Source organism: Rhinolophus hipposideros (assembly GCF_964194185.1).
Source record: "Rhinolophus hipposideros genome assembly, chromosome: 21".
Classification (NCBI taxonomy): Eukaryota; Metazoa; Chordata; class Mammalia; order Chiroptera; family Rhinolophidae; genus Rhinolophus; species Rhinolophus hipposideros.
This window is the reverse complement of record NC_138067.1, coordinates 45,677,327-45,821,505: the sequence shown is the minus strand read 5'-3', so window position 1 is coordinate 45,821,505 and position 144,179 is coordinate 45,677,327. Positions and strand designations below refer to the sequence as shown.

Below are 144,179 nucleotides of genomic sequence, written 5' to 3'. Positions count from 1 at the left end.
GGTAAAATATCTCAGAGGACATACAACCTAAGCCAGGTGGAACCGAGTGGGGACCCCCAATGAGCTGCCTTAGAAAAATATGGGAAGGGGCCTTATCTCCCCTTCCCCCTGCCTGGGAAAGTCTGTTGCCAGCTCTAGCTTTTCCCTTGCACCTGTTTGTGAGAGAAGTCATGAGGACAACAAAGATCAGTTCTCTCCACTTATCTCAACGGAGCTGTTACAATATGAGAGACTTGACCCTGAGAAGGTACATCCCTTAGGTAAGACATCATGGGACCTTGTGCTTCGGCTGTTTACAGACAAAGGGTGATTGGAATAAACATTTTTCTGCTATGATGTATGAGTCTCACAGACCTTGTAAGAAACAATGTTACTTTCTTGTATTTGTATACCTATCAATAAAAACCTCCAGTCGGCCTTATTCTGGGCTCCAGTCCTCTGAGACTGACAGACGCCTGGCCTTTGGAGAGATTTAACTGCATTAAGTCTCTGTTTGTTTCTTTCTTAAAAACTTAACCCAAACCGCCCCTTCTCACACCCTCACTGCCCTTGTTGCACAGGACGCGACATCTGGCGCCCACCGTGGGGCACGAGAACGGAAGGACGACTAAGAGTTGTAAGGATCTGCAGACACAGTGAAGAGGAGGTAGTCTATGGACTTGGAGAATTTAACCAGGGTAACAAAGAAGTTCAAAAGAAACAACTAACACTTTCATGTGAAAGACTGTGAGTGTGTGAGTGAATGCTTATAGCTCCACCATATTTAAGACTATGGAGTTTGCTTGGGCTCGTAACCGTGGTTCTGTAACGTGTTATACGGCATAACAGCGATCTGGGGTCTCCCCAGCCAGGGTTGGGGGTTATACGACTACGCCTTAGCAAAGATGTGTTCTAAGGTCTCGAGAGAGACACGGATGGCCGAGCATCAGAGTGGAATTGGAATGAAAGTCCTTCTCTTTCCTTTTCTGTTTAATTACTAACATGGGTAATGCAGAAAACAAGTACAGACCTTATATCTACCTGCTTCAGCAGCTTCTTAAGAAGGAAAAGCACAAAACCTCAAAAAAAAAAATTAGAGGAACTCCTTAAAGTAATTGAGACTCATTGTTCCAGGTTTCCAAACCTTGGGACACTTGAAATAGATAAGTGGAAAAAAACATGACAAGGTCTCTATAAATTTACATTTCAACGGAGTGTCTCCCGGTTCAATCTGGGAAACGTTCCAACTAATCCGCTCAGTTTTAGAACCGCTCCAAACAGACTCAGAGAAACAGTAGATTGTTTAAAAATAAGGCGCAGCAACTTTTTATGAAAATCTTTCTGAGAGATTTCAGTATGTTAATAAAAAGGATAAAACAAAAAAAATGAGATAGAAACTTAAGGTAAAGACTCTGAGTCTGACAAAAAAAAGATTTAGACAAAAACAAAAAGATTAAGAGAGACCAAATCTCTACATTAAATGATTTACAAAAATTGTTAGGAGATATTAATTGGCTTCGTCCCACTTTGGGAATCCCCACCTATGACCTCAGTAATTTATTTGGCCTTTTATGGGGTCCTTCTCAATTAGATAGTCCCCGTACCCTGACTCCTCAGGTCAACAAAGAGCTAGAATTAGTTGAACAGAAAATTCAAGAAGCTCAGATTCAGCACATAGATCCATCTCAACCTTTACAAACTTTAATTTTCCCCACTCCCCATTCACCTACAGCGGTGATAATTCAACAAAATAACTTGGTAGAGTGGCTGTTTCTACCAATAATTTTGTCAAATCACCCCCAACTTATTTAGAATTAATTTCAGAGCTTGTTTTACAAGCTTGCATTAGAGTTCTTCATTTAAATGGAATCGAAGCTAATAAGATAGTAGTCCCGTTTAAAAAATAACAAATTATACACTTAAATACCCATTGTGAAATCTGGCAAGTTGCTATTTGTGGATATTTTGGAATTATTGATAACACTATCCAAAAATTGAATTGTTTAAATTCCTTCTAAAGACCAGTTGGATTCTCCCTAAGAGGTTAAGTGCAGCTCCAATTTCAAAAGCTGTAACAGTTTTTACTAATGGGTCTAGTAATGACAGAACAGCAACTGTAAGTGAAATAAATCAAGTCATTCAAACTAATTGTACCTCTGCACAGAGAGCAGAGTTAGTTGCTGTGCTAACTGCCTTACAAGAATATACTAAACCTTTAAATACTGTCTCTGATTCTGCTTAGGTAGTTCACACAGTAAAAAATATTGAGACGGCGTTACTATCTAATAACTCAAACCTGTCTCTCCAGTTTCTTTTTAATCAGCTTCAACAGGTTGTTAGAAACCGACAACATCCATTTTTCATTACTCATATACGCTCCCACACCTCCCTACCAGGACCACTGACCTGTGGTAATGCTGTTGCTGATTCATTGATTGCTAATGTTCTAATTACTGAGGCAACCCAATTTCATTCTTTAACCCATACAAATGCTGCTCGTTTTCCTATTACTTACAAACAGGCCAGACATGTAGTTCAAACTTGCCCAACCTTCCAAATTCTTAATACTTCTCAAAAATGCCCTGAAGGGGTTAATCCCCAAGGACTAGTTCCTAATGCTATTTGGCAAATGGATGTAACTCATGTCCCTTTGTTTGGACGTTTATCTTTTGTTCTTGTCACTGTCGATACACCATCTGGTTTCATCTCGGCCACTGCTCAAAGCAGCAAAAATGCTAGCCACTCTTGCAGACATTTACTTATCTGCTTCTCCATTATGGGCCTCCCTCAAGCCATTAAAACAGACAATGGCCCAGCTTACACTAGTAACAAGTTCACAAAATTTTGTGAACAGTGGAAAATTAATCATACCACAGGGATTCCTTATAATCCCCAAGGACAAGCTATTGTAGAACGTGCTAATTGTACTCTCAAAAAACAACGTCAAAAACAAAAGGGGGGAGACAATCCTCCACAAGTACAACTGGCCAAAGCCATGTTTACTTTAAATTTTTTGAATTCTTCTGGCTCTAGCAATAATACAGAGCCACACCTTGGGCACACAGCTGCAGAAAGACATTTTAACAATCTCCATAGTCCTAAGGCTTTGGAGAATATACCCATTTGATGGAAAGACATTCAGACTAATCAATGGCATCTAAAAACTTTATTAACATGGGAAAGAGCCTTTGCTTTTATATCTCCAGGTCCTGAAGAAAAACCTTTGTGGATTCCTGGTCGGTGTGTCAAACCATACCACGAGCGACAGCCCACAGAAACAAAGACATCTATGGATTCCTGTCCAAACCCCTCGAGTGTGGGAGGGCTCTCCCACTGTTCATATTGTTCTTCAATTGTTTCATAAGATTTTACATAAAACTGAAAGATTTGTGGGATTGCTGATTACTGCTATTATGGGTATAATTGCTATAACTACTGTCGCTGCTCTTTCTAGTGTTGCTCTACATCAAACTGTTCAAACTACAGAATTTGTACAAAAATGGCACGAAAATGCTAGTAAATCTTGGAATGAACAAATCAAGATAGATCAAGAAATTAATGTTAGATTAACAGATTTAGAAACCACTGTTGTATTTCTTGGTGATCAAGGAAAAAAATCTTCGCGCTATGATTACCTTAAAATGTGCTTGGAATGTATCCACTTACTGTGTAACCCCACTTTCTTATAATCAAACTCGTACCCCTTGGTCTAAGGTGCGAGCCCATCTCCTGGGACATATGCCTAATCTCACTGTGGACATTTTACAATTACAACAAGAAGTTGATCAGATGTCCAGCGCCAAGGTTCAGATCCTCCCTGGAGAAGAGACACTCTGCGGCTGCAGAAGGACTTTCCACTTTAAACCTCATTAAATGGATAAAGACTTTGGGTGGAGGGTTTGCTGAGGCTATTGCTATTCTACTTATTATTCTTTCTTCATTTTGTTTAGTCCTCAAATGTGGACAAATAGCCCTCAAACGGGCTACAAATAAAGAAACTGCACGGTCTGTGTCTCTCATACTTCAAAAACAAAAAAGGGGGAGATGTAGTCACACCACAGCCTAGCCAACTGCCCCCCTGTGTCTTTCCTTAAGGAAAGAAAAGTCTGTGAGACTGTGCCTTTCTGGGACTCTGTTCCATCCTTGCGTTTACACCTTATGTCTCTCTGTCTGTTCCCCAAAAGATGGTTTGCAGACAAAGACGGGTAAGATATCTCACGGGAGATACAAACTAAGTCAGGCGGAACCGAGTGGGGACCCCCAATGAGCTGCCTTAGAAAAATATGGGAAGGGGCCTTGCCTCCCCTTGCCCCTGCCTGGGAAAGTCTGTTGCCGGCTCTGGCTTTTCCCTTGCACCTGTTTGTGAGAGAAGTCATGAAGACAATAAAGATCAGTTCTCTCCACTTATCTCAACGGAGCTGTTACAATATGAGAGACTTGACCCTGAGAAGGTACATCCCTTAGGTAAGACATCAAGGGTCCTTGCGCTTCGGCTGTTTACAGTCAAAGGGTGATCGGAATAAACATTTTTCTGCTATGATGTATGAGTCTCACAGACCTTGTAAGAAACAATGTTACTTTCTTGTATTTGTGTAACTATCAATAAAAACCTTCAGTCAGCCTTATTCTGGGCTCCAGTCCTCTGAGACTGAGAGACCCTTGGCCTTTGGAGAGATTTAGCTACATTAAGTCAAAACCCAAACCGCCCCTTCTCTCACCCTCACTGCCCTTGTTGCGCTGGATGCGACACAGGGTTACATTCCCCTTGCTGTGCAGTTACCTTAACACGTGGTCCCCAGTATTTCTGTCTCTTTATTTGGTTTCCCAGGGATCATACCTCAAGCTAATGAAACATAAGACCCTGAATGTGTGAAAATAGCATGAATGTAAAAGGGAAAGTGGCAAACGAGAATCAGCATGGCACTGTGCCTCAGTGGCAGGTAATTTTCAGAACAATTATAGAAACGAGGCCATAAGAATGGTGAGGAACTGTAAATTTTTCCTTTAAACTATGTTGTCCTCATACCTTATTAACAGTCTTTATATACTCTGTTTATATACAATCTTCAATATGAGGAAGATGAGCACACCAAAAATAGGACAGATAAAAGGAATATGAGCTATAAATACAAATTTCATAAACATTTCAAAAATATAAATACTGAGAAAATGGTGGCCTTTATATATTCACATACAGAACCTGAAAGGAAATGTGCAGTCAACTTGCAGTAGGAAGATAAAAACAGAATCTTACATAAAAAGCGTATTAATTTTAAATATGCTGAATGGTTGGTCTGCCCCAGGGGCGATGTGGGGAGCCAAAAAGGATTAGAAGATTAGTCGCGGTGGAGGGACTTGGACCAGACGCTTTTGGGGAATGTGAACGTTCAGCAAGTCTGTTCCAAGCCTGAGCTCAACACATGAACCAGCCAGAGCCCCTGAGCCTCCAAACCTGCTGTCTCACATCTTGGCACAAAGACAGTGGCCACCACCCTGCCCACCCGGTGAATACCAAAACCAGACCAGACATGCACGTATACTGACCTCTCTTAATGGTTCATCGATCGATCATTGGCTCCAAATTATTCCAGAATCCGAACCAGATGCGGTGGTCATTGACAAACACCACCCCATCAGTTGTCAGTCACCCATAGGCACAGCAACCCGCGAAGACCCTAAACCCTGACCTTCAGACTCTCAGCAGTTGATGTGTTCAGACCTTTAATCACTGATCAACCAGAGGCCCCCGTGATGGAACCCAAAGACACCCCGATCACTGACACCCAGTACAGACTCCTCAGTGCTCCCACCCTTGCGCTACCTTCACCGACTCGCAGGAGCAACCACCGACTTAGGGGCAGACTCGTACACTGACTTGACTCTCTCCTGAGTCTCCAGCGACTTCTTCAGGGCCTGACTTACTCCCCTAAACTTCTTTTACTTATGGCCTCCTCTCCCGCGAACGTCCGCTGCGTTTCTATGGAGAACGGAACACAGATTTCTTTTTCCTATGAGGTAATATATCAGCGCCGCCGTCACCTCGGTGCCCTGGGGGCCGCCATCTTTGTACACCTAACGTACAGGCTTGTCATACAGAAAGTTTTACGTCAATGACCGTAAGACACGGCAGTGAGACCACTTCCGAAACTCTCCCTTTTGTGTCACTTCTGCCGTTATAGAACGAGAGAGGGTTTCAGAGGCTCGAGGTCACCGAAGGCAAACACAACTTGGGGGGGGTAAATTCATTTGTTGGCAGGGGACGGCGAACATCGCAAATTTTTCAAAGGCCGGAGCCCATCACTACCAAAAGGGTGTGGCACACGTTCTCAGCGGCTCTTATGGCCGTGACGCCTCAGCTCGGTGTGAAATTAACTTCTGGACACCTCAGTGGCAGGTCTAATTGCGGAGATTCAGAGGTCGTACAAAAACTAAAGCGTGCTTGACAGAAAAAAAATGGCGACGCGCTGTAGCCGTACAGTTTCCGCTTTTAGGCAGGAACCCTATGGGTGCAGCCATCTTGGGGGAAGTTCAGTGTCCGTACAAATAATGGGTCTCCGGGGGCGCTCAGTACGGAACTGGGCAAGTATCAGTCAGTGCCTTTAGAAGACCAGCAAGATTTTAAAAAGTGAGATGGTATGGGGAATTCAGTAATCTATCACAAAGCGGGCAGAAACGATGGACATTGTGAGCTACTTTCCAGGTTCATCCCAACCACATGCCTTACCCCGCTGGCTCAAGTACAAAACATGCCGCATCCTAGGCAGCCACTGAACCACCTTCTGACACTCTTCATTAGTGTGCATTTTATGAATAAAGTTTTAGTGTACGCGTATGTACTCTCTTTATCCGGCTTCTTTCACACAACATAGGTGTTTTGAAGTACCAATAAGTTCATTCCTTTTTGTTACTTAATATTTCATTGTATGAGTATTCCTGAATGTACTTAATCATTCATCAGTTGGTGGACCTTTGAGTTGTTAACAGTTTTTGATATTTCAAATAGAACCACTATGAACATGCAAAAAATGACTTCAAAGAATTGGATTTCAAAAAAAAAATAAAAATAAAAAGAATTGGATTTCCCAGTCGTATGCGACTGCATCACCTTACCAAGAGGCTTTGCCAGCCATTTGCAAGCCTACTACCATTTCTAGCCCTGCTCTGGCTTATATTCTCCTTCCCCATGGGCTCACTCACCATGAAGAACCAAATGTTGAGAACATAGGCTGTGGCAGATATGCCAGTTTCATATATTTGCTCACATTATGTTCAACCCCATAGGCCTTTACAATTCTCAAAATGCACCTGTAAAAGTCATGTAACCACAGGTCAAAGCAGGCAAAGGGAAGTTCCATCTTCTCTTACTCTTCCATCAGTACTACGCTGGCCTAGTCTCTAACCCAAAATGCTAGAATTGTCCCTGCTTACACCCTTGGCCTGTACTATCTCGTATTCCTAAGGCAGGAAAGGTGATGCTTGTAAAACACAAATCAATCATGAAACTTGCCTGTTCTCAATTATCTAATGACTGCATTACTAAACAAGTATTGAGATTGCTAAATTTAGATGTTTGTATATGTTGGAGTGAATTTACCTGATAATCCAGGGTTTGTGATGAAAATGTAAGACAGCCACTGCATAGCAAAATTCCTATTTGTTGTTGTCTAAGCAGGATTCAAGGGTTTTTTTTTTTAGCAGGATACCTTTATTGGGTCAAGGGAAAGACTCTTGGTAGAGGAGAGGACAAGAGCCTCACTTGTAAGAGTAAGAGAAATGAAAAAGATCAGTAAAATCACACGTCCAATGAAGCAGGTCAGAAAAGATGAAATCTTTGAAATGATGGCAATCCTTAAAGGTGATAAGCCTGTGAACAAATAACATATAAGGTTTCTTCTCCAGTACATCCCAAGGGAAACCTTACCTCCTTTCATCTCCTATACTTTCCTCCATCTTAGACCAAGGTGCTCATGCTTTTTATTTTACTAACCCTGGGGATTCTATTCCTTTTCTGCTCTTCCTCTCTTATATTCAGATAGACAGAGTCACACACACACACACACTGTATGAATAGGAAGAAAACGCTAAAATCATCATATACCTGCCGATCAGTTCATATCTTACTTCATGAATCAGCAACTGCAGATAATGTCTATAGCTACATCTTTCTTGAAGACATTCTTGTTCAGCTTCTAGAAAACCAAGTCTCTTGGGTCTTCCAACCTTGCCACCTCTTCACTTCCTACTTCACCACTGCTCTTTCTTAACCCATTTTATTAGACACTCATCTTTCTAAATGTTAGAAGACCCTAAACATTAAAAATAAGAAAAAAAGTGGAAGAAATTTTCTTGTAGGAATCATGATTTTAGTTCCTAGTACAAAAAGTCTTGAATTCTTTCAGGAGTTTCTATGGAGACAGTAAAATATGACACAAGTGTGCAGATCAGAAAATATTAAGGAAAATGTGAATTTAGGAGACTTTATATCACCTTGGGGGTTAGGATTTCAACATACGAACTTTCAGGGGACACAAGCATTTAATCTATAGCAAGAAGCTAAGACACTGTATAAACACAGATAAAGTTATGGTGTGGACATAGCATCCAACATGGAACTGAATGCTAGGAAGGGAAATTACTATTTCCCAATGGAGCATGGAGAGGCTCTAATTAAAGATTATGCTGAATTCAAAGATATGTTTGAAATGAGGCCAGGAAAGTGGAATTTCATTGCAAGGGAGGGAGAAGAAATAGAGACACTGTGACAATGGACAACAGAGGAGGGGGAGGACAAAAAAGGAAAAAAACAGGCAGAAACACTGTGACAACGTACAACAAAGGGCAAAAAATAAAAAGAACTAGGCAAACAAAAAAAATCAAAATGAACATAAAATAAACAGGAATCAGATAGGATCAGATCTCAGAGGAAGGAAAGGGGTATAATTTCCTCCTACAAAGGGAAAGCTCTCATATGGGAAGGATATGGGGAGTAGCTGTTTAGGTTTCCTCACTCTCACACTGGGCACCTTCTCCTACTGACTAGAATATGGCTTCCTGGCCGCCCCCTTTGCTGGTTCTCTCACTCAGCTGGACAAGTCTAACTGTGGATTTTGTCTTCTATTGTCCACAGTTCTTCCCCACATTCCAACTTGGAGAGTATGTCTGGTGTGCTGGCTTGATACACTGTTCATGGGAAATTGACAGAAGACTTAGACACATCGAATTGGGCTGGGATGTGAAGATAGGAGAATGCTACATTGCAGGGACTATACGGTTTTCACATCAGCCAAGTAGAGGCTTTTCTCTCAGGAGAGAGAACATTATACACCGCTGTCTGGGGCCAGAGAAGGACCAGAGAGTCTACCACTTGAGAGCACTAGAGACTCTGAAGCTGAAAGAGAAAAGACCACTGACGGGATCCTTGGAGTCACACAGGGGATCCGTCCTCACCCATTGACACCAGGTTGCTGTACGTCTCCAATATCACATCCCGGTACAGGTCCTTCTGCTCAGGGGCCAGGAGCTGCCACTCCTCCCACGTGAAGGCCACAGTCACGTCCTCCAGTGTCACTGATTCCTGTCATAACACGGTCCTGTTTAATAGGAAGTATTTCCCTTTTATTGATATACAGAAAGGAAGTTATTCTGTTTACTTTCACCACATAGACAGCATCAATACGAGAAGTTCTTTAAAAAAAACACTGTAGTAGAAGGAAAATACTATTGGAATATTCTGTTATCATATATTCACTCTTCCATTTATTAGACAAATTAGACATTTCAATAATGCACAGCCATTAAATCCTCTTGCTAACCAAGAATCATATAAATAGGTGTGCAAATATATGCACACCTATTTGCCAAACACTATACACATGTGGGTGATATCAAGATTAGTAAAACATTATTACAATTCATTAAAGGCATGTTGCCTTTACTTAAGAAAAAAGAGACCTACTTGATTCAAGTATACATTTTAAAGAAAATATTCAAATGATTTTATATATGTGATAGATATATATCATATGAGTCAAATGATTACATATATACATATATATTTACATGAATAATCAATCTCTGGGCCCTCTCCTCCCTTCCCCAGAGTATAGGGGATGGGCTGAAAGTTCAAAGCCTCTAATCATGGCTTGGTCTCTTTGGTGAGCAGCCCCAACTCAGGAGCCCACTAAGAATCACCTCATTAGAACAAGACACTATCAGGAAATTCCAAGGAATTTAACAGCTCTGTGTAAGATGGTTCTATCACCCTTTCATTAAGGAAATAAAACACACACACACTCATATATATACATATACATATATATATATATATATACATATATGTATTATATATACTTTTATATATGGTATGTGAGATATATATTTATATATAGTATGTATAAATATAAATATAAATACTATAAAAGTAGCACAGACACACACAGTAGTCCTTGAAGAGGGACAGACTTACTTGAAAAACTGAGGGGAAAGTAACATTCATCAGGTCTGTCCCAGCAGCACAGGGCTCCTGGGCCTCCAAAGCTTCAGCCTCTCAACCAGACATATATGGGCCACCCCAGATACTGACCATATGACCCTATGTTAATTGTCAAACCTGGAAAAGACACCACCATTTACTGATGATATGCCAACTCCATCGTTAGCCCAATACAAATTCTTAAACTTGAGTTCGTTGACAAATACCACTGTTGTGGGCTGAACTGTGCCCCCGCCCCAATCCATATGTTCAAGTCATAAACCCTAGTACCTCAGAATGTGACTGTATTTGGACACAGGTTTGTAAAGAAGTAATTAAATTAAAATGAGGTCATTAGGGTGGGCCCTAATCCAATGGAACACACGTCCTTATAAGAGGGAATTTGGACATACACTGACACAGAAGGAAGATCCTGTGAAGACACAGGGAGAAGAACAGCCATCTACAAGCCGAGGAGAAAGATCTCAGGAAAAAACCAACCCTACTGCCACCTTGACCTCAAGACTTCTAGCCTCCAGAATTGTGAGAGAAAAAATGGCTGTTGTTTAAGCCACCCAGTCTGGGGTACTTTGTTATGACAGCCCTAGCCAACTAATAAAACCACCCCCAACTCCAGTTCTCTACTACACTGAGCCATACAAGACCCTAACCCCTGATCTAGTACCAGTTGTTGGCCTCATACAACTGCATACAGTCAGGGGTTACTGGTACCAAGGAAAAAGGAATGAGGCTTCAAGTGTATACAGTAAGTCCTCACTTAATGTCATCGATAGGTTATGTGACTTTAAGCAAAACAATATATAATAAAACCAATTTTTAGCAGACTATTTGACATAAACAAGAGTTAAATTCCCAATGTTATACCAAAAAACACTGAACAAAACGTTATTTGAGGTCCTGCTGTACAAATGTTTCCCTGTAATACATAAGATGGAAATGGATTATGTGAGAGAACTAAGTAATGCAGTCAGTATTTGTCAAACAGCACACTTAACTGATAGCTATAATTTTTATGAAAACGAGGGGTAAAGCAGAAGATACAGGTTGGTACACCCCTCTTAAAGATGGCAACCTGGAACTGTCTCTCCCATCAACATTTTTTATTTACCTGGGATGCCACCTCTGAGAGCTGAGTTCAGCACCTCGTCCTTAGGGCAGCCTGGGCAGCCCATTTGGGGACCCTGAATAATGATTTCAATTAACAAGACGCTATGACTGCCATGATAGGACATGCAGATTCACAAGACAAGAAGGGGAGAGGATCCCAAGTCTGAGGTGAAGAATCTACTTCTGATTTTTTGCTGCAGAGCACCTGTCCTGAAAGCATCCTGTTAGAGGCTATTGCTTTTCATATTTAGTTCACCAGAGTATCCTGTGTCTACAAGTATCCTAGTCCTCTACAGAGGGTCCCATTCCCACGACAGTGAGGAGTGATGAGGCTACATCGCTTGTCTCAATTCATCATGTCACAGGGGAGCCAGGATTTTTGAAATAGTGGTAGCTCTTAAAGGTGATAGACCTGTGGACAAATGTAAGGGTTCTTCTCTAAGACATCCAAAGGATCTCATCTTCACCCATCTCATGTACTCCATTTTTAGAGTGAAGTTATTTTCTTCCATTCATTGGACTTATTCTCCAGATCCTATTCATTCTCTGATCTGCCCATTTATATTCTGACAGGAGCCTCTATTCCGGATTTTTAAAAAAATGCTCCTTAAAATAGTAATCCTTAGAATTTCTTTCCAGTAGCTCGATTCCTTCAGTGACAAAAATAATTTTGATTTGATTAATCTATTAGGTCATTCATTCACCTTCATTCATCTTTCAAATCCACACATAATTCATTTCTATTTTGCTATGTACTGGAGAACATAAGGTTATCTATAAACCATATCAAAGAATTTATAATCTAAGTAGAAAGATGAACATTTTTAAAAAGCACCCATACTCTATTTTATGTACTTAAAATTAAGTGTACTCTTTCCCACTCCTCCTCCAAATAATAATGTGCCCGTTGAACAAGAAATTATCAGGATATTTTGTTCCTTATACTGTATGTCCCTTTCAACTAACATAGGTGTATACATCCTTTGACTGCATTTGCAGGAGGGTAAAATTTCTACATGCATGAAATCTACTTTTTTAAAAATTGCTAGCTCAAAGGTAGCAAGAACTTTTTATTTAGTCCATCACTGTCATCACTTATAGGTCCTAGAACAGTACCAGGTAAAGGAAACAGTTGTTAAAGTTTTCCTGAGTGGTGTGTGCACAGAATCGGAACTATATTCTAGGGCAAGAGAATGGCTGATAGGATATTCATGAGTTTTGAATTTTGTTTCTCTGGATGATATTTATAAAGTTAGCACATCCAAGCACGCTGTTATATGATTGAATTAAATGTATGTTTGCTTTTGAAGGACTTCCGAAATACAAACTGAGTAAATTGAGAACAGAAGAAATGGACAAGCTAACCATGTAATGTTCCTATATGGGAAAAAAAAAAAGCTCATGCCCCCCCAAAAGGGGGAGGTAAATTGTGTTATAACCAGTGATGTGTAACACAGACAACCTCCTTTAAATTGTCACTGACACATGAACTAGGAGTTTGATTCAAAATATAGTATCCTAAAATGTACACTATGTATGTTATCTGATTTATAATTATGTTAGAATTGTGGCAGAAATCCCTAAAATCTTCATGTTTACAGGTCTTATTTGCTTCATGCATTTTCTGACATTTTGCGGAAGATATTCCACAGTTAGTGTCTCCAGAGTTTTATTTCTAGGATTTCCTCTGCCAACTGATGAGGCAGAATGCACCCCTGACAACCCTGCCATATTCACTGCCATCAAAGATCCAACACTTTCTCTCTTGTGTGAACTCTGCCGCCTACTGAAGTCTTATTTCTGAAAAAGAGCTTTCCATGGTCATTATGTGTCTACCAACTATGAGCTCACTGCTATGCAACTTTTGAAGCACTGATAGGGCCTATCTTTCCACAAAAGGCTCTCACACTCTGTATGCAAACTTGTTTCAGTATATATTTATCAGCTGTATAATGAGCTCGATTTTATTCAAGGGTTTTCCACCTTGATTGTATCACAGTTTATATCTGTGTGTTTTTTGTGACATAAAATATGATGTAATTGGTCACTGAAGGCACTACTACAGTCACTGCATTCATAAGGTTTTTCTGTGCCAATTCTAGTATCTGCTGATGGTGCACCTCTGGTACTTGGACGCCCCACAGTGGTCACGTTCCCATCTGCTAGGAACCCACTGATACGTAACGAAGTCTGAGCCACCACAGAAGGCATCTGCACGGTCACAATACCAACAGAGTTTTTCTCCTGTACAGTATCACTTGAATGTGATGAACTGTGACTCTTAGAGAAAGGATTTTCCAACTTGACTGAACCTACACGTTTCTCTCTTGCATGCAGCATTCCCTTATGATACACAAGGCATGACAAGTGGGAGAAGGCTTTCCCACAATCAGAGCACCCATAGGGTCTCTCTCCTGTATGAGTTCTCCGATGTCTATTGAGGCACGACTTGTCTCTAAAGGCTTTCCCACAGTCACTGCATGTATAGGGTTTCTCTCCTGTGTGAATTCTCTGATGGTTAATAAGACCTGATTTGTGTGAACAGGATTTTCCACATTCAGTACACACAAAGGGAGTCTTTCCAGTGTGAAATCTCTGATGTGATATGAGGCAAGTTTTCTGGCTAAAGCCTTTCCCACACTCTGTGCATACGTAAGGTTTCTCCCCAGTGTGAGTTCGCTGATGTATAAGGAGATTGCCCTTCTGGATGAAGCCTTTTCCACATTCATTGCATATATAGGGTTTCTCTCCCGTATGTGTTCGCTGATGTACGATGAGATTGCCCTTTTGAATGAAGCCTTTCCCACAGTCACTGCATATGTACGACTTCTCTCCTGTATGAGTTTTCTGATGGGCGTTGAGCTGTGATTTCCAGCGGAATGTTTTGTCACACTCTGTGCATTCATAAGGTTTTTCTCCTGTATGAGTTCTCTGATGTTCAATGAGCCTGGACTTTCTGGAGAAGGCTTTGTCACACAGACTGCATCCATGAGGTTTCTCTCCTGTATGAACTCTCTGATGATTAATGAGCCGAGACTTCTTGATAAAAGCTTTCCCACAGTCATCACATACATAGGGTTTCTCTCCTGTGTGACTTTTCTGATGAGTCAGTAGTCGTGATTTCTTGGGGAAGGCTTTATTACATTCGGTGCACTCATACCGTTTCTCTCCTATATGAGTTTTCTGATGTTCGGTGAGCCTGGACTTCCTGGAGAAGGCTTTCCCACATATACTGCATCCATGAGGTTTCTCTCCTGTATGAACTCTCTGATGATTGATGAGGCGAGACTTCTTGATGAAGCCTTTCCCACATTCACTGCATACATGAGGTTTATCTATCTTTTCAGTTCTTTGATGCTTAATGAATTGTGAATTTCCACATTCAGGAATTTTAATTTCAGTATGAAATCGCTCATACTTTGTCTGGAGGAAGGATTTCACATCTCCATTAACCTCAACAGGGTTCTTTACTTCATAGCTTCCATTCCCATTGACAAAATTTATATTTGATTTCAACACTTTCCTGTGCATGTCAAATATATCATGATTTCGCCTTAAAGGAAAATTATTTTTACCCCGATAAACAATGTTTCCAAATGCTTTATGTTCATGGCATTGTTCCATTCTCTTTAGACATCTTCGATTTTGCAAGTGCCCCTGTAGATGACCAATATCTTTCTTGATTTCTAGGAAAGAAGAGAATAATGAATCTTTCCATGAGCTTGGTATAGAACAAAACTATTTCACAAACAGCTCTGTGTAGGCTGGACCTTTATTAACAACACTATAACCTCAGTTTAAAGAAATTCCAAGTGAATATGTTAGTTGTCACTTGCACACGGTTAAAATGCAATTACATAAACAAAGAAAATAAAAGGTGAAAATAGTCAGTATATAAACAGATTCATTCATTCAAAATGAGTAGATATAGATGTGGTTGCTTTCTAAATGTGACCTTATAAAGCATGCTAAGATAGTAAAATAAAATCAAGTTACTATTAGCACTCAATCACAGAAGATGGAGAGATATTTGTTTCAAAATGATGTGGGACACATCCACAAATCATTATTAAATTATGACTATGTACCAAGCACTGTGCTGGAGATGAGAATACAGAAACATTCCTTATTTTCACCAAGCATACATTCTAGTTAGGGAAAACTGAACAAGAAAGCAATGATGAAGAAGGCAGGTACAAATTGTGAAAAGCGATTTAAAGGGCCAATGGAGAACAAGGTGGAAGAAATCAGGATATAACCTGGAGAGAGAAAAAGACAAGGCTCACTCATGGTTTCAACACTGGGGGATTAATAAACATGAGGAATCAGATATTATTCTTAATTATTTGACTTGGCCTACTGGATAGGTGGGTAGTGCCTTTTAATGACATGGGGGAGATCAAGTGTGTATTTCAAAGCATATCAACCTTCAAATGGGTTTTAGAAATCCAATGCAGACATGAAGATATTGACTAGGTATAGAAATCTTGAAAAAGGGCTTAAATGAAGATAACAATGTGGAAATCATTAGTATACGAACATTACATAAGGACCGAGGACTGGATGAGATCATGTTTGGGAAAAATGTATAGGCTGAAAGAAGATGAAGGCATGAAACCAAATTTATAGTTATTATAACATTAAGAGTTTAGATTTTAAAATGCCCACTAGGAGCACCAAACACTGTCTCTACTGACAAGGGAAATAAGCCTTCTTACTCTGAGGAAACAGCAAGAGTTTTAGAAGATATGTGCCAGGAATGAGGGCCAAAGACCAAACATGTATTTCTTATGTCACATGATCACACTAGGGAACCGTCACCTTTTCCAGTCACACTTTGCATGGGTAATATTTAAAATGCTCCCATTTCAATGTAATGATACCCCCAAACCTACTCCTAGCTAGTAACAGCATCTTCTTTCAAAATTCTACATGGACATCTTGGTTTCATCATTTAAGGGGTCCTAAAGGATTACACTTCCAATCCTGGGCCAGGACTCTTGGCAGTTTTACCTTCCATTTTTCTTTTCTAGGATAAAGAATGTTTTCTAGAACTACTGGATGTACTTTACTATTGTTACACTGCTGCCACCCAGTTATAAATTAAGACTACTCATCCAAGAATAATACAAATCCAACTTCCAACCCCACCATTCTACCTCAATTACTAACAAAGTCCACAAGAGCTAAACTGGAAATCAAAATTATATTACCAAGAATTATCTCATTTATCCATGGTCTCACTCCACTAGTTCTCCTACACATACCTTCTGAAATTGGCCTTCATGTGGCCAGTTTCAGGTCAATCCTGACAGTCCCCACATGGCTCTGCATATTTCCAACTTCATACCTTCATTCTTTGTCTTTCACCATCTTTATTTGAATCCTAGATATGCCTCCTGTATACCATGCTATCATTCCCCCATTCTATGTCACTGTAAGCTCTGTTTCCCTTAAATTTCTAACATATTCCCCATCTTTACTGTTCATTTTGACAACTAACTTCACAGAGCCCTGAATTATAGCAAAAGATGCCTCATTCAAAAGCTAAAGTCCTTTGTAGTCACACAACAGCCTAGCCAAATGTCCCTTCATGTCTTTCCTTAAGGAAAGAAGAGTCTGTGAGACTGTGCCTTTCTGGGACTGTGTTCCATCCTTGTGTTTACACCTTATGTCTTTCTGTCTGGTCCCCAAAAGATGGTTTGCAGCCAAAGATGGGTAAGATATCTCAGAGGAGATACAACCTAAGCCAGGCGGAACCGAGTGGGGACCCCCAATGAGCTGCCTTGGACAGGTATGGGAAGGGGCCTTGCCTCCCCTTCCCCCTGCTTGGGAAAGTCTATTGCCAGCTCTGACTTTCCTCTTGCACCTGTTTCCACTTCTCTCAACAGAGTTGTTACAATGTGAAAGACTTGATCCTGAAAAGGTACATACTTTAGGTACAAAACATCCTGGGACCTTGTGCTTCAGCTGTTTACAGACAAAGGGTGATTGGAACAAACATTTTCTGTTATGAAGTCTGAGCCTCACAGACCATGTAAGAAACAATGTTGCTTTCCTGTAGTTGCTTTCTTATAGTTGTAGACCTATCAATAAAAACCTCCAGCCAGCTTTATTCTGGGCTCCAGACCTCTGAGACTGAGAGACCCCTGGCCTTCGGAGAGATTTAACTGCATTAAGTCTCTCTTTGTTTCTTGCTTAAAAACTTAACCCAAACCGCCCCTTCTTGCACCCTCACTGCCCTTGTTGCGATATGTTACATGAAGATTTCTCCTCTATTTGTTACCAAAATCTTATTCCTAGAATGCATTGCTTTATTTTTCATCCAATTCAATTTTTTCTAGCACATACTGGGATTGTGGTTCACCAACCAGCCTCACGTGGGCCTACTTACAGCATTATACATAGAGTAGCCCAAGCCATTACCCCAAATCTAACAAAACACACTCTCAGAAGAAGAGGCCTTGGTACCTGTATTAAGAAACCACGCATTTAACAAATATTCTTTGATTGCTATGTAGGTGACCAAGGCTCTTCTTAACCTGTACTCACACCAAAGGAGATCTTTCCCTAGTCCTCAACATTCCCTGAATTCCTCGAGTATATCCAAATGCAGCACAGTGCACCATTTGGATGTCAACAAGCACATCTAAATTACGATGTGCAAAATAAAACTCCTGATTTCTCAACCCACATCTCCTTCTCCACACATCATCTTCATCTTACAAATGGCAACTCCAAGGCTCCTAGGATTCATGCCAGAAACCCTACCATCATCCTTCATTTATATTTTTCTCACACCCTTCATCTACTTCAATAGGAAATCAATTTTTCCCTCCCTTATCAATATATTCCAAAGCTGACCATCCCTCAACTCTCTACCCAGGTTGAAGACAAGGATTCTTATAGTCTTATACTATAGCAAATAGGTTCCCAATTGGATTTTAGGCTTCGACCTATGCCTGCTACTGTCCACTTTCTACAAAGTAGTCACTGGGATCATTTTAAATGTAAATGATATTGCATCACTTCTCTAATGAAAACTACCTGATGTTTTCTCATCTCATTTTAAAATATCAAGTCCCTGAAATGCCCTTGAAAGGTCCAAAGGACCTGTCAACTCCAAAATCTAGCTACTACCACATCGTGCTTATCTATTATCTCCATCCACTGTCCCCTTACTCACTCCACTGTATTCACACAGGCTTCCTTCAAACATGCTCCTGCCTAGGGTCCTTGAACTTGTTATTTTGTCTACTATGGAACACAATTCATCTAAGGGACCTTATCCCATCTCTCATATAGCTGCTTAAAGGCATCTTATGAAAGAGGCATTCCCTTTCCTAAATGAGCTAAGATTAGAGAACCTAAGCTAGAATCCTTGTTGAAGAGCAGTTCCCAGGTTTCTCACATATTATTCAATTTTGCCATTTCACTGATCTTCACAGCACTTTTCACTGCTAGACATCATATTTATATATATTTTGATGAATTTTGTGTCTCCTCCTTTTAGAATATAATCTCCAAGAAGAATTCTGCTGTTGGTGGTGTTCATGGCTGTCAGCACCAGTGTGTAAGAGGCAATCCAAAAAAAACATTGAAGGCAATCAAATGATATTTAAAGCAATGGACCAAAGAAAGATTCTCATGCATGGAAAATATTGGGGGAGGGGGCTGGCTCAGTGGCTCAGGTGGTTGGAGCGTCATGCTCCTAACACCATGATCACCAGTTTGATTCCCACATGGGCCAGTGAGCTGCGCCCTCTACAGCTAAGGGTGTGAACAACAGCTCTCCCTGGAGCTGGGCTGCCCGTGAGCAGCCGGAGCTCAGCGTGACCTGCTGTGGGCTGCCGTGTGCTACAGTGGGCTGCCGAGGGCTTCCAGAAATGGCCAGTGGCCAGTGTGAGTGGCCGGCTGCCAGCATGGGCTACTGTGTGCTGCTATGGGCTACCGTGTGCTGCCAGGAACCGCGAGTGGCCAGCCTGAGTGGCCAGCAACCAGCATGAGTGGTGAGCAGCCATCGTGAGCAGCCAGCAGCCAGCGAGAGCTGCTGTGAGCTGCTGTGAGCAGGCAACATACGACCAGCCACCGACCTCCTCAGGTGGGGGGAGCGCAAGGCTCATAATACCAGTATGGGTCAGGGAGCTGTATCCTACACAACTAGACTGAGAAACAACGGCTGGAACCGGAGTGGGGATGGGGGAGGCAGAAGAAGGGGGAAAAAATTGGGGAGACATCTTTAAACATAGTTGACCCTGAGTTTAGGAAAAGGAAAGCAAGTTTTGCATAAGCAAGATGATACTATATCATGGATGTCACTGACAAAAGAGAAATTTCCATCTTACATGATTGGCAATATGATTAATTGGGACTTAATGTAATCAGATTACCATAAGAAAAAGGAGGAAAGCTTTTAAGGGAATGAATCCAGCAATATCATTTAAAATAAACTAAAATAATGATCAGAGTTAACAATTATACAAGAAAATTGAAGCAAAGCAGACATGAAGTTTAATGATGTGGTTTAGGTGGGAACAGAGAATGAGAAATTCTAAGAAATCAACAGGAATAGCAAAGATTTTAAATAAGGAACCTGAGGAGGTAGGGAAAGATCTAGGAAAAAACACACTTCACCTGCCCCCGGATTCCTGGCACAGAGCTCCTAAAACTCTCACAATTTCCTAAGTGGTAGAACACTAGAAACATTTTTTTGTTCTAATATTTTGTCCTTAACCCTGGTCCCTGACAGAGTTCGCAAATCCCTTAGAATTTCCTAGGTGACAGGAGTGTCATTTGTTCTAATAAGGCGATTCTGGGTCAGCTCCTAGTCACCAAAAAGGCCAAGCTATTATTAGATGCTTGGAACTTTCAGCCCCACCCCCATTCTCAGGAGAGGGGAGAGGGGCTGCAAATGGAGCTCATGGATCCATCATACCTACATGAGGAAGCCTCCAAAGAAATCCCAAAGGTACGGTGTTTAGAGAGCTTCCAGGTTGGTGAACACATGGAGGTTGGGGAGAGTAACATTCAGAGAGGGCATGGAAGCTCTGTGCCCTTTCCCCATACCTTACACTACGCGTCTCTTCCATGTAGCTGTTCCTGAGTTGTATCCTTTTATAATAAACTGGGATTTAGTAAGTAAAATGTTTCTGACTTCTGTGAGCCATTCTAGCAAATTAGTCGACCCCAGTGAGGGAGTCTTGGGAACCTCTGATTTATAGCTGCTTGATCAGAAGCACACGTGACAAACTGGAACTGTGATTGGCATATGAAGTAGAGGCAGGGATTATCTTGCAAGACTGAGCCCTTAGCCTGTAGGATCTGACACTATCTATAGGCAGCTAGTGTCAGAATTGAGAGTTAAATTGTAGGACACACAGCAGGTGTCACAGAGAATTACTTGTTGTGGAGGAAAACTCTCAGACATCTGGCTTCAGAAGTGTTGAGTGTGGCAGTGGTGTGAGTGTAAAGGAGAAACACAGAGGACTGAGATTTTTCCAACATAGCCAGAATATATATCAATAATAGAAGGTACTATAGAATGAACGTTTCTATCCCCCCAAATTTATACATTGAAATCCTAACTCCCAAAGATGGGGGTGGATGTTAGGAAGGGAAATCAATATTATCGAAAGGGGCAAGAAGGTTTAGTAGTCAGAAGAGAGTGCTAAAATCAAATGTCTTTCCTTGGAGAGAGGCATGGAAGGTGAATTTCAAAGCAAGAAAAGTAGACAGGACAGGCAGTGATACAGTGCTGGGAAAAGAAGGATGTTAAGATTTGAGAACTCTAAGAAGAAACCTAGAGGGGGAAAAAAAAATATCAAGACCTAGATGAAATGAAAGGGATCAAATTCAAGAAGAGATGTGTTCCCCTAAACACCTAAAAGAAAAAGTGCTCTTTTGTAGGAGATTGGTGGGCACTCTGTTCACATGTCCTCAGACACTCTCACAGCTGTGACACCTCTGAACAACTAGAATATGACTTTCTCAGCCGCCCTCCGTGCTCATTCTCTCTCACTCACCTGAACAGATTTGACTGTGGGCTTCACCTTCTATGGCCCATGGTGCCCCTCCTTCCAATCTGGAGACAGCATCTGGCTTGCTGACTTGATACCCTGTTCATGGGAAGTGACAGAAGAGGCAGGCACTTTGAATTTGGTTGTGGTCTGCCAATATAGAAGAATGTTATAGTTTAGAAACTATGCAACTTGTAGGATAGCACAGTAAAGGCTTTTCAATGAGGAAGGGCACATTATACCCTCTATTCTGGGACCAGAGAGGGGACTGAGATTCATCTACTACTTCAGAGTACCACAGGCACGCCAAAGCTTTCTGAAGCTGAAACGGGAAAGGCCACTGACTGGGGACCCTCTGAGTGACACAGGGGAGCCGTCCTCACCCACTGACACCAGGTTGCTGTAGTTCTCCAACATCACATCCCGGTACAGGTCCTTCTGCTCAGGGGCCAGGAGCTGCCACTCCTCCCACGTGAAGGCCACAGTCACGTCCTCCAGTGTCACTGATTCCTGTCATAACACACTCCTGTTTAAACTGACTGTTTCTCTAGTTACTGAAAGAGAAGGAACGTGAAGGAAGGAAGTTGTTCTGCTCGTTTTTACCATATAGGCTACATCTATCCACTTAAGTGTTGATTTTTTTAAAACTACATTGTTATAGAACCAAAATCTATCCATATCCACAGTCAACCTCTAGCAATATATTCTGTAATCATGCAGTCAACCATCATTCAACGAATGAGAAGTTTATGTAATAGTCAGAAACACTTGCAAAATATATATTTGAAGAACTTGCTACATATATATCAAATTATATATATCAAACATATATATAATTTTTGAAGTAGGCACATATTTGCCAGGCATTAAATATATTCTATTATTTCAGGATTAATAAACCATATTCCTACATTCACCATCAATCTTGATTACCATTATCAGAATCAACCATGCAGAAAATTCAGATAAAGATATGACGTAATATTAAGAAAGTATATTTTATACATTAGAAGGAATAAAAGCATCTTTCCAAAACATTTAAAAAAAACAAGAGACTATTAAAGATCATTAAGGAGACTAAAAAAATAAATAGCCTCCAAAAAGCACATACATATAGTCACGTGATGCAAAACAACATTTTGGTCAATGATGGGCAGCATATACGACACTGGTATACCATACAGCCTAGATGTGCGGTGGACAATACCATCCAGGTTCGTGTAAGTGCACTCTGAGGTGTTCACACAATGATGATGTCACCTAATGACACAGTTCTCAGAACACATCCTTGTCATTAAGCAGCACATGACTGTACATATATGTAATTTACATTTACAGTACCAGGTAGATTCACAGCATATCAAATACATTAAAGATGTAATGAACTGGAAAGGAGACCTCAGAAATAAAAAAAAAAAAAATCACTCAAAATGCAGCAAAAGGACATAGTAACAGAATACACAAAGACAGAATAATAAATGTAGAGGCTAGAGTGAGGTCTAACATTTACCAATCCAGTTTACGAAAGAATAAATACAGTGACGGAAAGGTACTATCCAACAATCTAAGGGCTGAGACAGATGAATCTGTAAATATCTATACAGACATACATGTACATACAGGTACAGTAACAGGAAATACACACTACTGCTCTTTTGTTAAGCTACACTACCCCTTAGGGAAGAAGCATTAAGAGGAACCTTACTTTTTCACTATATGTATTAATACTTTGCGGTCACTGGAGTTTTAAAAATGTATCCATGTACATTTGTATGATTAATTTTTGTAAAGGTAATAAAAGAGGCAAAAAGAAGTGGCTTTGAACACAAAGAAGGAGAGTGTATTATCTTAGAAAGGGGGACGCTCTGAAGCAAATCCTTTGGGACCCCAACAACTTAGCAGACAACAGTACTTTGAACTCCCTACTGCCAAACCCGATCTCAAACACCTGTTTACACAGAACCTTTGAATGTCATGCAATCCTTCCACTTTCTTAGGTTATCTAGGTTTCTTTCCTAGATTAACCCTGACTGCCACAAGGCTGGGTCCATGCGTCACCCTGCTGTGTCTCATGAAGAACTGTGCCCACTGAGTTCTCATGGTCTATTCACAAAGGGGTCTCTGAGGAGCCCTACTTTTGCATTTATGAGAAAGCTGAAGTTAAGGACACTGTCTACCATCTCTAGAACCATAAAAAAATGTACTACTATCTAAGAGTCAGGAAATATATAGTGACATTCTCTAAGAAACTGGTCTGCTTTCTCATCAGAGTCAGTGCATAGCCTGTCATCGTCATGACTCTCTGGTTGTGATGGCTGTCAGAGACATTACATTGAAGGTGACAGCTAATATAACCCCTAGGATGCTCCAGTCAACGTTGATCCAATATTAGTCATTTAGGGCAAGTCCCAGGAAAAACATAGTAATTCGGATCCTACTTTGCTTTGATGATGAAATTAGAGTCTAAACTTATTTCTGCACAAATCCTACTTGACCAATTTAAACTTCTCCATTTAATTCAATCATGTTTTCTAATGGTCCAGAAATCAATCACAGAATGAAAGAAAGAATAAAACAAACCAAAAGTCACCTGATCCTGAATCATTTTCTTCTGTTATTGAGAAATGGTTAGTAATGAGGATATCGTTTCTTGTCTCTTCCTGAACTGTCCTAAATTTCGGTTAGAAATCTTAGTCTCCAGTCAGTGGTATCCCCACAAATGATGACATTCAAGTACTGAAATCTCCGCCTCTTCACTTGATGTGTTTTGTTCCTGGAGCCAGGACCTGCGGGCTGAAAAGTAAATTCACATTGAGTGGACACTTCTTCTTGGTCCAGATGTTGTAACTGCTGTTGCTCACCTGATTTCAAGGCCATCTGTTCCGTTATTTGAATCTCCAGAGGCAATTACAGTCTGGAGCAATAAAACATAAAATTCTGAATCTGTGGGCAGTATGTCTTTCTTCTGTGAAGTGGAAGTGGGGTGACTGTGAAAGAGATGATAAGGGAGAACCAACAGCACATGATGCCCCTGCCTTCTCACACACATCAGTTTTTGAAGAGACAACTTATAAAAGGCAAAGATTTGGACATCTATTTCTTTGAAACCGTATGTCCTCATGTACCTTTTCAGAAGTCTGTTTACAACTCATGTGTAAATACAACTCAGTGTGAAGACAAATGTACCTAAGCCAAGCATTACCCAACAGACCATTTTCACTAATCATTATGTGAAAGAAACAAAGTCAAACCAACAGAAACAAAATTAAAGTATATAGACCAAGGCTGTTATTTGTGGGTATATACACACACACTTAGTGAAAGTACAAAAGCATGCATTATATAAAACCAGTTCAAGAAAGTGATTGTCTCTGGGGAGGGAAGGGAGATGGGCTAGAAGACATCATTTATGTTACATTTGGATCAGTTTACCAATGAAAAAAAAATGTACATAATAGAGGAAAATCCCACTGAGTGAAGATGGCAGAGTAGGCAGCTGCAAGGGTCCAACCACCACAGTAACATCAAAAAAAAAGGAAAGAAAATCAAGTGAAAACTTTCAACATCGAAAACAAAACACAAACTCTGAAAAACAGTCAAAGGTTTATAGCAACAGAGTGAACACTGAAACAAGAAAAAGGCAACTTAAAAATGGTAGGAAAGCTAATGTTGCAACAACTATGTATAGTGCCAGGTGGATTCTAGGGTAATCGGAGATCACTGCATAAATTACATAAATGTCTAGCCATCATGCCGTACACCTGAAAATAATATAAAATAATACTGAATGTCAACTGTAACTGGAAAAAAAATTTAAAAATAATATATCCTAATTATAAGGGAAAAAATGGTAGGAAGGCTCTGTGCCATATTTATTTGTCCTTGCTTCACACCCCTCCCCAGTTTGGTGGTGGTCTTAAAGATGGGCAGCCAGACATCCCAATGCGGGACCCTGGTTCCTGGCTGAGTTTGTCTGTTCTAACCTAGAACAGGGGCCTATCTGAAGAACCAATGCAATGTGTTCATCTCTGTTTCACCTAATTCGGAACTCACTCAGAGAGGAAAAACAATGGGCATTTCTCAAAAGCACTGTAAAGTGGACAAACTCACAGCTGCCTGGAGCAAAAGATCACAGTTGAGGGAGAGCCAAAAGTTTGAAAGTAAAAGTAGGTCATTTAAAAGCATATACTGTGGAATTTATAAAGCCACGTACATGCACAGGGCAGGACCCCTGCTCAGAAAAGACTCAAGAAGACCCTAAGCTTTCCCTCTGGTCATTTCTACACTCAGTGGAAGCAAGAAATGAAGGCTAAGGCAGAGCTGTAAACAACCTGGCTAAGCACTGAAGGAGCACCCCACGACACAACACACAACCATGAACACATTATACTAAGTGAAAGAAGTCAGACATGAAAATTAACATAGTCTATGATTGCACCATATGAAATATCCACAATAGGTAAATCCATAAAGACAGAAAGCAGATTGGTGGTTGCCAGGATCTAGAAGGGAGAATGTGGAATGACTGCTTAATTAATACAGGTTTTTATTGGGGTTGATGAAAATGTTCTGGTGGCTACACAGAAGTGATGGCTACACAACATTATGAATATGCTAAAAGCCACTGAATTGACTTTAAAATGTTTAATTTTTAAAAATGGGCAGAGGACATGGAGATATTTCTCTAAAGAGGACATACAGATGGCCAACAGACACATGAAGAAATACTCAACCTCACTAATCATTAGAGAAATGCAGATAAAAACCACAATGAGACACCACCTCACCCCAGTCAAAATGGCTATCATCAATATATCAACAAACAAGTGCTGGCGAGGAGGTGGAGAAAAGGGAATGCTTGTGCACTGTTGGTGGTATTGCAGATTGGTGCAGCCGTATGGAAAACAGTATGGAGGTATCTCAAAAATTTGAAAATAGAACTACCTTATGATCCAGTAATTCTACTCCTAGGTATCTATCCGGAGAAATCCAAAACTCCAATTCGAAAAAATATATGCACCCCTGTTTACTACAGCACTATTCACAATAGCCAAGATGTGGAAGCAACCAAAATGCGCATCGGTAGACAGCTGGACTAAGAAACTGTGGTACATTTATACAATAGAGTATTGTGCAGCCATAAAGAATGAAATCTTACCATTTGCAACGATATGGATGGACCTAGACAACATTATGCTAAGTGAAATAAGTCAGAAAGAGAAAGACAAATACCATATGATCTCACTTATATGTGGAATCTAAAGAACAGAATAAGTGAGCAAACTAAACAGAAACAGTCTCAGAGACATAGAGGAAAAACTGAGGGTTGCTAGATGGGAGGCGGGTGGGGATTAGATGCAAGGGAGAACGTGAGGGGATTAGAAAGCACAATTTAGTAGCCACAGCATTGCCATGGGGATATGAAAGACAGTTTGGGGAATATAATCAATAATAATGTAAAGATTTTGTAGGGTGTCAGATAGGCACTTGTTTAATTAGGGAGGCCACTTCATGGACGGTGTAGATGCCTGATCACTGCGTTGTACACAGGAAGCTGAATAATATTGAATGTCAACTATAATTTAATATATATGTCTATATATAATCACAGGATATGGAGTACAGCATAGGGAATAGAGTCAACGGAATTGTAACAGCTATATACGATGTCAGAGGGGTAATAGATTGGGGGAGGGGGTTATCACTTTGGGAGGGGTGTGAATGTCTATTACATTGTTTTGTACACCTGAAACTAATATAAATAAATAAATAAAATGCTTAATTTTGTTTTGTGAATTTCACCTCAATAAAAAAATCAAATATGTCCAGCACAACAATATAAGTACTTTCTTTAAAACCAAACGCAAGGATAGGATGAGCAGTATCACTACCACGATCTATAACAATTCTGGAAATGAAACCCCACTAACTTGATAAAGAACCAAGTAAGAATAATCAATATTAGAGAAGAGAAAGCAAAGTATAAGAAGTTCCCCAACATCATGAAGCAAGAGTCAGAGTTTCAGAGATTTAAGTGAACATATATCAAAAGTAAATTTTTAGTCAGGTGAGTAATTACGGAATTTATATCTAAAAATTGGTAACATTCCAAAGCACACACTTCTTATAGCACTGCTACATGACTGACTATTTTGGGGAACAGTTTAACAATTTGTATTGAATACTTTCAATAGAGATACGGTATTACCAGTGGATTTTTCCACTTCTACGAATTTTTGCAAAAAGAAAATAATAATAATAATGGCATACACATCAAAGCATACACATTATACACATAATATTATAGATGTAAAAATATTATTTAGGTCTATAATAGAGGATTAATTGAATGACTTAAGAGTACACACATCTAATGAAATACTATGTAGCTATTAAAAAGGCTAACAATCTCTATTTGGTGAAAAGACATAAAACCAAAATTAGGTATCACATAAACACATAAAAAGATATTCACCATCATTAGTCTTCAGAAAAATGCAAATCAAAACCACAAGTAAGCTACCACTTCACACCACTTATAATAACTATAATAAAAACATGAAAATAAACAGTGTTCATGAATATGGGGAGGAACTGGAACCCTCATTCACTGCTGATGGAAATGTACAATAGGGCAGTCACTTTGTAAATCAGTCTGGCAGTTTCTCAAACGATTAAACATATTAATCACATGACCCAGAAATTCCACTCCAGATATATGTTCAAGAGAAGTAAAAACATGTCCACACAAAAGCTTGTACATATGTGGGCAGCCGGTTAGCTCAGTTGGTTAGAGCACGTGGCTAGTACTAACACAAGGGTTGCCGGTTCGATCCTGGCATAGGCCACTGTGAGCCTCCTTAAAAAGATAGAAAACAGAAAAAAAAGTGACTACTGAATTATTCAAATACTTAAATTCTATCTAAATGAATGCACATATTGAGTGATTCCAGTCATAATGCCATGGGTTTGCCTCAGTATATGATTAACAGAAATTTTTAAAAAATAATAATATAAAGAAAAAATTTTGTTTGTTATGAATGTTTATGTTATGAAGTTAAATGAAGCAGCAAATTATGCCAATGTTTCAGCAATTCATTGGAATTGTGAAAATGAAGCATAGAAAAATGAAGACAAAATGAAAATATATGAAAAATTCAACAAATGTTACCATTGGGAAACAGAACGGAGATAACAGAAATGTCATTTTAATTGTATTAGAATGATACTGAAGGGCAGGCAGGTGGCTCAGGTGGTTGGAACGCTGTGCTCCTTACGCCTAGGTCACTGGTTTGATTCCCACATGCACCAATGTACAGCGCCCTCTACAGCTACGATTGTGAACAACAGCTCTCCCTGGACCTGGGCTGCTGTGAGCAGCCAGAGGTTGGCGTGAGCTGCAGTGGGCTGCTGTGAGCCGCTGACTGGAGACCCACTGCCTCGGGGCGGGGGGAAGGGAGGGGCAAGGCTCATAATACCACCAGCATGGGCCAGGGAGCTGTGTCCTACACAACTAGACTGAGGAACAACAGCTTGAACCGTAGTGGGGGGGGAGGCAGAAGAAGGGGGTAAAAAAGATAAGGAAAGGAAACGTTTACAAATGTGTAGTACACACACAGTAAGCTTGCAGGAACGGCAAAATCCTCATCTTTATATAGAAACCTGACCGTTTTAGATATGCTTAATCCTCCATCTCCAACAAAGTTTTCATACCTACCGGGTAAAGATGAAGAGGCAATGTGCGAAGACAGATTTGCAAACTATGCCTTGAAGAACTGAAGAGGAAGGTAAGTTTGAACGTCAACCCAGCCACCAACCAGCTTCAACTCTCACAGACCGCTCAATGACTGACACACCTGGACCTTCCCAAACACTGATCGCTCCCCATCAGAATAATCCTGAGACCTGGACCAGACCACAGGTTAGCTGACTACGACCCCCACACCTGTCATTGAGTCGCATCTTACATCCCGAGTCCGAACAGACACTGCTTTGTCAAAAACCAGTTCCTGCCACAGTCCTCAGTCACAGACACCAAGCCCTGATCACGGACTTTCAATCGTTGATCTAGAAAGGCCTTTCATCGCTGACCACCAGAATCCCTCAGGACTGACTCCAAAGGCACCTCAGCCACAGACATCCCCCTGACCACCTCCCGCTTGCTTCCTCTCCCCCGACGAACCCACGGTTCCCCCCAACCCGACACCCAGACACCTTGATCCTCTCATTCTGTTCCACGGCGAGTTCCACACACAGATGGGGTTTTCCCGTGACCCCACCGCGACCTTCTAGGAGCTGCACTTCCGCGAATTTTTTTCGGTATGCATCCCCGCCCAGTCTCAGCACCCTACGGTGGCCGAGGAGGCTCGGAGGCGTGTTTGCAAAGAAAACAGGGATTTCCTGTTTCCGCGGAGGAAACATGTCTACGACCATCTCTCCACGGATCTCGGGAGCAGCCATCTTTCAACACTTGACGTACAGATGGTAAAGGGGCCGTTTAGACCTGAGTATGTAAAGAAGGCTGGGAACGGTGAAAAGCCACCAAAACCCAGCGGCGCAAACTGCATTGATTTTCAGAAGCTCGAGCTCACACGAGACTAATAGGGGCTGGGCAACGTCCACCTTAGCAGGCTGGGGAGAAAAGTAATCCAGTTTGCACAATGCAAGATTTGGAAACGATACAGTTGGGCGCAGCCATCTTAGAAGTTAGGCGTCCGTACAAAAAAAAAAAAAAACAGAGGCAAAAGAACTACTGTACAGGTCGAAAGGCAAATAAATACCTTAAGATTGCCTCTGGCTGGATGTGGAGGATAGGAGGAAAATTTGGGGCACGCTATGGGGATAATGCCATCAAATGAAGTAAAACAGGGATGAAGAAAAGTAGCTTACCTTTGGGGGTGGGACATGGTTACAGCCCAGTAACTGACAGGAGCCAATGGGAAGAAGGAATCTGATGACTAGCCGGAGAGTTTTTCCACAAGTGGTTAGAATTGTTCATTCTCTTTGATTTGACAATTCCAATTCTACTTTCTTCACTAGAAATTACGTGTGAAAATACAGAGTTGAGATAAAGCCTGCACAAAAATTTCTGCCAACAATTTCTGGTCTTCTTCCCATTTCATCACCATCCACCTAAGTCAGGAACATAGTCCCTCCCTCACTATTAGCTCTGTTCACCACTAGGCCTCTCTTTTCACCTTGGAGACGTCACCTAATTCCAGCCACCAATCCGGGCTATAGACCATGTGTTCCTTCAACTAAATTTGTTAACTCTGTGCCCACAGTGAGGCATACGGCCTTTCTTTTACCACCTTGGCTTCTCCAAACCCTATACTGTTCTCCAAAAGCATTCCCAGAGGTCGCTCCACCTGTTTCCAACTCCCTAAAGGACAATTCTGTTTCCTGCACGGTTATACGCAACTTTTCCAAGATGGCCGCGCCCGCTGTAATGAGGGGGCGGTTTGGACATACCACAGGGAAAGCGGAGGCGGCCATCTTCGGGCTTACTGTAGGGAATGGGACTCGGGTCATCCGAGGCAGGCTAGAACGTGTGCATCGCCTTTCGTGATGCTTGCAATTGACGTAAGGCAGACAAGTAAAGTCATCTTGGTCAAGCAAAGGTTTTACGGCAGATCTTCCAAGATGACGGCTCCCACAAGAATCCTCTGAAAGGGGGTTGCCATACTTTGTCAGAGTGTCTTTGTCTAAAAGATACGAAAGCTGAACAGAATCTTCATCAGTGGAAGGAGGCCTCGGGGTGGTAGTTGGCAGCCTGAGGACTCAGATGCTACAAAGATTCAACTTGACCATGAGGTGAGTCTGAAGGGGAAGTGATGGATCGTGGCTCTTTTTACCCACACAGTGTGAGAAGAAAAGGGTCTGCAGAAATACTCACACTTTGGGGATAATGACAATGCCATCAAAGGAAGTGTGGAGACAGAGCCAGGAGTGCAGTTTCCGGGCTCTCGGCCTCACGTGGAAAGGTGCTGGCTCAGGTAGTAAATGGCCATCAACTGTGATTGGATGGCCATCAGCTGTGGCTAGGTGGCCTCCGCTGTAACCAGTGAGCCATTGGCCACTAATGCCATGGCTATGCTAGCAGGAAATGGGGGCTAGCAAGATGATGGCTGAACTAGCAAGAGCGGATTGCAGTGAACAAGTGAGGTTGGTTGGCAGAGAAGTGGAGACGGCAGGTTGCAGATAGTGTGGCTCCTGCTTCCTGTGTCTCCAACTCAGCTGCCAGAGAGAATATAATGGTATGACTCCCCTACCTATGGCTCCATGGGTGTTCTCTTTTGGCCTCACCATATCCTGCGTTCTTATGTGGGGAGCGGGACCAGAGACCCCGCATGATACCCTGCATGACAGGAAGTGAAACACGAATGAAGAAACCTAGCTTACCTTTGGGGGTGGGACATGGTTACCATTCAGTAAAACTATAGCATTTTGCCATAGTTTGATTTGGGGTTTATGGTAGGGGAGGGCTGTGGGAAGTCTGTGAGAGGAGCAAGATGTTGTGGGACAGGGAATGCATTTGTGACTGAAGGAGCCAGATTGTCGAAAGTGGTGCAGGCCTGGGGATGGTCAGGGTTTGGAATGGCGTAGAGAAAGATTAGAATGGCATGGGGTTAGCCTTTGTGGGGGAGGTCAGTGACAGGGCCTGTCTTGGAGGCAAATTAGTGATTGGCACAATCTAAGGGGTGGGTCAGAGATTAGGATGCTCTTGGGGGGGGGGCGGTGGGGGCTGGAGTCATTGGGGGCAAATGATGGGAGATCAGTGATTGGGAAGTCAGGATTTGGTGTGTCAGTGCCTGAAAAGGTTTGAAGATCAGTTCTTAGGATGGTCTTAGGGGATTGGAGCATCCCTGGAGGAACGTCAGTGATTGGGAAAGCCTTGGGACATAAGTCAGTGATTGAAACATCCTTGGGAGGTACTTCCATGTTTTTGATATCCTTGACTGAGGTCAGTGTTTGGGATGTACTTGGGGAAGGGGGTCAGTGATTTCTTTGGGGGTAGTCTGGGTAGTCAGTGAATGAGATGGCCTGTGGGAGGTCAGTGCTTGGAGCAGCATTGTTTCTTATCTTTGAGGGTTTCCAATGGTCACTGAGAGTCATGGGGGTCTGGGAGTTTGGGTCTGGATGGGCCTGTGATAATCTGATAGAACTCATGAACTATGAACTGAAGTAGCCATGTGGCCCATAGGGTACAATGCTGTTAAGCATTGATACCTGAGAGATTTATGGGAGTTGGATCCTGCGAAGTCTCTGTTTGGAGAACTTTGGGGTTTGAAGGCCGATTGACTTCTCATAAGTTATACTGGTGCTTTCTGCAAAACCTGCTTTCCAACTTCTTCTGTCCTCTAAGTCACCTCTTTCTCTCAGTCTCTACAACAATGAAAACTGAGTTGAAATGATCAAGGTATAAACAAATCTAAGGTAAAATGCTTATAATGCAAGATGTGGTGTCTGGCCTTCTTGTCTTCAAATTTACTGCATATTTTTCTGGAATCTTCCCTTTTTGGTCATTCTGACACTTGAGAGGACATTCCCATATCCTAAATCCTGATAGCCAGAGATACACATCATTAAAATTTTGGTATATTTTCTTTTCCATACTTTTCTAGGACTCATTTTATTACAAAGATATGATAACATTTCATAAGTAGTTTATAAATTACTTAAAAGTAACTTAACCTTATATAATAAAATTGTTCCGGTATTACTAACTTTTGATACAAAGTCTAGTTAATAGCTACATGGTATTCTTTATTGTGATCACCTTACAATCTTGACTGAAGTTACATTAAATCTTTGCAATAATTTGGATAGGTGTGACATATTAAAATATTCATATAGATCTGGACATTGCATGTTAAGTTTATTTCTACATTTTATCAATGTTTGGTGTCATTGTAAATAGCTTCTCTTTCCCTTGAACTTTTTGTATTTTTTTGTGTTCTGATAGGTATAAAAGCAACTCTTTTAAAAATGTTTCTCTTTCACTTCATTACTGAACCCTTACTATTACTAATGTGTTTCAATTGATTCTTGTAGGTTTTCCAGGTAAGCGGTCAAAACACCTACAGGTAAGTTGAACTTAGAGAAAAGAATATGGAGTTTGGATTTGGGCAGACCTAGGTTTTTATCCATATTCTGCTGTTTACTACGGAAACTTGGGCAAGTTTCTTAATTTCTCTGAGATTCTTTTCCCATTCATTAAAAAAAAAAAAATCTGTACTAACTACTCAAACAATTAAAGTACCTAGCACATAGGAACCCAAGACAGATTAGCAAACAGTTTTCTAGTATTTATACCTGTTTTCTGCATTGTTTAAGCTTTTAGAAATTTCTCATTTGACTTTCAAATATTTTCCTATTTCTCTATATATAGATTTAGTTTTGAGTACAGGTTTGGTAAATTACATAATTTAATGGAGATAGCTTTGTCGTTTGTGTTTATTATAAAATAATTATATGTTTATTGTAAAAGGGTGATATATATTCCTTTTTAATCTTTAGACTATCATATTAACCTACCTCCTAAAGAAAACATAGTTAAATTTTAGACATTTGTATGTATATATATGTATATCTAAAATATGTGCACATAAAAATAAGGACTCACACAATTCAGAAAAATCTGTTATACTTTTATTTATACAGTTTATTACACCATTGAATTTCTGTAATCCCCAGGTCCTGGCTTTCTGGGATAAAATAGTTCCTATGAGGGGAGAAAGTGAAAGTACTGAGATCAACACTCTACCCTTGACCAAAGACCTCATACTAAAGCTTCAGAGAAGAGCCCAGTATCAACAATAAAGCAGATAGTGTAAGGCTCCAGAAAATGTCCAAGTCCCAAGTGAGTTGTTTGTTTATATTTTTATTTGGCTTTATAGTGGATTTGAGGAGGTTTAGTAATACTATATTAAAATAATATGTTTAATCAGTATTTATGAGGACTACTTTATACCAGATACAACATGAAAAAATAAATGTTAGAATTCAGGGGAGAATACTGAGATGAAAGAGCACCTTCACAACCAGATTTACAATGAGAATATGTAAATCATAAGTTTATAATATTTGTTTAAAGTTAGAATATATAGCTCATGAGGTTCTAAATAGTTAATTAAATTGAGTTGTAATTTTCAATTCCAGTTATCTATTTCTACGCAACAAGCCACCGAAAAAAACCATTAATTTTTATATGGATTCAGTGTGTCAGGAAATGAGACAGGGCCCCATGGTGATGGCTTTTATGTTCTTGACTTCCCAAGACCACTCTCAGCTTTAATGATTTGCTGGAGATCTCACAGTACTCAACAATGCTCTTATGCACAATTATAGTTTATTACAGCAGAAAGCTACAGATTAAAATCAACAACAGAGAAAGGTGCATAAGGCCAGGTCCAGGAGACACCAGGCAAAAGCTTCTGTCTCTCTCTGTGCAGTCATATGGACAGTGTTTAATGTTCTCAGCAGTGATTTGTAACAACACATATTGAGTATTGCTAATCTGGAAAGCTCGCTTGAGCCTTAGTGTCCAGGGTTTTTTATTAGGGGTCAGTCACAAAGACATGGCTGAACACATGAATGGCTGACTTTAGTCTCGAGCCCTTTCAGAAGTCAAACTACTACAGTGTGGCCCAAGGCCTTCACCATAATCACATGGTAGCATAGAATATCTGGTGAGATCCAAGGCTCCCAGATAAACCAGATATTTCAAGGTCTTAGAGGTTATTTCTCATGAATACCAAGGGCAAACTTTTCTTTGGAATGAGCAGAGGTGACAACCTAGACTTGCTAAGTTAATCCTTAACTGCACAGCCTGTCTCCACATCATAATGTCTGGAACCACAGTTCAAAAGACTCACGATGGTGGGGACTGGAATCGTATGCAGGCTTCTTCATTCCCGTGTCTCTTTCCCAGGATGACGTGATTCAAAAGCTCAGCTTAGCTGAGGTTGTTGACTAGAGCACTTGTGCATGGCCTCCCCATGTGGCTTGTGCTTTTCACAGCATAATGCCGGACTCTGAGGGAACCAAAGTAAAACTGCATGGCCTTTTCTACCTTGGCTTTGGAAGTTATGCATAGTCATTTCTGCTACATTGTTATAATCAGGATTACAGTTTACATACTTTTCTGTAATCTATTATATGCGCTTAATACCCGTACTTTGGAAGTCTCTCCATATCAGCATGTAAATAACAAATAATAAATGAAAAAAAATTTTGAGACCTACAATGTGCTCTACCTACTCTAACTTCAGCCATTTAATTTCACAATTTAGGAGGAAATAGATTTGCAGTGTTTTGAATGCTCATGGTTTCATTATGCTGTCTTTCATGTTACTTCTTTTCAGAGGTGACAGTGCCATGTCACCTCTCCCCTCTGCAACTCACTCTAAAACATAGAATTGATCTCATAAGAATTGGTTCCAGATTCACATCTGTAAAGCTCAATGTTTATAATTTTTTCTCCTCCCCATGGGTGCCCAGATGGTCTATATTTCTTACTTGCTCTGTATAAATGTATTACATGTTCATGCTCTTACATTTTTCTCTTTACAAGTTAGTATGCTCCTTCGGGGTAGGAGCAAGTCTTATTTATAAAGGAATGCCTTGTACCATGTCTAAGATATAGTTGCCTACACATAGGCACTGTTGTAAACAGTGTCTAAACTGAAGGATTTAAGGAGGCCTTATCCTATTGCTCTTTTGTGAATGAATGAATGAATGAATGAATGAATGAACATGTGAATCAGTGAATGATTGGATAGAAGCCCAAAGATAGGACAATTTAAATTAAAAAATAGTTTTGACTACAATGTATAATGCAAAACTAATATACGGAAGACAGTTAAATGACTTACCATGGGAAAAATTACAAGGAATTCCCATTTATCTTCATAATATTAGCCAATGATAATCCCTTGAGAATGAATCAAATGTTCTGTTACAGGGCTCTCTGTCATTCAAGTATGTGGCTGTGGTTTTCACCTGGGAGGAGTGGCAGCTCCTGTCTGCCACTGTATCAAGATGTGATGAACCTGTATCAAGATGTGATGTTGGAAAATTATAGCAACCTGGTATCAGTGGGTAAGCAGAGCATTCCCTGGTAAATGTAGGCAGTCAATTGTTTTTCCTTTTTCAGTGATGAAAGGGGTGGAGCCTTTATAAGTGCCTTACTTTTCTTAGATTTGAGTTTCATGAATCACAGATTTTGATACCTTTTTGGCCTCTAACAGAGTTTTTTCCTCACTTCCGAAGTAAAAGGCATTTATATGGCCAAGATGTAAATTGTTCAGCCCATTAAATGTAATCTTCCTCATTTATCAGTGGCCTTGTAGCCCGAGTATTTGGGTCCATGGGTCTGTTATAATTTTCCTTGAGTAGGGTATCAAGTTATCAAAGCAGATGCGTTCTACCAGTTGGAGCAAGAAACACCATGGATAATAGAGGAAGAAATCCAGAGTCAGGTTCATCTAGGTGAGTGAAGAATCAGTCTTGTGGGATAAATGGAAGTAAAATCCCAGTTGGTCAGAAAAAGGGAGGCACTTCTGAAATGTTGTTTGGAGCAATCTTGATGTTTTTAAGCTCTGCATGTGATTCAGAACAGCTGACATAAGCTCCTACATACATGAATATTGACTGTACTTTTTAATCTCTCCATATTAGGACTCTTTCGCTTGGCTTTTAAAAGATATGTTTCCTTCTTCTATGTACTTTGATCTGATCCCTGTCTAGTTCATCTTGGAACTTGCTCCTAATTCATCTTTCTCCCTGGTGTCCTCAGGTTACCTGCCTTCTCCTTATCTCCATCTCCCTAATCCGTGGTTGTGGCTCTCTTTTCTTATTCACCCAAGCATTTGTAAATTCTTCCCTCTTCTCTTCATTTTGTGCATCTCCCATATGTCTTGTAGTTTTTTCCATTTGTTTTTCTATTTCCATTTATAAATGTTTGACTTTTGTTATATACCCACAGTCTTCATTTCCTCTTTTCTCCTTTTCCTTTATATGAGATTCAATTTCTATTATATGGTCATTGTGAATTCATTCGTCTCCTTTCTAGAAGACAACTGGCAAGTTGATAATCATACAGATTATCTAGAAAACCAAGGCAACCTTGAAACTACAGATAATCACCACAAAAATAATGCATTTGGAAAAATACCTTCTCTGAGCTTAAACCTTGATGTCCCTTTAGCACAAAAATCTCATACACTTGAGAAACTTGGAAAACATTTGAAACCTAATCTAGAATATATTATTCAGAATAAAAGCTATGTGAGAAATGAAGTTGAATTTAATGGATATGACAAATTATTTTTTTATACTAAGTGAGAGAAAATTCATACTGGAGAAAAATACAATGAATATAATGAATATGTAGAGGCTTTCAGCCATGAGTCACAGCTTATTAAACATTGGAAAACTCAAACAGAAGAAAAACAGTATAACTATAGTGACTGCAGGGAAGCCTTTTCCCAGAAATCAGACCTCATTAAGCATTAAAGAACACACACCAGAGAGAAACCCTGTGGTTGCAATAGATGTCAGAAAGCCTTCAGTCGGAAGTTCCATCTCATTTTACACCAGAGAACCCATACAGGAAAGAAACCTATGAATGTAATAAATGTGGGAAAGCCTTTACTGATAAGTCATGCCTTAATAAACATCAGAGAACTCACACAGGGGAGAAACAGTTTGAGTGTCGTATATGTCAGAAAAGCTTCAGCAATAAGTTACAACTCACTTTATATCAAAGAACTCACATGGGAGAGAAACCCTACAGATGTGGTGAATGTGAGAAAAGCTTCAGCAGTAAATCACAGCTCGTTATTCATCAGCGATATCACACTGGAGAAGAACCTTATGGTTGCAGTGAATGTGGAAAAACATTTCCCTTTAAGTTTAGCCTCATTTTACATAAAAAAACTCATACAAGGGCAAACCCTATGGATGCAATGAATGTGGGAAAGCCTTCATCCAGAGATCTGAGCTCATTAGACATCAGAGAACTCACACAGGAGAGAAACCTTATAATTGCAATAAATGTGGAAAAGGCTTTAGTGTAAAGTCACTCCTCAATACTCACTGGAGAACTCCTATGGGAGAGAAACCCTATGAATGCAATGAATGTGGGAAAACATTCTCTATCAAGTTTAGTCTCATCCTAGACCAAAGAATTCATACAGGTGAGAAACCCTAGAAATGCAGTCAATGTCAGAAAGCTTTCACCCAAAAGTCACACCTCACTACTCATAGATCTCACATCAGAGAGAAACCTTACGAATGCAGTGAATGTCACAAAGCCTTCAGCTGGAAGTCGTATCTCCTTATTCACTAGAGAATTCACTCGGAGGAGAAACCTTACAAATGCCTTGAATGTGGGAAAATTTTCTCTCACAAGTTTAGCCTCATTATTCATCAGAGACTCCACACAGGAGAGAAACCCTATGGATGCAGTGAATGTGGGAAAACTTTTCCTGTTAAGTTTAGCCTCATTTTATATCAGAAAACACGTACTGGAGAGAAACCCCATGAATGTAGTAAATGTCAGAAATCTTTCACCCAGAAGTCACATCTGATTATACATCAAAGAACTCACACAGGTGAGAAACCTTATGGATGCAGTGAGTGCTGGAAAACTTTCTTCCACAAATTCAGCCTCATTTTACATCAGAAAACCCATAGAGGAGGGAAATCATGAATAAAGTAAATATCCGAAATTTGTCATTGAGCGTGAATAGGTTATTACACCAGAGTTTACAAAGGAGGGAAACCTTAAGGTTGCAGCAGATGTGAACATGCTTTCTTCTCAAACGCACACCTCACTACTTATCAGAGAATAGTACTGGGTAGAACACCAGACAGGAAATACCTTTCACAAGAAATACCAATTGATTGGTATTTCAAAGGGAACAAATAGGAAGGAACATCTTTGTACATATTGATTGTGGGGATGTTCTCAGCAACAGATTTAGCTATTGGAGAATTGACACTGAGGAAAAAAGTTTTATACTTTATAGAATCTGGGGAATCACGCTTTCATGGGTATCATTTTATGAGGGAAGTCATTTTCTGTAATTGTGACAATAAAAATTATAGAAAGTATTTAATATGTAAATAAGTACACTTGTCAGAAAAAGCAAAAATTTTATCAGAACTATGTAAAAATGTGTGTTTTGTACCTATTTTTATCATAAAGATTGTTCATATTTTGCTGTTGCACGTGTTAATGTAACAATGGGGACTCCCTAGTATATGTGCTTAAATGTACATAAAACTTTCCCATAGAATATCTGCATTAAATTGTATCATTTCAATGCTACATAAATTGTAATTGAATTACATGGTCCATTATTTAATAAGAAATCTTAATAAAATACTTAATATTGCCCCCTCCCCTCACTTTCTGGTATTAGTAAATGGGCCTGAAAGATTTTGAGCCTCTCTTGAGTATAACTTTTTTCATTGGTTCTAAGTTAGAAAATTTTCACCACATATTACCAATGCTGAAGGTAAAATGCAGCATACAGTTAATGGCTTGGCATATTTAAATGGAGAACGTGATACATAAAATAAAATAGTGGTGCATCATACAACCAAAGGTATCTTAGCTTGGATGAAATATACCAGAAGTCATCATCTTTATAAAGAATTTTGTTTCTTCTAAACCAGCCAGATGTTTATGGTTTGAAGATGATGACTATTCACAGATTTTATACTTGTTAGAATTCTAAACAGTTTGAGAGAGGGTCACTGATATCAGAAAACAGAAATTAAATACTAGCTTTAGTCCTGGTATTACTTTAAAAACGTGGCTTCTTTTTATGGTCAAATAAAGTAGGCTTCTACTTTCCCCATACTGCACCAATTATGCTTCCCTTTGAAAGAGCATCAGCCAGACTTTACAGTTGTTTTCATTATCCCCCTGTAGAATATAACTGGAAAGTTTCATAAGTTCTTCTCTTACATGGGGATTAAACTCAAATACAATGAGCTTGATTTTAATTTTACAAAAATAGGTTTCCTTTTCCAGCACAGTGTTTCACATTAAAAGGGTGAACTGCAACTATAGCAGTTACCTAGTTTAAGGCGACTGAGTGGGCACATGAGACTCCACAAGTTATATTGACTCCAATAAGTCAAAAGCTACCATATAGCATGAGAAAGGGGGAAGAAAAAAGCACAGGTCATCATCAAGCTGTTTTGCAATATGCAGACACAGATTCTAGGGACCCTTTCCAGTTGCATCAAACACTATTCATCTTCAAATCACAAACCACCAAAATACACATGAAGTATCTCAGTTTCAGGAGAACCAAGGCATGTTTACTGAGAGGTCTTTTATATGCAGTGGTCACATAGCCAAAACCTGTGAAGGGGTGTAAATCATCCATCTCCCTATTTTCCATAAGCAGTGTAGACAAGCTGGTACATGCATCTTAAGCGATGCAGTATAGCATGAGAAAAAAAGCAGGGGGTACAACTAATATTAATCCCAGGGACGCTAACAGATTTTCTATTCCAAACTCAGGAACCAACATTCTTGTACGTGGGCAAGGTTTGGGAATCTTGAGGGTGTGAAGGTGATTGAAATCTCAAGTACAATATGACATATCAGCAAAACAAGAACACTGTTCTACTTTGCATTTCCAAAGGATTTATTCAGTAATGCCTGGGCACTGTCCACTATCCTGAGTGTAAAGCACAGGAACTTGACTAGGGCACTGCTCTTTGAAGACAGTGATTCGTAACAGCAAAATCATTTTAGTGAATTGGGAGTTTTCACATACCTTGACCCTCACCAGCTCTGCCCCCAAACCACTTTCCAACAAGAAAGTCACTGTACCTACATTCAGATAAGTACTTTCCAACTTTTCCTTGACATATTCAAAATACTAAAAGGGGTCTCAATAGAGGAATAACTTTTCCACTAGAAAGGTGGGAGATGTCTGTCTCATCATTCCTCATCCTTGCTCATTCTCTGGGTCTCTTACCCTCAAACCCTGTTTGCAGGGAATTAACTGCTATTGGATAACAACCAAGAGTTAAGTAAAGCCTCCTTTCCAGGTTAAATTTTAATCCTAAACCCAAACTTTCTTTAATATGTTTAAAGTATCTACTTGATCTTGTGAGACTGGAGGTTAGATAAACTAGCGCTCACAAGGCAAACTCATTGGTTCTTTCTATTTGTGATTTAGTCCTGTTTCATGATGATGTGACTAGTAGTTAACAATTGCATTGCTGACCCCATTTGTGCTTTCCTTACTAGCCAGGTCCTGTCTGGGTGCAAGAACATGTACCAATGAGAAAGACTTTTCTGAGTTGCAGAATCTTCTTCTTTTGTCACATTGTGCTGACTATCAGCAACGTGGGAACTGGTGGAAAAACATGATATCTTCTCACTACATGGTATAGGTTTACCTCTCCATTCTATCATAACAGGTAACAACCCTAAAATTGGCAGTGGGTTTTCAGGAGAACTAGCATATTGAAGATATTGCTGTAGAGGACTTATCTGGTGATGGCCTCTTTTTGGGACCTTCTTATTATCACTGAGTGGATTTGAGAGCTTTCGGCATTTTGACATCAAGACTTGTCCTATACTAAGCATTAGATTGCATAAACACAAGGATCCCTTGTTTATCACATAATTCCTCAATCACAAAAATGATGAACAGAAGGCATGCTATTGATGCTGGGTGGTGGGTACACAGAAATTAAGAAGTCTATTTATTTCCTTTTTTAAAAAAAATAGTTTCAGGTGTACAAAACAATGTAATAGCATAAGAATTTTATTTTTATATGATTAAATTTTTATAATGAAAAACAAGGAACACAGTGACAATGAGCTGTAAAAACACTACCAAAAGACAGAAGGCAAATGTGCGCATTTGGCATTACTAACGAGCCCTCAATCCCTTGAGGCAGAGATCCAGGTTGGCTCCCAGTGTGAGTGAGGCTGCACCAACACACATGTGTTCAGAAGATGATGCAGAATATTGGGTTAAAATCAATGACTTGTCCCTTAATCTAAAAATTTAATCATGATGGTCTTGGTTTTGTCTGTAACTGATGTTTCTAATACCTGTCAGACCCTCTAATTTAAATGCTAATAATCTTTCTGTGACCTGCAGCCATATGCACAATTGTACCTCCATTCCTGCTGCCATTTTCATTTTCCATACTCTCAATAGTTTGGTCTTAGTGAAGTGCTATGATAGTCATTAAGGCTCTTCATAAATATTCCAGATCTCTCTCCTGGGCACAGGAAAGGACTGAATTTCTCTATCCATTTGAAGTTACATATCACTGCATGATTTGCTTTGATCAATGAAATGAGAGGGGAAGTGATTGTCACTCCTCAGTAGAAGCCATAGAAGCCAGTGTGTACTCTTCTAAGTTCTGGTTCCATCTCTCCTGGTAACCAGTGATATACCAGGTCGGGGTTAACCCTTCTACCTGGATCATGAGTCATGACAATGATGTACAGCAGAACTCCCAGACAACCCACATGCACATATAATACGAGTGAGAAGGTGAACTTTGTTGTTTTAAGCCACAGATATTTGGGGGTTGGTTTTATTATAACCTAAGCTAACATTTGCTTATTTAATCTGGGAATCCTGTTCATAAATTCATTTGCAACTGTGGCCTTTTAAAAAAAAAGTCCAATCTACTTAGTATGGTATGCAGGGACCTTGTATTAATTATCTATTGACATACAACCATAAAATATCTCAGGCTTGGGCCAGCCAGGTGGCTCAGGTGTTTGGAGCACTGTGTTCCTAATGCTGAGTTTGCCAGTTGGATTCCCCCATGGGCCAGTGAGCTGCGCCCTCTACAGCTAAGATTGTGAACAACAGCTCTCCCTGGAGCTAGGCGGCCCTGGGCTACCATGGGCTGCCAGGGGTAGGCTGGCGGCCATTGTGAACAGCCAGCAGCCTGCGAGAGCTGCTGTGAGCTGCTTTGAGCGGTCGACCAACAACTGGTGACAGACTGCATCGCGAGTGCCTGTGAAGGACAGTCGCCACATTTTCAGTCTATTCCTGAAAGTCAAGGGGACATTAACCCCTCCGCAGGGCCCTACGTCCCTGCGTGGTACTCATGATGTGATTGGGGAACAAAGTACTGGCACACAGGTTTAGATAGAGTAAGTAACACAGTTTTATTTGGGAGTGAATGTCCCTCCAGAGGCCAATGCTCTGGTAAGCACAGAAGGTTATACAGAACAGAATAGAATTTCATAATGAAACAAGGCCCAGAGTTAATCGGAATGGAGAAGGTTCCTGGTCCATGAGAGTCTACTGGGCCCACGACGGGTCTGAGGCAAGCTGGTTTTGCAGGGAAGAACTTTGGAGAGTCCCGGAGTATCATCATGGTTTGCACCTCGCAGAGGACTCTGTCGGATAGTGTCTCATCCAGAGGCTCGCAGAGAGTCTTAGCCGAGCACCCAGTCAGACCACTCATGGCATTATTCTGGAGTTCTGCTTTTATCCTCTTTTCCTTGGGCTTGTTTACTTTTTAGGTGATAACCACAAATGGTTTGCCAGGAGCTTTTTACCTCTTAGGTGATAACCAGATGTTGTTTGCCAGGAGTTTTTTTACCTCTTAGTGCTTGGTAAATGTGTTTATCATTCAATTTTGTTATGCTCAGTTTCACACACAAACGTATTTTTTACTTCACTCTTATAAGTCTCAAACATATGTGGCCATAGTCCTGTCCATACTAGTAAACAACTTGTTTTGCAAACCTCAATCCAACATATATAATACATTTTATATACTCTATACACTGCCCCAGCTGGGGGTAGCGCAAGGCTCATAACACCAGCATGGGCCAGGGAGCTGTGTCCTACGCAACTAGACTGAGAAACAACGGCTTGAACCGGAGTGAGGACGGGAGGCGGAAGAATGGGGGGGGGGAATAAATAAATAAATAAATAAATAAATAAATAAATAAATAAATATCAGGCTTTTTAAAATCCTAGACAGGCCAATCCTAAAATTCTTATAGGAGACAGTCAAGAATATCTCAAGCAATTCTTAAAAGAAATATGATAGTTATTTGCTCTACTTGATAACAAACAAGATTTACTATAAATTTATAGTAATTGACATTAATTACTATATAATTAATGGTATTAAGTACAGGGATAAATACGTATTCCAAATTATAAAAGAGAGCTCTGAAATTGATCTACACATATGGAAATTGCATATATAACAGATGCCATTACAAGTCAGTATAAAAGGGTTATTATATGCAGATAGCCAAGTCTGAGTTTAAGGGCTCACCTCAATCCAGCCACCAGCTAGCTGCAAGTTCAGGGGTTGCCAAGGCCACTCTTACTTCTGACCAACTGGCTACAACTTTAGGAGTCCCCATGTCCACCCTCAGGTTTAACAGACCCCTTCCTCAGGTGATAAAGACTCGCAGAACTCACTGAAAGTTCTATTCTTATAATTACAGTTTTATTATAGCATAAGGATAAATTAGAACCAGCCAAAAGGAGAGACACGTAGGGAAAAGCCTGGGAATGTTGTAAACCTAACATGCTTGACTTGGGGTTGAGCTCAATCTCCAGCCTCCTACACTCCCTGTAGGTCAGACTGATTCAAAGCCCCAATCTTCTAATCACATGATCTTTTCTGGCTGGCCAGCTGCTGAACAGAGTCCTCCCCAGAGCAGAAACTATGTGGTTTGAGAACCCTTCCATGAATAACAAAAACAATCAGGAAATTCTAAGTTTTTAGAGGTTACGTCTTTCTTAGGAACTAGGGACAAAGGCCAGCCAAACTATTGCAGTTATTTTTAAAAGGGCGCTAGGATAATTAGTTCATGTGGAAAAAATAAATAAAATTAGGTATCTACTTGACACAAATCAATGCTTTATGTACACTCTAAAAATCAGCAAACTTACTTGGTGCAAGGTCAGATAGTATTTTAGGCTTCGCAGACCACATTCGATCTCTATTTGACTTTAAAAATTTAAAAACCAATCTTAAACTCAAGGGCAAAGGCAAATGGTGTGGGCTGGATTTCGCCCATGGTACCATGCTGACCCCTGGTACCTTAAAATATCAACAGCAAAACTCCAAAAGTTTTAAAGAAAATGTTTTTAGGATCTTCATGTGGGGAAGCATTTCTTTAAAAAAAGCTTAGAAAGCACAACTTATAATGGGAAAGATAGTTAAATTTCAGCTAAATTAAAATTAGATAATTCTGTATAATAGACATAAAAAACTACTAAAATAAAAAACAAGCTGCAGACTGGAAGAATATATTTGCAACACTTAACTGAAAAAGGATGAAAACTATATAAAGAACTCTTACGAATCAGTAAGAAAATGACAACAGTAAAACTCAAAGGGCAGATATTCACAGAAGGAGTGACTCAGAATAGCCAATTAATGTGATAGACTAAACTTCATTTTTTAATGGAAGCAGGCTAATTTGTGGATGGGCTGATTCTTAGATTTTATTTCTTGTATCGGTTCAAAAAGTTTACAGCAACACCTGTTAAATGGGATAGTTTTAATAGCTTTAGGACATTAATGTGTAAAGTGAATAGTCGATTCACATCATCTTAAAAGTTTGTAAGGAATATTTGATTTGTCTCTACCATACCTCAGTGTTGCTACAGCTGGAGGGAGTTTGAACTAAGATGCATAGAGGGGGAAAGACTGGAGCTGTTATGGTCTGGAATCGACCACCCCTCAATTGGACAGAGGACACATGCGATAATGCAAGTCACACAGTGAGGTTTATTTCCAGCTAGCTGGGGTCTGAGTATCTGCCCGATGCGGCGGGTTTCAACAAGGACCCTGAGCACTTAAAGCCAAGGGTTTATATAGCATTTTCAAAGCATCCAGTAATTTTCCATAGCTTCAAAGAGTATACATATCGTGGGCTTTCACCACATCCTGGTGGTTTGACAAGATGAGCTGGCTTCCTGGCCCCTAAGATGGCAGTTCTCATGCTAACCTACTCTTACAGAGCATATAGATGTTCCTGAATCCTCTTATAATAATCTTACCATGTTTCCCCGAAAATAAGACCTAGCTGGACAATCAGCTCTAATGCATCTTTTGGAGCAAAAATTAATATAAGATCCGTTATTATATTATATTATATTATATTATATTATATTATACCCAGTCTTATATAAGACCGGGGTCTTATATAATATTGTATAAGACCTCGGTCTTATAATAAAATAAGACCGGGGTCTTATATTAATTTTTGCTCCAAAAGACACATTAGAGCTGATTGTCCGGCCAGGTCTCATTCTCGGGGAAACAGGGTAGTTGCAAGTGGAGGCGCTAAGGCCTTGATGACATTGTGCAGGAAAGAATGTTTTGGTTTCTTCAAAAACTATTCGCACTGTATTGCTGATGCTACAACACCACCATAGTGGTTTTTATAATTGTTTCTTTCATAGACAATTTCAAACTGTCGGTGAAAATACACCTAGCGTAAGAGAAAGCTTATGAGTTTATTTGAGCCAAACTGATGACAATTGCCGGGAAGCAAAATCTCTAATGATTGAGAAAATGCTCCAGAAAATGGTGGTTTTGCAACTTATTTTATACATTAGAATCAAAGGAGGAGACGTAAGTGGGGGTTACCTGAAATTCATTGGTGTTAGATTAAGGGGATGGGAGAAAGCAAAATGCGGAAATCTCTGAGATTGGATAAAATGTAAAATGGCAAGACACATACTTCTTTTATATGGATGGGTACAGGATAGTTAACATAGCACATAGAGATTGTGTGTAGGCAGTAAGATAATGAGGGGCTCTGTGGTCTCCAGCTCTGGTGCAGTGGGTTGTGCCCTGAGGGGTCCAGAAAAAGAGATTACTCTGACATTCCAAGGGTATGTTATCTTAGATGCAAAAAAGACTATAGACAGACTCACTTAAGGTAAAGAATGACCTTTGTCAAGGAAGCTACAGGCCAAGGATGTGACTACCGGCCATGACCCGCTTTATTTAAGAATTTTTATGTTTAGACCATCCTATGTGGTTAATTTCAGTCTCTGAGTTTGTAGGGCCCACCAGGCAGGCCTCCTCTGAGCTTGTCAGGTTTAGTATGTGGCTCCTCCTTTTTTGTCTACAGGGTCAGAATATAAATTCATAGCAAAGGTCTTCTTTTGTTTCAGGCAACTGTTGAAGTTCTGTGGACAAAAAATGAGTGGCAGAGTTCATGGGGAGAACTGGTGCTCCCAGACCCTGGGTCTGAAGTTGGGATCCCTTTGCTATCAGGCATAGGGGACCTGTGTCTGTCAGGCATTAAAGGTATATGGAGATCAAGGACTGAGAATCCTGGGGTCAAGTTTGGAGTTTTTGCAGGACACTGTCCATAGGGCTCAGTGTTCGAGAACTGGAGAGGAGGTGGTATTCATCATGAAAGCTGTGTCTTTAGGTTAATATGGGGCTCAGTGAAGGATGAGCCGGGTGAGACAGACCTGATAAACATTACATTTCCCCCTCAGTCCTTCAAGTTCATTTCCCTTTCCAAGGACTAATTTGCAAATTTCCTTAGGCCCCTACATCACCCCAAATAAAGGAAGTTTAGTGAGATCAAGGACTAAGCAAATCTAAACTGGTAAGCTTTCTATTAAAGATGAGGTCTCTTTCCTTCTTACTGCAAATTTACTTGGATATTTCTTTTCAGATTCTTTCTGAAATAAAACAAAATCTGAACCAGTAAAATACATATTTAGCCCTCCAATTGTATTTTCCAAAGGTAACTCTTATTTAAACATTAGTATGTTTCAATTATTTTCTTTTGTTTTCTCTGCATATTTTTATAATTCAGGTAAACTCCAGAAACATTGTGTAAGAGTAGGTTAGCATAAGAAAGGAAGCCATTTTCTGGATGACCTTAACAGGGTGTGGACCAGATGTCCTGTTTGAAAAGAGCTTATCTTGTTAACTGCTGACTGGGTGGGGTACAAGCCAGCTTATCTTGTCAAATCCCCAGAATGTGGAACAAGCCCATATGTATACTCTTTGAAGCTATGGAAAATTACTGGATGTTTTAAAGATGCTATATAAACCCTTGGCTTGGAGTGCTCCGGGTCCTTGTTGAAACCCGCTGCGTTGGGCAGATACTTGGACCCCAGCTAGCTGGAAATAAACCTCGCTGTGTGACTTGCATTATCGCGTGTGTCCTCTGTCCAATTGAGGGGTGGTCGATTCTAGACCTTAACAATTGGTATAATTTGCTTTTTTAGTTAAATTCATATTCTAAGCATTCCATAACACAAATTCTCTAAGAATTTTTTTATGTCTACACCAATACATAAACAGAAGAGATGTTGTGACTAGTGTTAAGTCAGCTGCAGGCATGGCCAAAGTGGCTAGGCGCCAAGTCATTTCTCCTTTGCTAAATTAGACCTCTCCTCGCCAGACAGAGACTGGGGCCCCTGGCGTTTCCCAGAGAAGGCAGCAGACCGCTGGTGCGATAAGCAACCCCGGATACAGCCACTTTCACCCCCCCCCACCCCCCGTCTGCTGCTGGGGGGGGGGCTGCTTATTTGCCACCTCACTCAGCCAACCTCCCCACCCCAGAAGTCCTATATATGCCTCCCTCCCTCTACCCTGGGCGCGACTTTGCCGGCCCCCGTCCCCATCTCCGGGACCGGTGAACCTCGCCCGGGAGCGCAGAATAAAGCACTCACTTTTCTCAACCAGCCTGACTAGACCCATTATTTCGCCGCAAGACTTACATCTAGAATCTGATTAAACACACAAATCTATTTGGGTAACATTGGAATATTTAAAATATTTAGTTACAGTAGTCTCCCCTTATCTGTGGTTTTGCTTTTCAAGGTTTCAGTTGCTCACGATCCACAGAAGGTCAAAAATATTAAATGAAAAATTCCAGAAGTAAACAATTCATAAGTTTTAAATTGGGCACAGTTCTGAATAACGTGATAAAATGCCACTCCGGCCCACCCAGGATGAATCATCATTTTGTCCATCGAATCCACGCTGTACACCCAACAGCCATTAGCAATCAGTAGCCATCTTGCTTATCAGGTCAACTGGTAAAGGTAACGAAGTGCTTGTGTTCAAGTCACTTTTATTTTACTTAATAATGGCCCCAAAGCATAAGAACAGTGATGCTTGCAACTTGGATATGCCACAAAGCAGTAGTGCTTCCTTTAAGTCAAAAGGTGAGTATGTATCAGAAAAAAACATATAATTATATATAAAACAATATGCATGTATAGTTATATATATATAATAAGATAGATAGATGGATGGACGGACGGACAGACAGACAGACAGACAGACAGACCGATAGATAGATAGATAGATAGATAGATAGATAGATAGATAGATAGATAGATAGATAGATAGATAGATAGGGCTTGGTGCCATCTGAGGTTTCAGGCATTCATCCACTGGTAGTCTTGGACCATATCTCGCAGATTTGGGGCTAACAGTAAATGCAGCGATATTGCCCATTGCTAAAGACAGCCCATCAGTTCTGCATCTATGTAACTTTATCCTATCTGAATAGGAAACTTAGGGAGAGGCCCTTGCTAGACTAGTATTGCTGCCAGCATCTGGATGAGCACAGTAGCCAAACCTAACGTCCCATCCAAGGATGGAAAAGTCTAGGTAAGGGTAAATGACAAATGGAGAGTAGAAATAATAGCTGAAGCAAAGGGATGCAAGCAAGAGAATACTATTGTCTCTTAGCTCCGTTATACCCAATGCCTGAAAGGGTGAAGCCATGTTTGCCATGATCACCCCTGCTTTTGGACCCTGACCGAGTGACATCACCCTTGTAGGCATTTTCATATAATGTGATGGTGGACTGGACAGTTACTAATGACTTTATGAGACTCTAACAGTGTGCCAGTATCTTTTGACTGATATGATTGTTTTGCTGTGAGAGATCTCTGTTTGAAGAGGTGGACTGCAATATTCTGAATTATAAAATATTTGGTCTTTATCCACTGTTCCTAGCTCACAGCTTCCCAAACCTTTAGAATTTCCTAAGTCTTGAGAATGATAAAGGTGTATTTTGTTATGCTAATGTGGTGACTTGGACCACACCTAAGGTTGGGTGCTGGTTGTCAAGAGAACCAGCCTTGTGATAAAAGGTTTGGAACTTTCAGTCCTTCCCTCACCCCCATCTCAGGGGAAGACAGAGGGGCTGGAGTTGAGTTCCATTGCTAATGGCCAGTGAATGAGTCAATCATGACCACATAATGAAGCCTCTGTAAAAACCCAGAAGGACAGCTCTCTGGTCCTTTTTCAGAGAGCCTCTGGGTTTGTGAATCCATGGACATTTGGCAAGAGTGGTGTGCTGGAAGGCTATGGAAGCTTGGAGCCCTTTCCCACATACCTTGCCCTATACACCTCTTCCATTTGACTGTACCTGAGTTATAGCCTTTTACAATAAACAGATAATCTAGTGATTAACATGTTTCTCTGAGTTCTAGGTGCTGCTCTAAAAAATTAATCGAACCCAAGGAGGGTGTTATGAGAACCTCTGATTTATAGCCAGTCAGTCAAGTACCGGTGTCAACCTGGGCGTGCAGTCGTCATTCTGAGTTGGAGGCAGTCATGGGATCCTACAGTCTATGTTTGGTTGGTCAGAAACACAGGTAAGAGCCTGGGCTTTTGACCGGCATCTAAAGTGTGTGCATGTGGTTGGAGGCGAGGTGGGAATTAGAGGCAGTCTTGTAGGACTGAACCCTTAACCTATGGAATCTGATCTATTTGTGGGTAGATAACGTGTTTTCCCCAAAATAAGACCTAGCCGGACCATCAGCTCTAATGCATCTTTTGGAGCAAAAATTAATATAAGACTTATTTTAATACAAGACCGGGTATAATATAATATAATGTAATATAATATAATACCCGGTCTATATAAGACCGGGTCTTATATTAATTTTTGCTCCAAAAGATGCGTTAGAGCTGATGGTCCAGCTAGGTCTTATTTTGGAGGAAACACGGTAGTGTCAGAATTTAGTTGAATTCTTGAACATCTGCTTCTGTCTGCACACTATTGGTGTATGTGTGTGGGGGCCCCAATATTGGAATTAGTGCTGTAAGGGTGGAATTCGGTAAATCAGTAACGTAATTAGACTTAGCTCATTTGCCGTTTGACTCACCACATAGCTCGCAATCTAGCCACTTATCAGTTTGATCTACCCTGATATTCAGCTGTTTTTTCTTTCTCTCCTCACTTAAAAACTGTTTTGTTCGCTTTCTCAAGGCTACATATACATAATTAATCCATTTTTTAAAAAAAATTTATTGGGGAATATTGGGGAACAGTATGTTTCTCCAGGGCCCATCAGCTCCAAGTCGTCCTTCAATCTAGTTGTGGAGGGCGCAGGTCAGCTCCAAGTCCAGTCGCTGTTTTCAATCTTAGTTGCTGTTTTCAATCTTAGTTGCAGGGGGCGCAGCCCACCACCCCATGCAGGAATTGAACCAGCAACCTTGTTGTTGAGAGCTCACGCTCTAACCAATTGAGCCATCCTGCTGCCCCACCTCATTAATCCATTTAATCAACTGAATCTATAAAGGGCAACTTCTTAATCCTCAGGCACTCAGACATCAGAATCCCGTTTGCAACCCAAATCTGGAGATGACATTACCTTACAGGCCAGACTCCCAGGAAGCAATGTCAGTCCTCAGACCTGCCTAGCCAACTCCCCCTTTCCTTTCTTCTTTTTTTAATTTTTATTTTTTAAAGATTTTATTGTGGAAGGGGAACAGGACTTTATTGGGGAACAGTGTGTACTTCCCAGGACTTTTTCAAGTCAAGTTATTGTTCTTTCACTGTTAGTTGTGGAGGGTGCAGCTCAGCTCCAGTTCAGTTGCCATTGTTAGTTGCAGGGGGCACAGCCCACCATCCATTGGAGGGAGTCGAACTGGCAACCTTGTGGTTGAGAGGACTCACTCCAACCAACTGAGCCATCCGGGAGCTCAGTGGCAGCTCAGCTCAAGGTGCCATGTTCAATCTTAGTGGCAGGGGGCAGAGCCCACTATCCCTTGTGGGAGTCGAGGAGTCAAACCAGCAATCTTGTGGTTGAGAGCCTGCACTCTAACCAACTGAGCCATCTGGCAACCCGGGAGCTGAGCAGCAGCTCATTGACTTCATTCTAGTTGTCGAGGGTGCAGCTCGCTGGCCCATGTGGGAATTCAACCGGCAGCTCGCGCTCTAACTAAGCCACTGTGGTCACCCAGCAGCCTAGCCGTCTGTCCCCCCCAACCTTTCCCTAAGGAAAGAAGAAGTTGTGGGACTGTGCCTCTCTGGGATGGAGTTTATATTATCCTGAGTCTCTCCATCTGGTCCTCAAGAGAAGGGTCAGCAGTCAACGACGAGTAAGATTCCTCACGGGAGGGACAACTCAAGCCAGACAGGACCCCGTTGGGACCCCAATGAGCTGTTACAAGAAATAATATGAGGGAGCCTTGCCCCTCCTTCCTCTTGTTCTTGTGGGAAGCTGCTGCTTGCCTCTGCTCCTCCCTCTCACCTTATTGTGAGAGAGGCCCATTAGAGCAATAAGATCAAGCTCTTTCTGCTCAGCTCCTGGGACAGTTTCACCGTGAGAGACTCTCCCCCAGGTGGTGCACACCGCACCTTAGTCACTTTGGGACGAGATGCTTCGACTGCTTTGGGACAAATGATTGGGTATTGGAATCATCTTTTTGAAGTGGTGTAAGAGTTTCACAGACCCTGCCTCTAATCATGTGATGTTCATTGTTTATAATCAATAAATACTGTCTGTGACCCGATTTGGGGCTCCAGTCTCTTGAGGCTGAGAGTCCCTTGGTCCTCAGTGATTTAACTGTATATGAGTCTCTGTCTCTTTATTATAGTTTAGCCCTTGCCGCCTCCCTCGCTTTCCCACGGCTTGTGTTGTGCAAGTCGCAACCAGCCACCCATCTGCCCCTATTCTTCTTCTTAATGTACCTATAAAACCTTCTGCCCATTCTAGGAACGGGGAAATGGTTTTTGGACAGGAGTCTGCCATCCTCTCAGAATGTCGGCATTCTGAATAAACCTGCTTTTCTTTCCACCAACTATGTCTTGATTTTTAACCTTTTCAAGCAGCAGGCAGCTGGACCTTAGCAAGGTATTTGTACCAGGAACCCTGTTTACAGCTCTTCTTAGGAGGGTTCTCACCATTCTGTATTAAGAGTGGATTACTGCCTAAACTATGGTTTATCTTGAACACCTGCTTTCCTCTAGGATTCTGGTATTTTGGTATGTGCTAAGCAGAGGATGCCCACATGAACAGCCCCCAGTAAAAGCCAAGGGCACAGAGTCTAATGAGCTAATGCATTTCACATGTTATTACACCTTCTTGGGGGAAGTAAGTGTATCCCCATGTGACTCCTAGTTCCTTTCAGATTTGGCACATGGACATTTTTCCTTTTGTCAATTTTACTTTGTATCCTTTCATGGTAATACATCAATTAATTATGTGCTGAGTCCTGTGAGTCCTAGTTAATCAATGAACCTGGGCATGGTCTTGGGGATTCAACACAACTGCCTGTCATCTATTCACGTTCTCCTTTTCTAAAAAATTCTCCAGGCGTTCCTTGGTTTGTGGCAACAAAACCATAATCTCTGCCTCCGTCTTCACATGGTCTCATCTTCCCTGTGTGTTTCTCCTCTGTGGTGGTATAAGGACACAGATTTAGGGCCCACGCGTATAATCCTGGATTTTCTTTAGATCCTTAATTACATCCACAAAGACCCTTTTTCGAAATAAGGTCACATTCACAAGTTCGTGAATATCTCTTTGGCAGGGGAACACCACACAACACAGTACAAATGGATATGTGGACGCATATGATTTTAAGGGAAAAAATGTCCAGAGCCTCCCCTTCTATTTGTCCTCTTTTCCAACACTGATCTGTGGAAGAAGTCTGCTGATATTGAGGCTGTGCTGTGCTGGTTTTTCTTTCCCATCTTCCCTTTCTTGTTCATGGTTATACTTCACAGAAGAAAGGCATACGTCTCTCAAAATCAGATTGTTGTTTTATTGTCCCAGGATATAAAGCCTTTGGGGTCACCAAATAAAGACAGAAATATGGCCTTCAATTAAACTGGGTGCCCAGCAGCAGGGACAACATCTGGGCCCTGAGGAAATATATCATCTAAAATGAACTTGGTCTTCACTCCATAGGTCCTGGATTCCCTAAAGGATGGGCAGGCAGTTCCTGGAGATGAGTATGGTCATTTCCTGGGACATACATGACCCAAGGCTGAGATTTCTGAATAAAATTTAGGGCAGATTCAGAAGAAACTAAAAAGAACATCCAAGTTAATGGACATTTCTCAAAACAGAAGAAAATGATGAAGGCCCAGGTGACTTTTGGTTTTATTCTTAATTTGATATCCTCATGGTTTTGTGGAGGCCTGAAAAAAATGAGCTCAATCAAAAGTATAAATTAGGAAAAGTGGGCTCTGGGGAGCTTCAAAATCAGGACAAAGTGAGATCAAAAAGATTCCGTTCCTAGAGTTCATACTACATGACCAGTGTTGGGATATAACATACGACTCTGCAGGACCTTATTGATTACATAAACCATCAACTTGCACCATATATCTCTGAACACCATCACACACAGAGAACCATGTTACATGATATGCACCCACTGAGCAGAAAGCAGATCAGTTCCTCAGGAGATGCCACTACTTCATGGTCCTGACGTCTTGGGAAATTTCTTTGATGCTTTCTTTCTAGAGCTGATATGGTACACTGTGTGTTCTTAGCAGCGTTCTCCTAACAAATGTACAAGGAGATTGCGTACGGCTGTTTCTTACGTGATTCCAAGTACTCTGTGGGACTAGGCCAAATGGACACAGTTTTTCTGGAGACCACAGCCTAGTGACTTACGTACCCAGCCGTGTTGCAGTCTGGGTTTATCCTTGAATAAAACCTAAGGTGCTCGGGGAAATTGAAGGTTTGCATGGTTTTTAAAGGTCCTCTGTGAACAGGTGGCTCAAACCTGGAGTCTGGAGTCTGAGGTTTGGTCTTGGGGAGTTATAAGTTCTGTTGTTTGGTAATGGCTTGGTTGGTAATTTAGAACTTTACCCTATTTCAAAACATACAGAGCCCTTCTCCACGTTCAAAATCTAGTTATTTCTTCCCATCTCTTGTCTTTATTTTAATAATACAGATGACTCATTGTGGCATAATTTTATACATACACACACACACACACACATACATACATACACATACCCCCTAGGGGGGTGCCAAAAAATTTACGCAAGTGAACTTCAGTCAACATTGCTCAAGCAGTAGTTCGCCATAATCAGAACTGTCTGGACGCTGATAGAAACCACTTTGAGCATCTCTTGTAATTGCAGAACTCCAACGTGACCTGTATTCATTATTGGTATATATTGAGTATTACAATTTTAATAGTTTTTCCTTTCTTAAAATGTGTATACATTTTTTGGCACCCTGTTTAGTGTTTGTCTCTGGTTGCTGGCACAGAGCTCCTAAAACCCTTGCAATTTCCTGAGTGGTAAGAGTGTCTTTTGTTATTTATAACAAGCCCCTTTGAGCCATATCTGAGTTTATGCCACTGAGGTGATTCAGGGTAGGTCCCTGGATAGCTTCAGGATGGGGGCTGGTCCCAAGAAATCCAAGCCTTGACTGGAGGGTTGGAACTTTCAGCTCTACCTTTGACCTCTGGGAACAGGAGAAATGCTGGAGTTCTCTCAATAACTTAGTCTGTTATACCTACACGATGGAACATCCAGCATAAAACACCCTCATGGGGCTCAGAAAGCTTCCAAGTGAGCATACACATCCACCTGGTGGGAGGATGGTGCACCCCAACTCCACAGGGACTGAAGCTTCTGCACTCAGGACCTTTTTGGACCTGACCATGTGTATCTCATCACTCATTATGTGGCTGTTCATTTGCATCATTTATAATAAACTGTAATAGTAAGTCTGACATTTTCCTGAGTTTCATGAATTGTCCCAGCAAATTACCAAACCTGAGGAGGTAAGGTTTATGGGAAGCCCCGAATTTGTAGCCCAGTTGGACAGAAATGCAGGTAACCTGGGGACCTGATACTCGGCAAGTGGGGTCTGACGGGAAGGCAGTCTTATAGAACTGAAACCCTAAGCCTGTGGCACCTGATGCTGACTCTTGGCAGTTAGTATCAGAACAAGACTGAACTGTAGGGCACCCAGTTGGTGTCGGAGAATCAGAAAGTTGGAAAATTGATATTGGAAAAGACACCATGTGGTGTCTTTTTGGTGTTGGAAAGAACCACAGACTCATGGATACATTTTCATTGTAAAAGAGTCGAATTGTATAGTACACCTAGTGACAAAACAAAGCAATTTGTGATTTGCTAAAAAAAAAAGGAAGATGGAATATTTTATGACTTTTCTTTCACAATGAATTGAAAAAATATATATAGATGTAGCCTACATAATGATGAGGAGCAGAACAACTTCCTTCATATTCCTTTTCAATAGGGAAAACCTCACTCTTACTCCTGTGTATCTCCTTTACTCTCACACTACCACATTCACATTTCTGACACCAGATGTGTGGGGTTGTCGTGTGGGGTGTCAGGCAGGGTCTCTGCTCCCGCTCCCCACATAAGAACGCAGGACATGGTGAGGACAAAAAGGAACACCCACGGAGCCATAAGTAGGGGAGTCATACCACTATATTCTCACCGGCGGCATCCGCCTCTCTGCCATCCGCTCTTGCTAGCCCCCATTTTTTCTGCTAGCGTAGCCACGGCAGTTATATTAGTGGCCAATGGCTTACGGGTTACAGCTGACGGCCAACTAGCCACAGCTGATGGCCATCCAATCACAGTTGATGGCCATTTACTACCCAAGCCAGCACCTTTCTACGTGAGGCCGAGAGCCTGGAAACTGCTTTCTGGGGCTCTGTCCCCACAGGGGGTTTTCCCCACAACAAGCAATTCTCTGACACCAATGGGGTGTCCTAGAATTTAACTCAATACTGACACTATAATAGTGCCACTAGACTGCCCCCAATCCACTTCAGATGCAAATCAAAAGTATTAGGTCTCCAGGTTATTCACAAGTTCTGATTTGGCTACAAATAGGAGGTTCCCATAACCCCTCCTTGAGTTCAATTAATTTGCTAGAGTGGCTCATAGAACTCAGGGAAACACATTTATCAGTTCATTATAAAAGGACACAGATGAACATCCAGATGGGATATGCACAGGGCAAGGTATGTGGGAAGGGGCAGAGCTTCCGTCCCCTCTTGGGGTCACCAGTCTCCTAGCAACTCCACTTGTTCTGCAACCCAGGAGCTCCCTGAACACCATACTTTTGTCTTTTGAGGCTTCCTCATGTAGGCATTACTTCATTTACAGCCCTTTTCCCTTCTCAAGAGAACGGGGGGAGGGCGGGTCTGAAAATCCCAAGCTTCTGATCATGCCTTGGTCTTTCTGGTGACCAGCCTCCATTCACGAGCCCAGCCAAAGTTGCCTCATTAGAACAAAGACACTCATATTGTTCTTGTTACTTAAGAATTTACAAGGGTTTTGGGAGCTCTGGGCTGGAAACCAGAGGCAGAGACCAATATATACATTTTCTACTATCTCACACCTTCCATTTCAATAAACAAACACATTAAACAGGATCGTGTTATGCCAGGAATCAGTGACACTGGAGGACGTGACTGTGGCCTTCACGTGGGAGGAGTGGCAGCTCCTGGTCTCCGAGCAGAAGGACCTATACCGGGACGTGATGCTGGAGAACTACAGCAACCTGGTGTTCATAGTTGAGGATGGCTCCCCTGTGTCACTCAGAGGGTCCCCAGTCAGTGGCCTTTCCAGTCTCAGCTTCTGAAAGGTCTGGAGTGTCTGTGATGCTCTGAAGTGGTAATGAATCTCAGTCCCTGCTCTGTCCCCAGATGAGAAGGTATAATCTCTATCTTAGAGAAAAGCTTTAATTTGCAAACATGGAAATTTTGCAGTCCCAATCTCATATCATCACAGATCCCTAATGAAATCTGATGAGTCTAATCCTTCTCTAATTTCCCATGAACAGGGTATCAAGCCAGCAAACCAGACACTTTCTCCAGATTGGAACATGGAGAACCACTGTGGACATTGGAAGATGAAGTCCAGTCAAACTCATCCGGGTAAGTGAGAGAACCAGCAAGAGGGAAAGCCTGGGGAAATCACTGTTTAGTTCTTTAGAGAAGGTATAACAGTGGTGAGGGTGTCTGAGGAGACAGAAACTGAGCTTCCATGTGTCCCTGTCCCTATAGGAGAGTTCTTTTTCTTTGTAGGAATTTAAAGAAAAATTTACCCCTTTATCTCTTCTTGGAACTAATCCCTATATATTTCTTTTTAGAAGTTATCTTTTTCCCCTACAATAATTCTTGCTTGGATTTTCAAATCTTCCCCTTCTTCATCACTTGTCAGTATGACTTTGTGTTCCTTTTACCTCTGCTATGAAATTCCTTCCTTCCATGTCTCTCTTTTAAGAGAAAACTTTGGGTTCACCATTGTTTTCTGACTAATGCACCTTCCTGCCCTATTGGGAAATATTTCCCTTCTTAATATCCAATTCTATTCTGGATTCCTTGACCCCATGATAATCTGGTCTCTGAATGTGCATTAATTTGCTTCCTTAAGTTTTCTTTTTCCCTCACTCTGAGCTTCTTTAAAGGTTCCGTTTTCATCCCGTTCTATCTCATATACCTTAAAACCTTACTGTATTGCAATGTGTTAAGTTCTTGTTTTTTGTAGAAGCTCCCAAGTTGACATCTCCCTTAACATTGTCTAATCTATATGCTACTGCCTTATAATCTACCTGTCTCCATGGCAACTCCCTATGAGTTCACACTTTTTGTGTGAGAAACTAGAATCATCTTTCCTCCAAGAAAAGCCCTTGCCATCATCTTTTTTATTTAAAAAGCTAAATTTTTAAAAATAAAATTTAAGTATAATTGATATATAACATATTAGTTTCAGATTCCATAATCTTTTTAAAAATTGATCTCTTTAAGAAATAAAAATAAATGAATAAAACCAAGATTCTCTTGTACTTCTGTACATCTTAAATCTTGGCCATGTTGGCATTACCCTGAATGCTGTCTACCCTCTGGGCAACCATATTTAAGGTCTCCATTGTTCCTATCCTATTCTTTGTTTAGTTAGCAAAGACCTTTATACAATTTCTCATTCTCCGTTCCTAGCCTAAAACTTCATGACTGCTTTACTATAATTCCTTTGCATATTTGTTGATTCTAATTTTCCTCTTAGTTCAACTTTGACTTTGTTAATGGCTTCTTTTCCCTAAAGTTTTCCTTTTTCTCCTCAGAGACTGATGACATTAAGTCTCAGTTGACCATATTACTATCCATGTCACAAAAAAATTTTTTTGTCCCCTTCTTCCGCTTCCCCTCCCCCACCACTTGGTTCAAGGGTTCCAGCTGTTGTTTCTCAGTCTGGTTGTGCAGGACACAGCTCACTGACCCATGCTGGTATTATGAGCCTTGCTCTCCCCACACCCTCTGGAAGCAGTCGGTTGCTAGTCATCGGTTGGCTGCTCACAGCAGCTCTTGCCAACTCCCAGCTGCTCACGATGCCTGCTGGCCACTCACGCTGGCCACCAGCTGCTCATGGCTGCACATGGTAGCCTGCAGCAGTACTCAGCAGTCCCAGGCAGTTTACACCAACCTCCAGTTGATCACGGCAGCCCAGCTCCAGGGAGAGCCGTTGTTCACAATCTTAGCTGTAGAGGGCGCAGCTCACTGGCCCATGTGGAAATCAAACCTGTGACCTCGGCATTAGGAGCAGCTCCAACCACCTGAGCCACAGGGCTGCCCCCCTCCTTTTTAATAAAATTTTATTGGGGAATATTAGGGAACAGTGTGTTTTTACAGGACCCATCATCTCCATGTCAAGTTGTTTTCAATATAGCTGTTGGGGGCACAGCTCAGCTCCAAGTCAGGTCATTTTTTTCAATCTAGTTGTGGAGGGCGGAGCTCACTGGCCCATGTGGTAATCGAACCCGCAACCTTGGTGTTATGAGCACTGTGCTCTAACTACTGAGCAAACTGCTGCCCCGCAAGCATTTCTTAAATGCCAGGTTTTTATTGAAGGGGTCTTCTCTTTTTTTCTTTTTTTTTTAAGGTAAAACATCCAAGCAGTTTTTATTCATTAATATTCATAAATACACACAACAGCTTCATTAGAGGTTTCACTTTTCCTCTTCAGTTTGAATGTTGAGTATTATTAGGAGAACCTTTTGCAAGTTACAAGAAGCAGAGATCACCCCAGCACTGCTACCTGCATTTACCTGCTAGAAATAAAAATTAGTGTCGTGCAGGGCGTCCGGTGGGGTCTCAGCTCCCGCTCCCCACATAAAAACGCAGGACATGGTGAGGCCAAAAAGGAACACCAATGGAACCATAAGTAGGGGAGTCATATCACTGTATTCTCGTAGGCGTCATCTGCCTCTTTGCAATCCGCTCTTGCTAGGTCCCATTTCTTTGCTAGCGTAGCCACAGCAGTTATATTAGTGGCCAATGGCTTACGGGTTACAGCTGATGGCCAACTAGCCACAGCTGATGGCCATCTGATCACAGTTAATGGCCATTTACTACCCGAGCCAGCACCTTTCTCTGTGAGGCCGAGAGCCTGGAAACTGCTTTTTGGGGCTTTATCCCCACAATTAGTTAAAATTAGTTAAGTAGAAATGTAAATATTTTCTCTCTTCCTTTTGAATGTACACAATGTAACAAGAGTGACAGGCCTGAAGCTACAATCACTAAACCACCAAGATAGTGTTGTCCAATTTCATTGGCAAATATAGCACAGAGGACATTGAGAATTGGGATGTCATCAAAGAGGAGGTGATGGAGGCTCATTTCTGAAGGGGTTTTCTTCTTAATACTCATACCCAGACTTCTTCCTTGGATTCTGGTTTTGTTAGAATTGGCTTGAGAGCCTGGGTATGTCTTTATGCAAAGCTTTTGTGACTCTGGTTGAAGTGTAGCTTTAATTCATGGTGGAAGAGAATTGATTTAGTGGGCAAAAATTTCAATGTGTGGGGAAGCTTTCCCACATCAACAAGCAATTCTGACACTACCTAGAGATAGAAGCAGATTCCACAGGTAAAGAGCTCAGTCTTACAAGACCACTCTCCAACTTAGAAGCCAGTGAAAAACCCAGGTGCTTCTGACACAGGAGGTTCCAAGGATCCCCTCAAATCCCAATTTGATGTTGTTTCCTGTACTTAAAGACTGACTGGCTATAAATCAGAGGTTCTCAAACCCCTTCCTCGGGTTTAATTAATTTTCTAGAACAGCTCACAGAACTCAAGAAAACTTGTTTACTCACTAGATTACCAGTTTATTACAAAGGATATTAAAGGATACAAATCAATAGCCAGGTGAAGAGATACACATGGCGAGGCCTGGTCACATGGTGGCACCTGGAAGTGCTCTCCTTCCCCAATGTGTAAGCTCTCCAAAAAAAGGGGCCAATGAGCTGTACTTTTGGGTTTTTACAGACGATTCATTACCTACTCATGACTAAGTCCTTGTCCATTGGCAATTGATTCACCCTCCAACCCTTCTTACCCTCCCTGGAGGAAACCTAATCACATAGTTGGCTACCACTGGCAACCAGCCCCCATCCTTAGGTGTTTTCCAAAAGTCACCTGATTAATATAACAAGAAACACCTTTGTCACTCTCATCACTTAGGAAATTCCAAGGCTTTTAGGAACTCAGGAAGAAACTGAGAAGACCAAATACATATTTATTATAAATCACAATACCACAATAGGAAACAAAAAAATGTCTTTCTGCAGCAAAGATTTTATGAGCAAAGACAGGACAAATCTTCATGTAATATTTACGAATTAAGTTTTTGAGGATGTGAAACCTTCTTGCTACACTTCAAGGTTGTACAAAAGTCAAGTGAATCATAAATATAGGGACAATTTTCAAAATTAAAAGTAACCTAAAGTGGTATAGAGAGAATGGAGGATGATAGTATCATAAAGTATCTTATGCAAGAAATATAGCTAGATTTTGAATTAAGATGATGGGAGGAAACATGGCAAGAAATTGGAAATGTGCAAAGCCACGTGGGGACTGTCAAAAGATTGGCCTAAATCAGATCATGTGAAGACCAATGTTAGAAGGTACCTGTTTCGGAACTAGTAGAGTGGAAACTTATACAGACTTGGTACGTGGTAATGTAAGCTTTTATCATCAGGCTCACCACTGTGAATTTTACATGTTGGTAATAGAGGGGGCATGGTGGAGGTTAGGTTTTGTGAATTTCTAGCTGTAGGCAGTCTTAGCATTCATTTCAGTGGCAGCACCGTACCAATAATAATACAACAGATGTTCTAGGAAAAATTAAAGGTAAAGCTGCCATAAGTCTTGATTCAGGAGGAAAGAGGTCCTTTAAGGACCCATTAACTGATGACAGCAGAGACCTAACTGTTGAATTAAGAGATGCTGTTAATGGCAAGATATGAGATTAATATATCAGGGTCGGTGAAAAGGGGAAAATTCTATGACATCTATACAGGGACGGCATGATGAAGGTGACGGTTCTCATATCTGGTACAGCAGCACAACTGCTTGTAGAGAAGACCATGTGCCCAATTAGCATGTTGTGCATTATTAGCATAATGCAGAAGAACGGCATATTTTAGCAACAGGATGAGCACCCAAGAGTCTGTTAGAATTTTCTTGAAATCAAGTCCTGTGCATCCAACGTTCTGACTTGCCTTTGGGGGACATTGATTCTAATGCCCATGTATAATTATTTCTCTACCAGTGTGGTTAATATTTGGATCTTTTCAGTGGGCTCTAGGAATCCCAAAGTTCTGTATGTTGAAATGACTACAGCCTTGGTTGCGTGCCTTCATCTTCTTGCAGTCTTCACATTCTCAGGATGTGATCTCATCTAATACTCTGACCTTAAATAATCCTTACATACTGATGATTTCCGTATTGCTATCTCAAGACCTTTCTCAAGTTTTATATATCGAATTGGGTTTTCCATGTCCATATTTGGATATCTAATAATTATCTCAAAGTTGATGTGCTTCAAAATGTTTCCATCACATTCTGAACTTTAACATATTCCTCATCCATCTTATTAAAAGGCACTACCTACCTACCTACTCTTTAACTCAAATCAAATACTTAGGAGTACCCTTTGATTCCCTTTTCTTCCTCTCCCTACATCAAATCCATTAGTGAGGCTTGTTTATCCATCCTTTCAAATGAATCCTGATATCTTCCACTTCTCTTCATTTCCTTTGCTTCTTCAAACCATGGTCACGTTTGCAACTTCCTACTTTATTCTTTTTCTTGCTTGTTTATTTCCCTTTACACCCCTAGAATATGACTTCAGATAAATTTTTGTGTGTGTTTTACCAATACCAGCACCAAGCCTCGTACGTGGTAATAGTCATGTAAGAAGGATGTATTGGATGAATGAATATGTCTCTCACCAATTTGGAACACTAACAGTGACTTCCATGTAATTTACTGCTTACAGTACCATATTTATAAAGCAAACCAATCTATTTTTACTTTGTGAATTCACCATTTTACATTAATGTCTGTCATCTTTTGTTTGGTATTTTATATTACTGTTTTTAACCATTTCTAAGAGATAAGGAGTTAGTATTTAATGGATACAGAAGTTTTCAGTTGGGAAAGATGAAAATGTTCCAGAGATGAATGGTGGTGCTTGTTGTATAACAATATGAATGTACTTAATGCCACAGGACTGTATACTTACAAATGATTAAAATAGCCAATTTTATCATATGTATATTTAACTACATTTTTTTAAGTTAAAAAACAAAAGGCACATTTATACTTGGAATTTCTTCTAAGTTGATATCATGTTTTCTGCTGAAGTGCCAGCCCACCCCCAAGGTGTTTCTGAAGCAGTTTTATTCCATATGATGCTCACTGGAGCATTCATTGTTCTCTTCTTTCCTAGAAATTGAGGAAGTTGATGATGATCTTCAGCAGCACTTACAAAACCAAAATATACTGAAGATGATGAAACAGTTTTATGAAGACAATGCATTTGGAAATACTGTTCTTCAGAGCAAAAGTCATTTTCCTTTAAGGCCAAATCATGGTATGCTTGATTTACATGGAAAAACTTTGAAGTTACAGTTAGAATTAATCAAGCAGAGTAGACACTGTGACATAAAGGAACCTGCTTAGTTTAATGAACATGAAAGATCCTTTCTCCATGGAAATCATGAGGAAACTCATACTGAAATTCAATTTCATGAATGTAGAAAACCCATCAGGACTAAGTCACAAATCCTTAAACTTCAGGAAACATACATAATAGAGAAAGTCCATGAATGTATTCAATGTGGGAAAGCCTTCCTCAAGAAGTTTTTGTTCAAGGAACCTAAAAGAATTCACACAGGAAAGAAACCCCATGGATGTAGTGAACGTGGGAAAACCTTCTCCAAGAAGTTCAAGCTCACTGAACATCAGTGAACTCACAATGAAGAGAAACCCCATGTGTGCAGTGAGTGTGGGAAGGCATTCTCCAGAAAGTTCAAGCTAACTGAACACCAGAAAACTCACACAGGAGACAAACCTTATGAGTGCAATGAATGTGGTAAAGCCTTCTGCACGAAGGGAGAGCTCATTACACACCAGAGAAAGGAAAGAGAAAAACCACACGGATGCAGTGAATGTGGGTAAGGTTTCTCCAGAAAGTCACAGCTCCTTCTACATCAGGAAACTCATCAGGAGAGAAACCTTTGTATGCAATGAATGTGGAAAAGGTTTCATTCAGAAGGGCAATCTTATTATACATCAACAAACTCACACTGGAGAGTAACCATATGGCTGCACTGAATGTGGTAAGACCTTCAGCCAGAAGGCTTGCCTCATAGCACATCAGCATTTCACACAGGAAAGATTCCCTTTGTGTGTACTGAATGTGGAAAATCCTGTTCACAGAAATCTGGACTCATTAAACATCAGAGAATTCACACAAGAGAGAAACCCTATACATGCAGTGACTGTGGGAAAGATTTCACTACAAAGACGATACTCATTGTCCATCAAAGAACGTATACAGGAGAGAGACCTTACGGATGCAATAAGTATGGGAAAGCTTTCTCCCACAAGTCATGCCTTGTGAAACATAAGAGGATATACACACAGTGAGCTGTGCACTCTACAGCTAAGATTGTGAACAAGAGAGAAACATGTAGATTCAGTGTAGGTTGAATATCCTTCCATAAAGGTTCACAGCTTATTAGATACTAGTGAACTCCTGCAAGGGGAAAACCCTGTTAATATGGTGACTGTGCTAATGCCTTCTGTGACCCCCTCAGACATCATTAAACATGATTAGGCTCCTAGCAGATAGGAATGTAGTCACTACAGGATAGCCAGTTGCCAGATGTGCACCCTCCGCAGATAAGAGAGTGTACAGGAGAGACACCTTATGAATACAGTGAATATGGTTATGCCTTCAATGGTCAATTACATTTTATTTTATGTCACAAGAAAACACATACCGTGTTTCCCTGAAAATAAGACCTAGCCAGACAATCAACTCTAATGCATCTTTTGGAGCAAAACTTAATATAAGACCCAGTCTATCCTATCCTGTCCTGTCCTATCCTGTCCTATCCTATCCTAGACCTGGTCTTATATTATAGTAAAATAAGACTGGGTCTTATATTAATTTTTGCTCCAAAGGATGCATTAGATCTGATTGTCTGGCTAGGTCTTATTTTAGGGGAAACACGGTAGGACAAACTGTTACATTCAATTTTGAAAAGTCTTGAGCAATGTCTAGTTGATTATATGGTTATGCATCAACAGACAGCCTATGAATGCAGAGGCCAGGTTTTGGAAGATAGATACTATCATCAGTGATCACCACAGTTTATCAGTGAGCTCATAGTAGGTAGAAATATGATAGTGCGAAAGTCCCTGCACTCAACAGGTGTCAGTATATGAGGTTAGACAATTAACTTCGTGAACTCATCCTAGAAAAAGTGATACATACCTCATTGCTGAATATCACTATGGTCACCTTCGAAGTACTCCCTTTGGAAAGCTATGCACCGATGCCAGCTCCTAGTCCACCCTTCAAAGCAATTTTGGAACTCTTCTTCTGAAATGGCCATCAGAACTGTCATCGTATTACCCTTGATGTCCTAAATGTCTTCCTTTCAATATTTCTTTCATGTTCAGGTAAAGAAAGAAGTCATTGGGGGTCAGATCAGGTGAGTAGGGAAGGTGTTCCAATACAGTTATTTGTTTACTGGCTAAAAACTCCCTCACAAACTGCTGTGTGAGCTGGTGCATTGTTGTGATGCAAGAGCCACGAATTGTTGGTGAAAAGTTCAGTTCGTCTAACCTTCTCTCCCCCTTCTTCTGCCCCCTCCCCCCGCCCCACTCTGGTTCAAGTCGTTGTTTCTCAGTCTTGTTGTGTAGGACACAGCTCCCTGGCCCATGCTGGTATTATGAGCCTTGCACTCCACCTGGCTGAGGCAGTCAGTCGCCAGTGGTCGGTCGCTCACAGTAGCTCTCGCTCACAGTAGCTCTCGCCACACGATGGCTGCCTGCTCATGGCAGCCCAGCTCCAGAGAGAGCTGTTGTTCACAATCTTAGCTGTAGAGGGCACAGCTCACTGAGCCATGTGGGAATCAAACCGGCGACCTCAGCATTAGGAGCATGGTGCTCCAACCACCTGAGCCACCAGGCCGGCCAAGTATAAGGTCTTGATTGTAAGTTATAGACTGTAAAAGTTAGACTGTAAGCTTTATGAGGATAGGGAATTTCTATTAATCCCTGTATCCTAGATATGTAGATTGTGAGTCATGCATAAAAGCAGGAAAGTGAGACCAATGCTGAGAAAAATTAATCTGCTAGATTGAGCTAAAACTGCTACGTAGATTGAGCAAACAAGGACATTATTATAACTGTATAAACAGTTATACCTATATTCCATTAGATCAAAACAGAAGAGGAATGATTAACATGTTAATGATCACAATGTGCTGTGGTGTTTGTAAGATGTGCACTACATTTTATTTCTTCATATGTTATAAACCCTTCCACGGTAGGGTTTCACTATCTTGAACAGAGTGAAGGGAAGTTTAAGAGGTTTCCACTTGGCACTTCTCACAAAGATACCTCTTACCCATTGGCCAAGAACTCAAGGCTTTTCTTTTTTTAACAAAAGCTTTTATTAGCTTTTGTTCTCTGTACTTGAGTTTGTATACTTTCTTTTGCCTTGTCATCAAGTTCATTGATCTTTTGCATACACAAGTAAGTTAAAACACTGTATATATAGTGTATATATAGTTAGTCTTTTTCACATTTCATTTTGGATAGCTTCTACTGCTGTGTCAAGTTCAATGATCATTTCTTCTAACGTGTAATCTGCCATTAATCCCATCCTGTGTATGTTTTATCTCAGAAATTGTAGTTTTTGACTTAGGCCTTTTTTTTTATCTTTCATATCTCTATTTACATGGCTTACTTATAACCTATTTGTGACTTAGTATTTAAAGTGGGTTTCATGTAGGCACCATATAGTTGACAATCTGTCTTTTTCTTGTGTTTAGATCATTTGCGTTTCATGTGAGAATTAATGTGGTTAAGTTTAAATTAATAACGAGATATCCTATTTATCCCATCTGTTTTTTGCTCCCCTTTTCTTTTTCTACCTTCTTTTGAAGTAACTGAGTATGTTTTATGGTTATTTATCTCCTTTATTGGCATATTAGCTATAATTTTGTTATTACGTGGTTCCTTGAATTTACAGCCTGCATCATTAGCTTATGAGTATATGTTCAAGTGTTATTATACCTCTTCATGTATAGTAACAGAATCTTATAGCATACTTCCATTTTCTGTAGCAAGATCAGCTTCATTGAAGAGACTCTTCTAGATGCTCCTAGGATACATATTTAGGAGATGGGTAAGATGGTTTTACATGATATATCAACATCAGCATTCCTAACTCCATATATCTTTGGATACTTTACAGAATTAGAAGGAATTTCTGGCATTTAAACTTTATTTAGTGTAGGCCACCTTTGAGTCATGTCCAGTCAACCAAACTGTTAGAAGCACTCTAATTGAGCTCACACATTAAAGCCAGAATCAATTCCTGGTAAGCCCATATTATTAAAGATGCCAGATGCAAAATCATATTCCTTCTACCATGATCCCACAAATGTTTCCCAGGTTTTTAATGAACATATAAGCAATATTCAAAAGAGGTAAACACTTCAGGACTACATTGGGTTTATCCAAAGAATGCAAAGTAAGTTAAAATGTGTCTAATTTTCTAAGCAATGTAATTTACCACTGTGTCTTGTTGTCATAACATATACCACAGAAAGGATAGCTTAAACAACAGAAATTAATTTTCTCACATTTCTGGAGGCCAGAAGTCCAAGGTCAAGGTTCCAGCAGATCTGGTTTCTTGTGAGGATCCTGTTCCTGGTTTGCAGAGAACAATCTTCAATGTTGTCACATGGCCTTTCCTCAGTTTATCTGAACTGAAAAAGACAGAGTTCTCTGGTGTTTCTTCTTATAAGGACAGTAAATTTACTGGATCACAGTGTCATCTTTATGATCTCATTTAACCTTAATTTCTTTCTTAGTGCCCCATCTCCAAATATAGCCACAGTGGGTCTTAAGGCTTCAATGCATGAATCTGGGGGATGCAAACAGTCTATAACATTCCACTCGTGACCCCCAGCTCCCGCCAAATCCAAGTCCTCCTTGCATTCAAAATACATGCATCCCACTCTGACAGCCTCAAAAATCTTAACTTATTCCAGCATTAACATCTATAGTCCAAAGTCTCACTTAAAAATCACCTAAATCAGATATGGGTGAGACTTGAGGTACAATTTACCAAGGCAAAATTCCTCTCCAGCTGTGAACCTGTAAAACCAGAGAAGTTACATGCTTCCAAAATACAATGAGGGAGCAGGGGTGTTAAATAAAGGAAACATTAACTAAATGGAGTTGGGAGGGCCTGTAGGGGGAGATCACACACCCTGTCATTCATTGTTAAGAACCCCAAACTGGAAGAGACATACTTTCTATCTCCAACAGGAAGACCTTTCTACCACTCCAGAAGGAATGTTGTCTCCTCTCCAGACAACCACTCAACCAATGAGAGACTATTACAACTGGGCCAGTGAGAAGCCACTACAATTTTGTTTACAACAGCCCCTCCAACTGCCCCTCCACCTTTTCCTCTATAAAAACCATTACACTCCTTTGTTCTCTGGACTTGCCTATGGTTCTGCCCTAGCTTGCATGTCCAAAATTGTGAATGCTTTTTTGCTCCCAAATAAACTTATTTTGCTGAAGAAATACCTGGTTGTCTATTTGTTTAAGGTTAAGGGTAGTATAGACATGTCTATATGTCTATGAAAGGAGTGCTGGGTCCCAAGCAAATCTAAAACTAGCAACTTCCATTAGATCTTAAGGCTTGAGAATAATGGTCTCTGGTTCAATGCTCTGCCATCCAGTTTCATAGGTGGGAATTACAAGACTTTTGCTGGAATGAGGAAATCAAAGCAGCAATTTCATGTGATATTCTACAGTGGAATGTGTAACTCCACAAAGAATGGTTTTTTTAATCTGCATTTATAGCTTTTGTATCCCCAGCAGCAGAACGATGTTTGATGTATAGCAGGAATAGTCCATATCTGTTGGGTGGGTGAACGAATGATCAATCCCTTTAGTTTGAAGGTACTCTCAGCCTGGTTGTACAATCAAGGAGAGGAGTTTTGCACTGGGAATTTGGGCTGCAACATTAAACAGACCCTTTCTCAGAGCTTTTGATTCAAGGTATTTGCCATCTTTGCGGAAGAAAAAGCTTGCTTTGCCTTTGGTTCCACCCACCCGTTGGCTCAGGCCCCCTTGCCGGCCCCTGATCAACCGTGTTGCCCATTTTCCTCCACCCGGCCATAACAAGAACTTTATAATGCTGCCCGTATTACCCACTCTCTGATCAATGCCATCTTCAGTGCGTCTCTAAACCCCAGAATGGCCAAAAATGCCGCTTCCCCCACAAAGCCCCTTCCTGCCACAATTCCCGGGATAACAGTCCGTTCTCCACCGATTGTTAGGGGCTGCTCGGATTCCCTCCCGGTGGAATTTACTCTAAGATGACCGCGCCCACTTAGCTTCTCTCTGGTCTTAGGCTCAAACTGCCTTAATGTCCGGGACCGTCTCTGCCCATCCTGAGCAGAGCCTGGGGCAGGCTTGAGTTTCTGAGTAGCTAAGCAGTTTGTGTAGCAACCCTGGCGAATGTTGCACAGTGGGGAGTCCCAGGGATTCAAGTGGTTTGGGAATGAGGTTAAACAGGTCGTTTTCAGTGGTAGCTTCTCACCGTCTCGATCCTTCCCGCGAAAAGCCGGGAAAGGGAGAGGACGCCCGCCCTAGGGCAGTAGGTTGGAAGATGGCTGCTCCCGGTAAACAGCCTCCAATCGGGCGCGACCATTCTACGTCACAGAAGGACGACGTCCAGCCAGATTCCGAGACTCTGGAATGACGCGTACTGACCTTCGTCGGCCGCCATCCTTTCAGCTTCTGCGGCTACAGACAGATGTTGAGGGGCGGCTTCGGGGCTGTGGACCGTAAAGCAGAGTTTAGAGAAGTGATTCCGTGATTTGTCTCCAGCGGGAAGACGTAGGTCAGTGGTCAGATCAGTGTCGGGTTCCGGGCGTGTTTCGGGACCACGTGAGCGTGTTGGGGTTTTTTTTTTGTTGTTGTTCTGAAACGCACGGGCCCTGTGTTGGGGGAAGCGAGTGGAAATCCTTGTTGGAGGGTGGTCAACGTGGAGGGTTCCCGGTGGATGGGGAGTTAGTGGTGTTCTCTGTGGGGACGAGCAGTTGGAATGTCTTTGTTGGAGAGTAGCGTTTGGGGTGTCGCTGGTTGGGGGAAACGGGAGCCGTGTTCGTGTTGGGGACAGCGTTTGGGGAATTCCGTGTTTATTGCTAATGGCATGCTTAATTTTAGAGATGGGTTTCAGGTCCTCTTGTGTCCCTGTTTACTGTATGTTCCTATTGAAATTTTGTTTTCAGGTTCATTCAGACCCAAATAATGACGCCCCCATCCTCCTAAATAATCCTGTAAATAATCCAGAAAATAACTCTTGTTAAAAGTTAGTATATTTCATTTTTAATATTAGGATCAGGTGTGTAGGTATTGGTGTAGTTTTATACATTTTAATGTAACATCCTATCATAACCATTTCCATATTACAAACTCTAGAAGTTTCCCTTCTTTAAACTGTTGCAGTTGTGTTTCATCAAGTGGGTGCTTTAATTTTTGTAGAGCTGACTTAGACATAGCTACAACACTTTCAGGCACTTGTGATGGATTTCCTTTAACCCAAGTTACTTTCTTCTTTGATGAGCTGTGGTGTTTTTCCATATGTGCCTTGGACAGATCTGGTTATGTTTATTCTTAAATAGTTTTTACTTTTGTTATAATTATAAATGGTGCCTTTTTTTTCACATGACCCTACTCCTTTTTTGTTTCTTCTAATTTTATGTAATGCATAAGAGCAAAAACTAAAAAGATATACTTATGTTGTCACCTCATTCTACTCATGTTGTTACTAACAGCTTCTAAGTTGATTCCTTTATATTTTCTAGTTGAGCATTTTTGTCATCTGCAAATCATTTTGGTCAAGTGGCAAGGGTATGGACTGTGGAGTAAGAAGAGTCTGCTTCTGCTTCTGGTGAGTAGGTTAGGAGTCAATCTTCCTCATTTTGAAAAAAAGTTGTCATAATTCCTACTTCACAGAGTTATTATGAAGAGTAAATGCGCAAATGTTCTTTAAGTACAGAGTATAGTGCCTGGTATGTAGTAGAGTCTGAATAAATGATAACTGCAATTTATCAAGTTTTTATTCCTCTTTCTCAAAGGCTTCCACCCCCCCAGCTTTATTGTGATATGAATGACTTCTAATACTGTATAAGTTTAAGGTGTACAACATGCTGATTTGACACACTTTATTGCAAAATGATTCCTACCATAGCGTTAGCTAACACCTGCATCCCATCACATAATTACCATTTCCTTTTTGTAGTGAGAACATTTACGATCTACTCTATTAGCAACTTTCAAGGATAATACACTGTTGTTAACTATGGTCACCCTGCTGTACATTAGATTCCCTCAAAGCCTTTTTAACTTAAAAATTATTCTCATTCATAGCTTTTCTCTCTCTTTAAAATTTTCTGTGATTTATGTTGCTAGATTCCCAATATCTTATATACTTATCCATAATGATTTGTTGTTTTAATATGGGGCTGCATTCTATTTGCCAATATTTTATTTACTATTTTTGCATATAGAAATGAAAAGATGTCTTGGGATTTGCTTCAAAATAATCCATTGGTGAAGGAGGAATGAGTGGTAGTGTTGTTAAAACAAAATTAAGTTTGAGTTGATAAGTATTAAAGTCACATGATGAATATGTGGAGTTTGATTATACTGTTCTTTCTTTTTTTGTACATGGGGTTTAATTATACTGTTTTTTTTATTCTTTGCTTAAAATTTTTCATAATAAAATAATTTAAAAATTTTGCTTCTACATTTGTAAGTGGAACTGAGCTGTACTTTTCTTTAAAAGTTTTTTCAAATATAACACTAAAAATAACAAATAGAATATTACAGCACCGTAGAAGTCTCCACCTCATCCTAATCTCCTTCCTCCTTTCCAGAGGTAATTTTCCTTAAAATATTATATTAAATTTGTCTGATTGCTAACATTATATAAATGGAATCATACAGTAATGTTCTTTTGTGTTTGGCTTCTTTTGCTCAATATTTTGTTGTGAAATTCATCTAAGTTATTGCAAATAGATGCAGTTCATTTCTTTGTAATATTCCATTGTATGATTATAATCATACAATGATTATAATATTCCATTGTATGATTATATCCCAATTTATTTATCCATTTTGCTATTAACGGACGTTTGGGTTACCACAGACTTATGTCTGTTACGAATAATGCTGATAAGAACATTTTTTTACATGCATTTTGGTGCATGAACGTTCTGTTGGGTATATACTTAATAGAATTCCTGAAGTGTAGGTTATTCTAGATATAAGGAGAAATGTCAAATGCCCAGTCACAATGGGAGATTTTTAACATACCTCTCTCAGTAACAGATCAAGGAGACAGAGGCTCGAAGGCTGTAGATTAACAGGGGTCAGCAAACTTTTTCTGTAAAGGGGCAAAAAGTAAATATTTTAGGCTCTGCTGGCCAGATGGTCTGTCTGCACCTATTGAACTCTGTCACTGTAATTTCGAAGTATCCCCAGAACACATAAACAAATGGGTATGGCTGTGTTACAATGAAACATATTTACAAAAACAGATCACCAGCCTGCCATAGTGCTAAAAGATTTGAATAACATGATTAACAACCTTGACCAATATAAAACACTTCACCCAACAATTTTTTTCAAATGAACATAGAATATTTATTATTTTTCAAATTATTTATTTATTGAAGTGTAATTGACTTACAATATTATATTAGTTTCAGGTGTACAGCATAGTGATTTGATATTTATATGCAATACAAAGTAGTGGGCCATAAAGCAAATCTAAACAGATTTCAAAGGCTTGAAATCATATAGACTGTCTTCTCTAATTAATGGGGAATTAAGTGATAAAGCAATAGCAAAATAAGTAGAAAATCCCAATTTGTTTGGCAAGTACGCCATACACGTTTAAATAATCATCAAAAAAATATTACAATGGATATGTGTTGAATTGCATTTTAATAATAATCCTACATGTCACCTCTTGTTGAATTCAATTAAAGCAGTCAGTGGAGGGAATTTATAGCCTTAAATACGTATATTAAAAAAGACGAAAGGATGAAATCAATGAGTAAGCATCTATCTGTATAATTCTCTTTTTTCTAACCTATTGATTAGTGTTTTGGAATGCTGCTTTATACAATTAGTAAAGAAAATTTTCCTCTCTTCCTGTGATCTGAGAGTTGACAGCATATTGGAATCGTGTGCCCTGTAAAGATGAGGTAGAACTCATCGGGCCCTGATAGCTTTCTATTTTTAACTTTTTTTCATGGAAATTCAGAGTATAGAGAGAATAGTATAATATGTGCCAGTCACTCAGTTTCAACAATTACCAACTCATGGCCAGTCATGTTCATCTATGCCTCCACCACTTTTGTTTTTCTTCTGGAGAATTTCATAACAAATTCAAGGCTTCATGTTCTCAAACTTGTAAACGTTCCAGTATGCATCTCTACGATGTAAGGTCATTTAAGAATTTATAACCAGCAGGTCATTTCGAAATGTATCAAAATTAATAATAATTCTTTTATACATCCCCTACCTAGTCCATATTCAGTTTTTTCCTGATCGTCTCAAAGTTGTCTTTTTCCATTAAACTGTTTGAATAATGATCCAAATAATGTTCATGCATTTCATTTGCTTGTTATATCTCTTAGGTCTCCCTTATTCTATAATAGTCCTGCTTCCATTTTTTATTTTTTCCTTATACCTCTTAATAATTTGCAATAAGAAGTATACATCACCATTAATGTAGGATTCTTGCCTAGGTAAATATGGAAGTAATCAAATATCTAAATTCAACTACCCAGTTTATAGGAAAAATAAAGAGTAGAGGTAAGGAAGAATAAGTTAAACTACACCATGATTAAGTAATCAGCCAATCCAGAAGATAGGATATCCTATGCAACAAAGGACATGTTCCCTTCCTCTCTTCATTCCTCCCAAAGCATGTATGGCAATCAATTTATAATGACTTGGCAGCATCTTTACTTTTATTTCAAGTGAAGATTTTTTTTTATTTAAAATTTTTTAATTTAAAAATTTAATTTAAAAATTTTTAATTAAAAATATAATTTTAATTTAAAAATCCTGCGCTTATTGAAAAAAAAGATGTAAAATTCACTTTCCCAATCTGTTGGACCAGCCATAACAATTAACATTGTTATATTTCCTTTTGTGAAGTGTGTTTACACACATACACACACAGACACACACATGCACACAGACATACTGTTTTACTTTTGCAGAAATGCAGGATCATATTATGTATACGTAATGAGTGGAAATGTGCTTCATTCATTGTGTTGTATATTATGGATATTTTTCAGTAAATGTGTGTTAACATGTTAAAGAATCATATACTCCATTAGACGGATTATAATTATTTATTCAGTTAATCCTCTATCACTGAGCCTAAACAGTAGTACCTTACTATATGTTTTTGCTTACTTTGTGACTATTTCCTTTGCTTAAATCCCCAAAAACAGAACATTGGGTCAAAGGTGATGCTTATTTTGAAAATGTTCAATATATAATGTGAGACTATCCCCCAGTAATGTTCTTCTACCATATAATACTGACAGTATTTATTAGTATTTATGTAAAGGAATATTAACATTTCTTCTGTGTTGTTCTTCATGTCAGATTCAACCCCTGACTAAACTTTTTTTTATTATTATTGCTCATAGTAATATTGGGCAAACATTGATAATTTATTTACCAAACAGAGAATGGGTTGGAGATGAGTTCTCTGGGTATGGAGGATACTGGAGGGCTAGAGAGGGAGTCTTTGAGAATAATTTGCTGCCTCATGGGATGAAAGCAGAACTCAAGTTGACCTCACGGTGTGGTGTCCTCAGAGTGTGAGTTCTGGCATGGCTCCAGAGGAAATCTGATCTGCTTCTGAGGCAAGGATGATGGGGCTGCCTGTGGAAGTGGCTGGCTGGTGTGCACAGTGATGACTACAAGAGGTGATTCTAGGAGCTCTGTTTTTGCAACTGTGAGTTCATGCCCGCTCCACAGTATGGCCACTCACAGCACCGGGAAGGAAAGTTCTTAAAGTGTGTGAGGAGAGCACATTTCTATTGTGATACTTGAAAGAGAGAAATGGCAGAAAGGACAGAGGCAGATGTGGATTCAAATTCCCTCATGGCTGCTTAGGAAGGATGTTAACCTGTGTGGCTCTTCACCTGACCAAGCCTCAGCTTACTGGTGTTTAAAATGATGGAGATAATAATGAGTACCTTACAGATTAGTTTTAAAGATTATATAAGACGCTGCTTATGATTTCTAATTGCCCCAGTACAACATACAAAAATGTAGTAGCATGTGGGCACAGGTGTTTTGTGTTTTTTTCTCTCTTTTTTCCCCCCTTTCTTCCACCTTCCTTGCCCCACCCCCTCCAGTTCAAGCCGTTGTTTCTCAGTCTAGTTGTGTAGAACACAGCTCCCTGGCCCATGCTGGTGTTATGAGCCTTGCACTTCCCCCACCAGGCAGTCCGTCACCAGTCGTTGGTCGGCCGCTCACAGCAGCTCATGGAAGCTCTCGCTGGCTGCCTGCCGGCTGCTCACGATGGCTGCTGGCCACTCATGGCGGCACACAATAGCCCATGGGCAGCACACAGCAGCCGACGGCAGCTCACACCAACCTCTGGCTGCTCACGGCAGCCCAGCTCCAGGGAGAGCTGTTGTTCACAATCTTAGCTGTAGAGGGCGCAGCTCACTGGCCCATGTGGGAATCGAACCAGCGACCTCAGCATTATGAGCACAGCACTCCAACCACCTGAGCCACTAGGCCAGCCTGGCACAGCCACCTTTTAAGTCAGTTTCCAGAGTCACCACTCTATACATTACTTTCCTAAAGTTGATCTATGTGAAAACTTGGCTGGTTTTTATTTCCCATCTCCTCTATCACATCCATTCTATTCCAACTTTACCAAAAAAAGACAGTCCTCTCTTCCATTCCATATCTTCCTATGGAGCACAGGCCCCGTGATGTAAAAGCTTCCAGGTGTAAAGAGACAGGTGAAATATTAGGGCATATGTTAGAGTGAGTCCACGTGGCAAGAGAGAAGTGTGGTCCTGGGCACATGTCCTTTTGTAACTGAATTTGCTTTTGAACCCACAGGTTCTAGTCTACAGGAAAAAGATATTTTTAGTACTAGAAGAAGGAGGTTCCAGGTTTGGGAGATCATTGTTTCTGGCAGCAGCCTGACCTGAGATATCTGACCACAACTTCCTGACAGGCTCAGAGAGACAGTGGACGGAGCACAGCCTAGAATTGCCAGTGTTTCTTTAGAACTTGAGGAAATGATCAAGGCCCAGGTAAGGTTTGTTTTACCTATTTTATCCTTTGTTTCTCAGTGGATTTATGGAAGCTTCTAATGTCTGATGACATGAGACAGTAATGTTGATAAAACTCAGGATCTGTCGGAACATTAATTTAGATATAATTTTTTTTTTTTTTTTTTAGATATAATCTTAAAGACAGGATAAATTAGGAAGTCTGAGATATGTAAATCATAGGGTTCACACATAGTTCTTAATGTTGGGACATAGATAAGTGACTGTGTAAGATCCTGTGTGTTGCCTTAGCTTTGAACTTGCATCTACTTTTCTTGGCAGCCATAATAACAAAATAAAAATGAAAAGCTACATGATTTGCAATGTCTGAGGAGAAAGCAAACAAGTTCTTAGGGGAAGTAAACATTTCATTGCTCTTAGATCTTTAGAAATTTCTTTTGCTGACTCTACAGAGAGATTTTATGGTAGACAATGTCCTCAATATTAGTCATGTAATAAAGGCATAGGAAGTTTCCTTTAGCTTTTTCTTACTGTGTTCCTTGGAGTAAGCTAAGAGGCTAATGCCAAAGCAGAATTTGATTGGGCAGAATTCTTCAAAAGCAGTGTGCCTTGACGACACAGCCTTCTGTGGTGATGCGACATTAGCCAGGGGTAAAGCCTGGATTATCCAATAGAATGAATAGGCTGCTTGACCTATGAGTGGTCCTTCATGAAGAAAAATTCTCTCAACTAGATTTTTGTTACTGATTTGGCAGGAGACAGCTGAAAGTTCCGTTCTTTGAGAACAGTTTGGTGTACAGATATTGACAGAAATGTTCCCTTCCTTGTTTTCTCCCCCCTTCTTCCGCCTCCCGTCCCCCCCCCCCACCAACTCCGGTTCACGCCGTTGTTTGTCAGTCTAGTTGTGTAGGACACAGCTCCCTGGCCCATGCTGGTATTATGAGCCTTGCGCTACCCCCAGCTGAGGCAGTCGGTCGCCGGTTGTTGGTTGGCCCCTCACAGCAGCTCACGGCAGCTCTCGCCGGCTGCTGGCTGGCCACTAGCCATTCATGGCAGCACACAGCAGCCCATGGCAGCACACAGCAGCCCGCGGCAGCTCACGCCCACCTCTGGCTGCTCACTGACTTCTGGCTGCTCACTGGCAGCCCAGCTCCAGGAAGAGCTGTTGTTCACAATCTTAGCTGTAGAGGGCGCAGCTCAGTGGCCCATGTGGGAATTGAACCAGCGACCTCCGTGTTAGGAGAATGGCGCTCCAACCACCTGAGCCACTGGGCCAGCCCAGAAATGTTCCCTTCTTAAGCCCAGGTTCAAAAAATGAAGCCAGAGCCAATTATTTTTGTTTTGGTCTTTGTATTTTTAATTACTTAAATGATACATAGCTACATTTGCATGCAAGAGATTCAGGCAAACACAAGTTTTGCACCAAAAGAGAACATATAATTTCACCTTTTTTCTGCCCACCCTTGCACCCAGAGGGTAACAAATGTTAGTAGTTTGTGTTTCCAACCAGTTTCTTTCTGTAATTGACATGTGGTAGAATATATTTATATACATTTTTATATGTGAACATTTGTGTTTATACATATATAATATATATAAAGATATTTTTTACATGTCTGGGATCCTATGTATACAATTTGGAGGTTTAATCCTTTTTGCTTAATAGAATGCCTTGCATGTTATTGATATAACTATGTTTACATCTACCTCATTGATTTTAATGTTTGCATAGTATTTTATAGCAGGGAGGTGCTGTAATGTTTGCTTTTGATGGATGTTTAGATTATTGATAGTTTTTCACTTACATACGAATAATGCCCATTCTTATAACACATTGTTTTGTGTATGCAAATTGTATTCTAGTACTCTTATAGGTGAGGGAGAACTAATTAGTAGAATTACATGTGCGCTAGTCTGAATGTTTGTGTACTCAGAAAATTTGTATGTTGAAATCTTAAACCCCAAAGATGATGGTGTTAGGAGGTGGGGCCTCTGGGAGGTGTGTAGGTCATGAGAGTGAAGCCTGCTTGATTAGGACTAGTGTTCTTAGAAGAGAGACCCCACAGAGATCCCTCACCCTTCCATCCACCATGTGAGGACATAGCAAGAAGGTGCTCACTATGAACCAGGCAGTAGGCTGTCACCAGAATACAACCATGCTGGCTTCTTGATCTTAGACTTCCCAGCTTCCACAACTGTGAGAAATAAATTTCTGTTTTTATAAGCTACCTAGCGGTGGTATTTCCTTATAGTAACATGAATGAACTAAGACACCTGGCCCTATGGTATGTGAAATAGTTACAGTGTGCAGAATTTCTCGTGGGGAGAATGATCACAACATGCTCTTCTTCCTTTTTTCCACATCATCTATTCCACCTCAGATTGCATTGGAATTTGTTATTTACAGGGATCGTTATCATTTGAGGACGTGGCTGTGGGCTTCACCTGGGAAGAGTGGCAGTTATTGGATTCATCTCAGAAGGACCTCTACAGGGATGTAATGTTGGAGAACTACAGCAACCTAGTGTCATTAGGTAAGGACGCCATCACAACTGGTTGCCTTTTCTTTCTCATTCAGTGAATTCTGTAGGGTTCCTGAAATACTTCATGGTTTGGACTAAGGCACTGTGGGTGATACATTTTTATTGTCCTGTTTGGTCCCAGAATATATGCTCTTCCTTTCCAAGTAAAAGTTTTTACTTTACCGAGTACAAATGATATGGTACCTGAAATACAACTTTCTCGTTTTTGTGGATTCCCCAAGTGTACATACTTGGTGCCAAGTGTTCAGTGATTTCCCTTTCACAGGATGTCAAGCTACCAAACCAGATTCAGTCTTCCAGTTGGAGCAAGGAGGACCACCATGGATAGCAAAGGGAGCAGCCCATAATCCAACCTATCCAGGTGAGTGAGTGAAAACCAGGAAAATGGGGAGAGATGACACTAAATTTCCAGTTGGTCAGTGGAAGGTTGACACTTTTGAAATGTTTAGAGAACTTTTCTTACCGCAGTCGGTGACTGAGAAACCCAACACCTTTCTGGATTTCTGTTCTTTGTTGGGGCTGGTCGTCTTTTCCTGATATTAAACGGTGATGTTTTCCTTTTTTCAATTTTCGAGATCTTATTTCAGTCTGTCTTGATTTCTTACTTGGTTCCATTCTTCCCAGCGTGCTCCTGTTTTCTCCATTTCTTTTTCTGCAGCAGGCTCACTTCCTGTTCTCCACCGTACTTGCCATGAAATTCCTCTCTTTACCCATACAGCTTGCTTTGCACTTAGTACTGCTCTCTACTTCTGCTCTTTTGATAGGGCCGATATCCCTCCCAGACATCCACGTCATCTCTCAGGGCACTTCTATCTACTTAACACTCTCTGCTTCCCTAGCTTCTAGGTGCTGTTTTTTGAATCTCCTGCTGATTCTCATATTAAAAGTTTAATTCATTCTCAAGACCTAAGCTCTCTTCTTTTCTCTTCTGAAGAGTCCCAGATTGACCTCGGCTATTAATAGCTGATGTGCACTCTAACCCTCTATATGTTGCGAGCCACTGCCCCAGCTGCCCTGGGAAGTCCTACTTTCTGTATGCGAAACCACAATCCTTCTTTCTCCCAGATAATGTTTTCACCATCAAAGAGTATATTTCTATGTACTGAAGATTTAAACTGTCTGTATTCCAACAGGTATTCCCAAGTTGAAATCTCTCTTTCTATATTCTAATCTGCCCTCTACCTCTGTATTTTACCCACACCCAGAATAATTATCCAGGGAACTCCTTTTTCCTTCAGCTTCAGTGTCAGAACCAGACCATTTTCTTTATCCTGGTGAATCCTTTTACATTTTGCACATTTTATTTAGGTTCTGCTCTACACCCTGGTGCCTCATTTTTTTTGTTGCCTGAGTAGTCCCTATTTGCTCTATTATTTCTAAAGTTTTTTGCTGTTCCTATTAACTTTTGTTGTTTGAAAAAGCCTTTGGAGAATTCCAAACTCTCAATTCCCATCTCAGAGTAGACCATGATAATTAGACTTGCATTGTTTCAGTTGCTACATACATTGGCTCGTTTCAGTTTTTCTCTTAGTTCCTTTTGGTGTTACAGCTGCATTCCTCTGCGGGTGGGTGAAGGCATTAAAGCAGAGTGGAACTTGATGAGAAAACTTGAGGAGTGGGTGTTGGTTGGAAACACAAGAGGTCCACATACAGAGGGTGCCAAAAAAATGTATACACATTTTAAGGAGGAAAAAACTATTAAAATTGTAATACTCAATATATACCAATATACAAAAGATGAATATAAGTCACATTTGACTTCTGCAGTTACAAGAGGTGCTCAAAGTGGTTACCATCAACGTCTAGACCCTTCTGATTGTAAAGAACTACTGCTTGAGCAATGTTGACCAAAGTATCTACTTGAATACATTTTTTTTGGCACCCTGGCATAGTTAGAGGTTGAGAAGATAAAGAACCCAGCCAAGTAGAAGTAGAAGTATCCAAGCTATGGTAGGAGGAGAGTCAGAAGAAGATGTCGCAGAAACAAGTGACAAACATGTTCCAGAGGAGGACGAAGTGATATATTTTATTGAATGCCACAGATAATGTCAACCTGAGGACTGGCATCTACACATTTGATCATTTTGCATTTTTACATCCAGATAGTGCCTTTTTTCACTGTGAGCTCTTTTTCTCTCTATGAAGCTTCAGTGCACACTTGTAACTCCCTCTTTCCTGACTTCCTGTCTACTTTGTATCTACATCGTACAAAGTCACAGTCATATATTTTATTGTATTATTTTACTGGTTGGTATGAGGCTTCTTTTTCCATGTAGAGGAAAGGGTCTGTATCTTATTCTTACTTAGTATAAAGAGCATTACATCCATTCATCACATCATTCTCGAAAGCAGGTTTTGTTTTGTATCTTTTTTTTTTTTAAATATATTGGTTTTTCTTTTTCTTTTTCTTTTTTTTTGATATTGGGGAACAGTGTGTTTCTCCAGGGCCCATCAGCTCCAAGTCATTGTCCTTCAGTCTAGTTATGGAGGGCACAGCTTAGCACCAAGTCTGGTCACTTGCAATCTTCATTGCAGGGGGCACAGCCCACCATCCCATGCGGGAATTGAACCAGCAACCTTGTTGTTAAGAGTTCACGCTCTTACCAACTGAGCCATCTGGCTGCCCTTGTTTGGTATCTTTTTTGCCTTAATTTTTTTTTCTTTAGTCAGGGATGTATGTAAACTATGTGGAGCTTTTTCAACCCATAGACTTTGTCTCTTGAAACTCAGCTTTTGATTTGCTAGACACGGGGAGTAATCTGAGCATATGAAGTTTGAAAGGCTTGCCAGGAAATTCTGCTTTGATCCTTGTAGTTGAAGAAGCACCCTTCTCATATGCTCCGAGAGAGATTCAGATCTAATGAATGACAGAAATACCTTCCAAGTATAAAAATCCCATTTGGAAAGAGTTGACCGTGGTGCATACAATTTAAAAATTTTTAGCATTTGATTATGAGGCATAGACAGGGACTGCTTTACAAAATCAGAGAAAATTGAGCTTTGATTAATGTTACAGAGAGAATAAAGAACTTTTTTTGGAAGCATGATAAAATAATTTCTCCAAGAAAGATAGCAGGGTTTGGAATAAAAATAAGGGAAGGCTTTGTGTGTCAGTAATAATGTAAAAGAAGACTTTGGAGATGGAAATGAGGAAGCTGATGTGGGAGTCTTAATAGATTGACCTGTAGGAGACTACTGTGTTTCCTGGAAAATAAGACCTAGCTGGGCCATCAGCTCTAATGCATCTTTTGGAGCAAAAATTAATATAAGACCTGGTCTTATTTTAATATAATATAAGACCTGGTCATATAATATAATATAATATAATACCCGGTCTTATTTTAACTTTTTCTCCAAAAGACGCATGAGAGCTGATGGTCCGGCTAGGTCTTATTTTTGGGGAAATACGGTATATAAAAGGAAATGGCTGGTTACTCTGAATTTTATGTTAATTATTGGCTTAGAAAGTGTGGCTTTGGTTTTGTTTTATCTTTTTTTGCCAGTTTTATAGAGCCTTGCTTGATAGCTGATTGTAGCATTGTAGCAATAACAAGGCATAGACTAGAGTTCTAGGATACATGAAAGATAAGGCAGTTGAATATTTTGTTCTTGGTTGGGGAATGATTCTTCAGAATCTCTTAGTTGATGGGTATCAGAGGTGATGTAGGAACAGAGATTAAGGAAGAATGTGGCATTAGTTGAAAGTAAAAAATTTGGAGATGACTATATTAAGGAAATCATAATGGCAGTGGATATGATGAGCTATACCTGTGCTGTCCAGTGTGTTGTCCACTGGCCACACATAGCAATTATTGTTAAGTAAAATTACAAATTCAGTTCTGCTGTCACTGCAGCCATATTCAAGTGCTCCATAGCCATGCATATCTAGTGGATACCATATTGGAAAACATAGATACCGAGCATTTCTATCATTGCTGTAAGTTTTATTGGACAGCACTGTACAAGTTACAGTACGATTAAACTTATTGGAGAAGATGATATTTCCAGCAGTCAGTACAACTGTAACTCTTCTCTGGAACATGGGCAAATGGCTCAGGGACCTATTTTTAATTTCAGATGGACATACTCATATATGTGTCTGGATATGTTGGACCTTGTGAAATTATATCATAACTACATAGAAGTTAAGTATTGACTGCATACAGTATTACTCTAAATATGTAGTTCGTGTTTTTAGGAAAGTTTAATTTCGGCATGCAGTTGGGGTGAGAGGGGAGAGATTTAGTAACAAGGTGATTATTGAATTTTCTATCACAGTAATCTTAGAATGAGATAGTAGAGATCCTACACTCTGATTTCACAATTCTAACCCTTTGTTACTAAAACCCACATTGTTCGTTTGTTTGATAGCCATAGATAGGGTTTGATGTTTCTGGATGGGCTTGTCATATTCTCTGTGCATATCCCTCTCTCAGAATTTTAAAACGCGGAGTGCATGAAGCCATTGACCTGAGCCTTCTTTTTTTATGCGTTCTTCCTAAATTGTCTCATCTAGTCCCATGCAGTCCAAATATTTAAATAATGTTTATATGTGCATTAAAATTGTTAGCTTATGTCTAGACCTTTCTCCACACTCATAGATCTAACTGGTACGTCATATTCTTTCTTGAATATGTATTGTATTATGTCAGACCCAATCTGTGTCTCTAAATGGAGCACTCATTCTCCCCAAATGCCAAACCTATCTCCATAACCTTTCTAATTTTATTAAATAGTACCAGTACCTACAGAGGTCTGACAATTAAGTTTGCGAACTTGCCACCGTGTACTTACATTGGTAGCACTGTATAAACAGCTCGGTAAGGTTTCGTAACCTTGGTATATCAGTGTCTCACAGTTGTGTTCATGTCAACATGTGGCAGTGTCTTGCTGAGTGGTGTTCATTATTGTTATTGCATGTTTCTGTGTGCTGTCGTGAGAATGTCTGAGCTTGAATTAAAGCAACGAATGAACATTAAATTTCTTGTTAATTTGGTAAGAGTGGAAATGAAATCAGGGACATGTTAGTCCAAGTTTAATACCATGAAGAAAATAGCAGTGTACAAACGGATTAAACATTTTTCTGAGGGGAGAGAATGTGTCACTGATGAAGAGAGGTCAGGGCAGCCCGTAACAAGCAGAACTGATGAACACAATGCAAACATTCCTCGAATTGTGCGCCAAAATCATGTGTGAGAAGCATAGCAGACTAAGTAAACATCGACAGATAAATAGGAAAATCTTAACTGAAAATCTTGGCATGAGAAAGGTGTGTGCAAAAATGGTCCCAAAGGAGCTCACCAATGAACAAAAGCAAAGGAGAGACGAAATTTGCCAAAACCTTTTGGAGAGGCAGCACGGTGTTTTGGGCTGTGTTATCACTGGTGATGAAACATGGGTGTACCAATATGACCCTGAAACAAAGTGTCAAAGTGCACGGTGGAAGTCAGCCAATTCTCCACTACCAAAAAAGTTCCATCAGTCCAAATCAAGAGTAAAAACGATGTTGCTAACCTTCTTTGATATCAGAGGGATTATTCATTATGAATTTGTACCAACGGGCAAACAGTTAACCAAGTTTACTATTTGGAAGTGCTGAAAAGGCTGCGTGAAAAATTTAAGACGAAAACGACCTGAACTTTTTGCCAACAATTTATGGCTCTTGCATTACGACAATGCAGCATCCACTGTCTGTGAGGGAGCTTATAGCCAGTAAACAAATAACTGTATTGGAACACACTTCTTACTCTCCTGATCTGGCCCCTAATGACTTTTTTCTTTACCCAAAGATAAAGGAAATATTGAAAGAAAGGTATTTTGGTGACATTCAGGACATCAAGTATAATACGACAAAAACTCTTAATAGCCATGCCAGAAAAAGAGTTCCAAAATTGCTTTGAAAGGTGGACTAGGCGCTGGTGTTGGTGCATAGCTTCCCAAGGGGAGTACTTTGAAGTTGACCATAGTGATATTTAGCAATGAGGTATGTAGCACTTTCTCTAGGATGAGTTTACAAACTTAATTGTCAGACCTCATAGATGCTTAAGTTACATATTTGGAAGCTATCCTGGCTGCTTTCCTTTTCTACCCCAGCATTTGTTTTGACATCTCCATGATAGTCATTCATGTTGAAGCTACTGTTATGTCTTGCCTAAACTCCACCATAGCCTCCTGTGTATTCTCTCAACAATTTCATCTCTCCAATTCATTCTTATACAATAGTCATGTGACCTTTTGGATATATCAATTCAGAATGTATTGTATTCCTGCCAAAAAATGTTTCGTGGCTTACTGCCATTGCTCTTAGCATAAAATCCAATTTCTAACAATGTCTTCCTACATGATCTATATGTTCTCAATTCTACCAACTTTTCCAAACCTATCCATTTCTACTTCACTCAAGCTTGGGATAGTCTGGATACTCCAGCCTCTCCTGTTTCTTGATCCTGCCTAAGTTTTCAATGCCTCTAGGTTTTTCACTGGCTGTTCCCTCTTCTTGGCATGATCTTCATGTAGTTATTTGCATAATAATTGCTAATTTTCATCCTGTGATGTCAGCTCAATTTTTCTTGTGGATGACTAGTTTATGTAAGAGTGACCTACCACTACTCTACCTCCTCCTTCATACCACTGTTTTGTATTCTTTAATTTTCTTATTATTTTTTGCTTGTCTGTTCATTCTCACTTTCTTGCTTTATCTTTCTGTCTGTTTCTCACATTACTAGAACGACAGCTCCTTGGAGACAAATATATCACTCATTTTAAAAGGTGATCTAAAGTGGTCAATTTGGCTCAAATAAACTCTTATAAAAATTGAGAGAGAAAAAAGCTGCACTAAAAGTGACTAATATATTCTAATACAACATTCTAATGTATTCCCAACACTAGCCCATTCAGTGTTTGTTGGATGAATAGATCCATCCTTTTCATCTTCTTTTGTTCTGTTCCAGTCACAGTATCATTCTCTTTCTACTTCTGTCTCCGTTTTGCAAGGTCTGTTTGAAAAGAAGCCCAAGAAATACTTATTCATTGTAGAGTATCTATCATTTTTTCTAAAGTGGCTGTTTCTCCTTTTGCTTTTTTATAACATTGTCTTTTTTTACAGAGTATAGGATATATTTCCGTAGGGTACATTTCTCTTAGACTGGGATCTTATAAGAGATAGCCCAAACCATGGCATTTTTGTATCTTCCCCCCCCCCCCTAAAATTATCATGGATGTTTTTATTCTTCTTTTTCCTAGAAGAAATATGGGAGATTGATCATATGCAGTGGCACCCAGAAAACCAAAACGAGATTAAAACTTTGGAAAGATGTCAACAAAGTTATGCACTTGGAAATAATTTCGATTTATGCAAAAGTCTTGTTCCTTTAACACCAAGACACAATAAGTTTTGCTCACATTGTAAAAATTTGAAATCACATTTAGATTTTGTTATCCAGAATAGAAGATATGCAGGAAAGGATTCTGATGAGTTTAGTGTCTATGGGAAATCATCTCTCTACATCCAGCCTGATAAAGCTCTTACTGGAATTAAATATCATGGATGTGTTAAATCCAGTAGCACTAAATCACAACTCAGGGACCATCAAAAATCTTATTTAGGAAAGAAACCACATGAATGCAGTCAGTGTGGGAAAGCCTTCTCCAGGAAGGCACAGCTCATTAGACATCAGAGAATAGAAAGAGGAGAGAAACCCCATGGATGCAATGAATGTGGGAAAACATTCATGAGGAAGATTCAGCTCACTGAACATCAGAGAACTCACACAGGAGAGAAACCCCATGAATGTAATGAATGTGGAAAAGCTTTTTCCAGAAAGTCACAACTTATGGTCCATCAGAGAACTCACACAGGAGAGAAACCCTATGAATGTAGCGAATGTGGCAAAGCCTTCAGCCGGAAGTGCAGGCTCAATAGACATCAGCGATCTCATACCGGAGAGAAACTCTATGGATGCAGTGTGTGTGGGAAAGCCTTTTCCCAGAAGGCGTACCTCATTGCACATCAGAGACTTCACACAGGAGAGAAGCCTTATGAATGCAATGAATGTGGAAGAACCTTCTTTTTTAAGTCAGACCTGACCAAGCATCAGAGAATTCATACAGGAGAGAAACCTTATGAATGTAGTGAGTGTGAAAAAGCCTTCAGAAGCAAGTCAAAGCTCATTCAGCATCAGCGAACTCATACTGGAGAGAGACCATATGCCTGCAGTGAATGTGGCAAAGCCTTTGCCCACATGTCAGTCCTCATTAAGCATAAGAAAACTCATACCCGAGAGAAAACTACAAATTCACTAACGGTGGACAAAGCTTCCTCTGAGAGTCATAGCTCTTTGTATATGAGTGAACTCTTACAGGAGCAAAACTCTGTGAACACAGTACCTATGGAAGTGTCTTCTGTGGGAACTCAGCCCTTATTAAACGTCAGTGAGCTTTTAGGAGGTAGAAATGTATTGATTGTGAAACAGCCTTTTCCAAGAAGTCAAGCCTCAGTAGATAACCAGGAATTTGCACAGGGAATAAGTTTTGCAAATGCAGAGTGTGTGACCACACCTTCAATAGTAAATAATTATGTTTTATACGTTACAGATATTGTGTAGAAAAAAGTTGTCTGATGCCAGAAATGTGGAAAATCCTTCAGCAAGAATCCTGCACACATTATATATCAGAGCTCACTTAGGACAGAAATGCTATGGACGCAGTGCTTCTGTTAGAAGTTAGACTTGTTCAATATAAGTGAAATCATTGAACAGAAATGCAGTTACTGTGAGGAAGACTTTGCCTGGAGGTGATATTGTAGTTGATATCAAAGAATTCCCACTAGAACTTTAGGAAACAATGTGATGGTTTTCAATGATAAATTGTACCTCTTCACATGTCAGCATAGAAGGAGAACTCTAGAGATACAATGTGGAAGACATTTTTAGTAAAATGTGGGAGAACTCAGGAAAAAATACCACCTGAAAACAATAAAAGGTGGAAATTCTAACACCAAATTAATTCGTGTATCACAATTTTATAACTTGGGAATCTGGGAAAGACTTCTTTAATAAATGAAATCTTTTTGGACACCAGGAATTGCATTAAATAATGAAAACCTATTAATGTAATGAATGTAGAAACACAACTGTATTAGATTCTTATGGCTGCTCTACAGTTTACCACGAATTTAGAGGCTTAAAACAATACAAGTTTACTATCTTACAGTTCTGGAGGTCTGAAGTCTAAAATGCATCTCACTAAGCTAAAAGCAAGGTGTTGGCAGGGCTGCATTTTTGGAGACTCTAGGGAAGAATCTGTTTCTTTGTTCTTCCAGCTTCTAGAAGCTGCCCAATTTCCATGGTTTGAGACCCCCTTTCAGCTTCAAAGACAGCTACAGGTGCTCAGCTCTTTCATGACTCTAATTCTGATTTTTCTGCCTCCCTCTTCCACATTTAAGGACTTTTGTGATTACATTGGGCCTACCCAGATTATTCGGGATAATGTCCCTATCCTAAAATCAACTAATTAGCAACCGTAACTCTATCTGCTACATTTATTCCCCTTTGCTGTATAACATAACATATTTACCAGTTCTGGAGATTAGGATGTGGACACTCTGCCCCCCATTGATTCATATCCATCCCAAATTCAAAATGCATTCACCTTATCTCAACATATCCCAATGTCTTAATCTACTACAGCACCAACTCAAGGTCCAAAGTCTCATCTACATTTTATTAGCTCAGAAGTGCCAAATCTCATCTAAATCAAGTATCAGTGAGGGCTCTGGGTACAATCCATTCTGAGGCATAATTCCTCTCTATCTGTGAACTTGTGAAACTCAAAAAACAATTACATGGCCCCAAAATATTTCATTTTATTTCCTACCTTAATTTCCCTTTGTCATGGAATGTAACATAGGTTCTGGGGATTAGGATATGGACATTTTGGGGAGCCTGTCATTCTCCCCACCACAAAAACATTAGTTTTCAGAGAATTCACACTGCGATAAATTCCTACTTAGCCATTGAATAAATTTGGAAAAACATGTTCACAGAGAAGCAATTATCTATAGTAATTATGATCTGAATAATCCTTTTTTATATAATCAGAGAATCTTACATTGTGATTGTTGCATATGAAATGCTCTTGGGATGTATAAATCAAATTATCAGCACTGCAATAGAACTCTTAAATATCCTAAAGAAACGTGAGATTTATGATGCTGAGAATGTTGCCAAACATACATTGGTATCCTGAAATTCTATAGATTAATATATCCTATTCTAAGTATAGAATGCATATACTATAATGCACCCAAATACTGACCAGTATTTTTTGCAGCCAATTCCAACAGCTCCTTTTTCTTTAACAATAAATATTTAATGTATGTACCCTTCACCTTAAAAAATATACAAAATATATGAATGGACTATTTTCAGATATTGGATAATAGGGAGCTCAGGACAGCTATCCCTGAGAGACAGAAAACAAATTAAGTGAGCCGTATGATTGTGGCAGCTTACTGCCTGGAGAGTTTCATTCTGCAGCATGTGGAGGAGAAACTCCGACAGATCCCAGCAGTCTCCCTCCATTGAGATGGAATTTAGAGTATGGAGGATTCAAGATGGCTCAAATTCGTGGGGCAGATTACAGGAGAGGAGAGACCTGCACCCAGAGGGTGAGAGCCTCAGAGTTCTGTAGTGTTCCCCGACAAATTTTTAAGTTGTAATCAGCACACATGTCTGAGGAAACTCCTTAGGCTGGAGAAAGAACTGCTGGAAACGAACAGGCAGAACCATCTTTGGAGCTTGCACAAGGTTGGGAATAATTTGTGTTTCCACAAATTATTGTGTTTCCACACCAGCTGGAATGGAAACAATACCTAACATTTGGAGAATCACAGTGGAAGTTCAGAAGAATATTGCCTCAGTAGGTGGCTCAAAGTGGATCCAGACTAAAGGCTCCTATGAACCCTCCTACTAACGCATAAATGCAAGCCACTAAAGGACCAAACTTTGCAAATAATTCAACTGCCAGAACAAAGCCGATAGTATTTAAAGAAATAGAAATCCTTCAACATTGCATAAATATAAGGTATACAATGTGTTGATTTGACACATTTGTATATTGCAATATGGCAAAATAGATTTAATGTCATTTTCCTTCTTTCCATTATGAATAATGAAAACTTACACAGAGATTTAGCCTTTGTAACTTATGGTAAAAACAAACATATACTGATAGGTCTTTTTCACATCATTAATGATCATCACAAATTGAAGAAGCATGTGTCACTACAGGGATTAATGTCATTTGAGGTTGTGTCTGTGCCCTTTACCTGGGATGAGTGGAGGTTACTGGTTCTGCTCAGAAGAACCTATATCAGGATGTGGTGTTGGAGAATTATAGAAACCTGTGACACTAGTTGAAGATGATTGCCCTGTGTCATTCAGAGTGTGCATAGCCAATAGCCTTTTCTTCTACGGTTGACCTGACTTTCAAAGAGCTTCAAGATACTGGACTTGAGTTGAGAGGTGATAGGTTTAGTTCCTATTCTGTTCCCAGATAGAACTTAATGTGCTCTTACCTTGGACAGATCTTTAATCTGCCAAAGTGAAAATGTGTCAGTTCCTGAAACATTTTTTGCTCTTCCTAGACATCCCCCACCAAGTCCAATGATAAGTGTCCAAGTCTTTGTCATTTCCCATGAACAGGCTGTCAAGCTACCAAACCAGATATGATCCTTAATTTCAAGCATGGAGAAGAGCCATGGAGACTAGAAGATGAATTACAATGTCAGTGCTTTTCAGGTGAGTGAGCAACTGAGAACCAGTAAGATGTGAGACCTAGAAAGTAAATTAGATGGCCAGGAAAGGGTGACCCCTTGCAAATGCGTTTAATAAGGCTGAAACTTTGAAGGTCATTACAAATAAAATCATCAACAAGGCTCTGTTTTGCTTGGTGTTTCAAGGAAGATGTGCCTCTTTTTAACTCTTCAGATTGATTAAATGTTCAGTAGGATGTTGTTTTCAGCTTTCAGACTTCCTCTCCTACTTCCTCTCTGGAAATGTCACTTTCTGTTTCCTCTACATCTCTTGTTTTTACTCCTTTACCTGATCAAATAATGTAATTCTTCCAGTTAATACAGCAGCACCTTTAATCCTGGGGTGAGGCTATTTGGCCCACTGTCCAGGTGGACTTCTGTGGGCCATCTGAGGTTGTATCAAAGCAAGTTAGAAGGTGGGACTGTTGACCACAGTGGTGTTCTCTAAATTAAAGCCTTGGAAAGGTTCATTGTCTGTTGCATGCTGAATGAATTAGGGAAGAAAGAATCATTAAGAGAGGATAACTATACTTATCTGTAAGTGAGAAGCTGAGGATCCTTCATTCTAACCTGCTTCCCCCAGATATTTGTTCAACACTTAAGTTGGCATCTTTCCTTGGTAGTCATTTGTATATAATGGATGGACTTTCTTTATTCTCTGGGCATCTTCTAAAGTCTTCAGACTCAAAGAGCATGAAGCTTCATCCTTTTCTATTTCTAACACTTGTTCCCAGTGTGAGTGCTTTCAATTTCATGGCCTTGATAGTACTATTTATATGCTTATGATCCCCAAATTTCTGTCTACAGGCCAGACCTTCCCTTATCCCCACACATTCAGTTGGATATTTCATTTCTGCATGTGAAGATCTATCTAATTGCCACCTCAAACTTCATGTCACTCCTAGTTCCTTTTTTTACACCACAAATCTAATTTATTAGCAAGTCTGTTATTTACTTTCTTTTTCTCATATCCTGAGGTCCTCCACTCCTTTCTGTAACTGTTGTTTTCACTCAAGCTCATTATCTCTTGCCAAAATTATTATAGTTTTCTTGAAAATACTCTCACTTCTCACTATTCTCCACATAATGGCCAGGTTTTTTTGGTTTTGTTTATTTTTATTTTTATTTATTTATTTATAAATAAACAAATTTGTATTTTTATTTATTTATAAAAAGTGATGGAAGTCAGTGTTTCCAACCTCCTCAACCCCAAAATTCATGAACATAAAAATAAACTTAGAAGCATGTAGATTTTTGAAGATACCAAGTTTTGACTGTTAGCTGGGTAGAAATAAAGGTATATAGAAGATAATTAAAACACCATGTAGAAAGAACAATCTTCTGAGTTGGAAGATGGAGGGAAAGATTTAAAATATAAGCTAAGAAAAATGCTATATGACATAGCAGATCTTTACCAATTTTCACAACCACAGTCCACAAGCCTAAAAATAGTATATATGTCACAATAGTTAAGATTGTGACACACTTGCCAGTGTGATAACATACACACAGGATGACATTTTAAAAATGAAAATCAGGACATGTCATCTCTCTCTCTCACTATTACCTTGAATGTCATCCTGTTACTATTAGCATAATATCCAGATTTTTTCCAGGATCCTCCACATGTGAGCATTTCTTGACTCCTATCTAAATTTTTATTTACTTCTAATGTAAATATTTTTGGAAGTGCAACGTACACACAGAAAACTATACTAGTTTATGGGTATAGCTCCATTAATTTTTATAGTCAGCACATTGTAATCAGCACCTAGATCAAGAGTACCACAGTATTGTGCAGGATGCCATTTGTGAATATAAAATAATTTATCCATTCTACATTCAGGCCATTATGAGTATTGTAATGTGTTTCCTTTATTTTAAAATTTTCTCCTTTTGAAAATATTTGTTTCTAAATAGTTTAGACCTCATGGGAAATCTCAAAATTATCCACAAATTTCTTGCACATTCTTTTTGCAGATTTCCCAAGTGGTAATATTTTACCATATATCCTCTTATCATATTTTATTTGTCTCTATCTAACTATCATTACACACACACACACACACACACACACACACACACACACACACACATACATACACAAGTACATAATGTTTTTCAGAATTCTTTACCCCTGAATACTTAAGTGTATTTCTTAGAAACAAAGTCATTTTTTTTTACATACCCAAAATAGTTATCAAAATCAGAATATTAACACTGATACAGAACTATTACCCAATCTACAGAACTTATTTAAATTTTACTGATTGTCTCACTAATGTTTTTTATATTAAATTTTTTTCCCCTGGACCTCTTGTTATCCAGCTCATTCTGTTGTGGGTACACTGGCTCTCAAGCAGAAGTCAGATCGCACTAATTATGACTCAACTCTGTTAGGGAAGAAACCACCTGGATGCAATGAATGTGCAGTGAATACTTATAAACCGTTTATGACCATGCCTCAGAAAACTCATGCAGGAAAGAAATCTCACGAATGCTATGATTGTAGGAAAGCCTTTCCCAGTAAGTTGAAGCTAATTACTCATCAGGAAACTCACAAAGGGGAGAGATCATTTGGATGCAATCAGTGTCAAAAAGCCTGCGTTACGAAGTCAGCACTCATCTATCATCAGAAAACTCATCATAGGGAAGGGAAATCCTATGCATGCGGTAAATGTGGGAAAGCTTTTCCTTGGAAGTCAAAACTCATTTTACATCAAAGAACTCATTCAGGAGAGAGACCCTTCAGATGCAAAATATGTGATAAAGCCTTCATGATTAGGACACATCTAACTGTACATCAGAGAACTCATACAGGAGAGACCCCTTATGAATGCTCAGACTGTGACAAAGCCTTCTCAAAAAAGGCTCAGCTCATGATTCATCAGCAAATTCACACAGGAAAGAGACCGTATGGATGCAGTGAATGTCAACAGACTTTCATCCAGAAGTCAGATCTCACTAATCATAAGAAAACTCATCATGCAGCAGGGAAATCCCGTGAATGCAGTGAATGTGGGAGGGTTTTGTCCTCTAAATCAACTCTCATTGTGCATCAGAGAACCCATACAGGTGAGAAACCCTTCAAATGTATTGTATGTGATAAAGCCTTCACCTCAAAGGCACATCTCATTGTACATCAGAGAATTCATACTGGAGAGAAACCCTATGAATGCTTGAATTGTGAGAAAGCCTTCTCCACCAAGGCACATCTCATGATTCATCAGCGAATTCACACAGGAGAGAGACCATACATATGCAATCAATGTCAAAAATCCTTCGTTACAAAATCAGCATTCATCTATCATCAGAAAACTCGTCATAGAGAAGGGAAATCCTATACATGTAGTAAATGTGGGAAAGCTTTTCCTTGGAAGTCAAAACTCATTTTACATCAGAGAACTCATTCAGGAGAGAGACCCTTCAGATGCAGAATATGTGATAAAGCCTTCATGGTTAGGACCCATCTCACTGTGCATCAGAGAACTCACACAGGAGAGAAGCCTTATGAATGCTCAGACTGTGATAAAGCCTTCTCAAAAAAGGCTCAGCTCATGATTCATCAGCGAATTCACACAGGAGAGAGACCGTATGGATGCAATGAATGTCAACAAACTTTCATCCAGAAGTCAGATCTCACTAATCATAAGAAAACTCATCATGCAGCAGGGAAATCCCATGAATGCAGTGAATGTGGGAGGGTTTTGTCCTCTAAATCAACTCTCATTGTGCATCAGAGAACCCATACAGGTGAGAAACCCTTCAAATGCAGTGCATGTGATAAAGCCTTTACCTCAAAGGCACATCTCATTGTACACCAGAGAATTCATACCGGAGAGAAACCTTATGAATGCTTGAATTGTGAGAAAGCCTTCTCTACTAAGGCACATCTTATGATTCATAAGCGAATTCACACAGGAGAGAGACCTTACGAATGCAATCAGTGTCAACAAGCTTTCATCCAGAAGTCAGGCCTCACTAACCATCTGCAAAATTGTCATGCAAAAGTGAAGTCCTATGGTTGCAGCGAATGTGGGAAAGTTTTGTCCTGTAAGTCAACCCTCACTATACATCAGAGAACCCATTCAGGTGAGAAACCCTTCAAATGCAGTGTATGCGATAAAGCTTTCACAGCTAAATCCTATCTCACTGTACACCAGAGAATTCATACAGGAGAGAAACCATACGAATGCTGTGATTGTAAGAAGGCATTTGCTACTTTGTCAACTCTCATTAGTCATCGGAGAACTCACACAGGAGAGAGGCCCTATGGATGCAATGAATGTCAAAAAGCCTTCTTTCGGAAATCAGCTCTTATTAATCATCAGCAAACTCAGCACAAAGGAAAATCCTCCATGGGAATGTGAGAAAGTTTTTTTGATTAGTCCTATCTGTTCATAGACTCATACAGAATAGAAATGCCATAAATACTGTGTTTATAATAGACTCTTCTGGAACTCCTATACGAAAGAAACCTTATAGATGTAATGTAAGTTGTAACCCTTCCATTTGAAGACATCCCCTCTTTAGACTATAGGGATCTTACCAAAGGAGAAACATTATAAATGCAGTGATTGTCAAAAGGCTTCATTTGAAAGTCAGAGGCTGTGCATCTAGGAGGCAACACTGTGGATGTGGTGAAAGAAGAATAATTCTTTTCCCAATCATATTTGTTATACATTAGGGTATTCATTCAGGAGAGGGCAAATGCAGGAAAACCAAGAAAAATATCATCTCAGTGTGCATAAAAATAAAAATTTCAGGACTGTCTTGATATTGAGAGTATTCCCCCAAAAGTGAAAACTCCTTGACTATTTTGTACAGGAGAGAGACCCCATAGATGTGGTGAATGTGGTAAAGTCTTCCCAGTTAACGCATATCTTCCTTACATCGGCAAATTCATATAGGAGAAAAACGCTGTTCATGTAGTGAAGCCATCATCTAGATGTCAGAGCTCACTAATCATCAGCAAACTCATAATAGATAAATTCTATTGAAATAGGGAATGTAGAAAGCTTTTGAAAATGACATATTATACACCAGGTACTTAATTCAGGAGAGAATCCAAGGGATACAGCTAATGTCTGCCTTTGATCATTGCACAGCAAGAATGAAATAATATGAATTGCAGTGATGGTCTAAAATGCTTTTACAATTTAAAATTCAGAGCTCCTTAGTTACCCACTAAGTCACATAGCAGAGTGACCCTGTTCCCAGACAAAATAATTTCTAAATTCAATGAAGGTATAAAATCCTTAAGGAATCATTTTATTCCAGCAAATATACACAAGAAATACTCTGATTGTAGCCACTGAAAATGCTTTCTGTGGAGGATTAGTTATCATCAAGCAACATAAGCTCTTAAAAATGGAATTTGGTTCACACAGAGATTTTATGAATGCAGTGAATGTGACGAAAGCATCAGTGCTGAGTTACATTTTTGTAGTACATGAATTTATTTCTGCACATCTGACCATATCTTACATTTTGATGCATGTTACGGTCAATAGAATGTCATTATTTAATTGTCAGCATTTTTCTGTTTGATGGCATTTTAGATTTGAGTAAGTAAGCTTGGAAGCTATATAGGATGAAATCATTTTATAAGGGTTTAATATAATTGTAGAAAGGATTCCAGAATATTCTACAAATATTAGACGTTTTCGCTGTGCAAATAAAATAACAGTGCCATTTGAATATATGAAAAAATCAGAACACAATAAGGATCAGTTGAATAGTAATAGGTTTGTAGTGGTTTTGTTGTGGGCTCTATTACATAATTTGGACTTTCTAGGCAACTTACTGTTTTGGAATTACATGAAGGAATATAATGTTTAGGGTTCAATAAATTCTAGAATAATGAGTAATCTAGTATAAATAGTAATGTTCTACTTCCTTATAAATCAAAATATCTTGTAATACTGTGTTTCCCCGAAAATAAGACCTAGCTGGACCATCAGCTCTAATGCATCTTTTGGAGCAAAAATTAATATAAGACCTGGTCTTATTTTACTATAATGTGAGACCAGGTATAATATAATGTAATGTAATATATACTTAATATAATACCCTCTCTTATTTTACTGTAATATAAAACTGGGTCTTACATTAATTTTTGCTCCAAAAGACGCATTAGAGCTGATGGTCCAGCTAGGTCTTATTTTCAGGGAAACACGGTAAGTAAGTTGAGTAATTAATAAGTTAAGGAATTGTACCACATAAGTTTGCTCTCCTTATTTTTATTTCCATTTATAATATTTCTGCTAACTGTGATGACCCATCACTACATTTTTCTAAAGCCTTAGTAACTATCCAAAGGTAATAAAAAATTTACATGAAATACTGAAAAACAAGCAACAGAAGGGGAAACACTTGGGGTTACATGTGGTGAGTTCACATGTGTATAATTCAAGTGCTGGGGCACAGAAGAACTCTGTTTATTATGATAACTTGTCCACGGGCACACAAACGTCCTCTCTTAGCATTTTCTAAAATGCCTGATATTTTACTAGTATTAAGAATCACATTGAAGAAACTGGAATTCTTAAACATTGCTAGAAAGTAAAATGGTTCAGTTGTTGTGGTTCTTCTAAAAAGTTGAATATAGAACTACCATATGACCCAGGAATTCCACTCCTAGATATGTAGGAGACATATATACCCAACAGAATTATATACCCAACAGATATATACCCAACAGAATTGAAAACATATACTTAAATACTTGTACATGAATGTTCATAGAAGCACTATTCACAGTAGCCAAAAGGTGGAAACAACCCAAATTCCTATCAGTGTAGAAATAGGTAAACAAATTGTGCCATGTGTGTATACATATACACACACATATATATGTAATGGAATATTAATCTCATAAGTGAAGAATTGATACGTGTTATAACATGAAGGCACCTCAGAAACATGCTAAGTGAAAGAAGCCAGACACAAAAGACCACATATTGTATTTCTATTTATATGAAATGTGTAGAATATGTTTATAGAGATACAACGAAAATTGGTGTTTGCCAGAGCCCGGGGAGAAGGGAGAATGGAGACTGATGGGTTCATGGTTTATGGGGTTTTCTTTTCAAATGAAAATATTTTGGAACTAGATAGAGATGGTGTTTGCGTAGCATTGTGAATGTCAATGAATTGTATACTTTGAAATGGTTAATTTTATATTATGTGAATTTTGACATCAATAAAAATATATTTGAAAAGAATAACATTGCAAGAACCCTGGCACTCAAAATAGATAAAATCAACAGTTATTTATGAAAAAAAAACTGCTTAGCAAAACAGGTGTAAATATATCTTCTTTAACTTAATAGATATTAGCTACTAAAACGTTTCAGCTAACATTGTTTTTTTGTGTGTTTTTTTTTCTTGGAAACACAGTTCATTTGGGTTTTGGCATTAACATTCATTAGCACATAAGCTGTAGACAAAAATTTACAGAAAATATTGAAGCAAAAACAAAACTGAGAGAAAATAATTCACATCTGTAAACTTATAAATAAGATACAACTTCTTTACAACTAAGAAAATTAGCCTTCTTGAAAATCAGAAAGAGACCGCCATTATTGTTCTTGGTGGTGTTAACCCTGGTCCACCTTCGGAACACAAGTGTTCTGTGTCAGTGTCACCTGACAATGCTGACGTGGAAGTATTCTATAACACATCTTGCCTTTCATAACAAGCAAAGGGCATTAAGTCGTAAGCCCTCTATTTAATCTATTAGACTAAAGCATGTCTGGAGTTAAAGAATATTTGCAAGCTGGTCTTTACATGCTTTTTTCAGAACTGAGCATGACTCCCAGTCCCCAGATAAGGTGTACACCACTAACTCAGGTGGCTGATGGATGGTTTTTTTTTTTTATTGGGGTGACAATTGTTAATGAAATTACATAATTTCAGGTGTACAATTCTGTATTACATCATCTATAAATCCCACTGTGTGTTCACCACCCAAAGTCAGTTCTCCTTCCATAACATTGTTTTTAATGATGAGACTTTAAAGGTATTTCCTACTTGTTCAGCAATGAAGTACACATGTCTGCTGCCACTTTTTCTGCTAAATTCTGCTGGAGGTCTTAACCAGCATGCCAATAATAAAACCTGAAGGATTTACATTACAAATCGGAAATGAGGGAAATTGTCCTCATTTGCAGATGATATGATTGCCTATGTGGAAAGACAGGAGAATCCACAGACAACCATGTACAATAAGAGTCAGTAGGATCACTGGATACTTGGTCGATACGCAGCTTCGGTTAGGTGCTAGGCACCAGCAATAATCGGAACATTTTTGAAAAGTACTCTCTTCACAATAAAAGTTACAAGAGTTTGTAAGATTTCTACCACTTTATTGAAAGATCTTTAAAATGACCAAAATAAAGGAAGAGTCAGATTGGTTATTCAATGTGAAGGCTCAGAATCACAAAGATAACTGTGTACCTCCAGTAAGTCTCTTAAGTACCAAGATGCAGATAAACATCGTTAAACATGCAAGAACCGAGGGACTATAATTTCTATCAAGTTATTGCAGAAATTTTTGAAACATGAATTTTACCCATAAAGTATAAACAGATAAACAATGGCAAAAGAACTGAGCATAAGCCCCAAATCCATTTAACCATAGATATGTCTTTAGTAAATTTATTATGACAACTTCTGCATGTGAATTTTAGTCATAGATTCTAATGTAAGTGCTAAAAAGACCTCTTTTTAATAGGGAAAGACGGTAAAAGATAATGTAAGAATGTTGATCTCATCATTTTAGTCTAGGGAGGGAGGTAAATATCTAAACTGACTTAAAATATAAAAGAATAAGTACACGTGAAGTAAAAAAGAAACATCCAGAAAAATCTGTGGTTAATCCTGGAAAGTAGAAGGAAAGAAAGAGGAAATAGAACTGAATGAATTACATCATTGCTCATTGGAGGGACTCAAGAAATGGCAAATGGAGTCACTTTTGTTGGCCATGCTACCTTGGTGCCAGCACAGTTGAAGAAGACAAATTTGGGGATGGCCTGAGAGGTGGGTAGGACTGGCAGGAAAGCGCAGGACTCCTGCAAGAATATGAGCACAGCATCGTGACAGAGCTTTCCCAATATCTGGATGACTCCGCGACCCAAGCAGAGATCATGTCCTTAACAAGGAGACACCAGAACTCAGGGTCAAGCATGAACATGACAGATCTCATCACCGTGACCCTGAGTGGGAGCAGGACTTGGAGATGAGGATCCGTTTTGCAGACTCCAGTAGGGCCATCCCAGCATGGCGCTGAGAATGCCCTGTCTATCCCACAACCCCTTAGACACACAGGTCACTGCAGGGGAAGTTTTTCAGGAAAGTTTCTGTCAGCTGCACCAGCTGTTAATTAGTTCGTCTTAGTAACCCCCAGGAGCTGCTGATGCCGACTTATCTTGGGACTGACATTTACAGCTTCTTTGTAGATACATCACAGTCCCTTCGCAGGTGACAGGGTAAATGCAGCAGCTCTTTGGAGAGATGAATTCAGGGGATCTCAGGACACATAACTGATGCATGTGGCTCTGATGGCCACAGTTCTGCTGCCAGTTCCAGTGACAGAGATCAACGCTGGTGAGTGTTTCACTGTGACTCAGACTTGAATAAGGTTTGGGAGAGAGTGTCCGAGAGGAGAGGGCAGGTGAGGAACTGGCCAGGAAAGGTCTTCTCTTGGATCTCAGGAACAGCTGTGCCTCAGTTCTGGACCCTGTCTGGGCTGACAGAGTGATGAGAGGGTGACATAGTGGAGAACCCAGAGTAGGCAGAGGGTGGGCGTGGGGACTCACTCAGCTGGACCGGACTAGGATATTGCCGAGGCTGTGGCAGCCTAAGGGGAAAGGTTTGCTCTCCCCCTTTTTCCCATTAAGAGTGGGGACGAGGTTTTCCATTGTCTCAAACCACTGAGAACTGGACTCAGAGCCGTTGACCAATATGTCTTTGGTTGTAGTCCCTGCTCTCTGCACACACATGCTCATGCTGACTCACCCTGCTCCAGTATTGCCCTCACAGTCACATTTCAGAATTTGGATGGAGCTGGAGACGTGGATAAGCCTGGGTCCTAGTGGGCTGGTAACAGCATGCTTTTCTTCATTACTGAAAAGCACCATTTAAAAGCGACACTGAGTAACAATCCAATCTTTGGAACCAGGAACAGCTTTTTTCCATTTCCTCTGCCTCCTACAAGCTGAGGTATTGGGCTCTCCTGACAGGGTGTCTCAGCTTCCCAACCTGTGTGCCAGAGATAACAGTGTCACTCTGAATGCTAGTGACTGAATTAGAGAGGGTGACATCGCTGGCACACAGCAAGTCTCTACAAATGGTAGTCACGAGGGCCTCTCCTACAGCAAGTACTTTACAGCAAGGAAAACACGCATCTGGCAGCTACTGTCATCCAATTCACCCCATCTCAGTGTGACTGTGGCCTTCCCAATTCCATCTTGTGTTGCTTTGGAGGTTTTGTGGAATGGATCTGGGTTACTCTGTGTGTGTGTGTGTGTGTGTGTGTGTGTGAGAGAGAGAGAGAGAGAGAGAGAGAGAGAGGCTATATCTAGACCCCACCCATGTTTACCACTATACCAGTGAATGAATCCTCTCCAGGATTTTTGTCTGAATAATGAGACAGTACATACCCTGGGTCAGATCAAATCCAGCCTTCCGTTTACTGGAATTGAATGACCTTAGCAAGTAGAAAATTCATTCGGCCTCATTTTCTATCCATGTAAAATAGGGTAAGGATATTCTTTGACACGACCATTAACTTACATGAAAGTCCTACACCTAGCCCTAAGGACCAACATATAGATGGTCATCAATAAATTGTATCTACTGGGTTTTCTCTGAATGGACTGTTAGCCACTTATTAGGAAGTGGGTTACAAATACAAAAATTGGTAGCTCGGCTCTAATCTCACTCTTTATTTCTATTTTCCTAATCACTTTCACCTCTCATACTTCTCATTTTGTTTTCCACCTGTTGTAACTAGATCCTTCCAAGTCCATTTTTCTTCCCCTTTTATCACCTTTAAGTCAACCCTCTTTAGATTATTTCCAGCACTCTTGAAGCCAGGGGCTTTCTCAAAATCACTGCCATGACTACAAGTAGCAAGTCTGATTATGCCTAACTCGCCAGCCTTTGACCCATTCTTCACAATTCCACTTACAAATTTTTTCATATTTATTTCTGACTGATGCTTGCCTCTATGGTACTTGCCATACTCAAGTTTTCTTTTCCCTCTTGTCCCTGTTGTCAGCTTAAATTATTTTCATAAGGAGAAACCCATGAAGCACCAAGCTCCTGGGGGGAAAGCAAACCCAGTGGACATGATGGGTTCTATTGCAGAAAATTTTACCCTGTAGCAAAACCAAGTGGATGAGACAGGATCCCTACAATGTAGAGTGCGGGGTCAACTCCCACATGTCCCACTAACCAGCTGTGTAACTTTGAGCAGGACCCTTGAACTCTCTGGGTTCCATTGTTATCACCTGCTAAGCAAGAATAATAATTACTGTGTGTCCTTTGTTGAATTAACTGGGGATTTAATAAATCAATGTATGTATTTAAAACCATGAGAGCAGTACCTTGCACAGAGCCAAACCTCAGTACATTTTCACGATCTGTATCCTTATTTTTCTGGTCCACAGTGGGATGTGACGTAGCAGGCCCATGTGTGACCTTTACAGCAGGAAACACTAACTCACCCAGCCCTGATTTGATCGGTGACCTGGTTGTGTTATCCTTTCATGTTCTAGAGACTCTGACCCAGGCTGTACCTTTGGTGCTGGAGAAAAGGAGGGCGATCATGTTGACTAAGGTCAGTGTGAGAGGTGTGTGTTTGTGTTTTTTTAATGCAGGAGCTCGGCAATGCTGTCTTTAGGTCTCACAGCTCTTTCTGAAGCCAACATTGTTACTCCACAGAAAATTCTCAGATAAGCAGGTGGGTCTCATTAACTTGTTCTGAAGGAGAAACATGAGCAAGAAGACATAAACAGATCACAAAATGCAGAGATATGTGTGGTAATAAAGCCAATTTGCTGGTAGATCGAATTAGTCGCAGACTGGAGCCAGATCTTTGACTTCTATTCTTCAGGGCCAACTGCTTTCTTTACCTTTGGGGGCACAATTTCCCCTTACTCAGTATGTCTTTCATGACATTCCAACAATACTATCATTATATATTGATGTAAGATCTTATTCTTATATATGACTTTCTTTGTTCCCTGGTATACCATATTCACATTAAAATGGCAAAAGGAGAATCTTGGAGGTATTTGCTACTTAACTGTTTCTGAAAAACATCCTTGTTTCTTGGTAAAGATGGTATCAAATTCACCTCCATGGTTATTTTAAGCTCTTATTGTGTGCATGATGTGTGTGTGTGTGTGTACATTTTGCCTATAAAAAAATTGATGAAAACTATTTGCGGTCATATATCTTGCCTCCTATGGGGCTATGCATGACAGTGATGCCTCTAGAAATGTGACTGACAGCCACAGGGGGATGGTTGAAGAGTACAGATGAGGTTCAGTCAGTTACCATCATTTCAAAAGTATTTGCTGACCATGTCCTCTGTGCCAGCTACTCTGCGAAGTGCTGGGTAGGTAGAGATAGCAGAATATGTCTCCTGATGATACTGAATTTGAGCTCAAGGGGTTAAACACAAATTAACTACACATCTTATATAAATAGCAGGAAAAGACCTGAAGGAAAGCTAAAGAAATTTTGCTCCAAGAGAAAATAACTGGTAATACCTAATGAAGGGTTAGAGATGGACTCTCAGACAGAGTGACATTAGCTGAGACCAAAATAGTGACTAAGAGTAATGCTGGTACATAGACTGTGGAAAATGCTGCAGCAAAAAAAGAGACTGTTAGATGTCCTTGAAGTGGGAATGACTTTGAAAGCTCAAGTTACCAAGAGGGAAACTGTAACCGGGGTGTATTGGGTTAGTAGGTGATGAAGCTGAGGTGGTAGGGCTGTGTGAAGGATTTTGTCTTTTGTTCTAAATACAATAGGAAGCTATTGAAATCTTTCCTATGTTTTTCAAAAGTTTATTTCTAAAAATTGTAACTTTTGATTGCTTTTGTAAATAGGGTTGTCTTTTCCTATTTTCCTCATTATATAGTCTAACATTATTACTTGTGTATGTAAGTTTTGTATGTTAACTTTATAGCTTGCTACTTTCCTAAATTCTTTTATTGAGTTAGTTTTAACATTGTTTCTCTAAAGATTTCTTGCTATATTATCCTATCATCTGCAAATACAATTTTACTTTTAAGACTTGTATGGTATTTATTTTCTCATATAATTATGTTGATCCATACTTCCAGAACAATATTAATTATTATTTGAAACAGTGGTCCTCCTTGCTTTATTCCTGCAATATTTCCCCGTAAGCAAAGTGCTAGTATATAAATACATGCTAAGGAAGTGTCCATAAATTCCTATATCCTTGAGTGGTTTAAAAAAAATCATATTGTTGATTTTTCTCAGAGGCTTTTATAGCATCACTGGAGACAGTTATATGAATTTTTTCCTTAGATATATCATGTGCATTTTATAATATCAAGATATATATGGTGAATTTTCTTAATAAAATTTCTATTCTTGCGTTCCTAGTATATGTCTCACATGGCCATGTATTCTTTTCCTAATACCTTGTTTCCAGTATGATTTTGTCCTTGGCCCATGTTTTATGAGGAAGAATGCTTTAACTTTCTAAACGTAAGTAGCACATTTAATCCTGTACTTATTACTACTTGCTAAAACAATGTGTGTGTGATTACTAAGACACACACACATTCTGTAGAACGCAAGAATAGAAATTTTAAGAACAAGAAGGATATTGTGGACGAATGCACACCTGAGATACATTGTTATCTCATGGAAGAGAGGAGTAAGGCTGGAAATGAGAGTTGGGGGACACAGATAAATTTTTTCCTCTATAGATCTTTATATTATTTTATTCCCTGTGGTATACATGTATTAATCTAATAATTTGGAAGAACAATTTACTTAGTAAAAGTTTCTATATATTATCACAGAATCACTAAGTGCTGGAGTCCCTGATACATGTTTCCACAATACCATTTATATCCTTAATTCGTGGAGTGATTTGTATTTTATTTATATCAGATTTTATATATGTGTCCCCCACACTAGTCTCTTAACTTTTAGGAACAGTGATGCAGGTCAATTAATCTTTGTATATCTGAGGACCAACAACCTGCTCTGGCATATAGTGGATGTTTAAGGACACCTTTTGAAATGCAAGATAGGGCTTTACCCTGGACTTTATGTCCTAAATGTGTACGCCAAAGGATTTGGGAAATAGACTAAATAATGAAGCATTTTGCATGGTTGTATGAGCATACACAGAAACACGACTGGATGGCTACTCTGAATGGCAATTTTGAGCTCACTGGTGTGGAATCCCCTCCCCAGAAATGTAATTTCTGTCCTCAAAAAGGGGAGTTACTGAAGGCCTGAGTCCCCATCAGAATTGGGGATATTGGAGCAAATCCGTGACTGGTCCCATCACACTGAATTCTAACTTCCTGAGCTTCAGACTCTTTCCTGCACTGTTTTTTTTTTTCTTCTCTCCCTCCAACCCCCCGTAATTCTATGAGAATGACTTTTGAAAACTTGTTCCTGAGGCTACTTTTCCTGGTCCAGACTGGGATCCAGGTGCTGGGGAATACCTTTCTTCTCTCAACCTACGGTTCCACATCCTGCACTGGCCATCCACTGAATCCCATACACTTGATTTCCACCAATATGGATACCTGTGGCCAACTTCTTGGTTCTTCTCTTAAGGGGATTCCCCGGATGATATTTATATGGGGAGTGACACACATTTTGGATAACACTGGGTGTAAACTTGTCTGTTATATCCACAGTGGCCCGAGGCCTTTATCTGTGTACCACTTGCCTCTTGAGCAATTTTCAGGCAATCACCAAGAGCCCTAGAACTGCTGGGTGGATGGGACCCAAAGACAGAGGTTGGAAGAACATCAGTTCTTCCTGCTTTTTATGTTGAATCTCCAACCTGCTGATAAACATCTTTGTTCCTATGAATTTAGAGGCTTGTCAGCATACTCACAATTTTACCAAAAAAAGGGATTATGAACTATGCTTTTCTAAAAATCCTACAACTTCTCTTGCTGCAAAATACATACTTCTAATGACTTTGTCAGATGTTGTGTTCATGGGACTCATGACTGGAGCCAGTGTTTACATAGTACTTCTTCTACTTGGACATCATGAGGGCATATTCACACCCTCAGAAATGCCCCTAGATTCTCCTCTGAGTCAAAAGCCATTCAAAGTGTCCTACTTCTATCAAGTACCTTCATTTTGTTTTACCTCACCAGTTCTATCTTTACACTTTATGGTGTTGTTTTTTTCAAATCTCACGTCTGGGTGCAGCACACTACCACGTTCCTGACAGCATGTTATTCCTCTCTCAGGCCCCTGATATTGTTGCTTTGAGATCCCCAAGCACCAAGATTCTGCTCTTAAATGGTGGAAAAACATCCCAAATTACTAGTCGTCCCATTTACAACAGTTTCTCTTTTCTCCAAAGTATCTAGTTATTCACTGATTCAGCAAGGATATATTGATGTCTAGAACATGACTGACATAAGAGTCAAAATACTGATGATGAAAAGATTTGTATGACATTGACTTAAACATGTAGAGGTTTTCAGCTTCACTCAGAAGGCAGACAATCCATAAACACAATACTACATAGGTGTTAGCAGTGTCTTGATGCTTTGTGATTTTCTTCTTGGAAATGTTTGATGGAAGCATGGAATTGAAGTTGATCAGAGATAATGTTGGGGAATATCAGAATTTTTAATGGTTTATTAGGGTAATTATTAAATTAGATGCAGTATTGTATATTGATAAACAGTAATGACTTTGTGTGCCAACAACATCTGTAACCCATGGAAAGTAACTTAATCACTATAGACTTAGGGTATTTACCTGTAAAATTCATAGATTATATCATATTAGTTTATTGTGCCAAAGTAAATGAGGTGATGAGGCAGGACTTCCAAAATGGCAGATTGAGGGCTTCTGTGAATCCACTCTTCCATGAATGTAACATAAATACTGGCAAAATTATCAAAGTCAACTTTTTTTTTTACCACTCCAGAAACGAACAAAAAGCATTTAGTCAAGAAAAAAGTTTGAACCTCAGTAAAAACTGTGGGCTATATGGAGTTTACACTTTGTTTACTCCCATCCCCTGTTCACCAGCTCTGAACTAGCCATGGAAAAATGGCAGCCTCACAACTGTAGTAGCCATGAAAACGTTTTATCAAAAACATTCGGTTTCAATTTTTTAACTCTGCAGTAGCCTAAGGTTGCAGTATGAATTGGTGTAAACAATAGCCCAGCCAAAAAAAAAATTTTTTTAAAGATTTTGTTGGGCAAGGAGAACAGGACTTTATTGGGGCGCAGTGTGTACTTCCAGGACTTTTTTTTTTCCAAGTCAAGTTGTTGTCCTTTCAATCTTAGTTGTGGAGGGTGCCATTCAGCTTCAAGTTGTTGTCTTTTCAGTCTTAGTTGTGAAGGGCACAGCTCAGCTCCAGGTCCAGTTGCCCTTGCTAGTTGCAGGGGGCGCAGCCCACCATCCCTTGCGGGAGTCGAACCAGCAACCTTGTAGTTGAGAGGATGCGCTCCAACCAACTGAAGCCATCTGGGAGCTCAGCAGCAACTCAGCTCAAGGTGCCATGTTCAATCTTAGTTGCAGGGGGCGCTGCCCACCATCCCTTACCGGACTCGAGGAATTAAACTGGCAACCTTGTGGTTGAGAGCCCATTGGCCCATGTGGGAATCGAACAGGCAGCCTTTGGAGTTAGGAACATAGAGCTCTAACCCCACGAGCCACTGGGCCGGCCCCAAAATGTTTAAAAGGACTATCTGAAGAACAACATGTTTACAAGGAGCTATTGAACACATATTCCTGAGGATCTAGAAGGCCACACACATATACAGGAATGTTTACAAGCCCTGGAAAGACCTGAAGGGCACCAATAATTCACCTCTTGGTGACTCTGAAATCCTGCAGGAGGGGATGGCTAATGCAGACTTGTAAAGTCCCTGAGCATTGAAATATGGCCTCAACACACACAAAGCAAGTACACTTGACAAAGGGTAGAAGGCTTACTGACTCAAGGTGACTAAGAAAATTTCTGATCAATGATGAGCTAACCAAGCAGAGACTTCAGTGACCACACACTACAGGGAAAAGACTATACAGATTTAGTTCAGAATGTCACTAAACAAACTGCAACAGCAACAAACCCTGAGGAGAGGGGGAATCTGATATCCTAAATTGCAACATTATATTATCTGAAATATCTAGTCTCAACAAAAATTTGCGATACAGAAAGAATCAGAAGAGTTTGGCTCATACGCAGGAAAAAAGCAGTTCATAAAAACTGGCCTTTAGGGGTCTCACATGTCATCCTTACTACACAAAGATTTTAAATCAGCTATCATGAGTATGTTAAGGAAGTAAAATACGCCATCTTTAAAGAACTAAAGGAAAGTATGATAGTGTTTCACCAAAGGAACTTGTGACAGGGGCCAACCTTATTAAACTGGTGTACCTACTTGACTGGTCAGTGTACTCAGAGCTTGTTTGTGGGGATGTTGAGGCAGTGGAAAAATAGGAAGATTTAAAAATTTACAATAATTAAACAAAACTATTAGAATTAATAAGTTTATCCAGTTTGCTTGATATAATATCAATATATGTCAATTGTATTTCTACCACCAACAAAGAGTGAAACAATGGAATTATAAAATACCATTTACAAGAGCATTAAAAAGTCAAATATCATGAAATGAATGTAATAAAAATGTACAAGACTTCTATAAGAAACATCAACTTTATTCAGACACATTAAATAAGACCTAAATAAATGAAGTGATACACAGTGTTCATGGATTTTAAGACTTCTTATTGTAAAGATATCATTACTCACAATGATTTATAGATTCAGTGCAGTCACAATACAGATTTCAGCTACTTTTTTTGGAGGGGTGGTAGTTGACAAGGTGAGTTAAAACTTTATTTGAAAATATAAAGGGCCAAGAGAACAAAGTCACTCTTATAGAAAAAGGATATAATCTGCTTTATCAGATTATAAAATTTAGGAAGCTCACGTAGTTTAAACAGTATTGCCCCAGGAATAAACAACAGATCAATGGAACCTAATAACGCGCTTTAGATCGGAGCCATACAGATAAGGACACTTGATTTGTGATAGAAATGGCACTACCAAGCAATGGAGAAGAGATTGACTTAAAATAACGCTGCTAGGATAATTATTTATGTGGAAGGGGAAAAGCTGACCTTTGTATCACAGTACTCAACAGAAACAAATGAGCCGGCAGATTGTGACTGTTCAGGATACACAAGATCCTTCTTTGATGTGTCTCAGTTCATCTTGTACTACGACACGCAAAATTCTGTTGTGGCATACGGTTGCCATTGTCTACTCCAAAAGCATTTTTGCCCCCGTCTTTAACCCCTCACTGTTTCTCATCAGAGGTACACATCCAGAGCATTCTCCTCCTACCTCCCTGTTCCTCCAGATTCAGTTCTAGTCTCCTAATCTCCATTTTCTCAAACACGTTACTGGCATTCTCGCTCTGAAAGTTCCCCGATTCTCCGCCCCAAACCCGCTCTTCGTAGTGCAGACCCAAACGTTTCCAACATGGCCGCATCTCTCCTGCGGGGTCAGAAGGGCAATGTGAAGGTGCGGGCGCGGTCCTTGTCAGTTCAGGCCTGGCCTGGGATTGATTTAGCTCTCGGGTCCGATCAAAGACTTAGGGCGAGAATGCTGAAATGCTAAGCATGCTTTGACGGTACTGACAGTCAATGTGAAAGTGGAAGGACCAGAGATGAGAAGTCTTGAAAATAAGAGAAAAGATCAATTGAACTTGAGGTTTTCCATCCTGGTCGGCGGATCCGGTAACCTAGATTGGCCATCTCGCTCTCCGTAGGGCGCGAACCCAAGATGGCGGCATGCGATCGAGGAAGGCTGCACCCAACCCAACGTAAGGAAAACGGCCCGGCCATATTGCCTAGCGGTGATTCCAACAGGGACCGGAATCCCCGATTGTAGATAAATCGCTCACTTTCAAAGTGCTACTGAGTCTGCGTAGTAGTCCGAGAGGCGGACCAGCCAAACGGTAGCGGAAGTGGAAGCGGCGTACTGAAGCGTGGCTTCCTAGGAAGGTCGCGATTCGTATTTGAAATTAAGTTAGATTTCTGCGAGAGGCTTTAAGAATCTGGCGCTGTGGGAATTCCGTGACGTAAGACGTGGTTTGTGGTGGGTACTCGTGGGGGGCGGCGTGGTGGCTCTTGTTTAAGGCGGCTTCGTAGTTGTGGGGGGAGTCGTGGCATCAGTGTTTAGGGGAGTGGGCTTAGGAAGAAACCATTCCTTTTCACAGTAACAGGGTGACTCCGGGTCGCGCCCCAGGCAATGAGGGAAGCGTTGGGAGAGCCACGGACCGAGGGGCCCGTGGGTATGGTCGGTGAGGATAGGAATTGGGGGTTAACCCGGGATTCCCGTGGCCCGAGTTTGAGCATCCGAGGGGCCCGTGGTCCACGTGAAAATGGTGTCTGGCGAGCTGTGACTGGGGGGCAGAGCTATGTGTGTGGGGGAGCAATCAGTATGCTTGGAAGAGGTTGGTGCGGTTGGAAACGTTAAGGAGGCCTCAAGTGCACAGAGATTTGGGTGTGTGTTAAGCCTTGGGGTATTATTTCCCCTAGCGTTTTATACTAAAGAATTTCAAGCATACAGAAAAGAAAGAATACCAAATGATCACCTGTAAACCCGCAGATCCATGAATTGTTAAAGGAATACCATAAACATTTTGTGTGTGTCTGTCCACCAGTATACACGTGTGTTTGTATGCACTTGAAGTCATGTTAGTTCTGGCATTTTATGTCAGTTCTTCCACGTGTGTGACTTTAGGTAAGGTACCAAGTTCTGTAAGTCTCAGTTTTGCCGTTCAAACAAATTGATATCTACCTCACAGGTCGTTAGGAGGGTCATACCTCATCTAACCCTAGTTACCCCACAAAAGCCCCATTTCCAACTATCATCATATTGAGGAGTAGTGTTGCAGCATACGAATTTGGGGGACACAGTATTAAATCTATACATATATATACATATATATATATACATATATATATATACATATATAAATCAAGTACATGTAAGTACTTGACAAAAGGTAGCCATTATTCAACTGTGTGCCTTTCTTTTTTTTAAATTTATTGGGGTGACAGTTGTTAGTGAAATTACGTAGATTTCAGGTGTACAATTCTGTATTACATCATCTGTAAATCCCATTGTGTGTTCACCACCCAGAGACAGTTCTCCCATCACCATATATTTGATCCCCGTTACGCTCATTTTCCACCCCCCAACTGTGTGCCTTTCTAATGGGTTTTTCTATTTAAAACAATTCTATTAACTTACTTATATTATATGTCATCTATATGAGTTTCTGTTTGATATTAAATGGAGATCTTTTAATTTTTATCACAATATCATTGTATGCTTATGTCAATAAAAAGCAGATAAAAATCACCCTCAAGTTACGATCTAGAAGCTATCTGTAATGTTCTGAAATGTATTTTTAAACTGAATTACATATTGTGGATATTTTTCTTTTTTTATTTATAAAAGTCGATCAGATTAAATGCATATTTCAAAGTCTTCTGATTTAGTTTTACCAAACTTCCCCAATAATATTCTATATATAATGCTTCCACACAGTGTGCCAGGTTTTTCTACATCTTTATCAACAGTGGGTATATCATCCTTCTATTCTTTTCTACCATGATAGCCCAATTTAGAAAATGTGGTTAGCCTTGGCTTTTCTTTTTAATTTTAATAGAGGTCATGTTTGATTATTTGAAAATGCAAAAGTTCTCCATCCTTGTTCCATGTTCTTAATCCCTCCACTTTACTGTCCCAAAGTTTGAAACAACTGTTCACAAATTAGTATGTATTATTCCGTTGACTTTTATTTTATCCCATATGTACGGATACTTTAAGAGTACACTCTTTAGTTCTTCTTTGTAAGTTTTACAAGGATAAGGTGGTCTGCTGCTGCTTTTCTCGACTCATTACATGCCAGTGATTCATCCACGTTTTATGTTGGTTTGGTTTGTTAAAAAGAATTCCATTGCATAAATAACATAACTCACACATGCATTTTTCTGCTGTTGGACATTTGCATTGTTTTGGCTACTACAAGTAGTGAAGTTCTAAACATTCTTATATGTCTCCCAGTCAATGTGAGAATTCGTCTAGTCTAGGGTGTATACCAAGAAGTGGAATTTCTGATACAAAGAAGATTAATTTATCTAGAAGGAAAAGGCATATTGCCTTTGTACGACCTCATTCTTGCATCAGCAATATGTAAAAGTGCCTCTTGATCCATAGTCTTTCGAACACTCAGTATTTTCATTCTTGCTTGTTGATAATCTTTTGGGGATAAAAGGCATCTCATTGTGGTCTTTATATACACTGTTCTCATTACTGATCATCTTTTTATATGTTCCTTGGCCAATTTTAAACCTGAGAAGTTTGTCTTTGCTTTACTCATATTTAGAAAGTAGTCACATATTTGAAATGGTAGTCTTTTGTTAATTACTTTGTAGTAAACAATTGGCTGGCCTTTGTCCCCAGTTTCTTGGGAGGTAGCCTCCAAATCATTGGAATGTCCTGAGTCATAGAAATGTCTGTGTTATTTATGGTGGGCCCTGGTATTTTCTACTAACAAGGTGACTCATGGTGGGTCCCTAGATAGTTTATGCTAGTGAGATCACTCAGAATGGAGCTGCTTATGCCAGAAAGACCAACCATGTGATTAGAGCATTGGGGCTTTGAGCCAGGTAATAATACCAGCCCAACCTCCAGGAGGGTAGAGTTGCTGGAGGATGAGTCACGTGCCAATGATTATTTAATCATGCTTATTTCATGAAACCAATAAAAACGATAGATTCTGAAGCTCATGATTGGCGATACTCTGCATATTGTTACACACAGATATACTGGATGAGTAATGTGTCCTGAGTCTAAGTGGAAAGTGGTGGAAGCTTCTGATTTGGGACCTTCCCAAACCTCACTGTATTGTGTCCTTCCATTTGACTGGTTATGATCTGTATCCTTTTGCTATTATAAAACTGTAATTTTGGGCCCGTCCTGGTGGCTCAGGTGGTTGGAGCTCCATGCTCCTAATGCCGAAGGCTACCGGTTTGATTCCCACATGGGCCAGTGGGCTCTCAACCACAAGGTTGCTGGTTCGACTCCTGCAAGGGATGGTGGGCTGTGCCCCCTGCAACTAGCAACCGCAACTGGACCTGGAGCTGAGCGGCGCCCTCTACAGCTAAGACTGAAAGGACAACAACTTGAAGATGAATGGCACCCTCCACAACTAGGATTGAAAGGACAACAATGTGACTTGGAAAAAATCCTGGATTGTTCCCCCAATAAAGTCCTATTCCCCTTCCCCAATAAAAAAATAAAAATAAATAAATAAATAAATAAAAAACTGTAATTTTGTACATTCCCCCTCCTCCCAGGTACTTAATACGTTTTGTTGGTAAAGTGTTTTTTTTTCTTCTTTTAAATCTTTATGTTGTTTGAATATGAAATTGCAGTTAATGTTTATATTGATCTTAAAACAGTTACATAATGACAGTTTTGTTTCTTCATTTCCAATTTTCATTCCTTGGATTTATTTTGTGCATTTTACTGCTCAGCGTTTGATCTGGGGTATGTTTTTGGGTAAAGGTTTTGAGAATGGTTATCATTTTCATGTTCTTAGGTTTAAAGAAATACTGTGGATTTTTTTGTAGACACTATCAAGTTAACAAAGTTCTTGTCTATTTCTAGTTTAGTAAGATTTTTTAAATTTGTGAGTGGCTATGTTATTTTATTGTCTTTTCATCTGTTGAGATAGTTACATGGTTCTTATTACACTGACCTTGCATTCCTGAAATAAAGTCAACTGCACATTGTGTAATTCTTCTTATATATCAATGGATATAGTTTCCTAATATTTTATTTAGCTTTTTATAGCTAAGTTCATAGATGAGATTGGCCTATCATGTTCTTTCTTACATTGTCCCTGAACTCTAGAACTTTTCTTCGGTTCCCTTGCTTGTGTATCTGGTAATTTTTGATTGGATGTCAAATATTGACAGTTTTATATTGCAGGAGTTTGTTTTATTCTTTTAATTAACTTTAGGGTTTGCTCTGGGCTGTAGTTACTTTGAAACAGTTTGATTTTTTTGGAGGCTTTCTTTCAGCTGTGTGAGATGAGACCAAACAGTCTTTAGGATTATTCTGTCCATGTTATTGAGACAGTACTCTGCTGAGAACTCTATTTGACGTCTCTGCAAGGTCTTTTCCACCCTGGCTAGTGGGAACACAGACAATTTCTGATCTTGTGTGAACTCCAAGAGTTTTTGCACCTGCTCTGTTCCAGTGGACTTAGTACTTTTCTCACAGTTCATCAGTTATTACCCAGAGACTCAAGGGAACTAACCCTCTGCACAATTGTAGAGTGAGTTTTCTTTCTCTCTCTTTCTCTCCCCCCATCCCTTTCCTGCCTGGCAAGCTTGCCACCTTTGCTTCCTCAGACTTTGGATTATGTGTTATTAACTCAGCAAGACTGCCAGACTCTTTTTGGGCTCCTTCTTCCTGTGCTGTGGCCTGGAAAGTATCTCCATGCAGTGAGCTGCAGCATGCCAAGGGTCTTGCCTTTTTTATTTCTCCTCTTTCCTGATTTCTGTGTCTCAAAATAGGTGTTCTAGATATCCTCCCCATTTTTTAAAAGTTGGTTAAGATGAAGGCTAATTCTGGTAATTCTCCCTGGAATCAAAGGATTTATTGATTATGAGGGTTTGTGTTTTATCCTTGCTCCATGAGTTACTAGTTATGTGGCTTTTAGCCAGGTGCTTGGCCTTTCCTTTCTTGGTTTTCTCTGAAATGGAATAAGTATAGTTTTTAACTCAAAGAGTTATTATAAAGGTTAAGTGAGAAAAGAACATGCTTAAAACAGTTCCTTGAATATATAGGAACTTGATTTTATTATTATTTTCACGCCAAAGTCTTTCCTTAAATCTGTAGATGCTGACTTCTATGATGAGGCAGCTCCTGGAAAGGAAGGAAAAACTCAATCTCAAGTCCAGCAGTTAATCCTTGCTGAGGATACCCTTGATGAGACACCATTATCAGGATTTTAGGGCAGATCCTAAAAGTGGTGGCCATTTCCTGAAAGCTGCTGAAAATGACCACGTCCCAGGTGAGCTGTTTCCCAGTTTATTATCCAGTAGATTTTATAAATCCTGAAGTTTATAAAAATGTATCTAATCAAAGAGAAATACATACACAGAGGGTGCCAAAAAATGTGTACACATTTTAAGAAAGGAAAAAACTGTATTAAAATTGTAATACAATGAATGACGCTAGCATTCATTTGATTAACGCCATCTTTTGAGCGAACATCATATTACACATTGCTACCATAATTCAACTTCAAAAAGTGATACATAGAACAACTCTTAAAATGTGTACATTTTTTTGGCACCCCCGGTATATACATATGTGTGAGTGTGTGTGTCTCTGTGTGTACATATACATATACATAGATACACACACGCACACACACACACATATTGTGGCTAGAAGGGATGTTCTTAGACTGAGAGAATAAATGATTCAGACTAGTCATCAGGAAGGGAGCTTTATCTGCCTGTCATAGGGTCCTGCAAGGTGCTAATAATGAGAACATTGCCGCTGTGCAGCAGGAGCCAGAACTGAGTTACAAACATTTCTATGGTAACACTGGAAACCATCACAAAACAAATAAAAACATGTTACAAGATTTGTATGTAAGAAGGAAGCCCATGAATTTGTTGAGATCTGTAAATATTTCCTGGACATTCAGTGTGAAGAAATGTCTTTGATGGGTCTTCTTCTTCTGGTATTTTTTTTTTCCTTTAAGATTTTATTGGGGAAGGGGACCAGGACTTTATTGGGGAACAGTGTGTACTTCCAGGACTTTTTTTCCAAGTCAAGTTGTTGTTTTTTCAATCTTAGTTGTGAAGGGTGCCTGTCGTGTGGGAGACCCTGCTCGCTGCACCATTTGTCGTGCGGAGCGGCCTGCGGGGCCTCTGGTCCCACTCCCCACATAAGAACGCAGGATATGGCTAGGCCAAAAAGGAACACCTACGGAGCCATAGATAGGGGAGTCATACCACTATTCTCTCTGGTGGCCAGCCGAGACACACACAGTAGTAGCCACACGATCCGCAGTCTGCCATTCACTCCTCTGCCTGCCAACCAACCAACTAATCAACACAGCCCCGCAGTTACATCAGTAGCCAATTGGCTAACCAGTTACAGCTGATGGCCAACCAATCACAGTTGATGGTCATTCACTACCCAAGCCAGCACCTCCCCACGCGAGGTCGAATGCCTGGAAACTGCTCCCTGGGACTCTGTCCCCACAGTGCATTCAGCTTCAAGTTGTTTTCCTTTCAGTCTTAGTTGTGGAGGGCACAGCTCAGGTCCAGGTCCAATTGCCGTTGCTAGTTGCAGGGGCACAGCCCACCATCCCTTGCGGGAGTCGAACTGGCAACCTTGTGGTTGAGAGGATGCGCTCCAACCAACTGAGCCATCCGGGAGATCAGCAGCAGCTCAGCTCAAGATGCCATGTTCAATCTTAGTTGCAGGGGGCAGAGCCGACCATCCCTTGCGGGATTCGAGGAATAGAACTGTCAACCTTGTGGTTGAGAGCCCACTGGCCCATGTGGGAATCTAACTGGCAGCCTTCGGAGTGAGGAGCATGGAGCTCTAACCACCTGAGCGACTGGGCTGGCCCCATCTTCTGGTATTGTTTTGATGTTGAGGTTATGGACCCAGTGAACAATCATCTTAAGGAAATATGGGAGATATAAAAGGCACAGATAGAAAACTTTAAAAATCTCTTCTTACTTGTGAAAAGAAGATAATAGTGCTTACATAAAGGTTACTGTGCAGATCATTGTGTTAATATATGTAAAATATTTAGAATGATAACATTAAGAGCTCTGTCTTTGCTTTTGTATCATAATTTAATATGATACAATCATATTTCTGAAAGTCGTAGACAATTTCTAAAAGGCCATTCTTTTCAAACATACTTTTGTATCTGAAAAACACCACAGTGGCTACTAAGTGTCTGGAGGAAATGTATACACTTGCTCCAAAACCTGTACCTGCCTGTCAGCTGGGCATCTGTTCTCTTCAGCCTCTTCTTCTTTCTCACTGAACTGTTTTGCAGTTCCTTGAACTCAAGTAGATCAGAAATTATTTGATACAGGACCATGCTTTATTTCCTTGTTTTGATTTTTTTTTTTTTTTTTTGGCAAAATGTATAGTAGGTAACACTCAATGCTTCTATGGTGGATTCTAGATGGGTTTTAGGTATTTTAAAATTTTAACATTTTACATTGGGTGAATGAATGAGGGAAGAAGTCAATGAAGAATACACAGAGAGGATAGTTTTAATGAATTTGCCAAAAAGTATAAATCAGAACTAGATACAGAGAAATATTTATTTATAAACATCCATAGTATAATCAAAATATCCAATAATTATTTTATATTTTATTTCATTATATTAACTTCAGACTAAAAAGGATTATGTTATAACAGGGCTTATTGTCATTCAAAGATGTGGCTCTGGATTTCACCTGGGAAGAGTGGCAGCTACTAGACACTGTTCAGAAGAACCTCTACCAGGATGTGATGTTGGAAAATTATAGAAACCTAATGTCATTGGGTAAAGATAACTTTCCTTAATACCTCCGCATAAGCCCATTAATTGCCTGTATTTTTTCCATTGCTACAGTCTATGGGTATTCTGATATCCTTAATGATTTTGGACTTGGACTTGTATAGGTGATAGAATTTATTTCCTTTATGATCAGACAGTGACGGTACTTACTTTTCATTTTCCAAATTCATTTTTCCAAATGAAAAGTTTCTATTTTGCTGAGATTTAAACTATACATTTCCTGAAACAGAACTTTTCCTCACAGGCCATAATACTGCTCAGGTTCTCTGTGATTACCCTTTGACAGGTTATCAAGCTACCAAGCCAGAAGCAGTGGTCCACTTAGAGAATGGAGAACAAGGAGCAATAGAGAGGGAATTTTTAACTCATTTTAGCCCAGGTGAGTGAAGCCAGTGTAATGGGAATTAGGGAAAGCAAAGTAACAATTGGTGTGGGACCTTTTTTCTAATAGTCTCTGAACCTTAGAGGTGACTTAGAGTAAGTAGAAAGAGTTCTTTTGTATGAATGTTGCCCGCTTCTCTTACCGCCCTTCCTTTTGTGAGTCTTTTTTCCTAGCCACCAAGGAGATGTACCTCCATTTATCTACCCTGAGTCAGACCTTTACTTATTTCATTTGGTCTTTCCTTTTTTGCTTAGTTGTTCTTTTGTTGCAGCTTTTGGACACATCCAGCCTCTTCTACCTCTTATCTGTATTCACCACATACCTCTTATAGTATGCTTTCATATATTCCTAGATTTGTTTCAAAGTTTGATGACACCCATGTCCTTCAGTTTGTTACCTATTACTGTTTTTATTGGATGCCTCAAACTTACATTGTGCACCTGCTGTATCACTTTCTTCACTCTTTTTTTTAAAAGTTTATTTACTTATTTATTTTTTTAAGGAGGGTACAGCTCACAGTGGCCCACGTGGGGCTGGAACCGGCAGCGTTGGTGTTACTAGCACCATGCTCTGCTGAACTGAGCTAACCGGCCACCCCCTCTTCATTTCATGATAATGGTAGGCTTCATTGATTTTTTTTTTACCCCCCTAGAAGTAATATGGCAAGTTTATGAAGATACTGAGAAGGATGAACCTCTGGAGAGAGATCATGAAAATAATGCATTGGGAAAAATATTTTTTTTCAGCAAAAAAATTGTTCCATTTATAGAAAACCACCACAAATGTGTTTCAAGAGGAATAAGTTTGAAACAAAATTTAGATTCAAATTTTCAGAGTGAAAACTACACAGAAATGAATTCTGATGAGTCAAATGGTCCTGGGAAATCATTTTTCCATTCTCTATATGAAACCTCCCATGCTCAAGCCCAGTACTATGAACATAACTTACATGTAAAGGCTTTCAGCCTGGTGACAAACCCTGAAAGGCATCACAGAATTCACACAGAAGGGAAACCTTATGAATGTAGTGAATGTCCAAAATCCTTCAGTTATAAGTCAAAGCTCATAATACACCAGAGAACTCATACAGGAGAGAAGCCATACAGGTGCAGTCAATGTCAGAAAGGTTTTAGTACAAAATGTTATCTCACTCTGCATCAGAGAATTCACACAGGAGAGAAACCCTATGAATGCAAAGAATGTGGAAAAGCTTACAGGGATAAGACAAAGCTGAGATTACATTACAAAACGCACACAGGAGAGAAACCATTTGAGTGTAGTGATTGTGGGAAAGGTTTTATGCAGAAGTCAAACCTGATTACCCATCAAAGAAGTCATACAGGAGATAAACCCTATGGATGTAAAGAATGTGGGAAGGCCTTCTGTGGCAAGTCTCAACTTGTTGTTCACCAGCGAATTCATGCAGGAGAAAAATCCTGTAAGTGCAGGAAATGTGGGAAAGCTTTCAATAAAAACTCCCACCTTTTAACACCTCAGAGAATGTGGAAAGGAGAGAAACCTTATGAATACATTGAATGTGGAAAAGATGTTGTACATGCGTCACAGCTCATTGTATACCAGGGAAATCATACAGGAAGAAAACCTTACGAGTGCAAGGAATGCGGGAAAGCCTTTACTAAAAAGTCACACTTCATAACACATCAGAGAAGTCATACGGGAGAGAAGCCTTATGAATGCACTGAGTGTGGAAAAGCTTTTACAGTCAAATCACATCTTATTGTTCATCAGAGAACTCACACAGGAGAGAAACCCTATGAATGCAGTGAGTGTAGAAAAGCTTTCATACGAAAGGCAATGCTCGTCCATCAGAGAATGCACACAGGAGAGAGACCCTTTGTCTGTCTTGAATGCCAAAAAGCCTTTAGCAGTATGTCAGTGCTCAGTAGACATCAGTTGATTCACACTGGAGAGAAACCCCATGGATGCAATGAATGTGGAAAAGCTTTCCTCCAGAAAAACCATCTTATTACCCACCAACGCTGCCATACTGGAGAGAAACCCTACGGATGCATTCCATGTGGTCAAATCTTTAACCAAAAGTCACAGCTCATTAGACATCAGAGACGTCACACAGGAGAGAAACCATATCAATGCATTCAATGTGGGAAGTCATTTTTTGAGAACTCATACCTCAGTGTCCATCAGAGAAGTCATGCAGGACAGAAACCTTATCAGTGTAGTGAATGTGGGAAAACTCTGTCAAGTTCTTTCTCACTTCACATGAAGAAATTTATATAGGAAAGAAGTCTCAGAAACACAGTGAGTGCTGGAAAGACTTTAGTGAGATGTCAGATCTCATTGAATATAAGAGAATTCACACAAGAGACAGTCCATGAATGTGGTTACACTTTTAATTTTAGGATACATTAATTTTAGCCTTTGTAAATTTCTGAAACTTACCCAGGAGAGAAATCTTTTAAATGCAGTGAATGTAGGAAGATTATTTGCCACCAACATAGCCTTATATTTCATTAGAGAAAGGCAATATGAATGAGTTGAAAAGATAAAATCATTTCTTGAGAAAAGAAATTCCATTATACATCACACAGAAATGAAACCTGTTGAGTGCAACAAATGTTCTTGATGGTTATCATAAGATAGTCAGTTTTCACTGAGGAAAACTCACAAATGTAAATCCTGGAGTACCTTCCATACGAATGAGTTTTCTTACCAAAGAATAGAGATGACTGAAGACTTGTAAAAAGGGATGCCTCTGGCCTAAAGTCAAAACTTACTGGGTGGGGCCAGCCCAGTGGCTGAGGCGGTTAGAGCTCCATGCTCCTAACTCCGGAGGCTGCCGGTTCGTTTCCCACTGGCTCAGTTGGTTGGAGGGCATCGTCTCAACCACAAGGTTGCCAGTTCGACCCCCGCAAGGGATAGTGGACTGCGCCCCCTGTAACTAGCAACGGTAACTGGACCTGGAGTTGAGCTGCGCCCTCCACAACTAAGACTGAAAGGAAAACAACTTGACTTGGAAAAAACTCCTGAAAGTACACACTGTTCCCCAATAAAAGTCCTCTTCCCCTCCCCCCAAAATAAACAAACAAAAAACAAACCAAAAAAACTTACTGTGCATCAGATAATATTTATTAAGGAGAATTAGTATAGTGTAATGTTGGTGGGAAAATTTATTTACACATAAACAACTTTATAATAAGAATTCTAATCTTGTCCAATTATCACACATTTATACAAAATATAGCAGATAGTATTGGTTTCATGTTTGAATATATTGTGTAGTCAAAGCAGTAAATTAAGACTGGTCCCAGATGTGTGTATTTGTTTTGAACCTGAATATTTTTATAGAACATGCATATAAGTTTCAGATTTTGTAGGATAATGAAAGTTGTGTACCATGAAATTCTTGTTCCAGTGTGTATGTATAGTATCCACCAAAAAAATGCCAACCTTGTAAATTTTTGCATATCATGTAAGTTGCAAGGGAAGTAATTAGACTTAAGATTAAACAAGACTGCAGCACCATTTATATTTTTGTTTTGCTGTTTACTGGTATATGCAAATAGAACTGGAGTTCTTTTCAGTCCTTTGAAATAACAAACTATTAAAAAACAAATTGTCTTCTGGTTGTCACTCACTCAAAAAAAAAATTAAAAATATGTAGATTTAAGAGTGATGAGTTATCACAGTTCTTTTCCCAACTGAGTTCAGAAAAACTGGAAGCAGCTATTATTTTCAAAGACATAAAGATTAAAAATGTCACTTTTGGTGATGGTATTGCTCATACAAGGACTGTGACTTAGAGCTGGGCCAGGTTTGCTTCCCACAACTTTAATAAAACCTAGTTGTTTTTTATTTTCCTAGGGTTTCCATAACAAAATACCATAAACGGAGTGGCTTAAAACAACAGAAAGTTCTGGAGGCTAGAAGTCCAAAATAAAGGTGTCATCAGGGCCATGTTCCCTCAGAAACCTGATGGGGAATCCTTCCTTGCCTCCCAGCTTTTGGTGATTTCCTGGTGATTTTTGGCATTCTTAGCTTGTAGCTGCCTAACTAAACTGTTGTCATCACATTCTCCCTCTCTGCCTCTGTGTCTTCACATGGTATCTTATAAAAAACACCAGAAATATTGGGTTAGGGACTCATCCTACACCAGTGTGATTTCGTTTTAACTAATTAACATCTGTAACTACTCTATTTGCAAATACAGTCACATTCTGAGGTATTGGAGGTTCGGACTTCAACATACATGTTTTTGGAGGGAGGTACACTGGTTCTGGTACCAATTCCAATGTCTTTGTGTGCGGGGGGGAGGTTTCACACATGAACATACAATTCTCAGACATCAGCAGGTCGTCCACGAATTCAGGTCATTTCCGACACTGTCTACCTGGAGATAGCATCAGATTCCACAGGGTTAGGATTCAGGCTTACAAAACTGCCCCCGCTTCAGGTGGCAGCCACAAGCCCAGGCTCTTACCCATGCTTCTCACCAGTGGCTATAAAGTGGAGGTTCCAAAAACCCACTCCAACTCAGAGTGCCAATCACAAGTCCAAGTTGTTACCTGTAATGGCTGTAAATCAGTTTCCCAGAACCCCCTCCTCTGATTCAATGATTTGCTAGAATGGCTCACAGAACTCAGAAACATGTCACTAGGTCACTGGTTTACTGTAAAAGGAACAGCCATGTGGAAGTGATGCGTAGGACAAGGTATATGGGAAGGGGCATGAAGCTTCCATGCCCTCTCAAGGTGCACCACTCTCCAATCTCCATGTATTTACCAACCTGGAAGCTTTCCGAACCCCATAGTGGGTATTTTTGAAGGCTTTGTTACATAAGCATGATTGGTTAGATCATTGGCCATTAACGATTGATTTAACTTCCAGCCCCTCTCCCCTCCTGAAGTTAGGGCGTGGGTGGAACTGAATGTTCCAACTTGAATCACATCGTTGGCTCCACTGGCAACAAGCTCCTGTCCTTAGGTGCTTCACAAAAGTTAACAACGACGAAAAACATCTTTATCACTCTCAATGCTTATGAAATTCCAGAGGATTGGGGAGTGTGAGTCAGGAATTGTGGATGAAGACCAAATACGTATTTCTGACAAATCGCACTGTCACAGAGGAACCCAATTCATCTATAACACTTGATAATTTGGATGTTTATAGAGATTGTCCCAGTTTCAGATAAATCACATATCTAGGCAGGTACTTGTGATGCCTCCAAAGTGGATACGAATAATAGCACGTAGGCCTCTGAGGCACACTCTGCATCCCATACAATGGTGTTTACCATCGTGCCAGATATGGGAAGAAATGTCATCCTGCCATCAAGCTAATGCAAATACAAAAGGATGTGAGCATAGGCAGCATATACAGAAACTATTGATAATTCACAGACATTGATACTGTACCCCTCCTTTGCAGAGGAGAAGGTGAGTGCACAGGAACGTGTTCTTCCCAATACAGTGGACGTAGTTGAAATATATTTAGTAAGCCTAGTTATAAACTTGTAGAGAAAATGTTTCAGCAAATTCAAAAAGGGGTGAAGGGAAGATGTTGAAGAAAATTTGCCTTCGTTGGTTGATGTGAACTTTTGTGTATTAGCTTTTATTTGTTCCTATATGTGAGGTGATTTCTGTGCTGTGATCAGGGGGTGAGTAAATTCTCCCTTTGGTCTCATTCTCCCGAGCAGGGAAGATATGATGTTGCTTTCTGGGTCTCCTTCTCTTGAGCAGGGGAGACATGAGATGAGGTTTTCGGTTTGGTCTTGTTTTCTCGAGCAGGGAGAAATGAGATGATGTTTGTTGTCCTGTCCGTGTTGTGAGGTCATGGTTACCTTAGGGTTAAAGAAATTCCTGATCAGGGGTTGAGAGAATTCCCTCTTTGTTCTATCTGTTTCGCCCACATCAGCAGATGAAGTGAAGAAGCAGCTAAGTTACATCAGGACGATGTGACAGGCATATTTCCAGGCTTTGGAAGACCTTGGGCTGACGGTCCCAAACAAGAACAGTAGATATTGCTTATCCAGATGAATTGGCCCTTTGGCCAGATGGGCAGCATTCATATCAGTAACTGCCAGACCCTCCCAGAACTGGCCATTCCCGGAGGGGGAGGCAGGAACAAGAAACTTGGCTCTAAGGTACATCTGAGAAAATATATAAGACAGACCTCAGTTGGCAGTGTTATTAATTATTAATTATTATTTCATCATTTGGTTATTTGTCCTTGGTGATTTCTCATCCTAATGTTTTGAAGACTTCCCGCAACATGCAGCTTACACCAGGTGATGTCCTGACTTTCAGCCGCAAACCTGGTGAGGTCTGGCTGGTTCCCGGCCTCTCCAGTGTTGGTCCCCACGGTTAGCCTTCTTGAGAACTTGTTAGTATCTAGAAAACTTGTGTGCAGCTTGCAGCTTACACATCAGAAGACGTCGTAACTTCTAACAACAACAACAGCAGCAACATTCTTCAGATTGTCAACACCTTGAAAACTTATATGCAGCTTGCAGTTTATAGCATCAGAAGACACCTTGACTTCTAATAACAACAAAGACCACAACAGCAGAAACATTCTTGGGAACTAGCAAGCAGCGGTGTGGGAGATGCCTGAGTTTCTCTCAGCTACAGACCTGGCAAGGTTTTGATTTATGACTTTTCCAGTACTGTTCTCCCCTAGTTTGGTGAGCTTTTGACATCTACTGTAATAGTTACTATCCTATGGAGCTTATTACTACTTTTGGATACTCCTTACTAATGATATTTGTGTAGTTAGCCAAGTGATTTTTGATCAAACGTACAGAATTGTACACCTGAAATCTATGTAATTTTACTAACAATTGTCACCCCAATAAACTTAAAATAGTAAACATGTGGTGGGATCTGTTAAACTTATAAGTATGTGTACTACTTTGACGTGAGATTGTTATCAATGTATATAGTTTAGTCTTAACCACCTTTACTTTCTGGCATTAGCACATTCTATTAATTGCCTTTGTCTTTTACATATTGCTAAATAAATTGAATAGATATTGATAAATAAATTCATTAGCCCCACTCTAGCCTATGTTCCTCCCCCCCCCATCATTACATAATTGGCGCAGCAAGCGGGGTGGCCTTCTTATTTCAAAAGTCCTTGGGGGCCCGGGGCCTCCTCCTACATCCTGAGATGGGAGGACACCCACTTCACGCTGTTAGTGAATGAATGGGCTTGTAGGACGGGCCTCTACTAAAATTAGGATGCTTTTTGCATCATGCCAAACCAGAAGATGTCCGGCAGACATTAATGATAGTCGTGGGAAAAGGAGGTAAAAAACAAAAATTCTTGGCTAGGTATGGATGGTGTTTGTTAACTACTTATTAAGTTTTTGGAACAAAACGCTGCCAGAGGCCGCCAAGGCCTATATCCTTTTGAAAAACGATTACTAGCTTGTTACTGGACTTTTTTGGATACTGTAGCTTTGACCTTAAACTACAAATTATACAGGTTGTTTACAGTTTTATCAGGTGTACTAAAATGCCACTTGTACACAGGTGGCAATAATGACATTACCAATAAATACAAATTTTGAAGCCAAATTGTAGGGAAGATGTTGAAGAAAATTTGCCTTCATTGGTTAATGTGAGTTTTTGTCACTGGTTTGCTTTTTGTTCCCTCACATGAGAGACCACATGTGAGGTAATGGTTAAGTTTTGTCTGTTGACTCCATTCTCTCATATAAGAGACTACGTGTAATTACCAATGAATACAAATTTTCCTCAACATCTTCCCTACAATTCGGCCTCAAGATTTGTATTTATTGGTAATAAGTCATTATTGTCACCCGTGTATGAGTGGCATTCCAGCACACCTGATAAAACTGTGAACAACCCGTATAATTTATAGTTTAAGGTCAAAGCTTCAGTGTCCAACAAAGTCCAGCAACAAGCTAGTAATTGTTTTTCAAATGGGTATAGGCCTTGGCGGCCTCTGGCAGCCTTTTTGCTCCAAAAACCTGATAAGCAGTTAATAAACACAATCCACACCTAGTCAAGAATTTTTGTTCCCCCTTTTCCCATGACCATCAATGCCTGCTGGACATCCTCCCGTTCCGCATGATGCAAAAGCATCTCAATTTTTGTAGAGGCCCGTCCCACAAGCCCATTCCTTTGCTAACAGGGACTTTTGAAATAAGTCCCTGGGACTTTTGAAATAAGGCCACCCTGCTCGCTGAGCCAATTATGTAATGAGGAGGGGGGGAAGGAATAGGGACACAAACTAGAATGGGGCTAATGAATTAATTTAGCAATATCTAATCAATCTATTTCGCAATATGTAATAGTGAAAGACAAAGGCAATTAATAGAATGTGCTAGTGACAGAAAGTAAAGGTCGTTAGGACTAAACTATATACATTGATACCATTGTCACGTCAAAGTAGTCTACATACTTATAAGTTTAACAGATGCCGTATGTTTACTATTAACCAAAAATCACTTGGCTAAATACACAAATAACATCAATAAGGAGTATCCAAAAGCAGTAATAAGCTCTATAGGATAGCAACTATTACAGTACATGTCAAAAGCTCACCAAACTGGGGGAGAACAGCACTGAAAAAGTTGTAAATCAAAACCTTGTCAGGTCTGTAGCTGAGAGAAACTCAGGCGTCTCCCACACCGCTGCTTGTTAGTTCCCAAGAATGTTTCTGCTGTTGTGGTGTTTGTTGTTAGAAGTCAAGGTGTCTTGTGATGTGTAAGCTGTAAGCTGAACACAAGTTTTCTAGACGCTAACAAGTTCTCAAGAAGGCTAACCGTGGAGAACACTGGAGAGGCTGGGAACCAGCCAGACCTCCCCAGGTTTGCGGCTAGAAGTCAGGACATCCCCTGGTGTAAGTTGCATGTTGCTGGAGTCTTCAAAATGTTAGAATGATGAGAAATCACCAATGACAATTGACCAAATGATGAAATAATAATAATTACACTGCCAACTGAGGTCTGTCTTATATATTTTCTCAGATGTACCTTAGAGCCAAGCTCCTTGTTCCTGCCTCCCCGTCTGAGAATGGCCAGTTCCGGGAGGGTCTGGCAGTTACTGATATGAATGCTGCCCATCCGGCCAAAGGGCCAATTCATCCGGATAAGCAATATCTACTGTTTTTGCTTGGGACCATCAGCCCAAGGTCTTCCAGAGCATCATCTCCTATCTCCCCTACTCGAGAGAATGAGACCAAACAGAAAATCTCATCCCATATCACCCCTGCTTGGGAGAATGAGACCAAAGGGGGACAGAAAAGCAACCTCATCCCATATCTCCCCTGCTTTGGAGAATGAGACCAAAGGGGGAATTTACTCAACTTCTGATCACAGCACAGAAATCACCTTACATACAGGAACAGATAAAATCTAAAGACAAAAGCTCACATCAACCAATGAAGACAAATTTTCCTCATCTTCCCTACAAGGGGTGAAGTCACGCTAATTACATCGACTGTGCAAGCTCATGAAACACATAATCATACAATAGAACATTAAAACTGGGATATAATTGGCTGAGGGCCACCCTCATCAAAGAGATATATGTCACACACCAGGTACACAAGCTAGTTGCATATGAATTCACGTAGTATGTCTTTACCAGTTATTGCCTGTATCAATGTAGCAAGTCTCAGACCCAGTCTACCCTTCTTAAATTCACTCAATGATGCCTGACCTTGTGACCTTGTCTCCTACGTCAGCTGGCACAGTCTTAATAGTACAGGAGGGACATTATGTGGCCATAGCAAAAGGGGTTCTTTCTGGTTCTGGTGTGCTTTTTTTTGGAAAACGTGGCTGCAGGCAGATTGGCAGGCTGGAATTCCACTGGCCTTCACCATAATGTTCTTCAGTGATGTGCTCCATCTCCCAGAGCCTCCAGTGAGTTCATCCACCATCAGTGGGCTACACCTTGTGAACCATGTATGCCCCACTGGCACCTTTCAGTGAGCCCTGCCACTTATAAGCTACTCCCCTTTCAAGTTACTTTGTCATTGGCAAGCTGCACGGACCTACGGCAGCCTCATTTCTCCAGTAAAGTGTGAATTTGACTCCAGGATTAAGAGAATCCCTCTTCCAAGTCCTTAGTTCCTCCCTTTCTTAGTCTCCCTGTTTCCCTTAACTTGGGAGGTAGTGACTCCTTTTTGCATTTGCTACTTCTGTATTGCTTGGAGTCCTTTCAAGAGTTAACTACTTTTTAATTGTTAAGAACTCTTCAGAACACAATGGGATTTATAGATGATGTAATACAGAATTGTACACCTGAAATTATGTAATTTCATTAACAATTGTCACCCCAATAAATTAAAAAAATAAAAAAATAAAATAAAGTAACTGAGAATCTCTGTTCTCTAGCAGATAGAAAAGAAAAAAAGAAAAAAGAACTCTTCAAATTACTGATATTTCTCTCTCATGCTGAACCCTGACTGGTAAAGTACTTTTCATTTAAATTTGAGAAATCTACAAATGACTTTTTTTCCATATAAAGACAAATATAGACAATTAAAAAGCAACAAGAAGACAAAAAATTATGAAAGCTGTTCTTACTGTTTGGAGATTGGGGCAAAGGTAGATTTGATCAGGGAGGAGCCTAAGTACTGCTTCAACTGTATTGCTAGTATTCCTTTTCCCCCTTTATCTCCTAGGTATTTATTTTATTTTTTGAGCATCATCAAAGTACATAAACATTATATTTACTCTTTTTAGTAATTATGATCAGAGTAAAAAATAATTTTCTGTTGTTATTCTTCAAGTTCATTGCATCTTTCCTTTGGCAACTTCATTCTTCTATATAGCAGCTGTAATTTTACTTTATTTTTTTTGGATTTTTTTCTTTAATTGTGTTATTTCTCCACTAAGAACTTGAGAACTCTTTCCACTCAAGAGTGTTCATGTATACCTCATGAATTGGTTATTATAGCTGCTTTAAAGTCTTCTCGTTGATGATCCTAATGCCCCATTCATCACGTTTGTCATGTGATGATTGTCTTTCCCCTGATAATTGGTCAGATTTTCCTGGTTCTTTGCGTGTTGAGTAAATTCGTGTTGTACCCTGGGCATTTTGATTATAATGTTGTGAGTCTATCCTGTTACAATCCTCTGGAGAATGCTAATTTGTTTTGTTTTAGAATGCAATCAGCCTAGCTGTATTCAGATCATAAATCTTTTGAATACGATAGTAGGTCCCGATAAAAACGAACTGGCACTTGAAGTGAATTGATCTGGGAGTTGGAACTGATTATCCATCTATGGATGGAGCTGGGCTTCCTGTTATTCTCTAGTTTTGACTTCCTGCAAGGGTGGAGGGGAAATAGATATAGCAGCCATTGGAGAGGGGAGAGCGGATCCTGCTCTTGGGTATGTGGAGGTGCATGTTCTCAGGGCCGCAGTGGTCTTTGTTTCCCAAATAAATCCTGTCTTTGGCGGGCTACCTGGAATATTTTGTCCAGTTGACATTCGTATGTCGTCAGCACAATTTTCAAAGCCCTTGTTATGCTCTTTGTGTGTGCTCCCATATGAACCACTTAGTGTCTTCTAGGCCATAGTGCTGATTTACACCACAGTAGTTTTACTTTACTATGCTTCTTCATGTGCTTTTCACATGTGCAGCAGGGCGTGAATCCGGAGTCTGGGATTTATGTCAGCTCTTACACAGAATGACGGGATTCTCCTTCAGCTTTCCAGAATTTTTCCCAGTCTCTGGTTCCCTGGGACCCCCTTTACTAGTACTTTGAAATATTCGGGCTAGAAAGATAGAGCACTGAAAGATTTTTTATCTTTTATCAGATGTAGAGGTGACCGTGTTCTATATGCTTACCCTGAAACTCCTGGAATTTCTCCAATGTTTTTCATTCTTTTTCCCTAACTAGTTAAATCTTTTCTGAACTCATCTTTTAATAGAAATTCCTTAACTCCAGACAAGAGCAATTAAGGCAAACAACTAATATTTTGATATTAGTCTTGGATATTCATTTAATATTTGTCTCTTATTACTTAGGAAATTTCAAGTGTTTTAGGATCTCCGTGCCAGAAACTAGCCCACTGCACAACACACACTATAGGAGGCAGGATAGCTCAGCACAGAACACTCTCAAACACAATTTCCAGGCGTTCATCTGCATAAGAATCAACTGAGTAACCCCTTGAAAATTGAGATTCATGGACCATCCAGGTTTAGAGATCCTGTGGTAGGGCTCAGGAACCTGCGTTTTCAATATACACACCAGGAGATTTTGCTATAGCCAGACAACAGGCGGGTCACATTACTAACATGACTAATCCTGTTTGAGTTTGGGTCTCCACTTTATTATTGGGGAATCACAAAATCCCCTTCTGTAGTGTGCAGAGGAATTTGAATCAAGTATGTAATGTGACATCACCAAACCAGTTAGGTTGGAGGCATGCAGATGAAGTATTTTCTTTGGTCAAATGACTTTTGCTTTGATTTCCCAGTATGTTAACAGGCTGGACTTCGGAGGATGGCTGGTTGGTTTCCTGTGCAAAGCCCAACAGATCCCTTCAGCAGTGCCTCCACTTTTTCTGAGTTTAGGATTCTCAGTAGTTACCATCCTAGAGAAGCCATGTTCCAGATTTGGGCATGTTCTCTGCCTCTGCCCCACCCCTAATACTGGCCAGTTTCTCAGCCAACATCTAAGAGTCCATCATGTCTGAGCTCCAACTCCTGCAATGGCCTAACTTCCCAAATATCAAGCCTGCCCTCACTTTTGGCTTCTCCCTCTTACTGGCCTCAGTACTTCCTCTCCCTTTTCTCTTCTACTTCCAAATATCCTGAAATTCTCTTTAATGCACATGTGTATTGTGTCTGTTGTAGATGTGTTTTACCATATCTTTCCTTTCCCTGGGTAGAGAACGCATTCTCTGCTATAGGAACAACCACATCCCCTCCAAGATGACTTCTGTTGTCCAAAGTGTCACAATAGCTGCAGCCACTATTGAAGGTGTTAGTTGGAGAAAAACAGCCCTTTAGATAGTCCACCAAGAGGGTTTATTTATGAGAACAAAACCACCATAGCAGAGTAGGAACACACACCTTCTGGCTGGCTGCACACATGCCAAAGAGTGCGAGCTCTCCAATATGCTTCCTATATATCCCCCCACCACAGGAAGTTAGAACCATAAAGTTTAACAGGAAGCCCAACTCCACCAATAGATGTCCCAGGTCCTGGCTCACTTTTCTTAAAGTCCCAGTTCACTTTTATCATTCTTCACTTTGATCAAGATCTCTTCTCCAAAACCATCGTTGATCAACAGTCAGGTCTTTAGATCTTGTCTTCCAATCCTGAGCCTTTTGTCCTTTGATGTCAGGAAGGACTTTCTCTGGGTGTCATCTCTTACATCAGAGGGAGAGTGCAAGGATCGGGAACAGCTGGTGTCCAGGGTTGACAGGCATCAGGAACAGAGCTTAAAACAATAAGAATTACAGGTAGAATTAGGACATAACAACCTAGCTCATGTGACAGGTGCAAACCAGGAGCCCAAGCTGATAATGAGACAAAGATGATTACCACTTTAAATAGACCCAAGTTCCAGAAAGATGTGGTAACTTGTCTCCTCAGAGGTCACCTGCTTTAAATTTTGACAACTTCAGTTTCAGGTCACCAGACTGTGCACTTCCAGTCAGGATTTGGTGCCTTCTCTAGGTGTGACACTAATATCCAAGAGTCTGCTCCCTGCAGTTTAGCAGCACAGGGGTTAGTCAACAGTACCTCGTAACGGCCCTTCCAGTGTGGCTGGAGGGAATCCGTTTTGAGGTGTCTTTTCCAATAAACAAAATCTCTAACTGAGGCCGGCCCGGTGGCTCAGGTGGTTGAAGCTCCGTGCTCCTAACACGGAAGGCTGCCGGTTCGATTCCCACATGTGCCAGTGGGCTCTCAACCACAAGGCTGCTGGTTCAATTCCTGCAAGGGATGGTGGACTGTGCCCCCTGTAAATAACAATGGCAACTGGACCTGGAGCTGAGCTGCGCCCTCCACAACTAAGATTGAAAGGACAACAACTTGACTTGGAAAAAATCCTGGAAGTACACACTGTTCCCCAGTAAAATCCTGTTCCCCTTCCGCAATAAAAAAATCTTTAAAATTTTTTTTTTTCCAATTTGTGCAGTATGTATTTTCTTCATTTCCCAGGAGTGCACAATGAAATGACTTTTCTATTAAGGCATGGTTATTGTCGATAGAAGCAATGAAGCCTTTACAATATTGAAGTATGCCTCCTTTCACCAACTGTGGATCAAGAGAGGCAGAAGCCAAATGCATAGGGCATCGGTAGTTATCTCAAAGGTGAAGGCTTATCAGTCCCAAAAGGAGAAGATCTGAGATTTAAAAGGATTAATGGCAATGCTTTTGGCCAAGGTGTTTGAAGAGTTTCTGTAAATTTTGCCAATTAGTGCATCTTAATAATGTGCCAATTAGTGAGTCTTAATAATACCATTAGTGCGTTCAACCTATCCTGAAGATTGAGGATGGTAAGCACAGTGAAAATGTTGTAGAGCTGGCCAAATACCAGACTTGCTTTAGCTCCTGACCAGTGAAATCGGTTCTTGGATCATTGTGGAATTCGAGTGCAGTTCCCCAAGCAGGAATAATCTTCTCTAACAGTATTTTAGCCACTGCAGATGTATTAGCTTCATCCAGTGAGGGACAGCTTTGTTCCAGTGAGAACACATACATATCACGACCAAAACATACTTGTATCCATGAGATGGGGGAAGCTGTATGAAGTCTTATTTGCCACATTGCAAATGGTCCATTTGGCAACTTAACATGTCCAGGGACAGTGTGAATAGGCTTCCCCAACTTATACTTTGGGCAGGTGGGACACCTAATGTAGGCACTTTTCGCAACCTTATTAATATGTCCCCACTAGTATTGGTGCATGAAAGCTACCATTTTGTCAGCTGTCCAATGGTTCAACGCATGTACAGTGGTTAGGAGTGGGAATTTTAGTTTCTTTTCCTTATTAAACCAGCAATTGTTGGATTTCCAGTCATGTTCTTTTTGTTTTCTCCAGCAGCTGATTGTTGGGCTTCTCTGGCCAGTTTTTGTAAGTTATCAACTGGAGAAGCTTTTCTCTGGACCATGACAGAGGTTTGACTGCTGCTGATGACGTCAAGGGCAGCATTTTTTGCAGAAATGTAGCTAGGTGATTTCCTATAGCTTCCAGAGTCAAGTTTAGAATGTCCTGGAATCTTAATTATGGCTAAGGTCATCAGGTGGAAGTATAGTGTCCAATAATTCCCATACATATGGACCATTTTAAATTTTATCTCCATCGGAGGTAAGGAAGCCACATTGTTTCCATAGCATTCCAAAGTCATGAACTACTCCAAAAGCATATCTACCGTCAGTATAAATGTTGACAGCATTGCCCTTTGCTAAAATGCAAACTCGAGTGAGGGCATATAAGTCAGCCTTCTGTGCTTTAGTGGCCAGAGGCAAAGGTGCTGCCTTGATGACTTCTGAAGGGACTACAACAGCATAATTAGCACAGTATTCACCGCTGTTGCTTTTTAAGTATGAACCATCAGTAAACTATGAGAAGTCAGCTTTACCCAGAGAGATCTTCTGTAAATCATCACAAGGGGTCAGAAGGTGGTCTGTTAGTGTCAGGCAGTCATGAGGAGCTTCCTCACTCTCAGAAGGAAGAAAAGTAGCTGGATTAAGGTTATCACAGTGCAAACGGGTTATATGGGAAACAGTTCACAGAAGGATTTCTTAGGAAGTAAGAAATCTGACTGACAGATGCTGGGTGTGACGAGAATTCAGGAGAGCTTTAACTGCATGAGCCACAAAAATGGTTAGAGGAGATCCTGCAACAGTCTTGTCTGTGGCCTTAACCAGGAGGGCAGTGGCAATGGCTCTGAGGCAAGGAGGGATCCCCGAGCCATTGGGTCCAGTTGCTGACTGTAGTATCCTAGGGGTCTATGTTGAGCCCCATGTTTCCGAGTGGGAACCGCAAGGGCATTTTCTTCCTTTTCACACACAGAAAGAAAGAAGGGAACCTGGTGGTTAGGATGCCCAAGAGCAGGTGGGTTCATTAAACTCTCCTTCAAGGCCTTAAAGGCCATGTCATCCTGTTCTTCCCATGAAATAGGGTCAGGAGTGTCATTCCTTAATACGACATATAGAGGTTTCGCCATAAGAGAGATTTGGGATCCAATTCTGGCAATAGCCGACTAGGCCAAGAAAACCTCCCAAGTGGCGCTTAGTCTTGGGCCTTGGGGAACTTAGGACACTGTAATGATGAGCGAGAAAAAAGAAGGAGGATAGACCACGCTAGAGTGGAGCTAATGAATTTATCAATATCTAATCAACGTATTTAGCAATATGCAATAGCAAAAGACAAAGGCAATTAATAGAATGTGCTAATGACAGAAAGTAAAGGTCATTAGGACTAAACTATATACATTGATAACAATGTCATGTCAAAGGAGTAAACATACATATAAGTTTAAGAGATCTCAACATATGTTTACTATTGATCAAGAATCACTTGGCTAAATACACAACATCAGTAAGGAGTATCCAAAAGCAGAAATAAGTTCTATAGGATAGTAACTATTACAGTAGATGTCAAAAGCTCACCAAACTGGGGAAGAACAGCACTGGAAAAGTCATAAATCAAAACCTTGCCAGGTCTGTAGCTGAGAGAAACTCAGGCGTCTCCCACACCGCTGCTTGTTCCCAAGAATGCTGCTGTTGTGGTCTTTGTTGTTAGAAGTCAAGGCATCTTCTGATGTTATAAACTGCAAGCCACATATAAGTTTTCAAGGTGTTAACAATCTGAAGAATGTCGCTATTGTCGTTGTTGTTGTTGTTGTTGTTAGAAGTTAGGATGTCTTCTGATGTTGTAAGCTGCAAGCTGCACACAAGTTTTCTAGACGCTAACAAGTTCTCAAGAAGGCCAACTGTGGGGAACAACACTGGAGAGGCCGGGAACCAGCCAGACCTCACCAGGTTCGCTGCTGAAAGTCAGGACATACCCTGGTGGTGTAAGCTGCATGTTGCTGGAAGTCTTCAAAATGTTAGAATGATGAAGAATCACCAATGACAAATAACCAAATGATGAAATAATAATTATAATTAATAATGCCAACTGAGGTCTGCCGTATATATTTTCTCAGATGTACCTTAGAGCCAAGCTCCTTGTTCCTGCCTCCCCCTCCGGGAATGGCCAGTTTCGGGAGGGTCCAGCAGTTACTGATATGAATGCTGCCCATCCGGCCAAAGGGCCAATTCATCCGGATAAGCAATATCTACTGTTCTTGTTTGGGACCATCAGCCCAACGTCTTCCAAACCTGGCAACATGCCTGTCACGTCGTCCTGATGTAACTTAGCTACTTCTTCACTCCATCTGCTGATGTGGGCGAAACAGACAGAACAAAGAGGGAATTCCCTCAATCCCTGATGAAGAATGAGACCAAGGGGGGGGAATTTACTCAACCCCTGATCACAGCACAGAAATCACCTCACATACAGGAACAGACAAAAGCTAATAGACAGAATCTCACATCAACAAATTTGTAGGGTAGGGTAGATGTTGAGGACAATTTGTCTTCATCGTAGGGTAGGGTAGATGTTGAGGACAATTTGTCTTCATCGTAGGGTAGGGTAGATGTTGAGGACAATTTGTCTTCATCGTAGGGTGGGGTAGATGTTGAGGACAATTTGTCTTCATTGGTTGATGTGAGTTTTTGTCATTGGTTTGCTTTTTGTTCTCTCACATGAGAGACCACATGTGAGGTAATGGTTAAGTTTTGTCTGTTGATTCTTTGTTCTCTCATATGAGAGACTACATGTTATTACCAATAAATACAAATTTTGAGGCCGAATTGTAGGGTTGATGTTGAGGAAAATTTGTCTTCATTGGTTGATGTGAGCTTTTGTCTATTAGCTTTTATCTTTTCCTGTATGTGATTTCTGTGTTGTGATCAGGGGTTGAGTAAATTCCCCTTTGGTATCATTCTCCCGAGCAGGGGAGACATGAGATGAGGTTTTCCGTTTGGTCTCATTCTCTCGAGTAGGGAAGATATGAGATGATGTTTGCTGTTCTGTCTGTGTTGTGAGGTGATGCTTAGCTTAGGGTTAAAGAAATTCTTGATCAGGGATTGAGAAAATTCTTTCTCTGTTCTGTCTGTTTCGCCCACATCAGCAGATGAAGTGAAGAAGTAGCTAAGTTATATCAGGACGACGTGACAGGCACGTTGCCAGCCTTTGGAAGACCTTGGGCTGATGGTCCCGGCCTCTCCAGTGTTGTTCCCCACGGTTAGCCTTCCTGAAAACTGGTTAGCATCTAGAAAACTTGTGTGCAGCTTGCAGCTTACAACATCAGGAGACATCCTAATTTCTAACAACAACAACAACAGCGACATTCTTCAGATAGTTAACACCTTGAAAACTTATATGCAGCTTGCAGCTTATAACATCAGAAGACGCCTTGACTTCTAACAACAAAGACCACAACAGCAGCATTCTTGGGAACAAGCAGCGGTGTGGGAGACGCCTGAGTTTCTCTCAGCTACAGACCTGGCATGGTTTTGATTTATAACTTTTTCAGTAGTGTTCTCCCCCAGTTTGGTGAGCTTTTGACATCTACTGTAATAGTTACTATCCTATAGATCTTATGACTAGTGTTGGATACTCCTTACTGATGTAATTTGTGTATTTAGCCAAGTGATTTTTGATCAATCGTAAGCATATGTTGGGATCTCTTAAACTTATAAGTATGTGTACTCCTCTGACATGACATTGATATCAATGTATATAGTTTAGTCTTAACCACCTTTACTTTCTGTCATTAGCAGATTCTGTTAATTGCCTTTGTCTTTTGCTATTGCATATTGCTAAATACATTGATTAGATATTGCTAAATAAATTCACTAGCCCCATTCTAGTGTATGTTCCTCTTTTTTTTCCCGCTCGTCATTAAAGATGCCATGGACCTTGTGGGGACAGAGTCCCAGAGAGCAGTTTCCAGGCTCTCGGCCTCACGTGGAAAGGTGCTGGCTCGGGTAGTAGATGGTCATCAGCTGTGACAAGTTGGCCATCAGTTGTTACCGGTTAGCCACTAGCCACTGATATAACTGCTATGACTACGTTGGTTGGCTCCGTGGGTGTTCCTTTTTGGCCTCACCGTACCTCTGTTCTTTTGTGGGGAGCGGGACCAGAGACCCACATGACACATGGCTCAGTGAGCAGGGTGTGGTGTCAGCCGAAACTCTGCGAAAGGAGGTGGAGTAGCTTGTGCATATTGGCGCTCAGTTTCGGGAAACCCCTAAGGAGCAGCACCGGGAACAGGAGGCATGATCTGCTTGGGAGAAATGTGCCCCTTTGGTGGCCTCTCAAGCCTCTGGATGGCACGCCACCCTGTTGGCCGTGGCGGGTGTCACCTTCCTTTTGGTGGTCTGCTGCTGCTGTGGGCTCCTAGAGTTGTGGGCATGTGACACAGAGCCCTCCATCCAATTGGACGCCTGGTGCAGCGAGAAGGATTCTGGCGTGGTAGGAATGGTGTCTGACTCTGGGCAGGAGAACGTGTGACCCCCACACAGTCTGTGGTGCCCAGTAGCCACTGTTCTCAGGAGTTGGACCCCTGAGGAGGGGTGGGAGGACATGGACGGCTCTCTGGCCAGCGTGGAGAGGGCCCTGCAGGTTCTAGCTGAGCGGTTGCTGGAGGAGGCGAAGGGTACAGCCGGCCACGTGGGCTGGATGTTCCTCACCGCATTGGGTCGTAACACTGAAGGCGCGCTTAATGAAATAGCCCAGGTGCAGGATCAGCAGTCTGGGTGGGAGGTGCTGGTAACTCAGGTCTGCCCATTTTAGAGGAGCCCCACAGTGGAGACTGAGGCAGAGGCAGATGATGTGAGTGGAGACAATGTAGTTCCCAACATCCATGCCAGGCCCATCCTGAAGCAAAAGGTAAAGCATGAGCAACCTTTGGGCCCTGGGGGCATTGCTGCTGGCAACCCAGCTGTGACTGAGTTCATGACCTACACCCCTTACACTCCCACTGAGTTGCAGGAGCTTGGGCGGCGGTACAGACAGCGCCCTGGAGAACCAGTTTCGGCTTGGCTACTACGTGTATGGGATGAGGGGGCAGACAGCATTCTCTGCTCCCCACGCGAGATGGAAAAGCTAGCCTTCGTGACAAGATTACAGAACTGCCATAGGTTGGCCCACGACCAGGGCAACCACACTCTAATGGAGTGGCTCACCACTGCGGTACGCACAGTATGAGGAGAGGTGGCGAGCTGTGAGTCAATGGCAGTCATATATGGAACTTACTCAAATCATCCATGAAATGGGTATGAGACGTTATTTTCAACCGTAATATGCGAGGGCTGGATTACGAGCTTTTTACAGTCAGCATGAGAGATCTGGTTTTGGATACTGCACCTGTGAGTGCTTTTGGATCCTTGGTTGCCATTCTTATGCCCTATGTGGGGCGGCAGATCCATGAAGTTACCACCGCCATGGCCAGCATGGGGGATGTTGAAAGCCGGCGGCAAGGGAAGTCAAGACCTGGAAGCCCAAATCAAAAGTAAGGGGGCAAGGTCACGGGCCTGAGAGAGTAACACGTACACAGATGTGGCGTGATCTCGTGGCAGCAGGGGTCGATCAGGAATAAATAGACAGACAACCCAATGCACTCTTGTTGGAACTTTGGAAATAGCTGTGACTGGAACAGCAATTCTGGTGAAGCCTAAAGGAGAAGTCCAGGAAAGCATGACCTGTGTCCCTCCAGGACTTCATGTGGCCGCTTGAGGCCGACTCCTTTTAGCTTGATTAGGGGTGAGGCCAAGGTACCCGATCAGAGGGGACAAGCGGGGACCAGAGGACCCACATGGAACTCTCCATACATTGGTCCCCTTCTAATGTGCAGAGGGTTTTGGCCCTAGCTGACACTGGTGCAGACTGCAGTCTTGTTTATGGGAACCCAGAACTGTTCCCCGGACCAGCAATCTGCATTGATGGCTATGGGGGAAAGACTATGACTGTGAAAGCTGTTTCCTTACCACTGGGTATAGGAAAGCTTCCCCCTCGTACCTAAAGACTATGACTGTGAAAGCTGTTTCCTTACCACTGGGTATAGGAAGGCTTCCCCCTCGTACCTACAAGGTTTATGTCTCCCCTGTTCTGGAGTATATTCTAGGGGTGGACGTGCTACATGGCCTCAGCTTACAGACGTCGGTAGGAGAGTTCCGTCTCCGGATCCAGGTGGTGAAAGCAGTGACACATGGGCATGCTCACCACCTTCCTCAAGTGTTGCCGCAGCCCTGGCGCGTGGTTACAGTGCGACAGTACCTGCCAGGAGGGCAGGAGGAGATTGGTTGTACAATATTGGAATTGGAGAAGGCACATATTGTGAGGCCAACGCACAGTCCCTCTAACTCCCCAGTATGGCCTGTCAAGAAGCCAGATGGGACCTGGCGAATGACTGTGGACTATAGGGAGTTAAATAAGGTGACACCACCCTTGCACGCTGCAGTGCCTTCAATTCACGATTTGATGGATCGTCTGACTGTCCGCCTGGGAGCATATCACTATGTAGTGGACTTGGCCAATGCTTTTTTCTCCATTGATATTGCACCCGAGTGTCAAGAGCAGTTTGCTTTTACTTGGGAGGGCGGGAATGGACTTTTCAAGTCCTTCCACAGGGATACTTGCACAGCCCCACTATCTGCCACGGGCTCATAGCCCAGGACTTGGCACAGTGGGATCGCCCGTCCTCTGTGCCCTTGTTTCATTATGTCGATGATATTTTATTAATCTCTGATTCTCTTTCAGATTTAGAGCAAGCAGCTCCCTTTCTCCTCCTCCACTTGAAGTCACGCAGCTGGGTGGTGAATGAGGCAAAGGTCCAAGGCCCTGGCTCATCTGTCCAGTTTTTGGGTGTTGTGTGGTTGAGTAAGACAAAGGTCATACCTGAGGCGATTATTGATAAGATACAAGCATTTCCTCGGCCGACCAAGATTTCCCAACTGCAGACGTATTTGGGTCAGCTGGGGTATTGGCGGGTGTTTGTACCCCATTTAGCACACATGGCAAGGCCCTTGTGTAACATGATAAAAAGGGGGGGGGTCTCATGGGATTGGACAGACGCTATAGAGCAAGCCTTTGTTGCCACAAAACGGGCAGTGCAGCAGGCACAGGTTCTCCAAGTAGTAGACCCTGGTCGTCCGTTTGAACTTGAAGCTCACGTAACCCAAGAAGGGTATGGTTGGGGCCTCTGGCAACGGTAGGAGTATCTCCAGTCGCCAGTGGGATTTTGGTCCCAATTGTGGAGAAGAGCGGAAGTCCGCTACTCTCTAATAAACAGCTGGCTGCCGTGTACGCAACCCTAATGGCCACAGAAGCCATCACAGGAGTTGGTTCGAACAACCTATCCCATCCAAGGGTGGGTCCATACGTGGACCCAGGGTCCCAAAATGGGGGTGGCACAGACCATCACCCTCGCCAAGTGGGGTGCCTACTTGGAGCAAAGAGCTACAATGGGTCCTGGGGCCTGTGGAGCTTGTAGCCCAGGCTGAGCCAAGCGCTCCGCCTAGGAGAGGACTTGGAGCCCTCGCCCTACAAAGGACAGCCCCCAGTACCTGAAGACGCCTGGTTTATTAATGGTTCTAGCCGAGGGGCTGCAGCTATTTGGACGGCTATTGGTGTGCAGCCCAAAACAGACACCATTTGGTTTGATAATGGGATGGGCCAGAGTAGCCAGTGGGCTGAGCTACGGGCTGTGTGGATGGTAATCAGCCATGAGTGCGGACCCCTAGTTATTTGTACTGACAGGTGGGCAGTGTTCCGAGGCCTAACATTGTGGCTCCCCACGTGGAAACACCAAAACTGGTTGGTAGGACACCATCCATTGTGGGGTGAAGTCATGTTGCAGGACCTCTGGGACCTAGAACAGAGAAAGGAGGTGACCCAAATGCATGTCACAGGTCACTCCCCCTTCGTGTCCCCAGGTAATGATGAAGCAGATGCCCTAGCACAGGTCCGATGGTTAGAACGGGCTCCTGCCACTGATGTGGCCCATTGGCTGCACAGGAAATTGCAGCACGCTGGAAGCCGAACCATTGGCAGGTGAGCAGATGCTGGGATCTGCCTTTGAAATGGCAGGAGATAGCAGATGCCTGCTATGACTGTGTCATCTGTGCCCAGGACAGTCCCCAAAGGCGGAGGCTCCCCTGGGAGACACAGCTGATTATGGGAGGGAGGGTGCCCCTCACTCGCTGGCAAGTGGATTACATTGGACCCCTGCCTAAGGCCCGCAATGCGATGTATGCGTTCACAGCAGTGGACACTGCTACGGGGTTGAATTTCGCTTGGCCGTGTCCGGCTGCAGATCAGCGGCATACAGTCGTCGCTCTTACACGGCTGTGTGCCCTCTTTGGGCGCCACTAAGTCATTGAAAGTGACAGGGCTACCTATTTTACGGGGCAGTAAGTGCAGCGCAGGATTACCAGGATGGACGTACAATGGTTGTTTCATACCCCATACACTCCATTAGCGGCTGGCATGATTGAACGCTACAACGGCCTTTTGAAACAAGGCCTCCTGGTGTCAAAACACCCTCCCACGATGTGCAACTGGGTCTGGCCTCTGTGGGACGTCTTGAGAATCCTGAGAGACCACAGAAATGAGGGCCCGCACCAGTGGAAGCTCTGCTACATCGAACAACCGCTCCCATTCAATTACAAGTTACCACCAGTGAGACTGTTAAAGCCAGGCTATGGCAGAAATGGAAACGTTTTGCTGCCAGCACCCACATGCTTAAAAGCAGGGGAATGGCAGCAATGGACTTGGCCCTGGCGGGTCAAAAGCCCCCATGTCGGTGGTTGGGTCTGATAGCCCCATGGGGAGCTAGCCTGACCAATGATTTACAAGTGACGGCAGGGGTGGTGGCCAAGTGGCCGCTGTAATTGACTGCTGTATATGGAGGTCCCGATGCTGGGACAATTTTGTGGGGAACCTATGTGCTCTCACTATGGCCTATTATGGGGTCCCCTGTTCTGCTATGTGTTGAAACTGCGCAAGGGACCCCAAGCACTGCCATAAAGGTCTGGTACTACAAACCGGGAAAGGTGCCAGTGGCAGCGACCCTCCTTTCCCAGGATAAAAAGCTAGCATGTATCCTCCCAGATGGAAGGGATTTGCCATTGTTTGTTCCTGTGACTACTGTTTCTTTCTGCCTGTAGGTGCCTATAGGCTAATACAACAGGGGCCTGTTGCGGAAGACACTTGTCATGTAGATTGTGAGGCGAGACTCTGTAGGGGTGGAGTGTGGGGACAGAGCCAGGAGAGTAGTTTCCAAGCTGTCGACCTCACGTGGAAAGTTGCTGACTCAGGTAGTAGATGGCCATCAGCTGTTACTTATTAGTCATTAGCCACTAATACAACTGCCATGGGTACGCTAGGGGTTGGTTGCTTGGTTGGCAGAGAATCAGACGGCAGATTGGGGCTCCTGCTTACTGTGTCTCCAACCCAGCCACTAATGAGAAATAGTGGTATGAAACCCCTATCCATGGCTCTGTTGGTGTTCCTTTTTGGTCTCACGCTATCCTGCGTTCTTGTGGGGAGGGGTGCGGGGCCAGAGTCCCATGACACTCCCATTCAGCAATACTCACCCAATGTCTAGCTTGGTCTTAACCAACTAACATATTAATTAGCTGATATAAATCAGAAAACCCCAGCTGAGAGACTCTAATAGTAATACCAAATTT

The 144,179-nt window shown here is 40.6% G+C and overlaps 4 protein-coding genes and 1 long non-coding RNA gene across 7 annotated transcripts in view; 2 read left to right on the top strand and 3 right to left on the bottom strand.

Moving 5' to 3' along the window:
- The window catches only part of ZNF432 (zinc finger protein 432), a 19,354-nt gene extending 13,394 nt beyond the window's left edge, over positions 1–5,960 (bottom strand). Inside the window, exon 1 of the mRNA XM_081030625.1 lies at positions 5,524–5,960. The gene's annotated coding sequence lies outside the window, so the exon portion shown is untranslated. The remainder of the gene's footprint in view (positions 1–5,523) is intronic.
- Positions 5,961–11,473: 5,513 nt separating this feature from the next.
- On the bottom strand, positions 11,474–30,054 carry ZNF613 (zinc finger protein 613; the record flags this gene model as incomplete). The annotated part of the gene is made up of 4 exons (XM_081031544.1): positions 11,474–15,264; positions 21,601–21,693; positions 21,978–22,104; positions 29,809–30,054. 4 exons carry the CDS (start codon positions 30,052–30,054, stop codon positions 13,547–13,549), a joined length of 2,184 nt encoding a protein of 727 aa, XP_080887670.1. The 3' UTR covers positions 11,474–13,546.
- Positions 30,055–68,368: 38,314 nt separating this feature from the next.
- LOC308490219 lies at positions 68,369–71,115 on the bottom strand. The gene is made up of 3 exons (XR_013992174.1): positions 71,032–71,115; positions 69,053–69,178; positions 68,369–68,568 (listed from the first exon to the last, which is right to left on the bottom strand). It is a non-coding gene; the product is annotated as an uncharacterized lncRNA (long non-coding RNA).
- Positions 71,116–71,178: 63 nt separating this feature from the next.
- On the top strand, positions 71,179–99,365 carry LOC308489714 (uncharacterized protein). Of its 3 annotated transcripts, XM_081031253.1 has the most exons (8): positions 71,222–71,334; positions 72,302–72,387; positions 77,616–77,812; positions 80,199–80,325; positions 80,600–80,695; positions 92,037–92,132; positions 94,475–98,064; positions 98,304–99,365. In XM_081031253.1, exons 3-7 carry the CDS (start codon positions 77,798–77,800, stop codon positions 96,514–96,516), a joined length of 2,376 nt encoding a protein of 791 aa, XP_080887379.1. In that variant the 5' UTR covers positions 71,222–71,334; positions 72,302–72,387; positions 77,616–77,797; the 3' UTR covers positions 96,517–98,064; positions 98,304–99,365. The 3 variants fall into 3 exon arrangements, with proteins under 3 accessions (XP_080887380.1, XP_080887379.1, XP_080887381.1); XM_081031254.1 differs by lacking the exons at positions 92,037–92,132; positions 94,475–98,064; positions 98,304–99,365 and adding an exon at positions 87,577–89,410 and having other exon boundaries at positions 71,179–71,334; XM_081031255.1 differs by lacking the exons at positions 71,222–71,334; positions 92,037–92,132; positions 94,475–98,064; positions 98,304–99,365 and adding exons at positions 71,374–71,805; positions 87,577–89,410.
- A 20,588-nt stretch (positions 99,366–119,953) lies between these two features.
- LOC308489732 (uncharacterized protein) lies at positions 119,954–121,729 on the top strand. The gene has a single exon (XM_081031282.1). The coding sequence runs from the start codon at positions 120,063–120,065 to the stop codon at positions 121,710–121,712; it is 1,650 nt and encodes a 549-aa protein (XP_080887408.1). The 5' UTR covers positions 119,954–120,062; the 3' UTR covers positions 121,713–121,729.
- Positions 121,730–144,179: the final 22,450 nt, after the last annotated feature.

What these genes read in the sequence shown, in the direction of transcription:
- LOC308489714 (XM_081031253.1), top strand. An exon ending in CAGCAACCTAGTGTCATTAG is followed by an intron (nt 80,326 to 80,599) that starts GTAAGGACGCCA and finishes TCCCTTTCACAG; the next exon opens with GATGTCAAGCTACCAAACCA. An exon ending in CCATAATCCAACCTATCCAG is followed by an intron (nt 80,696 to 92,036) that starts GTGAGTGAGTGA and finishes TCCCATGAACAG; the next exon opens with GCTGTCAAGCTACCAAACCA.
- LOC308489732 (XM_081031282.1), top strand. Translation starts at nt 120,063, where the DNA reads ATGATAATGGTAGGCTTCATTGATTTTTTTTTTACCCCCCTAGAAGTA.